General features: G+C 43.5%; 4 protein-coding genes across 5 annotated transcripts; 2 read left to right on the top strand and 2 right to left on the bottom strand.

The window, feature by feature from the left end:
- The first annotated feature begins 44,279 nt into the window (after positions 1-44,279).
- PMFBP1 (polyamine modulated factor 1 binding protein 1) lies at positions 44,280-95,456 on the top strand. The gene is made up of 20 exons (XM_045988523.1): positions 44,280-44,337; positions 49,224-49,379; positions 58,127-58,369; positions 61,347-61,568; positions 68,409-68,579; positions 69,427-69,537; positions 73,262-73,388; positions 73,490-73,647; positions 75,085-75,325; positions 77,214-77,403; positions 77,566-77,719; positions 78,759-78,926; positions 79,196-79,333; positions 83,733-83,897; positions 84,445-84,612; positions 84,940-85,107; positions 85,966-86,069; positions 86,595-86,669; positions 88,901-89,139; positions 94,415-95,456. The coding sequence occupies exons 1-20, from the start codon at positions 44,287-44,289 to the stop codon at positions 94,441-94,443; spliced, it is 3,078 nt and encodes a 1,025-aa protein (XP_045844479.1). The 5' UTR covers positions 44,280-44,286; the 3' UTR covers positions 94,444-95,456.
- DHX38 (DEAH-box helicase 38) lies at positions 93,592-112,462 on the bottom strand. Its single transcript, XM_045988522.1, has 27 exons — positions 112,134-112,462; positions 109,496-109,835; positions 108,962-109,149; positions 107,946-108,047; positions 107,263-107,410; positions 106,987-107,105; positions 106,749-106,825; positions 106,154-106,309; positions 105,490-105,651; positions 105,193-105,300; positions 104,705-104,817; positions 103,060-103,197; positions 102,466-102,652; positions 102,145-102,330; positions 101,627-101,767; positions 101,333-101,443; positions 101,127-101,243; positions 100,837-100,944; positions 100,312-100,424; positions 99,430-99,638; positions 99,186-99,340; positions 98,604-98,759; positions 98,370-98,504; positions 98,058-98,183; positions 97,446-97,541; positions 95,466-95,587; positions 93,592-94,060 (listed from the first exon to the last, which is right to left on the bottom strand). Exons 2-27 carry the CDS (start codon positions 109,816-109,818, stop codon positions 93,976-93,978), a joined length of 3,681 nt encoding a protein of 1,226 aa, XP_045844478.1. The 5' UTR covers positions 109,819-109,835; positions 112,134-112,462; the 3' UTR covers positions 93,592-93,975.
- A 179-nt stretch (positions 112,463-112,641) lies between these two features.
- Positions 112,642-143,545, top strand: TXNL4B (thioredoxin like 4B). Of its 2 annotated transcripts, none has more exons than XM_045989006.1 (4): positions 112,642-112,795; positions 115,437-115,604; positions 116,904-117,055; positions 143,299-143,545. In XM_045989006.1, the coding sequence occupies exons 2-4, from the start codon at positions 115,473-115,475 to the stop codon at positions 143,483-143,485; spliced, it is 471 nt and encodes a 156-aa protein (XP_045844962.1). In that variant the 5' UTR covers positions 112,642-112,795; positions 115,437-115,472; the 3' UTR covers positions 143,486-143,545. The 2 variants fall into 2 exon arrangements, with proteins under 2 accessions (XP_045844962.1, XP_045844963.1); XM_045989007.1 differs by lacking the exon at positions 143,299-143,545 and adding an exon at positions 119,261-120,849.
- Positions 122,634-126,986, bottom strand: LOC123931619 (haptoglobin). The gene is made up of 5 exons (XM_045989005.1): positions 126,913-126,986; positions 125,720-125,802; positions 125,310-125,411; positions 124,521-124,595; positions 122,634-123,546 (listed from the first exon to the last, which is right to left on the bottom strand). Exons 1-5 carry the CDS (start codon positions 126,915-126,917, stop codon positions 122,768-122,770), a joined length of 1,044 nt encoding a protein of 347 aa, XP_045844961.1. The 5' UTR covers positions 126,918-126,986; the 3' UTR covers positions 122,634-122,767.
- Positions 143,546-143,759: the final 214 nt, after the last annotated feature.

The following is a 143,759-nucleotide window of genomic DNA, read 5'->3' as shown; positions in this document are numbered from 1 at the left end:
TTGCTCTTGCTCTAGTTGGAAACTCTTCACCTTTTCAACACTCTGTTTTGTTCTGTGTCACCATTGGGAGACTCAGTAGCCATGGAGGTGAAATTGACCCTGGTTTCATGATCCTTAAATCAGAATCCAAAAATGGATTCTTTTTCATCTCTATTCAAACATGGCACTCTTTCATTTCAATTAGCAAAGCTTGAAAAAGAATATTAAGCCAGGAGTAATTAAAGCAGAAAGGTTTCCTTGCTTACCTCCAGTCCTCCTCCTAATTGAGGATCTGCAGTGTCCCCCAGCAGGGCTGTGTAGTTTGGGTTCTTGGGAATTCTGATGGCTGGGGCTTTGATGTAGCTCTCTTTTTAAACAAGTGACAGTTCAGGAAGCATAAGCTTCCAGGAAGGATTTATTTAACTTTTTAGAGTCTAAAAATTAGCTGCACAAATCAGACTTGTCTATGCCCAACACCCAGCTTGTTCACTTCAAACCCTTGCTTTTTTGTCTCTGTAAGTGGCTTTCAAAGCTCCACCTCTTCTCCTGCTGGGGAAGGCTACCCCCCTTCTCCTCTATGAAACAAGTATTTGTTCTGGTTGACGTGTTAGAATCTCTACCAAGAAGCAAAGCAGCCCCCTACCTGCAACTTCTTAAGTTTCATTGCATCAGTCAGGGTCCTGGCAAGAAACAGAATCCACTCCCAATGGTACAGATGAAAAGGATTTAAGGTAGGGACTACTGAGAGAGGAAGGGACAGGATTAAGAGAATAGGCAAGGAAAGGTGAGGTGCCCCGGGACTGGCAATAGCAGGAAATTATTACCACCTCTGGAACAGAAGGAACAAGAGACAGACATAGTGTTACCAGAGTCAAAGAGAAGTGGCAGAGTGGCCCAAAAGAAACTGTCATCATGGAACGAAGTGACCCTTCCAGAGAGTCTGAAGCAGGGAAGAAATGCCCCCCTGTCTCCCAGGCTCCTGCATGTGCTTCCATGGCCCACCCAGACAGGGCTGTTAATTGTCACTGCTTGTGTCTGGGTCTTGTTTCCCCACTTTGTGTGTAGTCAACCTGAAAGCCAGTAGTATGTCTTCTATTTGTTTTGTATCTTATGGGTCTTACCCTAATAACCTAATAGGTCTTAACCTAGTAAATACTCTTGTTAGATTTTTGAATATAATTAAATTGTTATAGTATAAAAATATAATTTAGAAAAGATTTCACTAGCTATTATTATCCTATCATATGTGTAATATATAGGGAAATCTCTTCTTTGGGGGGATTTTATATTTTTTTATTATTGAGATTTATTTGATATATGACATTGTGCAAGTTTAATATGTAATATATCAATTTGATTCATTTATGGATTGCAATATGATTACCGCTTTAGTATTAGTTAACACCTCCATTGTGTCCCATATTTTTGTATGTGGTAAGAACATTTAAGATCTAGTTTCTTAGTGACTTTGAAGTATGTAATAGAGTAATTAACTATAATTTTTTCTTCAATTATATTTTTATGCTATAAGAATTAATTATACTCAAATAATCTAACAAGAGCATTATATTGAGCACTTTTGTTGCACTTGTTTTATTGAGCTTCACAGATAGTGCATTTTTTACAAATTGAAGATTTGTGGCAAGCATTGAGCACATCTTTCAGTGTCATTTTTTTCAACAACATTTGCTCACTTCACGTCCCTCTGTCACATTGTGGTGATTCTCACAATATTTCAAATCTTTTCATTATTACTATATTACTTTTGTGTGGGGGGGTTTTCTGTTTTGCTTTGTTTTGTTTTTAGAGAGGGAAAGATGGAGGGACAGGAAGGGACAAAGGGAGAAGGAGCAAGAGAGAATCTTAAGCAGGCTCCACACCCAGCAAGGAGCCTGACTCCAGGCTCCATCTCACAACCTTGAGATCATGACTTGAGCTAAAATCAGAAGGTGGGTGCATAACCAACTAAGCCACCCAGGTAACCCCCTGCATATAAATATGGAGTGATAACCCTGAGAATATGTGTGGGGCATCATTGTAAGTCAGGGAGTTGATCTCAGCCAGAAATAGAGCAGACCCTTTGTTAAAGAAAAGTAAAGAAAAAGCACAGCCACTGAGAAATGACAGTTAATGGGCATGTTTGGCCAGGTACAATATGCACATGGCCTGTTTTAAAAGGTTAAGTGAGGAGGGGTGCCTAGGTGGTACAGTGAGTTAAGCTAAGCATCTGATTCTTGGTTTCGGCTAAGGTCATGATCTCAGGGTCATGAGATCAAGCCCCGTGTCTGGCTCTGCACGCAGTGCAGAGTCTGATTAAGACTCTCTCTCCCTCTCCCTGTGCCCCTCTCCACCTTCCCCCCTTTCTGTGTCTAAAATAAATAAATCTTAAAAAAAAAAAAAAAGTTTAAGTGAGGAGAGGAGAGAAATGTCATTTCCAGGAAGAAGGCTGACCAGAACTGAGTGCCCAGGCCCAGCTGACTATGCAGAATCTATTTAAGAACAAAGGTATGTGAGAGAAAGAGACAGCACTGGTGAAACATGGAACTAGGACTCTAGCAAATGGTCTGTGGCTCAAAAAGGATTTTGTTACTATTTACCTTTAAGGTTTTGCAGAGTCTGGATTCCTGGGTTGTAAGCATTGCTCTCTCACTCTGGGGCAGGGACATGTCACTGTGCCATGGCTGGCTTGCCACCTAGTCCAGCCAACCAAACTGTAGGACCTTTCAGTGCTTCTGACCCACCTGGCATGAAGGTTTGGAAGGTGTATTCTCTTGTATTTAAGTAAATGCTAAGGCATGTCAACACATGCTGGCAAAAAACACTAGATCCCTTCTGCATCAATGACAAAAAGCCACAAGTAACATAGAACAATTAACTTTCATTACCTTTATAAGCAGTATGCTCTTTTATCCACAACACATTTTGGATCATGGGCTTGATTTTTCCTTTGCCCCAGATCCTTTCGCAGCCATCTTTCTTTGCCAATAGTTGGCATGCTTACAAGAAATGCAAACTAACTTAAACTTACCTTTGGGCAAACACAGTTAGATTGGAAATTGTATATTCAATTCAATAACCTTTTGGGGAAAAAAGATTAAATGAATGTCTGTATGGATTAGCAAAGGAGAGTCAAGTCTAAAGGTCTCCTCTATCATTTAAAGAAATCTTGGTTGACCCCTGCTGCCCCTTCAGTTTCGCATGTGATTTTTCTCCTTCTTTTGGCTGCCAACATTCTCAAGTAGGTGGCTACATCTTCCTGCCTCCTCTTCCCCACAATGCATTCCTTATTTAGTCCCCCAAAAGCTGACTTTGTGGCACTTGCGATAGTTAATTTTGTGTGTCAAGTTGACTGGGTCATGGGCTGCTTGGACATTTGGTCAGACATTCTGGGCATGTCTAGAAGGGTGTTTCTGGATGAGGTTAAGATTTGAACTGGTAGACTGAGCCAAGCAGATCACCCTCCCCAGTGTAGGTGGGCCTCAACCAATCCACTGAAGATCTAAAGAGAACAAAAATACTAAGCAAGAGGGAACGTCTCTTGCCTGAGCTGGAACATTGGTCTTTTCCAGACTTCAGACTCAGACTGAAATGTCTGCCCTGCTTGGGTCTTAAGTGGGTTGGCTTTTGAATTGGAATGTATGCCATTAGCTCTCCTGAGTCTCAGGTCTTTGGACTTAAACTTACATTTTACTTAATTGGACTTAAACTTACATTACAAAGTTTAAACTTAAACTTTGGACTTAAACACAGCTCTTCTGTGTCTCCAGCTTGCCACCTGCAGGTATTGGGACTTCCTAGCCTCCATAATTGTGTGAGTCAATTCCTTATAATAGATCATATGTGTATAATATATACATTATATATAATAAACCATATCTATAAATATTATTTAATATTTAAATACATATGTGTGTGTATGTGTGTGTGTGTGTGTGTGTGTGTGTAAAATTGGTTGTTTCCCTGAAGAACCCTAATACAGCATTGTATTAGGTTCCTATTGCTGTACCTATTACAGCAAAACAACATTGGTTGTTTCCCTGAAGAACCCTAATACAGCACCACTGAAGCTGTACTCTCAAATGTCATCAGTGGCCTTCTAGTCAGGTTCTATGGGCTGATCTCTACCTTTCTCTTTGTTGATGTTGGCATGCACTGCTCTGCCCATCTCTCAGGGACTCCTTCTTCCTCTCCCCATTTCTTGGTTCTCAGTCCTGCTCTCACAACCTTTTCCAATTCTCACCACTTCAGCTCCCATTTCTCTACTAAATCCTAACTCTGAGTTTCCTCTACCTTCCAGCCCAGTATCTCTTGCCACCTATTAGCCACTGCTCTTTAATATTTCCATCTCACCTAAAATTCAGTGTGTCTATCTTCTTTCTCCCAAAATCATCTCTTTCTGTGCCTGAAAACTTGTGTCTGCTTCCCCTACCCCAGGATCCAATTAATCACCAAGTCCAGTTGGTTTTTCCTTTCATTTCCAGACACCCCCTTCTTTTCATTTCTTCTGTTTCAATGCTAGATGTGCTGTCATTCCCGCAGTAGGCTTTCATTGGCCCCATGCCTCTCTTCTCCTTCGCGACTGCCAGATTAACAGTGGCAGACATTATTTCATTATGTCTGTCCCCTCCTCAATCACCTCTAGTGACTCAAGGCAAATCCCATACTTCTTTGCTGAGCCCCTAAGCCTCTCTGCCATCTGACCTACCATTCCAGATTGACTATCAGGACAAAATCATACTCCGGGTAATTGGAGACATACTGCATAGGATTGCCTTCCTGATATGCCTTATATTCCTTCCAACCCTGAAAATTATAGAGGTGCAAAGAACTTGTATTTCCCCACTTAAAACCCCCTTCCTACATATATTTTTTAAAATTTTGATGTCACATGTGTTCTGGGTGAAAACTGATTGACATGAAGATTACTATAAAATTTTAAGGAGCCATTTAAAGGAGCTAAGCATTTCTTATCCAGCTTTGTGTTTGTTCCTATTATGTACAGTCAGCATTACAATATCGAGTTAGCAAAGAGCAGTACTTTGGGAGATAGTGCTTAATAGTGTGGGCTCTCAAACTCCCTAGGTTTGAATCCTAGTTCTACCACATATAGGCTGTGTGGACTTGGGCAAATCCCTTAACCTCTTGGGGCCTCAGTTTCATCATCTACAAGATGGAAATGACAATAGTCACATCCAAAGGACTATCATAAGGCTTTACAGAAAGTGGTTAGACCAGTGTAAGGGCTCATCATACACATTCTCTGAGTTTCAGTCATTATTGCATTGTTACTAATGGTGAGCTGCCAATGCAGTATTGGAATTACCCTGTGGAGCTGCCCTTCCAGAATATTAGTATCACAACTACAAGTGAGTGGGCATCCTGGTGCTCCCCTGGCCTTGGCTCACCTCCAACAAAAGTTGTAAATAGATGTCGGTCATGGAGACCCCTTACCTGGAGGCACTTCTGGTTCTGCCTATTTGCCAGCCACTCTATAAGAACTTTTATCATATATTAACTATTACCTATTATCTATTAACTATAATAAATCTACTATCTATTAACTATTATCATATAAGAACCTTATCTCATTTCAGCCTCTCAACCACCCATAAAATAAAACTGAGGCTCTGAGAGACTAAGGAATTTTCCTAAGGCTACATATACAGAATTTGAGCTCAGATCTAGCTGTGTTTTTTCTCTTGTGCCTCCAGATTTGTTCCATCTCTGCCATACCCTCCACTCAGTCTTCACTTACTTCCTCAGAACTCCGCTCCATCTTCCAATAGTGAGCAGTTATCTAGTGAGGACATTCATTCATTTTTAGTTGATTGGAACTGAGGCAATGTGAAGCAGTGAAATTTCTTTTCTGACTCACTGATTGTTGTCACTACAACTACCATCTTCACAAGCAGTCACCCTAGAACAGTGGAAAAGGAAGAGATTCAGGCCCTCAGAGTACCTGATACTTCTAAAGTTCACCTGCCATGGGACATCAAGGATGATAGACAGGGCTAAGCTGTGATGATTCCTTCCTATCTTGAGCGAAAGAGGCTCAGAGAAGATAGACCACAAAGACATCATGGGACTTAAGTGTTAAGTTATAAGTCTGAGGACAGTCTTCCTGGTTGTACAAATGTTCTCAGTGAAGTCACCACCATGACCAAATGGTGGATATGACTTCTGCACCTTCGATTTGTACTTGTGTTTCTTGCAGCTCAAATGTATGATTATCCCAACATTAACTAGTGGGAAAAGTTTATAATCACTCCACACAATGTCACCAGGATATGCAATGCAGTTTGTAAACCCGTTTCTTATGTGCCTTCAGTGATTCTATTGTCATTACTGAGTCAGTCAGGACAAGATCAACAAAGCTGAGGTAATAAACCCTGAAATCTACTACCTTAACACAACAAAAGCTTTCTTCTTGTTCATGCAAAGTCTGAACATTGGGGGTCCTCCATGCAAGTGCCTCAGGGACCCTGTCCCTCTTTGTGAAGACATTGCCATCTCAACAGGAAGTCCCTAGAGTGAACATGGCAGTGAATAAGAGAGCACAGAGGGGGCACATTGACTCTTAAATGCCTCAGCCTGGAAGTGACATACATGATTTCCACGCATACTTCAGAGGGTAGCCCTACCTAACTGCAGGGAGCAGAGGACTGTCATCTTCCTCAGTGAGGAAGAAGAGGAGAACCAGATGTACAAGCATACTAGTAATCTCTGCCATCATATTTACATAAGAAACCACCAGAAACATAAAATCAGAGCTCCTCAAACTTGTGAGGAGCACTCTTTTTTATTAACTATTTTTACCTATAAAAGTAATATATCTTCATCGTAAAAATAATTCAAAATCTACAGGAAGGTTTTAGGTGAAAAGGAGAATTCCCCTCCTGTCTTATTCTTACCTCCTCCCTCCCGGTCCTTCCCAAAAGTTTCCTGTATATTCTTCCTGCTCTTGTTTTTTACTCAATAATGACTTAGGTAGCTTTTCATATCAAAGCACATAGAGCTACCAGCTTTTTTTTTTTTTAAGATTTTATTACTTTATTGACAGAGATCACAAGTAGGCAGAGAGGGTGGGGGTGGAGGGGGGTGGCCGCCGCGAGTGGGGAAGTAAGCTCCCTGATGAGCAAAGAGCCTGATGGGATGTGGGGCTCAATCCCAGAACCCTGAGATCATGACATGAGCCAAAGGCAGAGGCTTAACCCACTGAGCCACCCAGGCCCCACTTGCAGCTTCTTTTAATTGCCTAGTATAATAAACCCTGGTTAATGAACATTTAGGTTGCTTTCCATTTTGAACTATCATAAATCATATCTCTGCATAGTTCAGTGGATGTAATATATGCTAAGGCAAATTTCTACATGGTGGAACATAGAGTCAAAGGGTGTAGGCTTTTATTTCTTGAAATCTACTGCCTAACTGCACTCTCAAAAGGCAATGAGTATCAATTTTTACTTAACAAAAAATGATGAGCCCGCATTTAAATATTGATGACTGAATTTTTCTAGGCATGACAATGATATTTTTTAAGTTTTTACCTGTTAGGGATAACTACTGAAATGTTTCTAGGAGAAATAATACAATGACTTAGATTTGCTTTAAAAAAAATTGAGCAAAGAAGTAGATATGGGATGGATGAAGCAAAAACGGTAAACTATTGATCATTGTTGAAGTGGATGATTCATTATACTCTTCTCTCAACCTTTGTATGTATTTGATATTTTCCATAATAAAAAGTTAATTCTTGGGTCACCCGAGTGGCTTGTTGGTAAGTGTCTATCTACCTTCAGCTCAGGTCATGATCCTGGGGTTCTACGTGGGGCTCCCTGCTCGGCAGAAAGCCTACTTCTCCCTCTTCCTCTGCCATTCCCCCTGTTTGTACTCTCTCTCTCTCAAATAAATTTTTAAAAGTTTTTAAGGTAATTTTTTTAAGATTATTTATTTATTTATTTGACAGACAGAGATCACAAGTAGACATAGAGGCAGGCAGAGAGAGAGAGGAGGAAGCAGGCTCCCCCCGGAGCAGAGAGCCCTATGTGGGGCTCTGTCCCAGGACTGCAGGACCCCGGGATCATGACCTGAGCTGAAGGCAGAGGCTTTAACCCACTGAGCCACCCAGGCGTGACTTTAAGTTAATTCTTTAAGTTAATTCTTATGTTTATTCTAAGAGGAGATGTCTGAGAGGCTTGTTACAGTCCAATATCAACTTCCTGATTAAAGTCAGAGGATCCCTGTGTGAGAGCAATTCTCTCCTGGTTAGCCAGGAGGAGCTGGAGAGAGATGGGGATTTAGAATGAGGAAAAAAACAAGAGTTCTAGAAGAAAGAGAAGGAGGACCTTGCAGAAGGAGAAGAAGGAGAGAGATTGCCATTCCTATCCATCACCCCCCCCCCAAGTGAACCACACAGAAACTCTTGCTTTGAAGGGTGGAATTGCCCCCCTGGACATGTAAGACTATGCACACTGGGGGCTGGTAGATGACAGGGAGTCAGGAGGGGGAAGCAGAGGGGGAAGGAGAAATAGAAAGGGAAGTTTTCCTATTGAGCACGCAGCAGCACCTCCCTCAGTGAAGCCATTTAGCATGCCAGGGAAGCACCTGAACTTTATATTCAGAATTCCAGGTTCAGATCCCTTCCCAGGCCAAGCAGGTGTGCTTATCTTCCCAACAGTCCACCCAAGACTGTTCAGAAATCAACCAAAATCAAGCTGATATTTCGATGATTCCCCAAATGTTATTAAATTCTACATTCACAAGTTGTGACCATGGATGTATGATTTTTGTCTACGTGTAAATCTATGTGCCTAGCAGGAAAAAAAAATAATTTCTATATGTGAGAGAATTCTCTGTTTTTAAGTAAGAACATGAGCACTTACCATAGTGAACCCAAGTATGGTTGGTGATTATATCCTCCTATGGCAGATTTATTACAGAAATGACTAAATCCAAGGACTATCTTCTCTTAGCATCTGAAATGCTGATCTCTAAGAATTCTATGAAAGAGATACTATAAATAAAAGAGTCCTGCACATACATTTTCAGAACGTCATGAAAAGAGGCCACTTTGCAGCCAGGTAACCACAGATGTGTGCTCATCATCTGTGCTATACTCTGCATTTCCAGCATTGATCCCAGCCCTGGGATGGCATTATACCTTTTTGTATGTGTAATAAGAGTCAACAAAGTGGCCAAGGCAAGAATGTGTTGGGTTTAACCTACCCACAGCCATCCAGGATGCCCACAGGGGTGTGTTTTCATCCTTGACATCCGGTACAATTGGACACACACTTGCAGTTACTGTAGGAGATGCTACAGAGCCAGGGTGGAGGAGGGGGGGATGTCTTGATGGGAAACTGATTATCTTTTCCAAAAGAAGTCATCCATTCAATGCTGATCCATGGTGGGGTATCCACTCAACAATTCTTCCAGTGACATTCTTCCAGTGACATTCTGCCTCTGAGCTACCACAGTGCTGTACTTCAGTGCTACAAGAAGTAGGAAATGTCATTCATTTCTAAAGAGTTAGATCACTTTTAAAAATGAGAGAAAAGAGTATTTGAAAGCTAATCTCCTGTTTGACATCTCCCCGTGAAGCTTTCCACTTCTCTTTCTCCTAAGCTTTAAGCCCTGGTCCTGGGCCAGAAAGTCAAATTCCCAGCCCATAAACACTGACAATGACATCTAGACAGTCCTGGTCCATGTGCCTGTCAAAGTAGTACGTACTCTAATGTGCTCTCCAGTATGGCAGCCACCAGCCACTATGGCTCCTTAAATTCAAATTAATTTAAAATTAAGCAAAATTTTAAAATTCATTTCTTCAGTTACACCAGCCACATTTCAAGTGTCTAATAGTCACCTGTGCCTCGGGCTACCCTGCTGTACAGAGTAGATCTAGAACATTTTCACTACCACAGAAAGTTCTACTGGGCAGTGCTGCTGCTCTGATATCATTTAAACTGATATGATGTCTTTGAAAGGCCCCAAAATCCATTTGAAGTGAAATGATGGAAAATGATAGATCAGGCTGTAGTCTGGGAGCATAGCTATGTATACACCCTCTCCTCTGTTCTTTTATTTCTGCCAAATTTTATCAGGCTTATACATACATCGTCTCATAAGAGAAGTGTCCTGAGCGTTCATAGAGTTCAGAGAAGCAAAAACTACTTCCACCTTGGGAAAAGGAGTGGATCTCAAAGGAAGAGGAATATAGCGGTGGAGGCAAGACTATCTCAAGCAGGAGGAAGGGCCTGGGCAGAGGCACAGAGATAAACAGTTTCTTCCTTGGAGGACAGTGCTCCTCCTCTCTCCCAGCCACCTGCCCTAGGCTCTCCCCACTGCCAGCTGGCTGATTACCTCAGTGCACTGTGCCAAGTAGTGGGGGATGAATGTCTACACCAATTGTCCTCGGTGGTTATTAAGGGTCAGTCACAGAGAAGAGAATTCACTTTAACAAGTTAAAGTGGGATATCAAATGACTTACAAAATTATGAGAAAACCTGAAGAGACAGATGCTAGGTGGAGCTGTCAGGAGTGACTCCAAGCAAAAGACCACCAAGGAGACTGCTGCTTGGTTTTTGACCAGAAAGCTGCCATGATCAGAAAGCGGTACAGTCAGTAAGCGACCACCATTGAAAATCCCAACACAGCCATAAAGGTGCGGTCAGAGAAACAACAGCCCCAGAACACATGGGCCCTGCCCCATGTCACCTTCCACAATTCATGCTGGTATATCTAACGAGCAGAACTTAAATCACATCCAGAACCCTAGGTGCTTTTGCACCTAGTGAATAAAAGGGAGTATGGAAAATGGCGATTGCTAGCATAACAGCAAAACAGGAAGGAATGTTAGAAGTGGGAATCTGTTCCTCCACCAACCTGCCATACCCTCATACCCCCATAATTATCACAGATTAAACTCCAGGATAGTTACAACAACTTTCAAAGGTCAAAACCTGAGACCTATGGGAAGACTGCTAAAAGTAGAAAGCAGGAAATAATACTCCTGTAACCACATTAACAAGAAAGAAAAATCTGGAAAATATGTTAAGGCTCCTGGGAATTCTTTAGAAATCAAGAGTTCCAGAACTATGCAGCCTCTTTATTGGGATGCAGGCCATTGAGATTCCCAGCTTTCTGCAAAGCACTGCAATAATCAGTGGGGTTGTACAGCATCCCACCCAGCCACACACTGATGAGGACTGAGGCAGGCTATTTTTAGGGTGAATTTCCAAGTCTGAAAAACACTAGTAGGAAGTTGGCACCCAGCTCCTGGTTTTGTTTGTCATATCAGTCCCCACTGAGGAAAGCAAACAGCAGGTAACTGTAGAACACACCTGTCTATAGCAGATTTTAGCAGGCTTTGATTGTCAACCAAGCAATTTGCATAGGATTTGGAAACAAAGGAAGGAGATTGTCAAGAGCCAGAGGAGCAGGTGACATGCAGCATGCCTATGTGCTCCCAGCAGTCAGGAGGAGAATGCAGGAGTGAGAGATTGGCACCAGAGGTAGTGCACTTTGGAGAAATGACAACCTCCTACGGGGAAGTAATGGGGGTCTCTGCAATGAAGTGCCAACTCCCTATCCCAACGAAGTCTTGATGTCACTAAAGTCCATGCTACTTGTAAACAATTCTAACGAGTGTCAGGGTGGGGCCTAGAGGAGAAAAAAAATGCATGGTTCTTTGCATGGCTAGTGAAAAACTTCAGTAAGGACTCCAGCTGGAAGCTAGCCAGATGCTTTCTAATCTATAATGACCAGTTTATTATTTATTTATTACTGCCCGTCCACCAAGATCCAGCTCAAATTCCATATCAACTCATTCATTTACTAATTTGTTCCTTCGTTGATTTGTTTGTTCAAGTGTATCTACTCAGCCTACTCTATCTCCTAAGTACAAGGGCCTAGTCAAGGCTTCCACAGTGAAAGAGTGAAAGAGATGAGTGAAAGAGATGATGAGTGAAAGAGATGATCTCTCCAAAAGGAAGATAAAACATGAATAAATTGTATTAGGTATTGGGTATCTAGTACTAGAAACAAAGTGGTGTGAAAATTCCAGGATAGGAGAATTAACTTTAGTTTGGTGGAGGAAAATGAAGAAAAGGATTTGGGAGACCTTCCTGGGGGAAGCCACCTCTGTGAAACCCTCCACTAGCTCCTCAATCTTGGGATTCCGTCTCTCTGAACTACCAGGGTGTTCTGCCACTCAGCTGTGACCTGCTTTGTAGAGTTAGTGGCCTTTCAATACATCTAGTCATCTAATTTATATCTGACCAAAAACAATGAGCTTTGGAAAGTATTTTTGGGCCTCTGTACTGGACATAGAACCTGTTTAGGATTCTTTCTCCTCCTCTCCCTCTGCCCCTCCTTGTTCATGCTCATGCTCTCTCTCCCATTCTAAAAATTTAAAAAGTATTTTTTAATGAATTGAGATAAAGTATATAAACATATAGTGGGTAATTGATAATATTAGCCCTTTCCTGGGATGGAAATAACCCCAGAGGTAAAAGTAAATAAAATTCAAGACAATCCGTGGACCGAATTCATTGTTAAAGGACTGGTTTTGGCAACTTTACTTGAATCCTTAATTATTATTTATTTTAGAGCCAGGCCCTTGTGTATTCCAGAAAAGTGTTTGCTATCATGTTGGAGATAATTTTTCTGACAATCACTATTTGTTCTTAACTATCACATTCAGAGGAAGCACACACTATTCTAACAGAATTAGAAACCAGATGTTAAGTGGGAAGTGCTGAAGATCTCTTGAACAACTGTTGGGAAGGAGGAGTTATCTATAATGAAAATGTGGACATAGTTCCTCTAACTTTCACACCTCTCAAACTCCAATTTAAATTTAAATCCAAAATGCATTGTTCTAAGGGTAACTGTTCAGCATAAAATTATGATCTCAAATTACTATCTCATCACCCTCTCAAGGTAAAGTCTGAGAACTGAGAAGACAGGGCCAAATGTCGGCTTTACACCAGACGTTTCCAGGCCGGTAGAGAAGCTGTGCTGGGTAAGAGCTGGAAAAGCAATGACGGACTCACAAATGAGGATTCTGTGGCAATCTGAGGAGCTCTGCAAGTCCATCCCGTGGGTGGGATGGGAACAAGGAGTTATTCAGACTCTGAAACAATAAAAAAGTTTTAAGTATATAGTTAGCAGACAGAGAACCATAATCCTGCTAAAGCTCCACAAAGGACAGTCTCTGTGTATATCACCAGCAGCATACAGAATTGGGACCCACAGGCTACTCCTCTTTTCCTCAGACAGTATGCTCTGCCCCAAGGCCTGACAGACAATGCCCAACTAAGACATGAGCTGATTCCTTCCAGCAGAGCCCATCACTAGTGGACAGTTGTCTTGCCTTCCCAACGCAAAAGATGGGGAATAGAATACCAGATATGGTAAATTCTAGATGTACGTTAACTCTTCATAGCTATTCCATGGAAGACAAACTGCTGTGCTGCCACATAACAAAGAATTATCTGGCCCAAAATTCCAGCTGTGCCAAGGTTGAGAAAACCTGGTTTAGGTGTACCATGCATGAACTTTACTCTGAAGTCTTGCCCCTTATGTAGACATATTGTCAGGTCTCAGGGAGCAAGTCCCTTCTTCAGTCAGAACTCACAGACGTTTCTCTACTTCTCCCCTTCCTCTTCTCTCTGCTCCCCTTTCACTCTTCGCAGCTATGAGGAAATCTCTCTTAGGTGCTGGGAATCCTTCCACCTTTATGTTTCTTCAAGACACTAGGCTTGTGCTCCCAAATCCCCTCTCCAAAACTAACAACAGGCCACCGCGGGCATTTGGTATAGGACAGCTCCCGTCCATTCATTATTGACACTTAGCATCTCTAGCCCCTAGAGAACAAAATGAGGACAGTACCTTCCATTCATTTAAGCTACCAATAAAACTCAAGACATGCATTTCCAAAGCCCTCTCTAAGTATGCTAATATCCCCATTGGAACATTTTCCCTAAGAACTTAAGCTTTAGTAATATGCAAGCCAGAAAGACTTTCACCTGCCTTGTAACATGTCTCCCCCAAGGCAATGACCAATCAAATTACTTGTTTGTAGGAAAAGAGGAAAAGAAAGACAAAATAGATTAATATATTTAAATAGTATCCAGTCACATTCTGGTTACTTTCTGCAATAGAGGTTCATAGGATCCATAGAAACTTAGAGCAGTACATGGTATTTTTTTTCCCACCAGCCATCTCAAAAACCAGTGTTAAAACTCTGGGGGCTTTTTTTTTTTTTTTTTTTAATCACAAAGTAATGTATCCATCAGACTCTGAACCCATTTTTGGCCCCATTCCGTACCACCAAGGACAAGGTAGGGAAGAGGTTCTGGATGTGGGAGTCACAGCAAAGGGTAAGGATATCTGGTACTTCCATTACCCCAGAAAGCTAAAGATGCAATGGTTTATATTTTGGAAGAGTCAACTTGACTACATCAAAACCTCAAATGGCACCTTCACTCTGAGGCCCACTGCTTCTTAGGAAGATTTGTATAGCAGGCTTCCCGTAAAGGAGAACTAGACCTACCTTCTCATTTGCCACCAGGATCCACAATTCCCAAGAGAGAAGATGAATTGGGTTGGGTTGCCTCTGTCTGATCTAAAAAATTCTAGTGAATAAAATCCACACTTGTGAATAGAATTAGAGGCACTTGAACCCTTCATGCTCAACCCAGAGATGGTTATCCTCTGCTCAAGCACCAACCCCCATCCATTCATCTACAGGCCGGTTCTTTCCTAAGATACAACCATAGCAAATTGTATCGAAAAGAGGCATTTGGGGCCATTTTCCTCAGAAAAGGCAGCACTCTTGCCCTGAGCCTGTCCATGGTGTGGAAATAGCACTGCACCAAATATCCTGAGATCTAGATCTTATCCTTACTCTGTATGATTTTGTCCTAATCCCAACTTTTCTACATCCTAATTTCTTATCCGTAAAATATGCCCCACCTGTATCATAAGGTTGCTGTGCAGTTCAAATGAGCTAATAGTTATGGAAGTACTTTGAAAAGCTGTAAGAACTATAATAATGTTATTCCTTGACTATAGATTAACGAACATAATAAAATTGCTATTGCAGGTATTAGCATAATAGCACAGATTGCCCTTCCCTTTAATGAAATTCATCAAGGATAAAATTCTTGGACATTTTCCTGATGTTCTCACACCATCTTTCTTCAGTAGGAGTCCATGAAGCTCACTGGTCCCAGGACACCTGTGTATGGGTAGAGGGTCCAGAAGGCCACTCTGCCTAAAGAGACATTGCTCGGATACAGATTAGACATCCTCCTGGAACGTTTCAAGGTTCTAACTGCTTAAACAGCTCTAGCAAGAGAGTCAGCAAATATTTTATACTGATAAGTGGGGAAATGATGCTCCAGAATAAATCAAACCCATTTTGATTAGAAAACATGTTCAGTTTTGTGAATACCAGCAAAGTTTGCTAGTTACAAGGACAGGGCTTCCCCTCCTAGCCAGGGAGAGTTCAGGCTAGTGTAATGTCCCTGATTAAAGCTAAAGGGTTGGCTCTCTCTGAGGACATCCCAGACAGGCAGGTGTGGGTGAAGGTGTTTGGCAAAGACCTTCCAGAGGCTCTGGCACAGCAAGACAGGCATAGAGCCATGTGTGCGACCAACAACTTGGCACGTGGTTTTCTCTCTCCAGATCTAAATGTCACCTTGCTGATATAAAATCCATTGCAATAGCTCTCTTCATTTTCTTTCTGGCTATTTTTCTCGTGCAGGCTCCATGAAGATTCCCCATAGCCACCAAGCCCTCTGCGTAGAGTCAACAATGACCACCAGCAGTCTGTCCTAATTCCATGCTGCCATTCCCTCTCTGTTCAACTTCTCAGCAAGTTTCCTGTGGCAGCACAGAATTAGAACAGTGTTACTAGCTAAGTAAGTGACTTCCAATTACATTTTCACCCCTTATTAGAGTAAACCACCCCCTTAAAGGAAGCCACTGCAGAAACTGTCTCCCCCTCCTTTTTTTTTTTTTTCATATGATCCCTATGTTTTTACGTTTCTTTTTGCTTGACCTTCAGCATTGGGCTTTCTAAGGGCTGGACTCTGCTTTGTCTTCATTTGGCTATTAAAGCAGGTTTTATGTCTATTTTAAAGTGACATTCGTAAAAGGGGGCGGTCATCGGAGAGTAGGACCATGCAAAGTCTCAGCCAGGGAGGACACTGCCTTATGTCTCAGAACACAGGTAGACCACTGACAACACCTGAACAGACAGGGAGAGGTGACCTTGGGTTGGAAACAAAGAACTGGGCTCGGGAAGCATGCTTCTTAGCTCCCCACAACAACACAGCAACTCACCCTGGGAAGAGCAAGAGCACAGAAAACAAAGGCTCATTTGGCATCTCTGATATCATCTTTGGAAGCGAATAAGACAAATAACTTAAAAGGGGCAGGGGAGATCGATGACGCTGCTAACTTGAGACTGTCCATATGAGAGACTCTGATTTATCAACCTTCATAAGAGCGGATAAGCTCTGAAATGAGTGTTCTGTGATCGGCCCTTGTACCTCCTGGTAATCTGTGTTGCTCTCCTGGTTGTGGGGGTGGGTAAGGTGTATGTGCGGAGGGAGAGGGGACTGTGACAGGGACAGAAAATACACATTTTGATTCTATTATTCACTGATCCACCAGTTTGCCCTCTTACGATAGGGCTGTTAATTGTGCCATTCCAAGGTGCAGCCCAGAGCCGGTGGGAATTCTATTTCAGAACAGGTTTGGGGTTGGGGGGGAAGCTATTCCTGAAAGTGGAGCCTGGTCATTTTTTTCCACCAGTATTATTATGAATCTGTGCTCCTTGTATTAGCAGAATGGAGTCAGAGAAACTGTGCAGCCATTCGGAAAGGAGGAGGGGAGTTCTCCCCAGGGCAGGGGGATGCTCGGGATCCAGCAGGGAGAGGGAAGCTATCATTAAAAATAAGAATAAGAAAATAGAGCTGTAAAGTGGGCGAGTAGCCGGGCTGAATATTGGTGCAGAACAGTGTCTGAGCACTGGCTGGGGCTGCCTGAGTAAGATTAAAATCTGCAGGGAAATTTTGTTCCTTAGCACTGGCAGAAATTAGGAATAAATTCAATTGCATTCTGCACAATAGCTGGAAGCGATTGAGGTTAAGTGGCCTCGCTCTCTGATGTGTTAGTATTACTGAGCACTCTCTGCCCATGTGACTCCGTGCAATCTGCTCTTGGAACACGTCGCCATGGCAACTGATGATTTCTATTACAGTACATTCAAGTTCACATTCTAGGCCTGTCATATGCTCGGAAATTTCCAGTTAAAATATTTATTTATGAAAAAGGCAAAAAAAAAAAAAAAGCCACCCCCAGACTCTTTTCAGGGATAGAAAACAAAAAGGTAGACCCCAATGCAGAATGATTTATCTGCAGACGAAAAGAGATTATTACATTTTCACTTAGCTGTTGCTACCAAACAAAAAACTCCCAATGGGGTGGCCAACTTAGTTGCGGAGGGGGCAAGTTGGAATCTTACCTACTGTGGTTTGTGTGCAGGTGTGACGTCTGAGTGCAAAGCGAAAGAGTCTAAGAATCAAAGTTTCCACTTCTCTGAGGCTCATGATTCAAGCTGCAGCTTCCCAGTAAGGTTTGCACTGCTTTATCTTAGTCAGCCCTCAGCTGGGAAAGAGCTGCACTCACCCCTCAGCCGTGAGGAAGGGGTAAAGAGTTCTCTCATTGGGCGGGTCATATTCTGGGGGGCCCAGATATTCTCAAGCAGACCGCAGGAGAGGAGAGGGCAGCCTGGGGCATACCATAGCAGACTGCTCTCTCATAGAAGCCATAACCGTGTTCCCTGATGGAGATCTGTGAAGATTTCTGTGTATACCTCCCAGGCACTGCCCACAGGGCGCAGGGACCCCCAGCCCTTTCATGAAGACTGTTTAGGCTTGTATATGCCCCCTGGCTTCACCCCAGAGAAAGACAGTCAAGGGTTAAACTAAACCCTTCCTGAAAAAGCAAGCATTGTTTCTCTGCCATGCCACTATGTGGGGAGAGGTTGCTAACAAGCCCTCCTGGCTTCCTCTACTTTTTCCCCTTAGTCAAGCACATTAAATATGTTAATAAAAGATTCCCTAGTGCTTTTACTATCAGAAGTTTCCAGGTGGCTGTGATGACCCTAGGTGCCCAATTACCTGGTGAGGGCATCCCATGACTCACAGATGGTTCTCTCTCGAGCTATTAAAATCTCCAGATTTTTTTTTTCTTACATTGTGGCTTCTGCTGTGTCTGATTGGAATTGAATCATGATTCATAGCTAGAACCCACTTTGTTCAGTAGGGCATGGTTTTCTGAATTTCCCTGATCATAAGAATCACTGGGTTGCCTGTTTAAAATACATATTCTCAAGGGTATTCCCCAGACCTACTCAGTCAGAATCTCCAGGAGATACGCCTGTGTTCTTACAATCAAGCAAACTTGAGTGGCACTGTACTTGGACTGTGAACCTATTAACAATATTAGGGCTATTTTTCAAAAATTATCCCACTGACATACTCCTAATGTCTCTATATAAGGCATGGAGCCAGAAGTCTTCTGGGAAATTCTTAACCATTACTGATGTCAAATGTGACCAAAAAAAAAAAAAGATTGGGCAATATTAGAGAAACATAAAGAATGGATTGATGGCTGTGGTTCTGGAGACTCCCCAGTGGAAACATGAATGAATTCAGTCCTCTAAGTATGAAAGTGTTTTCTATGCAACCGAGTAGTCATCCCATGTATAAGAAAATAACTTCTTAAAACTCAGCTTCACTAATGCGCCAACCCAGCAGCTCTAAGAAAGTAGGATTGTGCCTGAAAAACAGATGAAACTGTTCAGGGCTGGGGTGGAGGTAAATCAAAGGGTTAAATATTTGTCCCACTCAGCAGCTTGGTCTATGAGGATTTACGAGGCAGGTGTGATGTTTACAGATTGCTGACTGTGCACATAAACAGGTAGGGGAGGCAGCATAAAAGATGGCAGCACCGAAGCCAGAACGCTAGCCAGTAAGGCATGTGTGCTACATTCAGCAGAGAAGGCACCAAGCATAGATGTGGCCCCTGAGCCCTCTACTCCTAGCAGAAGTGAGCGGTGCCTGGACGTGCAACTCTGTTGAGGACCTCTAGGTAAAGACGCTGGTGTCAACACCACTCAGATTGAGGGTTCTCCCAGATCTGGAGGCAGGGATTGAAGAACTTTCAGTTGATCTGTTGATCCAGAGGGTGAGCAGTCAAATCTGAGGGTGGGCCCTTGGAGAAATTAGAGCAGCCGTGGTTAGTTGCTGAATCAAGCCAAGAGTCCCAGAGAACTCCTTCACACACACATACACCAGATTCTGTAAGCTCTGAGAGAAAGAGACAGAGGGAGATTTAACATGCTCTTCTGAAGCCTGGTTTCTTGGATCCAGAAATCACTGTTTCAGATTCCATAGTGAATTCCAGACCTGTTGTAGGCCCCTATCCAGCCAAGTAAACGGCAGGACCCAGAGCCCAGAATGGTTCTGGCCAAGCCTAGCTCAGGCTGTGGCCTTTGTGTAGGGCAGCAGCGCCACCTAGTGATCCTGTGGTTCAAGTACAAGCTCTTTCCCTGGGAATTGTCCAGCTTGGTCCAACTACAGAGAGATCGATTACCCGTATTAATCATAGTATATATAATCCCTGACTGGTGATGACCACCCCCCATTCCATATTTGTTTAGCCTGACATGCATTCTGTGGTTGTGTAGCTCTTGGGTTTTCCACCAAGTAACATAAAAAAGAGGATGACTAAGCTCATGCCAGGCCAGCTGGGTAGAGGAGGAGGAGGGGTTAGCAAGGTTAAAGGGGGCTGGGTCCTTGTGTTAGTTCAGGTCCTCCAAGAAGCAGATGCTGAAATAAAGTTAGAAACAAAACACTTAGTGTGGTTAACACCCATGAAAGATAAAGGGGAAAGGGAGTGGGAGTAGGCAGGGAGAGACTTCAGGCCACAATGCAGGTCAGACATCTGTGAAAAGAAGGGGAAGGAAGGGAGATGGGATAGGAAGAGCTTCAGAGTGCTATGCTGCTGGAGAAGGGCTTGGCCAGCCCAACAGGGCAATCTGGTACAAAGATTATCTGCAAAGGAGTCCTGTACTGGCCAGAAAAGTTGGGCCCTGGTACCAGCACTGTGCCTGGTCCCTGGCCAGGAGCTTCCCTGGAGATGCTCACAGATAGAGGATGTCAGCTCGCTGCATTCCTTATGGCAGGTTCTCTCTTGAAAGGAGACCTGAGCAGCATGACTCTATGGCTGCCACAAACTCAAAGGGAAGCTGTCTCAAAATCAGATATTTGCCAGCAGATCCCCATGTCTACACTATCAAAAACGGAATGAAGGAACGCTGTGGAGTGATCCATCTAAATTGATGAGTGTAAAAATCAACAATTGTTCTCATTGCATTAACAAATGTAAACTAGAAAGAGAAACTCTTAGCAGCATTTATTAATCTTGCTTTTCTAAACAGCAAGCTGCCTGCCATCCATGGTGTGTTCTCTGCCCAGGAAACCAAGATCAATGTCAACAACCTGGAATACAAACAGCACTTTAGCTTCTTTGTTGAGGATGGATTTGGGTCTGAAAATGTCTATATCCTGCCCAAGGCATGAACAATGACCTCACATCTGTGCTGACTCTCTCCCTCCTGTAAATGGTCTTTGATGCTGTTGACCGTGAGACACCACTGCCCTGGTGATATGACCTGATCTCTGTATTTAAAAACATTAAGGAACTTGTTCAAGTTCAAGGATTTTCAGAAATCCAATTTGGGTGAATTAGGAAATTCAGATAGCACTACAGGCAAGGGCACAATTAAGCCACAAAGGGCCAGGATGACTTGAATAAAAAATGCAAGGAGCCCCTTGACAAAGAACCTTGAAAAGATCTAAGGTCGGAAGAATGCCCACTGTGGAAATAGAGAAAGGATGAAGAAGAGCCAAAAAAAAAAAAAAAAAAAAAGTGAATGCACAAACTCTTTCTAAGGCTTGTCAAGAAAAGAAAGGTAAGAGCAGCAGAGAAGGCAGAATGAGTTAACACCACCAAAGAGGTTAAAGGCAAGGAAAACGGGCTAGGAAGGGAAAAGCACGGGCAATGAAGTGGCTGGACTAATGAATGAGAAGGCAAGTGAAATTAATGATAACTCTGAGTGGCAGAGATACCGAGCTGCTCTATTAAATTGGTCTTTAACAAGAAAAACAAAGGAAGGGAGCATAGATAATTAGGAAGTAATGAAGACTTTAAATATGGATGTTGAAATAAACCAGGTAAGGGAATACTTGGAATCATGGTACAATATGTAAATCAGCAGGTCCAGATAACACGCATCCCCCAGTCTTAAGGGAATTAGTTAATGAACTTGCTGAACTACTGGCCATTATTTTCGAAGATTCCAAGAGACCAGGGATTTTAAAATGAAAATATCTGACCAGTCTTATACCAAATTTAAAAAAATAATAAAATAGGCAGCTTTGATCATTTTTTTTTTCAAATTTTTATTTAAATTCTAGTTAGTTAGCATATAGTATAATATTGTTTTCAGGAGTAGAGGCCTGGATAATTATTATACCTGGTGCTGTATACTCTCCCCACCTCATGAGGATGTTGTAATGACAAATGAGATTAGAAATATTAAACTACCCGGAGGAAAACCTGGGGGAAGAGGGAGTAGCCGGTATTAGTTTTATGATCCAGGCTGATGGACTGGAGCCAGGGCATATGATCAAGTACAATACAGGTATTTGACCTTTTGTTCATGGAATGTATATGGGGGTTGTATGATTATATTTTTGATTTTTAAAGCTGATATAAAATCAGTTTACATCTCCAGAGAAAAAGAGAAAGAAAGCCTTCATACTAGTGGCCCATCTATGATGCAAAAATCTCTAAGGAGGGGCACCTGGGTGGCTCAGTCTGTTGAGCATCAGTCTGCTCAGGTCATGATCCGGGGGTTCTGGAATCAAGCCCGCCTCAGGCTCCCTGCTCAGTAGGGAACATGCTTCTCCCTCTCCCACTCCACCTGCTTGTGCTCATTCTCTCTCTCCCTCTCTCTTTCAAATCAGTAAATAAATTCTTTTTAAAATTTTCTATAGATAATGCACAGATGGATAATGGAGTACAGGCAGTATCAAAAGTCTCCACACTTTCTCTTTAATAAATAGACTGCAACACATTATTCTTTAATTTAATCAAAATAATTAATACATTATTCTTGTAGAAGAAAACAAACAATAGATAAGCAATAATAATAATCACCTAAAATCCTGCCACTGCTCTAAGTTTGATGTATTTGCATCCATAATTTTTCCCATAGAAGTAAATATAAAAGTTTTTTTTTTTAATTTTGTTTTTTAGAGAGAGAGAGTGAGAGCATGTGAGCAACAGAGGAGTGGGGAGAGTGCGGAGGGGATAAAGTGAGAATCCCAAGCAGGATCCATACTCAGTGCAGAGCCCAATGCAGGGCTCTGAGATCATGACCCTGAGATCATGGCATGAGCCAAAGTCAAGAGGCAAACACTCAACCAATTGAACCACCCTGGCATCCCAATATAGAAGTTATTTTTATAAAAACTGAATGGGTCATGTATGTAGGATGGCCTATATAAATATAATATAATTGGGTTTTTTCCCCACACGCTATAATACACACATGCTTCCATTATCTCAAATTGCTGCATAGTTGTTTAACCAACAACTTCTGGACATTTAGATTATTTCTCCTTTCTCTTTGCCATCAGTAACTCTGCAGTTAACATCCTTAAGCAAACATCTTCATATATGTATTCTTTGCTTCCGTTAGAATAAAATCCCATAAGGGGAATTGCCAAGTCAATTGTCCTTTTTTTAGGACTTTTGTTCCATATTGCTAAATTACCTTCAAGAAAGAAGGCAATTAACACTCCACAAACAATAAGTGAAAATGCCAGTTTCCTCAATGTGCACACCAACTGGATTTAACAAATATTTTAATCTTTCAATTCAATAACATTTTAAACATCTTATAATAGTTTAATTTGGATCATTAGATAGAAAAAAACAGCTGAGGAAATGTGTATATTTTCTATCCTGGCCTTAAAAGGGTTTAAGTTTGGAGGATTCTCTTTTCTCTCTCCGTCTCTTCTTTCCCTCCTGCCTGCCTGCCCACCTGTGACTCCCTTTCTTTTTGAATCATACCTGCATTGACACATGTTTCATAAAGTTGGGTAAGAAATTCAAACTATTGAGAATAACAGCACAGCACTATCTTATCAAGTTCAACTTTCACAAGCCTATGAACCAGGCATTTACATTGGAGAAACACTTGCAGACGCACCCGAGGATGCCCAAGAATGCACACAGCAGCCCAGCTCCACGGTAACTAAGGACCCAACAACAACTAACTGTACATCTCCAGCAACAAGGATAAATAAACTGTGCCACAGCCCCACAATAGACTGTCATAGGGCGGTGAAATGTATGAACCACAACTCAATACAACCACATGAATGAATTTGGCAAGCAACTTTGAGTGAAAAGAGCCGGTTGCAAAAGGTTCAACACAGTATGATAAAATTTTTATAAAGCTCAAAAGCCAATAAACTTAAATAACATATTGCTGGTGGCACCTACATATATGATAAAAGCATTTTTTACCAGATAAATAATAATCAGGAAGTTTAGGGGAGTGGTTATCTCTGAGGGGGAAGGCAGAGTCAGAAGAACAAAACAGAGGCAACTCTTGGATGCCACATCGGAAATGTTTCAGATCCCTAAGGGATCACACATAGCACTTGATTGTTTTGTTTCATAATTTGCATAAGTGTACTAAGCATCAAATGTGTCAGCCACAGAGAGGTGATTATGCATTGCACACTTACTCGTTAGCAAATTTCATTAGCTAATATGTCAAATAGTCCTCTGATGTCCCCAAAGAGCACAAGCAATTTCTCACTGCTAAAACTGGGCCCCATACTTTACTGGCTGGGTGCCTGCCACTGAAAATATAAAACAGAGCCTCTCCCGAGGATTCCATCATCCTCTAGAGAAGGGGATGTGTCCTCCCACCTCAAAAGGAGAATTCCCTCCACTCTGGAGAATCAGGAAGGGAGAAGAATGAACCAGAACGTACAATGGACACAACTTCTAGAGGAATTCCCTAAGGCTTAGGACTATGACCTTACCCATCTTTTCTAAAAATAGATCCCGAATTCTGGTAAATGGTGAGAGGAAAATAGCCTATTATTAAAGGAGATGTCCTAAATAGCAATATCATTTTGCTTAAGCAATGAGCCAAGTCGTTTCTAATGAGGTTGTGGCATTACTGGAAATAAGAGATATATTTAAATAAATAGTCCATACATTACCCCAGTAAATCACTTGAAAAATATTCTCAAATGTACTAAATGTATTTTTAGTGGCACATGCCTGACCTTTCGGGCAAAAGAAAGACAATGCTGGAACATTTTGAGAATAAACATTTATCCAAATTAGTAGTCAAGACACCAGTAAAATTGTTTTACATTTTCTTAACACCTTTAACTATACCCTATGCTTCAAGAACAATTTATTTTTCCTACCTTTATTAAAATACAGATTCTGTCTGTAAAGTAGCAGGAATATGAGATCAGAAACTTTTTTGATGACCCAATGAGAAATCCTATAATGGTCCTATCACTGCAAGGCCTCAGACAGGATGGATATATGTATTTGCAACATCTCCATAAAATGACTTGCAGTCCATAAAATGTTAGTTTTTATGACTGTGTTTCCGAGTGTTTTAAAATCAGTGCCATACTCTTTTTCTATAATATTCACAATAAAAATGTAAATAAAACCCATTTATTCATTCAACAAACGCATTCTGAGAACCAGCTCTCTGCCTGGCGCTCTGCTGGGGACACAAAAGTCTTCTCTCAAAGTCCTTGTAGCTTAGGATGTTTTATAAAGCCCCCTGGGTTAAATCGCATCTGACCCTCTTTATGTTATGTTCCACTGCCTGAAAAATCATAATAATTAATAATAATAAAGTAGCAATTATAACAATAATTAATTAAAATAATAATAGAATAAGTTGTTCTCCAGCGACAATTTCAGGTTTAGGTTTGGAGGGAGAAATTCCAAACCTCAAACTTACTCATCCCCCATGCTTCTCCCACCCCACCTCCCTCTCACCCCTCACTCTCCAATTTTCCCTTCTCTGATCCTTATCTAAACTCACTGGCTTCCCTTCTGTTCCCTTTCTTCTCTCTCTCTCCCCTCTTTCCTTTACTATAAAACTTGTAGAAAACATTCACACCACTCTCTCCTCCTAGAAACCTCTGGTCAGCTGTGGACAATTTCAGTCCTTAATTCTAGCCACAAGGTCACAAAGGTCAGCAATGGCCTCCTCATCTCCTAAATAATGGCCTGATTTTCTCATCTTACTTCAACTTCTGTAGCAGCCACACCAAGGATCCCACTATCATTTCTCTGCCTCCTCTTTAGAGAGATCTCTTTACTGGCTTTCTTTCTGCATGACCCTTCTCAGCCCTCCTAGCCAGTTCCCTTCTCTTCCCATCCCTCAAGCGTTGGCACTTATACCCCAAACAGCACTCCCACTTACCCTGCTGTCCTAACCCCTGGAAGTTCTTCTCATGGGCCACATGGAATCAGACAGAGAGGATCTGGGACAAGCTTTTCCCTTTGTCTGGAATGCTGACCCTAGAATACTCATGTCACACATTCCCCCCTCTCATCTTCCTAAATCCCACTCATCGTCCAGGGTCTAGGCTTAAAAGCAAGGCAACAGCAACATGTAGTGATGGAAGGCATGGAATCTGGAGCCCAACGATGGGGGTTCAAATTTGACTGCACTGATGAGCCATGCAACCTTGGGCAAGTGACTCTCCCTGTTCCTTAACTTCCTTAACTATAGCATAAGATAATAGTATCTGTATCCAAAAATTATTATGAGAATGAATGAATTAATTTTTTTAAAGATTTATTCATTTATTTGAGAGAGAGAGAGCACAGGTGGAGGGAGAGGGAATGAGAGAAACTAAACTGGCTCCCCCGCTGGGCGCAGAGCCCAATGCTGTGCTCCATCCTACCACCCTGAGATCATAACCTGAGCTCAAATCAAGAGTCAGACGCTTAATCAACTGAGCCACCCAGGTGCACCAATGAGTTAATATTTTTAAAGTCTTTAGAGCGGTGCATGAAACATTGTAACTACCATGTGTGTTTAGGGGGGAGAAAAGTCAACTCTAAAAATATTTTCCAACTGCTGAAGTTTTTAATCACCCCTTACCAGTCTGCTCATCACTATATATTGTTTTTAGATAACTGTCTCCTTATACTCTGAGCTCCCTTGGTCAGGGACCCTGTCCCAGTCACTTTTGGATTCCAGCCTAGCACAAGGCAGCTCTCAGCAAATATTTGTCGAATAAGCGGAAGATCAGAAAGCATGAGTTTTCCACAGCTACCGATCTTTATAACAACTCGGAGATCATGAACCTAGAATTTCCTTGGGAGGAATTTTGGCAGGGGTGAGGGTAGGGTATTATTAGGCACGAGCACTTTCCATTCCCCCAGTTTCTTCAGCCCTGTAAACTGATCAGGTGACAGGAGGCGTAGTGGTGCCAAGCCCGATTAATCCAAACCAGAATGGCACACACAGTACCTTTCTGTATCACATCAGTTGAGTTTTATTTTCCATCCTTCATACCTGTTTCCTTCTTTGTGTGTAGTTAATGAGCTTTACATTTAAAACAAGAAAAGCCAATAAAACACAAAAATCACAAATCAACAGTGCTTTGTTCAAGAATATCCTATTTAATCAAGAAAATTCCCCCAAGTAATACACTCAGTTCAGCCCCCAGGGGCCAGGTGGTGCTAGGTGCTGTAGGGGGAGGGTCAGGGAGAATGTAGGAGAGAAAAGCTGTGCTCCTTTCCCTTGAGGCTCACAATGCCATGTAAGATAGAATACACCATCCCCCTCTAGACAAGCATCTTTAGAAATCAAAGATGTTCCCATAACCTACTAATGCATCTGTGCCTTTAATTAGCCCAATCGAGCATATAACTCGGTAAAAATCTCTCACCTTTTCTGTTCCTTTCAACTAATTTCTGAACATTTCATTTTCTAGTAAGCTTTCACTGCATAACAAGCAGTAATGAAATGACCGATATTAACCCATTGTTAGATTAAACAAAGTACATCATTGGCTGATAGCATTCTATATTATTGGGGTTTGAAATGGGTCCCATCCTATGTTGCAAACATTTGGTATTTGCCTAATGAGACCATTCTTGTACCTACAAAGGAAAAAAAGACATTGTATTAAAACATTTCATATTAATGACGGCATGTTCAGCACTTTCTGCTCACAGCCACATCTGTGGGTGGAGGCAGGTTTCTTGATATTAAATGCTGCAGTCGGGCCCATATTCTTAGCAAGATGTCTGATTGGCTACTCCCCAAATATACCTTAAATTGGCTTAAAATAGAACAATCACATGCTAACCTGGTAGCATTAGCAACTCTATTAACAGCCAATTTCACATCCACACCAGAGGGAGTAAAAGGTAATTTGCTCATTATCAACACCCTCTGGCAGTGGAAGGAAATGACTGTTCATCAAAAAGTATTTTCCAACATAACAATAGCAGCGCCCATATGTAACCACCTCACTCTCCCTTCCCTCCACAACTGGATCACTGGAGGATGGCTACAGGAAAAAGACCAAAATACAAACGGGTTTGATATAAGAAGCCTACCTGCCCACTCCCTACCCCCCCCCCCCATCCAAAATCAGCCCTACCTTCACCTCACCTCAACCCTTTAGGGTTATAAGTGAAATGTTGGGCAAATAATCCTACAGGGCCCACTACAACAGAAGTTGTGTAGATCAAAAAGTTTTCCAACTTTCCATTACTTAACTAGTAACTCAAACTACTTTAACCTAACCCAGTAGAGTGTGGACCATTCTTGAAGCCCACTATTAGCAGATCTAATCTGTAGACTCACTCAGTGACTGAAAAAAATAAGCTACTCAAGAAATACAGTATTGTCCCAATGGTGCAATTTTAAATCTCACCCTTGGCCTTCATTTAGTAAATATTTCTTTAGAAATGAAGTTCTTTTATTTGTTTGCTTTTATTGGTATTTAATAAACTCCAATATGATGTGTTTATTTATTTCAGTATAATATTATACTATTGTAGCGACAAATTATAGAAACAGATTTCGTATCTATCACCTCTGTTCAGCTGGCTGTTTTTATTTGAGAATAGTCATCTCCTAATTCTTGTCTAGCTCTCTGGGCCATCTCTTCTTCATACCTTTGTCCACCCTGTCTCTTATACACAGAGGCCAGGCTAATCTGCCTGAAGCAATTCTTGAGATGTTACTCCCCTACTCAGAATTGCCTCTCTGTTGCTCCCTGTTGCCTCCCTATTGTTTCTAAATAAATTCCAGACTGCATTCTAGCATCTGAAGCTTTTCACAACACTGCTCTCCCACTTTTCTAGCTCTAGTTGGAAGTTCTTATTTCTCCCCGGTATCCCAGAATACAGCCCATCTGCCCTTATCAGAGTTAAAGGTAACACCAAACATACCATCTCCAGAAAGTCTTTTTTGATTGTTCCAAAGGGAAGTGATCAAGTACACCTCTGAATTACAGTAACCCTTTGGGATAGTCTGCCAGTTCATAGTGGATTACAAGGGAGCTTCCCCTGGAACTTGTAAATGAGAGAAAGATTGTTCTAAAAGAGCTGAACCATACCCAGAGTCGCCTTAGGGAGACAGATTAGCTCTCAGATCTGATGACCTGGCTGTACCAGAATATCCTACTTAAGGAAAGAGCTTATCAATCTCATGATGCAGAAGGGGGAGAAAAACATAGTCCCAGAGGGAATGATCTCTGGACCTCTCCAGATGTCTAGAAGGGATGTCTAGGACATAGGGAACCTAGGCCTACAGATTGACAGTACCAGTCCCATTGGTACTGGAGACAGTTACTATCTGTCTTTGCTATCTGAGCCATGTACATGATGTTGTCCTAGCCAATTGCCATTCAACACTATACTCTTTAAGTGTCCTTAATTCTGATTCTGTCACCCCAGAACTCTTTGGTTTCTGATGTTTCTGATGTTAGTCAGAGAGGGTATGTATGTATGTCCATACATGTATGGACTGCAAGTGTTCCAGCTCCCATGGATAGTGAGTTCTCATTATAAAGTAGTTAGTTGGCTCTTTATTCTTTCAGTAAATATTACTGAGCATCTACTCTGTGCCAGGTATTTGTCTACCCACTTGAGTTAAGATGATAAACAAGAAAAATACAGTCTCTTGACCCTTGGAGTTTATAGTATAGAAGGAAATACAGACAAGTATACTTACAATTCTAATATTGTGTAATTACTGCCTTGTTAGGGATGTTCAGGGGATAAGAGTGGGACCACATGCTTGGAGGAAACACCCAGGCTTTGGGAACCAGAGAAGGCTTTGTAGATAAAATTATATTTACCCTGAGTCTTGAGGCACCAGCTGAAGTTAGCCCAAAGATGATGGGAGGAGAGAAATGTAATGATACATATAACCCAAGCAGCATGGGCAAAAGATTCAGGGTATGTCTGAGAAACTAAGCATAGGTCAACAAAACTACAGTGGGGAATACAAAGAAGGGCAGGGAGGGTCAGGAAAGCAGGACACAGGTCAAGGAGGGCCTCATAAACCATTTTAAGAATCTTCCTATCATGAGAACAGTGGAGAATTATTGAAAGGATTTAGGGAAGTAAATGACATGATCATATCTCTAATTGCTGGGGAATAGGCAGGGTCATTGGGATGAAGAGAAGAGGGCCAGTTAAAAGATTTATTTAAAAGATACAACAGGTAGGACTTGGTGAGTAGTGGGATGAGAGGGCTGGGAGTTGATAAGAGAGAGGGGGGAAAAAGGGAGGGAAGGAGAGAGAGAAGATTCAAGGTGGTGCTTGCATTTCTGGGTTTGAACAGATGGAACAAGTTGTGGTACCTTTCACTGAGGCAACTTGTAACAGTGGTTCAGAGCACAGACTCCAGGTAGTGCAGAGTTGGACTACCTGGGTTTGAATCCCTGCATTACCCCTTACTGCTGTGTAGCCTTGGGTAAATTACTTAATCTCTCTGTGCCTCATTTTCTTACCTATAATGAAGATAACCAGAATACCTATCCATAGAGTCATTATGCAGATTACATGAGTTAATGGTGATGTGCTCAGAATAGTGCTGGCACATAATAAATGCCTCATGTGTTTGTTAAGTAAATAAAATAGGTGACACGGGAGGAGAAACAGGTTTGGAGTAGAGGATTATAAGTTTAGTTTGGGGGATGTTGAACTGCGGAAATCTGTGGAATAATCATGAATAGCTCTCTAGACAGCGGTTGCTTATATAGATCTGGAGCTCCAAATGGAGATCTGTGCTAGAGATTTTGTTCTGGGAGCAATCTCATATGAACAGTAACTGATATCAGGACAAGGGAGAGAACAGATCAGAGAGGATATGAGAACGAGAAGGACAAGACAAGGGAGAGTCTTGAGGACAATTTCAGGGCAGAAGAAGTACTTTACTTGTGAAAAAAATTGGGGAGCAATCAGAAAAGCAGTTCTCAGAAAACTAAGCAGTTCTCAGAAACCAAGGACAGAAAGTGTTTCTAGAAGCAGGAAGTAGCCACTGGTGTCAAGTTTGTCAAATACAATTAAGACCCAAAAAAAGCCCATTGGATCTGACAAAAGTTTGACCTCGGCCAGTCAGAGTTGCTGCCACTAGGTGGGGATGGAGGTAGGAGAAGGGGGTGGAGGAAAAATAAAGAGACAGCAAATGCAAACAATTTATTCATCGTGGTGAGTGGGGAGGAGTGGGGGGAGGAGAGAGCAGACAATAGGTGGAGGTCAGAAGAGGGTTGTTGGTTTTGTGTTTTGGTTTTTTTTTAAGTATAATAGAAGATACTTGAGCATATTTAAATGCTGTTATGGGTTGAATTGTGTCCCCCAAAATTCATATGTTGCAGTCCTAAGCCCCAGTATCTGATAATGTGACCTTATTTGGAAATAGGGTCATTGCAGATGTAATTAGTTAAGATGAGGTCGTCCTGGAGTAGGATGGGCCCCTAATCCAATATGACTGGTGTTCTTATAAAAGGGGAATTTGGAGACAGACATGCACACAGAGAGAGCACCATGTGAAAATGAAGTCTGAGATGGGAGGGGTGCTGGCAGACCTCCAGAAGCTAGGTGAGAGACACAGAACAGATTCTCCTTCCCAGTCTTTCTCAGAAGAACCAACTGTGCCCACACCTTGATCTAAGACTCCCAACCTTCAGAACTATGAGACAAATAATTTCTACTATTAACCACCTATTTTCTAGTACTTTGTTACACTAACCCTAGGAAACTAATACGATTAAGTCGCCAGCTCATGGGACATTCCACTGTTTACCTAATTAATCAGGGTCCCAGTAGGAAGCAGATGGCATGCTCAAGTTGAGTAATTAGTGGAATGTTTTATCAGGGAACCGGATATAAAGGCATGGACAGGATATAAGGAAGCTACATGTTATCATGCAATGCCCAGGCAGAGTAAGAGCGGGCCTTGACCATTCCCAGACCTCAAGGGCCAAGGATGGAGCAAACCTAAACTGAAATGGGCAACGGAGCAGCTGTTTAGAGGGACCCTGACAGAAGTGTGACCCCAGCCTCAGTCACTGCTGGGGAGCTGCCAGGGCCAGATCTGAGGGCATATGTGCAAATATGGCACGGCCCTCCCTCCCTCTGATCCCCTTGCTGGTGCTCCATATCCACCAAACCAACCAGAGGCCAGAGGGCAAGTGAGCAGCTTGATAGGCCCACAGGTGCACCTCACTGGGCCGAAGCAGGAGAGGTAGAGACTAGAAGGGGCAGGGGTGCCTGGGTGGCTCAGCAGGTTAAGCATCTGATTCTTGACTTCACTCCAGGCCGTGATCTCAGGGTTGTGAGATCAGGCTCTGCACTGAACATGGAAGCCTGCTTCAGATTCTCTGTCCCTCTCCCACTGTCCCTCCCACCTCCCTTCGAAGAAGAAGAAGGAGAAGGAAAATGAGAAGGAGAAGGAGAAGAGAGGAGGAGGAGAGGGAAGGAGGGGAAGAGGAGAAAGAGGAAGAAGTAGCAGTAGTAGTAGTAGTAGTAGTAGTAGTAGTAGTAGTAGTAGTAGTAGTAAGGGGCAGATGGAAACCCAGACCAATCCCTTTTCACACTTTGGAACCGCTTGACTACATTATATATTCAAATGCTTAAACTTTTAAAATGCTAATAAGAAGAATCATTAGAAAGGGAGAGGTTGCAGTCACTAGGCCCCTCACTGCGTGAAGCCCCTACGGGAGGGAAGGGGCTGTCTTATGGCTCCAGTACTCTTGTAGTTACATTTGTCATTGCTCATTTCTGCTTCACCTAATGCATACTGGGTTCTTTGCACTTTTTAATTACTGAATAAATTAATATTTATAGTCTCTATTTCTCTTAGAAATATCCATTGAGAGGGACTTTTTCTATTATCACCTGACCTCTTGACTATGTGAAGTGACTGAGGTGTATCTCTCTCCTAGGATACCTTTGAGATATGCCAGTGATGTACCTATAACCAGAACAGGTCTGATTTAAAATATGGGCTCATAAAAGACAGCAAGTGACTCCAGAGAAGCTTCTGTTTATAACATAATCGGTAAGAATCATTTCTTTTATGTATGATTATAGACATTTATTTAACTAAACCTACTACAAAAGGCTGTATTATCTAAACTGGTACAGGTTGACTTGCTATGGCTTTTATATGCCTCTATACTAGCTTTAACCAATGCTTTGTTTCAAGGGGAATCTTAATTCATTGCAGAAATTAATGCAATAATCATAAGAATATTAAGTCTCTTGTAATAAAGGCTGATGTACACATGTTCATAGCAGTTCATCTTTGGGTTTTACAACTTGAATAATTTTTAATTCCACAAAGTAGCACCAGATATGTGGTAGGCTTTGGAGTCTTTTGCTTGGCTTTTCCAGGTAAAATTAAGGAACTGCTTTGTGACAACCCAGTTCAGCAGTCTTCAGCTTCTCATACCATAATTACAGCAGCAATCCGCTGGTTACCGGCTTCTTGAAGCAGAAGGACCAGATTTGGAAGTCACTCTTACAACTAAACTATCCACGTGAATATCTTCACACTGTATTGTCTCTGGTGGGGGAAAAAGGGATGTAATAAAATACAGAAACTGTCATAGTGGGAGGAGAAGTTGCTCGTGGGTAAATCATTTGAGGAAAATCAGAACTGAGCTTTGACCCAGTTTCTCTCTCTCATGAATAATGGGATTAAGAGAATGAACTAGAATAGGCCTCAGAGATCAGTGAGGACAAAGGAGGCAACCAGGTGAGTGGAAGAAATGACCTCTGACAGAAATTCAGCCTTCAGGATCTTTCCAGGTGGAGATGTCTGAGAGCTGGACAGCTTTTGGAAGTGGGGGGGAAGAAACACCTCATGAAGTAACAAGAAAAAGCCATACATAGCTGAGCATTTTAATTTAAAAAATAAATAAACATTTAAAAAGCAAAAGATGGGGGGCCTGGATGGCTCAGCTGGTTAAGCATCGGACTCTCGATTTCCGCTCAGGTCATGATCTCAGGGTTGTGGGTTCGACCCCTGCCTCCAGGCTGGGTCTGGGCATGGAGACTGCTTAGGATTCTCTCTCTACCTCTCCCTCTGCCCCTTCCCCCTATAAAAAATAATTAAATAAGATATTAAAAAGTAAAACAAAAAGCAAAGGTAAAGTGGAGAAGTGGGGAGTACTCCATGGCCCAAGATGTCTTCCCACAAAATGCACTTCCATCAATGGTCCCAACTGGGTATTTCCAGTATTTTAAAAAGTCATGCACACATGCTACAACACACCCATCAAAGTTTCATTCCTTCCCTTTGTTTTGGAGACAGAAATTCCCTTTACATCCTCCTTGTTACCAGAACCATGGGAGCGCTGGCGGCTTTCCTCCCTCCTTGCCCCTTGTGAGGTTGATGCTCTCTCAGTTACAAAGCGCTGGAGTGCTGCTGCCTTCAGTCAATCCGTTTAGCCAAAGGCCTCTGATTTGTTCACATTTACTACAACACAGACAGAGGGCTGGAGGATTTTTTTTTCTTTTTTTTTTCTTCTTCCTTTTTTTTTTCCCACTATTGATCTGGTGCTTTAAGAGGGGAAAAAAATCTCCTTGGCTGTCTAAACACTATTGATCCCTGCTTGGGAGTCGCAGCAGAAGTGTAGAAAGGGCGTGGATGAATTGAAATTTCATTTCCGACAACTTGTTCCTGTTATTTTTACCCTTTCGGACGGGGAGAAACACGTTGCTGCCGCTTCAGTCAATGTGGTCGATAGCTCCACAGAGAAACTCAACACGGCTTCTGCCAGAGGTTTGGCAATGAGACATGATGTTGGATTTGGAGTGTATGAAACTGAAGGATGCTGGCGAAAAGCACGAGGTCTTAGCCAATGGTTTGAGACTTGCTTGGACCTCAAGGGAGCTGTGGCTTCGGAGAAAAGGTTTACAGAGACAACAACGTTCCTGTTTGGGAAAGGCCCTGAGTGGCCTCGCAAGAAGCTTCACGATTAACCGGTGCCTGCTTCAGACCCTTGGCTGGATTTCTGTAACAAGAAAAGGAGAGATCCTCTCCAGCCAAAGCTAAATTTCAGGCCTCAAAGAGGAGCATTGTGTCGCGCTCTTACAGGAGGTTGCTCATTACCGTCTGGAAAAGGATTGATGTAGAAACCGGAGCTGCAGGCCTGCGGGGATTGGGTGGACGACGCTGGGTGTTCAAGGGCACACATCTGCAGCCAGGAGCCTCAGGAAGCACTCCCACCCCGTCAGCACGCTGAGTAGATGTGGTTTGGTGCCAACAGCACCAGCTTTATTCTTACTTTTATGAGATGTTCAAAGAACACAGGAGAGAACCAGGCTCCTTGGTCCTAATGGCAACATCTGGCATTTATGTAGCCACGCACCTTTGATCCTTAAGGATCCCAAAGCACTTTATAAACTGCTGCAGTGCTAATGGTCATAGCAAGCACCTTACTTACAGTAAATGTGGTCAAATATTCCCCATATTGGTTCCCTCTTCTCAATTTTGCTGTGTACAGAATAGTCCTCTATTCTAGAAGGAACAATTCCAGTTTAGATCTCAAGTACCAACTTTTGTGTGTTTTTGGGGTTTTTTTTTTTTTTTTGCATTTTGTTCCATACTATTTGCCCCACACACACACCCTGCTTCTTTTTAACTGAAAGTACTTCATAATCGTTCTTAATAAACAGTACTTCGTTCACAGTTCCAATTATTTTATGGGCCTGTCTCTGCTTCTATCCCCATCCCTCCCATTCCAGAGAAAGATGAAAATGCTCTTTTCTCCTGGGAGCCAAGGATCTGCATTGCGGATGAGGTTGCAAATTCAGACACAATAAACAGAATTAAGAAAAACTGAGCTGGCATTTGACAGAAATTGTAAAATGACACTCAGAAATGTTGCTCTTGTGGAAATTACTGATATGAAAATATCAATCAGTGTCTTGTGTTTCCCGTAGCACCAGGGGCTCTATTGGGTTATGCAGTTTGATTGCTGAGCTGAACCTAAGAGACTTGGCAGTTCAGTGCTGAAGTTACCCCGAACTATTTAACCCCTCTCCTGCCGGAAAGAAGGCATCCAGGCAGATGCCAGCTCAAAACACTGCTTCCAAAAGGCCTTGGTTTTTTCATTGAACACTTTGAAATCTGGGAGAAGGTAGAGGGGCCTAACATTGGGGGAGAGAAGGTAAGGAATTTAGAAAATCCTTTCTCAAGGCAAGAATCTGGTTGCATAGTACCAGGAATAAGACAGACTAGGACAACTCAAAAAGCAGATTCAGTGCCAGAGAAAGGGCAAAGGAGAACAGAGCATCACTTTTTTTTTTTTTAATTACCCCTGTTATATATGTATAATTTTTTAAATCCCCACAACAACCCTATAGGGTAAGTACTGTTACTCCAGTTTTTTCCAAGTGAGAAAACTGAGACTCAGAAAAGGTAACTTGCCCAAGCTCACATAACTGGAGTCAAAATGTGAACCGTGACTCCATAAATAGGCTGGGGCAAGGAAGCAAAAAGATGAGTCTGGGGCATCTTGAAGGGCCAAAAAGTAAGGAAGCACTGGAGAAAGGTTGGGGGCTTATTGAAATGACCCAGGGGGCACCTGGGTGGCTCAGTCGGTTAAGCAGCCAATTGTTAATTTTGGCTCAGGTCATGATCTCAGGGTCCCAGAATGGAAACTTAAGTCTGGTTCCATCTCAGTAGGGAGTCTGCCTACGATCCCCTCTCTCCCTCTCCCTCTGCCCCTCCTTCCCCCCCCCCCCGGCCCCATGTGTGCTCTCTCTCTCTCTCTCTCAAATAAATAAGTCCTGAAAAAAAGAAAAATATATATATAGGAACCAAACTGAAAGAGCTCCCTGTGGCCAAAGTTGGAACATTTGAGCAACAAAATCAACGATGATACTAGATTATAACCCATGGAATAAAATAGATAGCCATGAGTTCATACTGTTGTAAATAAATAAATAATTAAATGGGAGAAAAGGGGCAGCTCTTCCTAATGAAGAATTCCAGTGAATAAATGTGGAAGGAGTAAAGGAAATTAAAAATCTCCATTAGGACACTGCAGCAATAATTGTTGCAAGCAGGATGCACCTTGCTAAAAATAGTAGGTGAGAGTTTCAGGGAAAAAATGGGATATTTATATTCCCTCAAAGTATCTCCACCCCATCTTAAGAAGTTATTAATTATAATGGAGAAAATAGTATAACTGTGTAGTGGATAAACTCAATAAACAGTAGCATAACCAAATGACCAGTGTTAACATCAACAATAACAGGACATACTAACATTATGTCATATTGATGCTAACATTGGAAAGTTGGAGAAAGGGTATATAGGAACTCTAGACTATTTTTGCAGCTTTTCTGGAAATCTAAAATTATTTCAGGTAGGTCTGTATGTTCCCAGTTTTTCACAAGAGTAGACCACTGTTAGCTATGTGGGGAGACAAAGCAAATCACAAATAACCATAATAAAGGAAGATGGTGTTGTGTTAAAAGAATTATAGATAGGGACGCCTGGGTGGCTCAGTTGGTTAAGCGGCTGCCTTCGGCTCAGGTCATGATCCCAGTGTCCTGGGATCGAGTCCCAAGTCGGGCTCTGTGCTCGGCGGGGAGCCTGCTTCTCTCTCTGTCTCTGCCTGCCACTCTGTCTGCCTGTGCTCGCTCTCGCTCTCTCTCTGACAAATAAATAAATAAAATCTTTGGAAAAAAAAAAGAATTATAGATAAAGTGCTGTAAGCATATGAGGAGTTAACCTACCTGGCAAGGCTGGTGTGAGGATTAATTCTGTTATTTTATGTCTATAACTGTGCCTGACATATAGCAGTTGCCATACAAATGTTCATAGTACATGTGGCTGGAGGGAAGATGACAGAAATGGCAGTTGGGCTGAGTCTTGAAGGTGTGTGATTTTTGGACAGGCAGAAAGATTTCTCATTTAAAAGGAAAGATACTGAACAATCAGGTGGGAGAGTGCTTGCCATGTAGTGGCAACCAAGATTAGAGGAGTGTGTGCTTCAACAGAGAAAATTTTACTAAATGGCATGGGAATATTGCTGGTGTCAGTAGGCAGATCTCCACTCTGGATCTCCCTACTCCATATAGCAAGTGGAGAAAGAGAAAGAGTGAAAGCAAAGAGTTGATGTATCAAGAGAAACCCAAGTCAAGTGTCAAGGAAAGGAAGAGGCATTTGAGAAAAATATCTGTTCACAATGGAACAGGGGTTCTACATGTACAGTAGACACAGCTTGTTGAGGTGCTAAAAATGGGGAGTTGTCGAAAGGTCTCTCCAAGAAGAACATAAGGATACTTTGTCCATTTATTTGCATTAGATTCAGCTGCATGAAACAAAAAAATAACAGGGACTTAAGATAGAAATTGCTCTCTGAATGGTGGTTCCACAGTATTCAGGGGCTTAGGCTCTTTCTGTTTTGTCTCTATGAGCATCTTCTCCGGTTCCAAATGGTTGTTGGGTTAAATCAGCGTTCTAAACCATCAGGAAGGAGGAAAGAATGAAGAGCTGTACACTACTACTAAGAAAGAAGATTTTCTGGAAGGTTCCCACAGTATTTCCTTGTACATCTCACTGACCAAAGTTAGATGTGCAGCCATAATGAGCTAGCTACAGGAGAGGCTGAGGTAGGTTGTCTTCTATTTATTCATTTTTATTTTATTTTAATTCCAGTGTAGTAAAAGTACAGCATTATATTAGTTTTAGGTATACAATATCGTGATTCAACAACTCCATATATTACTCAGTGCTCATCAAGGTAAGTGTACTTTTTTTTTAAGATTTATTTATTTATCTGAGAGGGAGAGCATGTGCATGAGAGTGAGGGGAGGGGTAGAGAGAGACAATCTTTCAAGCCAACACCCTGCTGAGCAGGGAGCCCCATGGGGCCTGACGTGGGGTGGAGGCAGCAGCCCCAAACAGGGCCCTATCCCAGGACCCATGAGATCACGACCTGAGCCAATTGCTCAACCAACTAAGTCAGTTGCTCAACCAACTAAGCCACCCAGGTGCCCCTTCACCAATTTCACCCATCCCTCCGCCCACCTCTCCTCTAGTAACCATCTGTCTGTTCTCTATAGATACGAGTCTGTGTTTTGGTTTGTCTCTTTTTTTCCCCTTTGTTCATTTCATAGCCTTTTAGATGATCACATGGACACCCCAATAAAATTAAGTCTCTGTTACGAAGGAGGATAAGGAGTATGGATGCTGGAATAGGTGATTGATAGCCTCTGTGAAAAGTATCAAAGAAGATAGTCATGGGGAGAGAATTTCACCTGTGACAGTGAGACTGATAAATCCTGGAAACACTGCTCTTGTTCCTCCTGGATCTCAGTTCTTCTGCCGTTACAAAGTCTCCTTCTGGGAAGACCCACCTAGCCATGCTTCCTCTCCAGAAAAGCCTCGGTCCTGAGGTTGGACTATGACCCGATCAGAGACCTTGGTGTCAAGTTCCTATTCATTAAGTTATGGTCCAGAACCCCAAACCCTGGCAAAATCATCTCCAGTATCATCTCCTCCTACCACCTTCCTCTATCAGATATGCCCTGCATGATTAAGGAATTTCTCTTTTAGAACTGAGTTTGGATCCAAAGAATAGACCCTGTTCATGCCAAGCTTCTGCACAATATGGTTCCATCCATGCATTCTGGGTAGGAATAATTTATTATACAAAGAGCATCCCTATAAATTCATGGTGCTCACATATTTTTTTAAATATTATTTATTTATTTATTTGACAGAGATCACAAGTGGGCAGAGGGGCAGGTGGCAGGGGAGGGGAGCAGGCTCTCCACTGAGCAGAAAGCCCAATGCGGGGCTTGATCCCAGGACCCTGGGATCATGACCTGAGCCGAAGGCAGAGGCTTAACCCACTGAGCCACCCAGGTGCCCCTCACGTATTTTTAAAATAGAGGAAGCATTGAACATCCTCTCATTATTTCAAGAATTAGGAGCCCTGGAATTGATCACACTTTTTTCATTGGTAGGGGGTAGAACATTGGAGAAAAATCTAAAACCCAACAAGAATAAAGGAACAACTTATGGCTGAGTGTAGGTAAATCTACTGGTTTTGGTTAACCCCCAGGGGTAATTTTAACTTTATCTCCTAAATTTTTTTCCAGTGTTACTGAGATATAATTGACAAACAGCACTGTATAAGCTTAATGTGTACAGCATAATGACTTGATTTACATATATTGTGAAATGATTATCATAATAAGCATAGTTAATATTTCATATAGATACCCCCCAAAAATGCTTTTTTCCTTGTGATGAAAACTCTTAGGATTTACTCTCAACTTTCAAATAGACTATAACAGTGATAACTAAAGTCATCATGTTGTACATTCCATCCCCAGTTCTTATTTCTCTTATAACCATTAGCTCATTTTTCTAAGGCTAGTAGTCCATCCCTACACCCAGGCAGTTAGTTACCAGTCCTTGGGAAGAGAGCCAGCATCAGCAGTCTGTGGTTATGGCATTAGTGTAACCTCATGTAGGTAAGTGGGGTGTGAAACCCTAACACGTGTTTCCCATCCTGCCCACTCAACCTGCACTTCATCAAATTCATTCACTTGTACTCTTTTTCTTTCCTCTCCCAAAAACTAAACAAAGCCTTTCTGAGTTAGGAAAAGGGAATGCGAGGGGAATTTGAGCATCAGCAAGAGAATTAGACCCTGGTGAGATTGATGAGGAGGGCAAGAGTGAGGGAAACAATAGAATCCCAGATAGGCTTAGCAAACGAGGGGCAAAAGATGCTTTTGATCAATACCAGGAACGGGGGGCAGAAAAGTGGGCAAGATCTTAATTAGGATCCTATACGCTTTCTCTCAACGCCTTTCTAGGCAAAATGCAGAAATGTTAAGGCGGGCCTAAGAAGAGAGGGCCTGAGACCAATCTGCCGCGCGCGCGCGCGCGTGTGTGTATGTGTGTGTGCGTGTGTGTGTGTGTGTCTCTCTCTCTGCATTGGGAGCATCCTCGGAGAATGAAAGAGGGTCAGCAGCCCCAAAGCCCACAGTACGAGAAAGATACATTACATGCAGCCTGTTGACCAAGACACAGATATATCAGCATACTCCAGCTGGGACAGCTGGAGTATAACCATGGACTAGAGCCACCTCCAATACCGGAATCCAATCTAGGACCCCAGAATTTAGGTGTACTCTGAAGAGACCTTAAAAAGGTGGAAGGAATCATGAACTGATTATTTTTAACCTGAAAGCGATGGCACTTTCTCAGAAATAACTAAGATTCTGCTTTCTGACATTTGATGAAAATGGAGCTCAGTAACTAGGTTGAAGAATAGAAAAATGGTTGCTTTTTCTTTGCACACTCGAGTTCATACCTGCTAAACTAGTCACTCTTGTAAGGTACAGTGCTAGGTGTTTCTTGGGAATCTATAAGGTGGAATCTATAGTGTGGGCTGAAGCCTACCCGGAGGCACAAACGTCTCTGAGATGCTCTGACCAAGTTTCTGTTTTCACTACAACCAGTTTTGTTGTTGTTGTTGTTTTTCTTTCTTTTTTTTTTTTTAGAAAGTTGACTACTGAATTCTTCTTTCTTTTTTTTTTTTTTAATATTTATTTATGTACTTGTCAGAGAGAGAGAGCACAAGCAGGCAGAGTGGCAGGCAGAGGCAGAGAGATAAGCAGGCTCCCGGATGAGCAAGGAGCCCGATGTGGGACTTGATCCCAGGATGCTGGGATCATGACCTGAGCTGAAGGCAGTTTCTTAACCAACTGAGCCACCCAGGCATCCCTTGTTGTTATTTTTCTGGTCACAGCTGTCACCAAAGGAAGGCCTGCTGGATTGATAAAAGGAGCAGAACTTTTGAATACAAGAAAGCAGTTCCCTGGGCAGATGCAACAGAATTGTATATGCCAGTAGAAGAGAAGAGGCATGAGGAAGTGAAGGTCTCAAAAGAGATGCAGGAGATAGCACCACAGAAGACACAGAATAAGCGTTTGAGAAGAGAGAAGACATTCAAGTCCTAGACCCAGAGATCAGAATCCACAGATCAGGTAGGGAGCCCCTCCCTTTGTAACGAGTTCTCTCCTCCACAAAATATCGGTCCCGCCACCCCCCTCAGAGAATGTTGTGAAGGCTCACATGACCATTTTATAAAACATTTGAAGCTCCCTCAGAGCACTCTTCCTTGTCCATCTGGAAAACCATACTGTCAATGCATTGAAAATTTATCATATAACCCTTCCATTTTATTCATCATAAGCACTTCCAAATTGCCCGCTGCTGCTGTTAATGACTCACAGGAGTCCCACATCTCCTTCAAGGAACACAACTTAGTTCTCTCTTTTTTTTCTTCTCACTTACTTTACTTAGTAAAGCCCAATGCTTTATCATGCAAATATGAGAGCCTCTGCTTCCATTTTTCCTTCCAGATACTTTAGGCCGTTGCAACCATAGCTGTGTAACTCCATAGTTGATGTTATCATCACAATCTAGACAGTCATTTTTCTGTCTTGGGATAAGATTTCACTTGGTTTAAGAGTCATCTCTTGACCATCCTGTAGGTCTACCTGTAGAGGAATATTATTCTCACGGATATATTTGTTCCATTCCAACTTTTGTATGATGCTCGGGCTGAATTCATGGTTCCAACTAAAGAAAGATGTTCATCAAGGTAGAACATTGAATCAGTGAACCTTAGGGCTAGAAAAGTCAATGGTCATTTAATACAACCCTTGCCCCTACCACCCAGTTTATAGAGTCAGAAACAAAGCCTTGGAGAGATGAGTGCTTTTCTTTCCAAAGGCTCCTCCTTGACTTAGGTGCTGAACAAGGTTTAGAAGCTTGGTGGGCTAGAGCCCTGTTTAGTGTTATTATACCACACCATGTTTAATCTTCTCATTTGTGTAGTGCTGTAGATTAAATGTTTGTGCCCCCCCAATTCATGTGTTGAAATTCTAATCCCCAAAATGATGGTTTAAGAAATGGGGACTTGGAGTAGTGATTCGGTCAAGAGATGGGAACTCTCATGAATGGCATTAGTTCCCTTATAAAGAGACTACAGATCACTCCCTTGCCCTTTCAGCCATATAAAGTCACAGCAAAAACAAAACAAAACAAATAAAAACAAACAAACAAAAAACAGCTGTCTCTAAAGTGGGTCTTCACCAAATACTTAATCTTCTAGCAAACTGGTCAAGGATTTCTCAATTTCCAGAACTGTGAGAAATTTCTGTTGTTTAGAAGCTACCCAGTTTGTGATATTTTTTTATAGCAGTACGACCGGCTAAGACACCCAATGTTGACATCATCTGTGACGTTCACCATTATTTCCTTTGAGGCATAAAGGAAGAAGTCAGGCATAGCCATGTGACTTGTTTTGGCCAATGAACTATGAGCAGAAGTGAAGTGTGTCAGCTTCCGCTTTAAGAACCTGTGTGTTCTCTCTCTGCTGCTGTAGCAACAGGCAACATACTAGAGGAGGTTCTACCAGCTGAGGAGAATGAAGAGCAGCCCAGCTGAGTCATAAAGGACATGTAGCACAGTGAGAAAGAAACTTGCATGGTTTTAAGTCACTGAGATTTGGGGAATGTTTGTTCCTGCAACATCACCCAGGCTCTCCCAACTGAGTAGGCCTGAGCTAAATCCCCACTCCCATGATGCATCTCTGTGCACAAAGACTAAAGAGAGTAAACAATGCAACACAGCAGAACACAACCCCACAAAACATTCCAAATTCCATGTCTCACCAGCATTCTTTCTTCCTCTTGGCTTATATTAGGGGTGGAGGATGTGGTTCATTACAAAGAATGAGTATTTTGATAGCTTCTCATTCTTGGAACTATTCTGCAGGTAAGTGCCTGGTGGAAATTTCCTCTAGTTGTAGAATGAAAAACATAATAAATTAGATTACTTTAATAAGTAAGAGCAGTATGACCTGAAAAGCATCATCGTGTACCTAAGTACACACATACATGTGCAAAAAACTTTGGTTTTCCTTGAGACTTTTTATATGGATAATTCTCAGCACTCTACAAGTTTCATAACTTTACAAGCACCACATTACAGTAAACTGATGCTTTGAAAAGCACCACATTATCAGGTATCTCCAAAGTAACAGTTACAAATTAATGACAGCTTCTCGAGAAGTAGTAAGACAGCTCGTGTGACCTTGGGTAAGTCACTTAGCCTCTCTGCACTAGTTTCCTCCTTAAACAAATATCGTAATAATCACTACTTCCCAGGGTTATCTTGAGAAAGAAGGTGCATTGTGCACGTTCTGTCTGATTCATAATTAGTGCATAATGTTAACTATATTTGAGCCATTGAATACTTATAACAGAAAGTAAGATCATCTCAGAACTTTTGCTTTCCAAGAAACTGTGAATTCAGAAATGATTTAGTACACCAAGTGTTGGTTTTTGGGAAAAGATGTAAACCCTTAGTTCTGTCTGTCTGGTGAAGGTGTTAACACACTTTTGAAAACACAGATGGACAGACAAGTAGGTATTGCTAACAGTTCGGGAAATTTTTCCAAGCTCCCTGCTGAAAGCATGGATCCAGATGGGAAAATCTTTAAAAGTCCAGACTCATTTCTACTTTTACCATCTTAAATTCTTGGACTTTTGCAGGTTTATAACAAAGCTCAGAAAATGCTAAAGCTTAAAGGAGAATTGAGAGGTGCCAAGGAAATGAAAGATGAGGTAAGGCTCCTAACTCTCCTACACACATGGAGTTGAACCTGTGTTACAGCGAACTTCTTTTTCAAGTTTCATGATTCAAAATTCTAGGAATAACAATCCCAGAATATCACAAACAGAGGTGGGCAGCAGATAATAGTGTTAATTGGGATAATAGCCCAGACGTGAGCTAGGATGGGTTGGGGTCCATATCTAATAGTAGTATAATATCAGGCATGTTACTTATCCTTTGGGAGCTTCCTTTCCCTTATGTAGAAAATATGAATAATTAACACCCATCTCAAAGGTTTGCTGTGAGGAGTAAGTAAGATACCACATGTAAAACACTAGTTCTTGGGACGTAGGAAGCATTTAAAAGATAGTGACTATTGTTGCAAGCATTGTCTCTCTAACTGGAATGATATGGAAATGGAGTGTTCTAATTAGTCTAATATTTTGGTCAAACTATGTTTACCTATTCCCTGACTTGTTCCAGAAAGCATTTAAGGGGGATGTTTAGGGTAGTGTAGGATTGTCCCACATGACATATGCTTTCAACAGGCCCCCCTCTCAAGAGATGAATACTTTCTAAAAGAGATGTTTCAGCTCCTTTCCTGGTGGATTACTGGAGGGAGCTGTATGTTCTGCAGGGAACAAGGATTTGGTATGGATTTTCTAGAAGGGCATTTCTTCATTCAGTTGATATCTTTGGACCATCTTCAATGTGCCAGGCATTGTTCTAGAGGCTGAGGATAAAACAGTGAACAAAAGAGAGAAAAATCCATGTTCTCATGGAGCTTACTTTCTAGTAAAATAATTTCTCCCAAGGATATGACAGAGAAAAAGTATGTAGCAACTGCCCAAATGCCAATAAAATCAGCCCGTATTCCAGAGGTGGCGGACCACTGCCGTATGCCATGTGTATCCTAACCCATATATTTACGTAGTGTGCCAATTTTTAAAGAATTAGAACACAATAAAATATACTCGTTCTTCACTAGATGAACAAAATTGGTTCCAAAATTTTTGCTCACAGGCAAAACCTTGTATAAGTGCCCATTAACTCCCATTATAAGTAATCAAAAACTGCTATGTTTCTATTGATGGTAAACTCAGAAATCAAGTTAGTAATATTGATAACAGTGCTTGAAATTACTATAGATAACTGTAAACTCTTATTACATAAGTAAAATGTAAAGATTCCTGAAGCAATGATGATTTTTAAGGTTTTATTCTTTTTAAAACATACCTCTCACAAGAAATTGATACATTCTGAATGGATGGTAGTAGTGGTTAAAAGTAGTTTTCCCTTGTTTGTTAAAGATTTGCCTTTATCCTCAGATTAAAAAAAAAAGATAATTTCCTACAGATGATGACTTTTATGGTGTCATTAGCTGACTCCTGGAAACCGCCACCCAAGCAAGCTTTCTGGTTCAGGTACCAAATCCTGAGGGACTGCTGCCATCTTAAAAATTTGTAACGCTCTTAACTTCTGAGAGTGCTTGTGAGTCACAAGACTCAACTTAACACCAGCTTCCTCCAAGAGGAAGCACGAGACTATGTGTCAATACTTTGAAGTCTAGAGCAAAATTTCTTCCTATCCTTGGAAATGTATGTTCAAGAAGGCATGCTCTTAGAAAAAGACCCGTTGAATCAATACAGAAAATTTGCTTCAGTAAACAATCTATTTTCCAATAACTATCATGATTGCAACCGCAGTACCAGCACTCACCACTTTGCCTGCACTTGGTAGCTGTTGCTGATGCCACACGCCTTTAAGCAGTCACCAGGTCCCAATATCATCTAAGCAAAACTGGGGTATCTAAGAGCATCGCTTGCATAAGTGAAAACTCACCTAGAAGCAGAGGCCTGTGATTTCAGCTATCATTAATGACTTCAGATCTAGGACAGGATCAGATAGTGCCTGAGGGTCAGTATTATGACTCTCAGCTCCTCTCATGCCCCAATACTGGTTACAGAGCTTTGACTGATGAAATGTCAGATTAAATCAATTCCTGCCGCATATTGATACTCAAAAGGCCTCTGCCTGGAATTTAGCCTTCATAAAATAGATAGGATTAGGAATAGTGTACAGTGACCTCTGTGCAAGATATTAGCAAGAAATTATGTTTACTGGAATCTCAGAAACACTTGCCTCCAGAACATTCTGGAGTTCTGAGGTGAGCACATCCTCTTACAACTACCAGCAGCAAAAAAATACTTTGTTTTGCATGGGAGTCACCTCATTGTTCTCCTAGCATTTTCACACCTGTTCTGATAAATAAAAAGAACCCCTTATGATTTGGACTTTCAGAATGAATGCTTAGGCTTTGATTTCAAAAGCAAATTTCATTTGACATCCAACAAAACACATTTGTTATTCAATTGGTTTACAGAATCCTCAAAGAAAGAATTATTTATTCCAAGCCTCTTGTTTTCTGAATGAAGAAATTACCTCAGAGACACTGAGTCAATGCTAATGTCCAAATTAGATGAGATCATCTACATTACAGATCCAATTCTGAAGTCCTATTGGTGCATTAGAATGGGGCCAAGCAGGCTTCTGCTCAGAAGACATCTAAAACTGAAGGGAGACAGGTTTTTTATTGGCCTGACAGAGAGAGGGCATTTAGCTTTTAAGTTGGAGAGGCTCAAGTTGTATATCATTGCTACTTTGTTAATGAGTCCACAGTGTGTCAGGTTCCATATGGAAAAATCTGGTGACATGGTCCTTACTTTAAAATGCATATCTTCAGCAGTAAGGCAAGAGTATAGAACATTTGACACTTCCATAGAACAGGCATTGTATTGTCACCTAATCTGCTCATAGATGCCCAAGAGTCCTGGGGCAAGAAGGGAAGAGATCCCTAGGGTCCCAACCCCCAAAGAGCCTCTATTCCCTATTCCCGGTGTGGCAACAGTGAGAAAAGGAATTTAAAGCACTAGAATCAAGCTGCTGCTCCTTGTCAGGTCAAGGATTTTGTTTTCTAGTTAGAAAACAGTGTCCATACACCATTTTTTAAAGCTACTCTACACATTCTCTTAAGAGAGTCCCTGGTAAATTGTAGTAATGGTAATTACATGCTTGGGGCAGTTGACATCCACTGTTATTTTTCTGAAAGTGAGGAACAAGGGACGGGAGCAAGAGAGGAAGAGAGAGAGTTTTGAGATAATGAAATCCTTTTAATGACAGAGCCATGTCGTTAACCTAATTAAACTGTAAAGTGGTAAAAAAAAAATCCAGGTACTAAATGGAAATGAAGAAATAAATCAGCTGAGACAGCAGCACTTCTGGGAAACCTTCTGAATTCCGAATACTCTGACATTGTGGTATCCGATTCTCGTGGTTATCCTCTGGCCCCCTCGGCCTTGTGCAGAGGTCTCTTAAACTGACCTGTCCGGTAACGCTTGATTTACGACGTCCATATCGGGTCTCCAGCTCCCCTGGGAATGAGAGTTATGTAGCTCATATATTTAAGAAGCCAAAGCAATCAGTGGGATATGGTGGCAGACCACTGGCTATAGGGTCAGAAGAACAGAACTCTCCTCATTCTGCTGCTAACCAGCTAAGGGACCTTGGGCACTATCATTTGGATCACTTTACCATTTCTGTGCACCCATGGTTTCTGTGTACTTTTGCACCTGAAACTCTCTTAGAAGAATTGCCTTTGGGCTAGTGGGGTCACTTTCTTCATAAGAGCAGAGAGCTGGAAATCCTTGAGAGCTTACATCCCACGAGGCAGCCCTTAGCCACTGACTGACTGATAATGAGTCTGACAGCCCAGCTTTTGCAACTAATCAAGACAAACTCTGAGGTGTAACTTTCACTCCAGAGTCCCCCCTGGGATCAGGCAGATCCCTACTGCCTGCAGGACTTTGTCTGAAATTATGCCCTTCACTGGTTTCTCCCTCTTTCCTGTCCTGCTTTCCTCCACTTCTTTGTTGATTTCTCTTGGGAGTATTTCTTTAATAGATGCCAGGAATGTTCGCCAAAGAGCCTGCTTTGGCTAATCTAATGCAAGGCAAGCATCTACCATCAAAGCAGCTGCCTCAGTTACAGTATCTAAAACTCAGAGGTGGTAGGACCTGCCCTCTTGAGTGTTATGAAGCATCTGCACAGTGATAGGACTAAAGCACTGGACAGGTTCACAAAGTGGTTTCTTCATAATTTCTTTTCATACCATTACCACCCAGAACACTGGGAGTGGAAGGTGGCATTCTTCTGTGATGGGGAATCCACTTTCTTACCACAGCTCACCCAAATTGCTGTGCTCTACACTCTCTATTTTGATCTTGATCATTAATTTCCATTCTGACCTACCTGTAATTAGCTGATCTTTTCACTTGTAATCAAAGGCAAATTATTTTATGCAATCAGTGATTTTGCTTTTATTTTCCTTTGTGTACATCTCCACAGGAAAGCAAGCACTAGGTTTACAGGGAAGGGAGGTCTTTTGGTTTAGTGGGTAAGAAGAGAAAGTTAAGACACTTCAGAATCCACATCAACTCCATCACTGATTCACTGTAGTCCTGACAAGTTCATTTGACATCTCACTATGTTCATTTCATCGGTGGTAGAACCATTAATATTTATAGACAGTCTGCTAGGTGCCTGGAATTATTCTAGGCACTGACTTCCTCTTGAAAAACAGGGGAAGTGTCTGTGATGTCCCCACAGCAGTGGGTGAAGATTAATTAATGTAAATAAGTAATTGTCTGAATAATGCAGAGCACTCAGACACCTCGCAAATGGATACTGTGTAAATGTTATACTGGGTGAGTAATAACAGCTAAGAGTTGACGGACAAATTTCCAGCAAATTTAAAGTCTCTGTCAACCAGTTAAGTGAACGAAAGTAAGCATTTTCTTGATAGTTTATAATTGATGCTTTTGTTTTTCTGACTGCCCAGGCTGGGGAGAGAGACAGAGAAGTGAGCAGCCTGAACAACAAGCTCTTGAGCCTGCAAGTTGACATCAAAAATCTGCATGATGTTTGCAAGAGACAGGGGAAGACCTTGCAGGAGAATCAGCTCTGCGTGGAGGAGGTGATGATGAGCGGCAACCACGTAAGGGATTCAGCAGCTGCTACCCACTTCTGCTCCCTCAACTTTCACTTTTGTTCCCTTAGGCAGGAACAATAATAGAACATTCTTCCACTAGTCATTCAAGAGCATTGATTGACCAGGCAATGAGAGAGAATTAAACACACTTACACTACAACACACACAAAAACCCCATCCCTGCCCTCAAGATTTTTCCATTTAGCTATCTCTAAGGTCGTCTACATCTGAGGCCCTGTCTTTTCCTTATCTGGCCTTTCACACCTGGATTTGCAGCTCCTGAGGCCCATTGCCCTGAAAAGACCAAATCACAGTTATGTAAGGAGAGTAGTTCTCCTAATGGATTTTAGACAAACTTCTAAGTCAACCATGAAAATTACAACTATCCCACTTGTTCAGAGGTGTCACTGCTCATCAGTGCAGCAGGTGATCTTGGTTGCCCCATCGGCAGCTCTCAGCCTACAAGCTTTCCTTTTGGATGCAGGAGCCCTGTCATCAGTCAAGCTCAAATGCAGAATGACTAATGCCCGCAAAAGCAGTCCTCTACCAATGACTGACGGGGAGGTGGTTAAATAACCTATCACTCTTGCCCCTCAGTCACGGAACAACCCAGACATGCTCTTTCCTGGTGTTCCTCAACAGGATCCTACGTCAGCTGCCCACAGTGGGAACTAGCTTGATAACGCGCCCTTCTGAGGCTCCCTTCCTTTCCTTGTCTCATTTCTCCACGGGCCTTCCTGAGTTTCCCAAGATCACTTCCCATGCAAACTCCTACTTGACACTCTGTCCCCTTGTCACAGGGCTTCCTTCCAGAGGTGTGGGAGCCCAGATACTCAGTAACACTTGTCCTGCGCATGTGTAAACAATGGCACAATCATCTTTTTTGATTAATACTTAACTGTAGGCTAGGGAGTTCATCAGCTGGGGCAACTTCATTTCAGCTGGAGGTTTTCTCTCTTTGGAAATTCTAGGGCTAGGGTCTTTAAACCAGTCACTAAATTTACCTGCATAAGCTGGGGAGACAACCGGGAAATATTTTCCTGTAGTTCTCTAAATCTTTGAGTTTGAAAGAATGCCTTACTTACAGCCTTCATTTCCTTTTAGGGACTTGAGTCCTTGGCAAACATGAAGCAGGAACCAGTTGCACAGACCTGTCACCAGACCCTCAAGTTAGCCTTAGCTGCTGTGTAAGATTCCACCGTCTTCCACATTTGTGGTCAAGGATCTGGTCTCTCTTAATTGTGTCTGTTAGAGTTCTTCCAGGACTTACCACCTTTCTATAGAAACCACAGATTGGTCTTCTGCAATGTCCTAAAAATGCTGCCAACAAAGCAATTCCACCTTATCCTACTGAGTGTTACTGTCCTTTCCCCAGGAGGCCACAAACATAGAAAAATCCATCGGTTTTCCTAAATGGATCTCAGGAAGAAGAATATCATAATTTACTTCTTTCTAAATATTAACATTTTAAGATATTTTCACCATTGCTGTCCAAGTTTATTTATTCCCCCAGTCAGGGAAAGCCAAGTGGCTTATAAATGCACCTAGCAACTTGGAAGGAGAAAGGCATTAAATCGCATTTTATTATTCTAATTGCCCAGAAGAAGGTCTAACAGCTTGAAATAAGCTTTAAAACAGGCTCTTTTTTTCCTAGCACTTAGTGCAGAATTTAAATTGCAGACTATGCATACAAATACACAATTAGATGTAGACTTACACTCATCCACTCAGAAAATCCCTGCAAGATCTGCCCTCTACAAGGAAATGTAATATGGGAACAGAGGGGAAACCCAAGGCTTTCTGAAATTTTTGACAAATATCTAACAAGGATCTGGAGAAATGAGGCAAAGGTCATACTTCAGAACTGCAGTTAGGAGAGAAAATTAAAATGCTACATCAGATGTTATGTGTAAGTATAGGGATGGCAGGCGGGGGGTGGGTAACCTTGTAAACCAAGAATATGTTTTGCTCCAAAACCCAGAAACAGAGATAGGATGAGGGTGAAACAAATGAAGTACTAGGGTTCAGCATTTACAGGGTACACCCCCCTCACGTGCCAGCCCTGAGCTTGCCCCACCCTGAGACGGAATGCATCCTCAAAAATTGCACATCACATGCCGCAGGGTACTCCCGGCCCTGCCCAGGAACCAAAGAGTGCCTCAATTAAAGTGAAAGGAGAAAAGAACAACAGAGATATCATAATATAAGAATGAGCAAATTAGAAAAAGAAGGGCTTCTCTGAGCAATTGACCAGACAACTTTGGCCCTTGTGGTGGGCTGGGGAGAATACCCTGATATTTAGTACAGCCCAGATTTTCAATTTGACCCAGAGAAAGTACAAGCAGGGGGAGCAGCAGGCAGAGGGAGAAACTGACTTCCCACCAAGCAAGGAGCCCCACGTGGGACTCGATACCAGGACGCTAGGATCATGACCCCAGCTGAAGGCTGACGCTTAACGAAGGAGCCACTCGCGTGCCCCTCCAGCCCAGATTTTCAAACTCATCTTTGAAGTGGATGAAGGGCACTAGTCTTAGCATAAAACTATGTCAAGAAGTTTGATTTCTTTTTTTTTTTTTTTTAATTTATTTGACAGAGAGAAATCACAACTAGGCAGAGAGGCAGGCAGAGAGAGAGGAGGAAGCAGGCTCCCTGCTGAGCAGAGAGCCCGATGCGGGGCTCGATCCCAGGACCCTGGGATCATGACCTGAGCCGAAGGCAGAGGCTTTAACCCACTGAGCCACCCAGGCGCCCCAAGAAGTTTGATTTCTGAAGATAAAAGTCACTGGTCAAATATGGGTTAATATATCCTTGATGGAAATTATGACACAGGAATATCACTTTGAGTTATTAGGAATGAAAAAAAATTTTTTTAATGGAACTGCTAAATGCAAGGTAAGATCTGGGATTGCATCCTAGAACAGAAAGAAACTAACATTAGTGGAGAAACTGATAAAATCCAAATGAAGGTGTACTTTAGGTAATAGTAACTTGCCAATGTTAATTTCCTAGTAGGACAAATGTACCACGATTATGTAAAATATTAACTTTAGGGAAAGATAGGTGAAGAGTATATGGAAACTCTATATACTACTTTTGCAATTTTTCTGTAAATCTAAAATTTTTCCAAAATGAAGAGTTTTTCCCCCCCTTAAAGGGACTCTCTGGTAAGCAGAGATCATAGATGAGAAAAATGTCTAAACAATGAAGATGTATCCAAAAGAAATGCACGTCACTTAAACACCCAGTTCTACACTCTACCAATATAAGAAAGTACTTGGTAGAGAATGTGAAAAGTAACTGATAAACCTATCTAGTGATAAAAGGCTAAACCAGGGTTACAGGGAAAATATCTCACCTAACACCTCAAAGATAGGGAAAGAAGTACATGACAATGACTGGGGAAAGATGAGACTTTCAGTTCTTAAATGAAGGGGGAAAATCAGCAGGGATCCAGTTACCAGAGCAATGCCAATCTGAGACAGAAGAGAGTTAGCACAAACTAGAATAGGGAATAAAATGGTTAAAAAGTATTTTGAAAAGCCGGCTTTAGGCAAATCAGCAGGACCTGATGACATACTTTGAAGAGTACTTAAGGAATTGGCAGGTGTTATTACATAGCTGCTAGCGATTATTTTTGAGAACTCAAGAGGATAAAGAAAGTCCCTGTAGACTGAAAAAGGGTAAATGAAGTGCTCATCTTTTTAAAAAGGGAAAAAGGACAATCCTGGTAATTATAGACCTGTCAGCTTAACTTCAATATCAGGGAAAATATGGAACTTAACATCAATCAATTAGCATCAACTTGAAAAGCACAAAGTATTGGGTAGAAACCAAAGTGACTTCTCAAAAGGCAAATCATGCCAGGCCAATTAATTTCCTTCTGTGATCAAGTAGCCACATAGGCAAGGAAAGAGCAATAGCTATAATCTCTTTGACCATAAGTATGGCCAAAAAATTGACTAAATATGAGAACAAGTTCCTACTCGTGGCCAGTGCTCTCCATCCTTTAAGACAGTTCAGGCCTGGATAGAAATTTATATGAGAAACAAGATGGGCCAGCCTCCAGAATCAAGTCCAAATCTGGATGGTAACTTCAAGAACTAACCTCACTTCTGGAAGATTACTTCCAACTTGCTCATTTTCTCCAAATCTCAGCTTAAAGGTTAAAGTAGAATCTAATAAAATGTCTGTCTTCCCTGAAAAGAAAACTTTTAAAAAGGGAGACAAAGAAATAATAGGAAATGTACTGATGCCTTTATCACAGTGCTCTCTGGCACATATATATGAGTGAAATGGAGGTTTAATCCACAGCATGTCATTTTCTATTCATTTACAATTACGAAAAATAATCTTTTGAGTACTTAGCAATAAATAAGTAGAAATTTAATAGGTCTCAAATAAGTCTTGGCATTTCTCCAAGACTTTGAAACTTGGTTTCTCTAAACTCACAGGTATCTATAGTGTACAAATCTTTAAAATTCTTATCCAAGGAAACTCTAGTTTCTCTGCATATGTGAACACTTCTTGGATCTTTATAACCGGACAGATTTGGTCAGGTGCTGTATTTACCCTGTACTGGAAGATTTGGATGAACTCTCATCATCTGGCTGGTCTATCATGTTACCTCAAACCAAAATTAAACCCAAAAGATTCATCATGACCTCTGGGGAAGAGAAGTTACAAGCAGTTCACCAGTATCACTGACAGGTCACTAAGCTTTATACACATAGTCAAAGACATGTGTCTTTGAAGCAAAGAACAATTATGAACACACCTAACAACAGATGATGTTGTTATCAACATCATTATCTTCTTCCACATACTAGAAGGAGAAGCCCTAAAGAAAGGGGTTTTCCTACCAAAAAAAAAAAAAGAAAAGAAAAAAGCTCTTCTTTCATTTTCATTTTTCATTTCATTCTCTTGTATAATGAAGAGAAAACAGGGACATGAAAATAAGGTGAAGCTAAGAAAGAATGAACAATGAAGAGACCACATTTAGTTTTCAACTGAGCCATGAATACCCATCAGTGGAGAGGCAGGTCCAAATCATCAGTCACACACAAGTCCTTGAGGGACCAAGAATCCAGTTCTTAATTGTCAGAGATCAAGTCAACTTCCACAAACCCAAGAAAAACAGAATTTAAGCATAATTTGGTAAGGATTTTATTGGATATCTGCTTCACTAAAATAAGTCCTCTGAATTAGCCCTACCCCACAATGTTCACTCCTTTGCTTTAGTTCTAGCCACATTAGGTATTTATTCTTGACCATGTTTTTTTCCTAATAGTTTTTTCCCATCTCCCAGCTTACTGGTGTAGTCAGAAGACTTGGGCTGTTAAGAACATCCCCAATACACAACTGTGTGTATGAACACCCACACAAACGCCACTCCCAAGTCCCTTCACGGATGAGTTGTGAGAATAACAATATTCTTACCTTGAAAAGAAGGAGAACATTTAACTAAAAACATGTAATATAAACGTTGGCAATTACAGCTACACAGAGTAAATACAAAAATCAGCATTGTTTGGTTTAAGAAAGAAATATCATTAGCTTCCATCAACCAGAGAAAGATAATTATCATATGATCTTACTGATATGAGGAATTTGAGAAACAAGACAGAGGATCACAGGGAAAGGGAGGGAGAAATGAAACAAGATGAAACCAGAGAGGGAGACAAACTGTAAGAGACTCTTAATCTCAGGAAACAAACTGAGGGTTGCTGGAGTGGAGGGGGCGGATGGGAGGGATAGGGTGGTGGGGTGATGGATATTGGGGAGGGTATGTGCTATGGTGAGTGCCATGAATTGTGTAAGACTGATGAATCACAGACCTGTACCCCTGGGGCAAATAATACATTATATGTTTAAAAAAAAAACTTCCTCCAGCCACACACACCAGATATTCAAGCCAAGAGTTCAGCTTCTCTTTGCCTAGGATTTCTTGTTGGTGACCATAGTGGTCCATTTTCAGTCTTCTCGTTCAGAATGAACTGACACAATCAACTGTTGTCTTTCTGGTTCTGAGCTCAGCTGAGCATCCCTTATCTTAATGTGAGCCACTCCCGCTCTCTCTCACCAGAGATTTTCCCTCTTTTCAGTCCAAGCCCTAACAGAATTACTCTCATTAAGACTCTATCTTCGTTTACGTAGACCAAAATTTTGGAGTCATCCTGCCTTAGATGACCATCATTCCCTACCATCCCACATCTAACACAGCAGCCAATCCCATGAGATCTGCTTTCAAAATATATCCATGATCCGGCCATTACTCCCAACTTCCAACTTGGTCCATGCCACCATCACTTCTTGCCTGGATTCTTGCAGCAGCCTCCTTGCTGGTCTCTCTGCTTTCTTCTTTGCCCCTCTACAGTTGACTTTCAGTTAGAATAGCCAGTGTGTACTTTGTAACACCTAAAGGACATCATTTCACTTGTCTGTTCACTACCCTCCGATGTCCTTTTACCTCACTGAAAGGAAAAGTTAAGTTCTTTAGAATGGCCTACATGGCCCTAAAGGAGCTTACCTCCCCTTCTGTTCTCACCTCTTCTGGTACCACTCTCCCCTTTACTCCCTCCGCTCCAGTCAGAATAAAGTGGTTCCTCAGACAAGACCAGGCACTTGCTGTTATCTCTCCCGGGAGTGTTCCTGCTATGGATCCCCACCAGGCTCCTTCCCTGCCTCCTTCAAGTCTTTGCTCGAACATCATCTTCTCAATGCGGTCCCATGAAAATACTTAATTCAGTATTACAGCTGCCTCCATGCAAGCATTCTTCATCTCTCTCCCCTGCTTCACTCTCCTCCATAGCACTTTTTCCTTTTAATACACTACATAATTCATTTATTTAACTTGCTGCCTCGTCCCTCCCCATAGATGCAAACTTATGAAGGCAGGGATTCTGTCTGTTTTATATACTTCTATATCCCCATTACCTACTACAGTGCTTGATACATACTAGGGGCACCATAATATTTACTAAACAAATTAATTAAAGGGAAATATCCCATCCATACATGGCTACTATGTCAATACTCATAGCAGCAATATTCATGATAACCAAAAACTAAAACAATCCAAGTGTTCATCAGCTGGTGAACAGATAAACTAAATATGGTATATTCATACTATAAAAAAGAAGAAAATACTGATTCTTGCTATAGCTTGGATGAACCTTAAAACATTACGCTAAGTGAAAGAAGCCAGACACAAAAGATGACATATTATACAATTCCATTTATATGATATGTCTGGAAAGGGCAAATCCATAGAGGCAGAAAGCCTCTGAGAGATTAGTGGTTGCCTGGAGCTGGGGTAGAAACAAGAGTGACAAATGGGCAAGATGGAATTTTTTGAGGTTATGGAAAAGTTCTAAAACCAGATTCTAACAATGGTTGCACAACTCCATAAATTTTCTAGAAATCATTGAAATATATACTTAGAGTGGTTAAATTGTGTGATATACAAAGTTACTTCACTAAAACTGTTAAAAAAAAGTTAATTTTTAGAAAGTTTGAAAGTACTCTGTGAATGAGGCCAAGGCCACAAGCTCAAATTTTGGGGAACCAGTGAGATTGCCTAGTCTCTATTTAATTTCCTAATTTCCTTCAATACCTAACTGTGTATAAACCTTTAGTCTAGGTCCTATCGAATCAGACATGGCCCCTGCCCTCCAGGGGCTTATAATCTAATAGAAGATAAGATACACAGAGGTCACTGCAATGCAAAGCAGAATGTGAAATGCCATAGTAAAGACATGCCAATAAAGTCTATGGTATTGGTGCAAAGATGGCTTTGCAGGGAAAAGAGGAAGGAGAGCAAAAGTTGGACAGGATTTTACAGAATAAGTAGGAGGATAATAAGCAGAGAAGGGAGTTAAGGCGTGCCCATAAGCCATGCTCTTCATCCACCTGTCTTTCACATGTCATCAGGGATACTGGGCAAGAAAATATAGGAACTTCAGTGCAGAGACCTCACCTGTACTGAAATAAACAACTCAGGGATGTATCCTACCAGCAGCATACCTGATACAAAGTAGGTGCTCAACATATATTTATTGAATGAATGAATGAAAATGTAGGATGGGTCTAGCAGCATTTCAATTTGATTGTGGATTGACAGGAAGAGATCTCCCTGTTTCTCTCTCTCTCTCTTTCTCTCTCTCTCTCTCTCACACACACACACACACACACACACACACACTCACCATCTACAAGGTCACATCTTCCTTCAGGAGGAGACAACAGAGTCAATGTGCCTAAATAATCTCTGCCTCCCATTGGCCAGCACTCCAGAAAGCTGTTTCCTCAAGAGCCCACCCAAGAGTTTGCCCTTTTATCTAAGTGTAAATCAAGTTTAGTCCAAAAACTGACCAGAATTCCATTGTGTTCTAGATCAATTGGGTTATCTTTAAATGTGAAGACAAAAAAAAAATAACATTATTGTGTGTATCTTTATATTACTTTCTAGGTCCTTTAGATGTATGTTTTTTCTTCTGGCCTGAGTAATATGAGTGGTAGATCTAACTAGTAGGAAAGAAGTAGGATTTTTTTCTTCTTTCAAATCCTCCTTACAGGATGGAAATACAAAATGATGTTTCAATGTAGATAGAGTGAAAGGTTTACTAAGTGCCTGTGGACGAAATGATGGAGAGATGGACGTCAATGGTTGAACAAATGAAAAAAATCAAAGAATGAATGCATTCTTAATGACAGCCTAAAGGTATTTTCCCCCATATATTCTATCTCAATTGCAGAATAAGAAACAAGCATTAGCATTCCAGGAGTCACGGATGGAGTTTGAGCCCAGTAAACAGTGCCATCTGAGACAACTCCAACAACTCAAGAAAAAATTGCTAGCCCTTCAGCAAGAACTGGAGTGTCGCACAGAGGAGTTGCAGACTTCTTACTGTTCCCTCCTGCAGTATCAGTCTGTCCTAGAGAAGCAGACTTCTGACCTGGTTCTTCTCCACCATCACTGCAAACTGAAAGAAGATGAGGTATAGATAGAATAACTATGGGAATGTCTCCTAAGCCCAGGTACCCACTGAACTCAGACCACACCTACTAGAAAGCAGACCCTGGCCTTACAGAAGAGAGTTTCTCAACATCCTGAGCAGGTTTTATCAACTTCCCCTCTTTAACTCTTAATCTTTTTGAAGCTGAACAGAGAAAACTAAAGAGAACGGCGTAATTGGGTGAGAGCTCCAGTATCAGTGTACATGGGACATGTGATGTGATGTGTGTGTTGCGGGGGGGGGGGCAGTAATGCCTATAGGTCCGTCATTTCCATCCTATTATCCTTGCAATTTAAATGCAAAAGACTCTAGGTCTCTGAAGGTTATAAAAAAGGTATAAAGTCCATTAAATGAACCATTTTTAGAAAAACCAGATTTTGAGAATATAAAAATTCCTAGCACTTGGATAGCTGATAAGATAACCAGATATTAAGTCTGAGTCAATCATTGAAAGTACCAGATTGGTCATTTTTTTCAGGCTGCAGTTTTAGATCATATAGACTCAAGTATATTCTGAACATTCATTTCCATTCATGTCCCAAGATAGTATTTTTTTTTTAAATCAGAAAGAGCATCCTCGTGGAATCGTGAGTAAATTCCAAAGACCAAAACTATAGAATTTAAACCAGTTGAGCAATGGTAGCACTAGCAGCAGTGAAACTATGGGTTCTAAGAAGTGAGACAGACAGCCTCCCTGAGCATTTTCTTCTTTGCCATTAGAGATAAAATTCCAAGGACTGTCTAAGATGGTGCTGTTGCTTAAGGAGTAATTCCAGGGGCTTTATGAGGACTTACAGAATGTAGAATTTTTTAAAAGGGAACGTTATGAGAATTTGCTGAAAAGGATTGGAAGGGAAGGAAACAGAGAAAAGCTATCCTACAAAGTAAAATTGAGGGCAAAGCCTATGAACATAAACCATCGTTTAATAAAACTAAAGCAGGGTTGGGCTAAAACTGACCAGTTCTTAAACAAGAGTCCAGCTTGGATAGAGCAACACTGAATTAGCTGGGATTCTATTTGGCTGCATGTAACAGAAAACCCCAAGGTAATAGTGACTTTAGATAGTTTATTTCTCTGACATATAGAAGAAGGCTGGAGATAGGTGGTCTAGGGATGTTACAGGAACTGCATGTGTCATCAAGTACCTAGGGTCCTCCCTTTTGGGTCTACCATCCTCAGCTCAAAACTTCCATTTTCTAGATCTCCTAAGGTGGCTGCTAGACCTCCAGTCATCACTTCCTTGTTCCAAGCAGGATAGGGCAGGGAAGGAGGTGGGGGGAAAAAAGACATGCTCTTCTCTTTTAAGGACACTTTTCAGAAGTGTCCTTACATTTATACATTTATACATTTATGTATCGTTGGCCAGAATTAGTCACGTGGCTTACAGCTAGTTCTTAGGAAGCCAAGGAAATGTATTTCAGTGACATGCACTGCTGTTCCAAATGAAGTCACGTCTCAACTACTAAGGAGGAGGGGGATAATTAATGTGGGATCTGGTAAATAGCAGTCACTGAAAATGATCTCAAGCTGGGAAAACATTGGAAAAAATTACTCTAGGCATTCTGCCAATTTTCCCCAATACTTTGTTGCACGGTAGCATCAGGCTTCTGTGTAGGGCTGGATTTCCCAACAGCAGAGCCTAAGACAAGGAGATGAATGTAAAGTAGTCAATTCAAGAGGTGATCCAGAGGGAGAGTGGAGAAGTGAGTCAAAGAAAGACAGGAACCCTATAAAGAAAATCAGTATTAAGATCACTACCATGGGCACCTCGGATTCAGCCCCTCTGGAGAACTGGGAGTGGTAGTGTAGAACATGCCTCACAGTGATCCCAACTCACCACCCAGTCATTGCTTGAAGGCTGCTCCTGGGGGTATTAATTCCCCCATACTTGTAAACCTGCCTTGTCTTGCTCCTCTGCTGGAGTGGGCTCCTGAGGCCAGAGCATCCCTCAGGCAAAGAGTTGAAGATGCTTGTGGTTGGAATGGGTTTAGCTTTCAAAGGAACGGTGAATGCCTCTGGAATGTGAGAAAGTCACTGGTAGCTTCTGTTATAAACATTTGAATATAAAATATTCTTTCTGTCTTCCCCTTTTCTGATCAATACCTCAAACTAAATGACCTCTTCCTAGGAGGAACTTCAAATGGCAGGCAGCAAGCATAATTAGCTTAGACCGACAGAACGAAGTTCTATCAAAATTCTACACTGAACTATTTGAACCAAAATGAAACCTTTCCTGATGACCCTCCTGCTCTTAACTCCTTCAGTACATGTAAATCTGGCCATTCGGTTGACCATAGCAGCTATATATAGTTATTTGCCAGTTATAAATCATACCTTCCCCAAATTAAAGAGACTATGTCTAATAGGTATATATCCCCCAGCACCCAAGACATTGTTTAAGAGCACTCAATAAATATCTGTCTGTTGGTCAACTAATCAATCGATTAGCTGAAGATTAGGAAGAGAACACAAGCTAAATGAGAACTGTCCAAGCCCCAGAGGAACTTGGGGTTGTTCCCCCTCAATCTCTCAGGAAATTTTCTGTGTGCATGAGAGGCTCCACATTTTCTAAATTAGATCTCTAGAGAATACCTAGGAAGGAAAGTACATGGGCACTTTAAGCCTTTTTAAAAATGGAGCTATATAAACTCATTCCCGCTAAGCAACTAACAAGTCCTTATTGACTTTTTACTACATGCCAGACAGATGGGAAATAGATAATGGTCCCCGCCTTCAAGAAGCTTACCATCCAAATAGGACAACCTTTTTGTTTTGATTTCTAATCATTAACATTCTGATATTATATACTGTAGCTTTTAAATCTGTGCTGGGCCTATTCTGTACTTCTAGGTTTCTAGTGAAAACATAAGACTCCTCTGCTTGGGGTCCTTATAGCCATACCCTTTCCTCATTAGATGTTTCCATGAGTTCAATGTGGTTTCATTCCTTTACCAACAGGTGATTCTTTATGAGGAGGAAATGGGAAATCATAATGAGAACACAGGTGAGAAGCTCCATTTGGCCCAGGAGCAACTTGCTTTGGCCGGGGACAAGATCATCTCCCTAGAAAGGAGTTTAAGCCTCTACAGGGATAAATACCAGACTTCCCTGAGCAACATCGAGTTACTGGAATGCCAAGTGAAGATGTTGGAGGGGGAGCTCAGCGGGATCGTCAGTCAGGTAGGCCTCACACCAGGCCACTCAGCCTAGGAGCTCAGCAAGTGGACATGCTCCCAGGTGGTCACCAGGTAACAGTCCCTGCTTTCTCTGAGGGAAACCCAAACCTCCAACCAGATGTCGTTCCTTCCCTTGAATTTTGTAGCCCTCAGCTTTCAACTTACAGCCTTCACATCTCCTTTAAAATTCCTCCCTAAGGAGAAGAATAAATGAAACAAGATGGGATTGGGAGGGAGACAAACCATAAATGACTCTTAAACTCACAAAACAAACTGGGGGTTGCTGGGGGGAGGTGGGATTGGGAGAGGGGGAGGGGGCTATGGACATTGGGGAGGGTAAGTGCTATCGTGAGTGCTGTGAAGTGTGTAAACCTGGCGATTCACAGACCTGTACCCCTGGGGATAAAAATACATTATATGTTTATTAAAAAAAAAAAAAAATTGGAAGGGGAGGCGAACCATAAGAGACTATGGACTCTGAAAAACAACCTGAGGGTTTTGAAGGGTCAGGGGTGGGAGGTTGGGGGAACAGGTGGTGGGTAATGGGGAGGGCACGTTTTGCATGGAGCACTGGGTGTTGTGCAAAAAGAATGAATACTGTTACGCTGAAAAAATAAATAAAATGGAAAAAAAAAAAGAAAAAAAAATTCCTCCCTAAGAATTTTGAGGCTCCTTAATTAATATAAAGTGCTACCACTTCAAATAAGGCAAAAATCAAATTACCAAACAGGCTCCCAAATCTTCCATGTTCTCATGCTCTTCTCGGTCACAGGACTCATGCAAAGCATGACTTCAGGATCAAACAGGAGGTGAAGTCCATGAAAGATAACAAAGCAGAGCAAAAATGCCTGAATCTTTTTCTTTTAATTGCTTTTTTTAATTACAGAAGTAATATAACAATGTAGGTTCCCTAGATAGAATCACAGAAATTAAATGTAAAAGTCTGCTTTCAGCCTCCTCTACCCTACTCTCTTCCCTTTAGGTAATCATTTGAATAATCTGTTGGGAATCTTCCTCAGTCTTTTGTTATACAGTTACATATATAAATGGTTAGGGTTTTCTTATTACATAAATGGGTCATTTTATAAACGTGGTTCTATACCTTGCTTTTTAAATGTATATCTTGACAATTTTAGTAACTACCTTGTATTCTATGGTATGACTATACCATCTACTGACCTATTTTGTCTATTACAAACAAGATGTAATGGACATCCTTATTCCTATGGGATAATTTCCTGAAGTGGGATTGCTGGGTCAGGAAATACCCTTATTTTTAACATCAAAAAATACTTCTAAATTGAATGCCGGAAATATTCTATCAGTTTACACTTTTACCAATAATAATTAAGGGAACTTGCTTCCCCACACTCACATGGTATGTTTTTAGTCATTTTAAGTTGTGCTAAACTCATGCATGGGGAAAAAAAAAACAAACACACAAAAAAACAAGTTTCCTCGTTACAGTTTTCATTTCCTTTCATTCTAAAAGTTGTGGGTTGGGTTCCCCCAGGAAGCAGACTCTGACACAGATTGACATGCAGTACATTTTTTTTAGAAAGAGCCCTTGATATCAACACCTGTGAAAAGAAGGAGAAGGAAGCAGGGAGCAGAGGGAGAAATTGAGCTGTAATGCAGTCCCAACAAAGGCCTCAGCCAATCTTATGGAAGCTCTGGGGCTGGATGGACATACAAAGGGGTCCCAAATTAGGGAGAAGGGAGCTGGCCTTCTTCCTCCATGTTGATCAGTTATGGATGTGATCTGTCCCTAGGGAGAGGCATGACTTGGAGCAGAGCAGTTTTCTTCAGCCCAGGTAATCCCCAGAAAGGGCTGAGAGCCGAGGGTTGTCTTGGGAAGCACTTCCAGCAGCTGGGGGAATAAGTCCTTCATTGCTGAAGGGGACACATCACAGTGCCCACCACACTAACAAAGTATTGAGCATTGTTCATGAGTGTATCAGTCAGGTGGATTTCTGCTTGATGAACTACTTGTTTAAATCCTTAACCAGTTTTATATTGGGCATTTAGTGTTTTCTGTATTGACTTATAAGAGCGTCTTAATATATTATAGGTAATAATGCTTTACTACATATGTTACAGATATCTTCTCCCAGTTTGTAACTTTTCATTTTACTTTATTAATGGTATTTGTCACCATACAGAAATTTTTTTAATTTTTATGGAGTTGAGTCTTTCAGTCCTCCTTTACAGATTCTGGGTTTTCTTTGCTTTTTTTTTTTTTTTTTAAGATTGATTTATGTATTTGAGAGAGAAAGAGAGAGAGCAGGAGAGGGGCAAAGGGAGAGGGAGAGAATTCCAGTCAGACTCCCCACCGAGCATGGAGCCTGACAGCTGGATCTCATGACCCCAAGATAATGACCCAAGCCAATATCAAGAGTCAGACAGCCAACCGACTGAAGCACCCAGGTGCTCTTGGGTTTTATTTCTTGCTTAGGAAGGCTTTCTCTACTCCCCAAGATTACAAAAGTTTACCTCATTTTTTTAGCACTTTTTATATTTTTGCATTTCTATGTTTTTATCTTTAGTCCATTTGGAATTGATATGGATGGATGAATAGATAGATTAGATAGTCAGATGATAGATGATAGATAGATAGATAACCTATATATATATATATATATATATATGTAGATATATAGCTATAGATACACATAATTTTATGTTTACCAAAAGGTGTCTCCAGCTGTCCCACTTCTATTTGTTGAACACTTTCCCCACTGATTTGAATTGCCAACTCAGTATATATGCTGATCCCCATGTACACGTGGTTCTTTCTGAACTCTTTTCTTTTGATCTATTTGCCAGTTTTTGCACCAAGATCACAGTTTTTTAGTGACTTTAACTGATATATTTTGATAGCTCCTTCAAAGTAGATCCTCCTTCCCTGTTCTTGACTTCCAAATATTTCTTCTTTTTTTTTTAAAGATTTTATTTATTTATTTGACAGAGAGAAAACACAAGAGAGGCAGGCAGAGAGAGAGGAAGGGAAGCAAGGCTCTCTGCTGAGCAGAGAGCCCGATGAGGGACTCGATCCCAGGACCCTGAGATCATGACCTGAGCCGAAGGCAGCGGCTTAACCCACTGAGCCACCCAGGCGCCCCTCCAAATATTTCTTGACCACTTTTGTACATCTTTTCCTGGTGAAATTTAGATTTATGTTCATTTACTTTCAAATTAGATATTAATTTGGGGGAATTAGCATATTCTATGGGACATGACATGCTTCTACTTTTATTTAAGTTTTCTTAGGCACCCTTCAATAGGATTTTATACTTTTCTTTATAGATTTCACATATTTCTTGCTAAGTTTACTCCTAGATATGTTATAGTTGTTTTTAATTTTATTAACTATTTCTGATGTATAGGAAAACTCTTGTTCTATCACCTTTTTAAACTCTCTGACCAGATTTTCAGTGGACTGCTTGGTATTTCTAAATTGCCCTTCTCAATATTCATACAACTTATTTTCCATCTTACTGCATTGACCAGGACCCCCCAGAACAATGTTGAATTATAAAATCCTTGCCTTGTTTCTCATTTTAAAGGAAATGGTTCTATTATTTCACTAATAAGTATGTTTGTTCTTGGCTGCTTGTTAATATTCTCTTTCAAGTGGAAGCGTGACTGTCTCTATGTAGTTTATTGATAATTTTTGTCAGGAATGAATGTTCAACTTCATCAGATGTTTTTGTTAGCAGTTATCAAGGTTATCATAGAGGTTTTTCCCTATAATGAAGTGAATTACATTAATAGATTTTCATTTATAGGACAATCTCTATGTTCCTGAAATTAACTTTACTTGATTGTGATATATTATTTTATTTTATTTATTATTTTGCCTTATTTTAATAATAACAATATATTATTGTATTACAATAAACTGTTATATTAAATTGCTTAATATTTTATTTTTTGTATCTATTTTCAGAAATGAGATTAGTTTTCTTACTCAAATCCTTGTGCTCTCATCTCATATTGGTTTCTGGATTATGCTACCCTAAAATAAATGAGTTAGAATGTTTTTATTTCTCGTTTAATCTCTGGAACTGTTTATGTAACATATAAAGTATGCATTTCTTTAAGATTACAAATAAAACCAAATTTTAATCATTACTTAAGCAATATACTCCAACTCTTCTAAATTCTTGGACTTTTGCTTGTTAATTCTTCCAGAGGCAATTATGAGTGGCTAGGTTTCTCAGTATTTACATGTCTGAAAAAGATCACTTTGTCTTCATTCCTAATTGCTAGTTTGGCTGGGTATATAAACTTTCAGGAACACCTTCCTTTAACTCTTTGAAGTTATTGCTACATTGTCTTGTACCATCCAGTATTAAAGAGAAATTGTTAGATTTTGACGTTTCTGATTTTTGTAAGTTGCCAGTTTGATTTCTTGGAATTCTGGAGGGTTTTAGACTTAAGGTTTCTTAGTTTATTTTTCATTAAGCCTCTCAACATTTAACTGACCCTTTTAATCTGAAGATCAATAATTTCTTCAACCCAGGGAATTTTTCTTCTATTACTTTAAAATTAATTTCTATTTTTCATCCTGTGGTATTAAAACATTGGACCTGTAAGGGCACCTGGGTGGTTCAGTTGGTTAAGCATCTGCCTTCAGCTCAGGTCATGATCCCTGGGTTGGTGGGATTGAGCCCAGCTTCATCGGGCTTCTGCTCAGCAGAGAGCCCTCTTCTCCCTCTTCCTCTGCTTACTTGTGCTTTCTCTGCCCTATCTCTATATCAAATAAATAAAAAAAACTTTTAAAAAAAGACATTGGACCTCTAGATATCATCTTCTTTTTCCTTAACTTTTCTGTCATTTTCCATTCTTTTGCCCACTTACACACTAACTTACTTATAAGAATATTATTTATGGTCAGTTTTAGATTTCTCTCTGACCCTTCTACAGCTTGCTCATGGGTAGCTTTCATGCTTAGTGAATATAAACTATTTCTAACTTTGCCTGAAAAAGCCCAATTAAGGAAACAAGTTTAACGGGAGAGATCTACTCTCCAAACTGTAACTCTTTCCTCTTTTCTGGCTATCTAAATCAGTTCACTTCATTGTTGGTGCAGACCCATGTGCATGTAGTAACCCTCATACATGATTTCAGATGACCTAAAGAAAGACATTTTTTTAATTTTTTATTAACCGATCATGTATTATTAGCCCCAGGGGTACAGGTCTGTGAATCGCCAGCTTTACACACTTCACAGCACTCACCATAGCACATACCTTCCCCAATGTCCATAACCCAACTACCCTCTCCCTCCCCCTCTTCCCCCAGCAACTCTCAGTTTCTTTTGTGAGATTAAGAGTCTCTTACAATTTTTCTCCCGAGAAAGACTTTTTTTTTTTTTTTTGAGAAAGAAATTTTTTTAAACGGTTCTAGGAAAATGGGCACACTCATGCTAATGGGCGTGTCAATTGGTATAATTTCTTGAAGGATAATGGTGTGATGTCTACCAAAATTTTAAATATGTCTTAGCAGTCCTACTTCATGAATTTTTTAAAAAGATTTTATTTATTTATTTGACAGAGAGAGGTCACAAGTAGGCAGAGAGGCAGACAGAGAGAGAGGGGGAAGCAGGCTCCCTGCTGAGCAGAGAGCCCAATGCGGGGCTCAATCCCAGGACCCTGGGACCACGACCTGAGCTGAAGGCAGAGGCTTTAACCCACTGAGACACCCAGGCACCCCCCTACTTCATGAATTTAATCCAAACATATACCAGAATAAGTACTCAAAGACTTATGTGCAAAAATATTCATTTCAACTTCATTTTAGAAAAAAACTTGGAAACAACCAATATTCCCATCAATAGGAAATTAGATAAACCCACTGAAAAGCAATTTAAAAGAGCTAGAAGTACATATACTTACCTGGATATATTTCTAAGACATCTTTTTGAGTGAAAAAAATCTATTTTTATATTTTAAAAGGCCAACATATCATCATCTGTATTCTACAGATTCCTTATTATGTATGTAAGTGTATAGATAAAGTTCTAGAAGTATATGCACAAATTGTCATCTCTGGAGAATACAGCAAGTATGGGATTAAAGGTAGTATAGTCAAAGAGAAATTTACACTTGCCCACAATGTTTTAGATAGATCATATATATATTACTTGTGCAATTTGAAATTAAATTTTTTAAAGATTTATTTATTTATTTGACAGACAGAGATCACAAGTAGGCAGAGAGGTAGGCAGAGAAAGAAGGGGAAACAGGCTCCCCGCTGAGCAGAGAGCCCGATGTCGGGCTTGATCCCAGGACTCTGGGATCATGACCTGAGCCGAAGGCAGAGGCTTTAACCTACTGAACCACCCAGGCGTCCCTTGAAATTAATTTTAAAAGAAAAATCAGATAAATATACAGGTAACAATATGGAAAATATCCTAAATAAATTGTCAAGTGCAAGCATAATGTTAGAATAGCGTTTTAGAAGAGTTTAATTTGTGTAGGGGGAAAAACAGAGGGTTATATACATATGCATATATGCATACACAAAGATGCATAAAATATCTTTGGAAGGATACCCTCCAAAATGGCATAGACTGTCACAGAGGAGGGGATTTGAGTCATGGAGGGTCAAGAGGGAGGAAGACTAACTGTACAGTATATTCTCTTGTGAACTGTTTGAACTTTTAACCATGTGTATGCACTTGTTAATTTTTTCTTTTATTAAGAAAGCTGTGATTCACATATGTGAACATGAACTTTTAGGATGTGTGTAGATCTAAGAGATTTTCCATGCATATGGCATTCTGAAGTTAACTCAGATAGTATGAACAAAACCAAATCATTATTTCCAAATATCCCAGGAGACTGAGAATAAGGGTGATCATTCAAAAGTGCGTATATACACATCTTCTTGCATGATTCAAGAACATCAGGAGACCCTGAAACGACTGTCTGAAGTCTGGCAAAAGGTCTCTGAACAGGATGATCTAATCCAGGAACTTCGAAATAAATTAGCCTGCAGCAATGCTTTGGTAAGTGACTTCTAGAATATTTTTCTGAGAGACCAAAAATAAACCCATGAAGAAAGAAAGGAGGGAAAAAGAGTCACCTAAAGTTATTTCTGTCAGCAAGATTGCTCAAGTGGTTGAATAGATTTTTTTTTTAAAAAATGGTTAAAGAAACAACCATATTGTAGAATGATATGCAGCCAAGAAAAAGGATTAAGCAGACTGTAAGAATTAAATGGGGTTGTGAGCTATTGTTGAGAAAAGTTTGCAAAATCCTATGTATAGTTCAATTCCACTTTCATTTTTTAAAGTCTTTGATTATAATATAGAAGTACATACCGTAAATTGCCTATAGTGCTCACCACCCCCAACTAGAAATGAGAGTGGAGAGTAAGTGGAGAGATTTCACTTATTTTTTTGATGCTTGGGTTTTGTTTGAATTATTTTAAACCAAGAACAAAAATTTCATGATTTTTAATTTTTTAAGTACATACACATGCATGCATTCCATAAAAACTTCCTTCTTTAATTCTTGAATTTTGAATCCCATCCTCTGATAGATTAGATGTCTTTCCATCACAGCTTTTAAAGAACCTTCTGCCTCATAAGCTGGAACACACAGAGGTTCAGGAAGGAGTCCAAAACGTGGCCACTGGCAGACTCAGACAAACCACTGTCTATGCCTTACTGAGGCTTGATGTAAGATTGAGAACTTAATTCTTTCTCTGTTGCAACCCCACAGGAAGTATGTGATGAATTACATAATATTATAACAAACTTAGGCTGAAAAAAGGAACACCCTGCCAAAATAGTACTTGTAATAATCACATTACTTTGATCATTCAGTATAACTGACCTACACTCATTGCAGGTTCTAGAGCGTGAAGAGGCTTTGATAAAATTACAAGCAGACTTTGCTTCCTATACAGCCACACACAGACATCCTCCTAGTTCCTCAGAAGATTGTGAGGACATTAAAAAGGTGGGAGAGCTTTTGCTTATTTGTGCCTGGGGCGTGTCAGATTAAATTGGGTTTGATTCTGGGTTTTCTTGCTTATTTTTTATTTTTATATCATATGTTTATATTTGTGTGAACTTGACTGGCCCTGCTACAAGCATCCTGTATGTAATATATGCCAAGTCCCAGTGAATGTGTCTGGCAGTATTCAGTTTTACAGCCAAATTTTGGAATTGCACCTGCTTCTTAACCCCCTCTCAATAGTATGTCCAAACAAGACACAGACTCTGATTGGTTTGCTAGGTTCAAAAGGACCATCCAGCTTTCTAGTTTCTAATTGGAGTTGAAAAGCACCAAATTTAGGGAAGGCTATTTATTCCAATTCAGTCCTTAGAAAACTCGATATTTTCAAAATTCAAAGCTATCTCAAAAGCTGATTCTAATAGTGAATAAGCATCTAAACCATGTAAACAAATAGCAAGATTTGACCAACCAATAGTCAAAACTAGGCTCAGTGCTCTCCTAGATGAGATCTTTTTAAAAAAAATTTTGTTTTTATTTCAGTTAACATGCAGTGTTATATTAGTTTCAAGTGTACAATATGATTCAAAAATTCCATAAATCACGTAATACTCATCATGATAAGTGCATTCCTTTATCTCCATCACCTATTACACTTGATCTTTTTTTTTTCCCATTTTATTTTTTCAGCGTAACAGTATTCATTCTTTTTGCACAACACCCAGTGCTCCATGCAAAACGTGCCCTCCCCATTACCCACCACCTGTTCCCCAACCTCCCACCCCTGACCCTTCAAAACCCTCAGGTTGTTTTTCAGAGTCCATAGTCTCTTATGGTTCGCCTCCCCTTCCAAATTTTTTTTTTTAATAAACATATAATGTATTTTTATCCCCAGGGGTACAGGTCTGTGAATCGCCAGGTTTACACACTTCACAGCACTCACGATAGCACTTACCCTCCCCAATGTCCATAGCCCCCTCCCCCTCTCCCAATCCCACCTCCCCCCAGCAACCCCCAGTTTGTTTTGTGAGAAACAAGATGGGTTTGGGAGGGAGACAAACCATAAAGGACTATTACACTTGATCTTAGCCAAAAGGCCGAGAAGCGATCTCTCCATCACCTATTTTTTTTAAAGATTTTATTTATTTATTTGACAGAGAGAGATCACAAGTAGATAGAGAGGCAGGCAGAGAGAGAGAGAGAGAGAGAAGCAGGCTCCCTGCTGAGCAGAGAACCCGATGCGGGACTCGATCCTAGGACCCCAAGATCATGACCTGAGCCGAAGGCAGCGGCTTAACCCACTGAGCCACCCAGGTGCCCCTCTCCATCACCTATTTAACCCATCTCGCCACCCACTGCCCCTCTGGTAACCTTCAATTTGTTCTCTATAATTAAGAATCTGTTTCTTGATTTGTCTCTCTTTTTTACCCCCTTTGCTCATTTGTTTCTTAAATTCCACATATGAGTAAAATCGTATGGTACTTGTCTTTCTCTGACTGATTTATTTCACTTGGGATAATGCTCTTTAACTCTATCCACATCATTGCAAATGGCAAGATTTCATTCTTTTTTTGAGGCTGAATAATATTCCGTTTTATACACACACACACACACACACACACACACACACACACACATATTTATCACATCTTCTTTACCCATTTGTCAGTTGATAGACCTGTAGGCTGCTTTCATATCTTAGCTATTGTAAATAATGTTGCAATAAACATTGAGGTGCTTGTTTCCCTTTGAATTTGTGTTCTTGTATTCTTTGGGTAAATATCCAGTAGTGAGATTGCTGGCTCATAAGGTAGTTCTATGTTTAAGTTTTTGAGGAAACTCCATAGAGTTTTCCACAGTGGCTGCACCAGTTTGCATTTCCTAGGTGAGATCTTATATTAAGTCAGTCATACGTGAACCTGAAGTCCAAGGCAAAGCCAGCCACCTGAGGCCATACTGTGCGCAGGCTTGCTAATCCTGAAATAGCAGCAAAGGGTGATGTGGCCAAGAGAGTAAACAACACATACAATCTCTTCAAGGGTCCTTTAGTGCAGGGACAGAAACTCCTCTTTACAGGACTTTCTGATGCAAAAATTTGAATGAATGAGGAATCAATATTGAATTTTGGAGTTCCTCCTTGGACATCTGTCAATATTTACTTTAAAGGTCAGTACGATGTTATTCACATCCTCACCTACAGGAAGATCTCCTAACACTCCTATTTTTTTGTCTGAAAAATGTCTTTATTTCTCCCATACTCTTTTATTTTTTGTATAGTGGCTAAAAACACGTAGCGTTAAATTTGCCATCTTAATCACATTTAAGTGTACATTTCAGTCATGTTGAGTCATATTTTCACTGTTGTGCAACAGATCTCTAGAACTTTTTCATCTTGCACAACTGAAACTCTATGTTGACCAAACACTAATGCCTCTTTACCATTCCTTTTTTTTAAAATGATGCAGACTTCCCCAAGAAACAGCATACACTTTTCCCTGCCATTTTATGTGTCCTATCCAATGCTTTCGTGGAACCTGGATATTCTATTAAGAATGGAACTACCCAGGTCACAGTTAATGCCAGAACTCAGCTGGCCTGGCATAGAGTGAGATTTTGAGCCCCTGTAGTGCCCACACCTGGGTCATATGGAGACTGCCCTGTGTTTCTCCATCTTCCCACCCCCCGCCCCGTCTTCATGCTGCAATCCTCCCTTATTGACAACTCTGAATTCACATAACTATCCCTTGATGCCCAGATGACTGACTGCTCCTCAGCCACGTGTTCTACCTTCTCTTAGTTATAGCCAATTCCCCTCACCTTCAGAGTAGAAGCCAAAGTCCTTTCCCAAGGCCTACAAGTCCCCCAAGATGTGATCACCGACTAACCTCTCACTTCATGTCCCGACTCTTTCCATCACTCACCCCTCTAACCACATGCCCCTCCACCATGTTCTCTCTCTAGAGTTTGACCACTGGCTAGCTCCCCTGCCTGCAGATACCTACAGATACTACAATGCTATGACATGGCTCAGTCCTTCACCTCCAGCAAGGCCCTGCTCAGAGGCACCTTCTCAGTGAGGCCAAACTCTCCATTCTGTTTCTAAACGCAATCCTCTCCCCCCCATACACCTCTTTTCTCCTTTTGCTGTTCTGTTTCTTCTATAGCACATATCAACTGTTAGCATTTTCTACAGGTGACTACTTATGCTCTTTATCTGTCTCACCCCACTGTGAAATCAGTTCCATGGGGTCAAACATTTGTTTCTGTGTTTCTTATTCTATGGCCCCCAACACCTAGGACAGTGCCTGGCACATAATAGATGTTCCATCAATGTCAATTGTTGTAGGGCAGAAGGAATGGTGGCTTTTGTACGCATTCTGCATGAGGGTGATAAGTCTGATGTATCCTTTTTTAAATTAATTTAATTTGTTTAATTGAGATACAATTGGCATACCCTAAAATTCACTATGTAAAATATACAATTCATTGGTTTTAAAACAGTCATAAGGTTGGGCAACCATCCCCACTAATTCCAGAATATTTTCACTACTCCAAAAAGAAACCCCGTATGCATGAGCAGTCATTCCCTCCCTCCCTCCCTCAGCCCCTGGCACCTGCTTCTCCCCTCTCTGTCTCTCTGGATTTGCCAAATCTGGACAGGTGGCATTTTAGAAAGCATTCTTGCCCCATGTGCTCATCCTGCCCTGGTCCTATCTTACCTGGCCAGATACTGAAGCACTTGCAGGAGCAGAAAGACAGCCAGTGCCTACACGTGGAGGAGTATCAGAACCTAGTGAAGGACTTGCGGATGGAGCTAGAGGCTGTGTCAGAGCAGAAGAAAAACATCATGAAGGGTAAACCCGGAGTGGGTGGGGTGTGGGGGGCAGCAGGGAGAGGCAGAAGGAAGCTGGAGCCCTCCTCCGAGTAAGGAGCACTCTGTCCCTTCCCGCCATAGACATGATGAAGCTGGAGCTGGACTTGCACGGGCTGCGGGAGGAGACATCTGCCCATATGGAGAGGAAGGATAAGGAGGTTTCCATCCTGCAAAGGCGGCTGCAGGAGCTACAGATGCAGTTCACAGAGACCCAGAAGCTGGGCTTGAAGAAAGACAAGGTATGGCAAGAGGAGCTCTCTGGTTAGAACTGCCAACAGGACAGGTGTGAAACCAGACCTGGTCCAGGGCAAGTCCTGGAGCTCGGCCCCCAGTGGGATTGCCTGGGAGAACATCAACACGTGAGCAATGAGACTGCAGGTGCTTTAGGCCCAGAGGCAGTTCTGAGCACTTCTTTGGGACTTCCCATAGCACATAATAAATAAATAAAATACCATTATCCAGGGACCTTCATAGAGATGTTGACTCTACAAGAGGTTCTTTTCCAGCCTGCAAGGTAGAGAGTTTGGGCCACACTTGCATTGTTCTTTTATGCTTTTGTTTATGCTTGATCATGGAAAGAAATGCTTTAAGTATTGTGTAGTTCTTATTAAGAACTTCAAGTGAATTTCAGTGTATAAAATTACAAATACCTTATGAATATGCATACAGACAGTTTGAAAATATTAATGGAACTATACCCTAGAAGATCTGTAGTTCTCAGTAGAAGTCAATGTCCTGGAAAAGCCTAGGAATAGAAGTAAGGACAGAAATGTTGTAATACCAATGCAAGCTTTTACAGTCAGCACAGTTCCAACTCTACACTTTTATCAGAGATAGCAGAAATCATCCAACTGCTTGACTGGCTGGTCATTCAGGCCCCCTATTTGAAAGTTCAGGGGGGAATCCATTAGTCAAAATGGAAGTATCTGGAGAGATGACCACATGCAGCCAGGAGTCTGGGTAAACAATTCTGAGTCATTCATATATTCATTCAACCCATATTTTTGACCTCCCGTGATGTGCCAAGCACCACTCGAGGCATTAAGAATATAATAACACATGCAACATCCTTATTCCTCTGGAGCTTACATTCTAGTACAGAAAGACAGACGATAAACAAATCACAAAACTAATATATAATGTAATGCCAGGTACTGGTAAGTTCCTGTTTCACACAGGGTGGTCAGGGAAGGCCTCTGTGATAAGGTGACATTTTGGCAGAGATTTGAATGAAGTGAGGGAGCCACCCAGGCAGAGTGAAAAATATTCCAAGCAGAGGGCATAGCAAGCGCGAGAGTCCTCAGGTGGGAGTCTGCTTAGAATATTCTAGGAGACAAGCTCAAACCAAGAGAGTTAGGGGTGGCTAGAGGTGAGGTCAAACCAGACCATGAGCATCCAAGAGGTTGCTGGAAGGATAGTGGCCTTTTTCCAAATAAATGGAGCCCGCAGAGGGCTTTGAGGAGAAGCAGAACAAGACCTGACTTAGGCTTTCAGAGGGCCCCCTCTGACTGCTGCGTTGGGAATGGACTGACTTAAGGCAGGAAGCAGAGGTTGGAGACTGTGTGATATCCGGGCCAGAGAAGATGGTGGCTGGAGGGGGCTCAAGATAATCAGTACCTGGCTTCCCTGGGTAGCTGTTCAGGCCTCTGTCAGCGGTCACCCTTTGCTTTCCTCAGCTCCTCCAAGAGAAGGATGAAATGCTACATGAGCTCGAGAAAGAACTGGCACAGGTTCAGAACAGCCTCATGAAAAAGGAGATGGAGTTGGAGAAGCAGCAACGAATGACATCAGAACTTGAAAGCACCATCCAGGAAGTGAAGCAGGACAAGTCCAGGGCAGAGTGTGGGGCCCTGCGAACTGAGATCCAGAAGCTGAAGGACAGTCTCGAAGAGGCCCAACAGCAACGGAAGCTGGCAGGTGAGGCCCCCAGCAGACGGTGTCCCCACCACCCTCAACCCTCGCTCGGGGCTAGGGCATTCCCCCCTCTTTCTCTGCACGGCCATGTCCTGCTCCTTTCCCCACTCCTCACTGCAGACCTTATCATGATCTCATGGCACATCTCACAGGGATCACAGTGCCCTCCCAAGCTCCTTCACTCACCCTTAACTGGGAAGGTGACCTGCTGAACACTCAGGCCTGCTGTTTTCCCAGCAGCGTCCGCTAAAGTTGGCCTTTCGCCGTCACAGGGAGGACAGGGGTTGGAACTTTGCTTCTGGGCTCTGCATTCCCCCCCAACTTCTCCAGGACCTCTGTCACACAATTTGTTCTTCCCTCCTTTACACACCTTCTCTCCCCTTTATTGCCTCCCAACACATTCTCTCCTGCATAGCCTGCGCTAAGGATCATGTCCTTGCTGCTCTGCTGAAACTGCTTTCTCAGAGGTCATTAATGACTTCTTTCCCTGGGCATGGACTTGCCCTTGAGGGGATGAAAACAATCAGAAATTAGGTACTGGTGATGATTGCACATATTTGTGAGTATTGCAGAAACCACTGACCTGTATGCTTTAAAGTGTTAAATGTTATGTTATGTGAGTGACATATCAATTTTTGGGGGGGAAAGGTCCCTAGTGTGGCCTCCTTCCCCAGCCTCCTTTAACTGTGTGTGTCTCTGTGTATGCTCTTGGCCTCCCTCACTCAACAGTTGTTTCCCATCTTTGGAGATCACACAGGTCCCTTCTTCTTTCACAAATCTCATTGTTCCCTCCTTCTCTGACAGTAGTCATCCATCCCTTAAACTCTGCCTTCCCGCTTCCAGTCTCATTCTTGGGACAACTCCAAAACGTAGAGCCCCAACCCTTACTTGGCACCGGTGGTCACTCTTGTCTCTGGAGAGTAGCTCCACCTGGGCAATCCACCTTCCCCTCTAACGCAGCATTCCCCAAACTGAACTTTCTCTTCTCTGCTTAAAAAAGAAATTCCTCCTCCTTCTTCCAAGGTATATCATTATTTCTGTATTGACACCATCTTTCATCCAGCATCCCAGGCTGAAAAATGGAGACAAAGGTGATGTTTAAACAGAAACAATAAGAGAAACTTTAGGAAGTCCTTCTCCTTTTAATACATTTCAGTTTTCCTAAAATACTCTTTTTGCCAGGTCTCTGCTCAAGAGCCCACTAAATTAACTCTAAACATTTCTCTCTGGCTTTCAAAATCCTCCAAAGCGCCCTCCTGCCCATGCACTCACTCAGCAGTCTTCCAGCACTCCTTCCCACTTTCCTTCCCAGTCAAACCAATCTCTTCCCATCCTCTTCCCACTTGCCTCCCCCATTCCATTCCTGTGCATTTGCTCTAATGTTTCCCCCATCTGGAATTCCCTTCCTCCTCCTTATTCTCAGGCCTAGCAGCATCTCTGATCTTCCGTAAGTCCATCCCCAACTGTTCTCACCCGCACTGATCTTGTTTCACAGGAGTTCACGGTGAGTGCACACTTGACATGACTGGGTTTTCTAGGTCATGTGGACTGGTTATGTCTCCCTCACGAGACTCTAAACTCCATTAGGGTCAGGATTTGTCCCTAACGACAGAACAAGTCACATAAGAGACACTGAGCGATTTATATTGATTTGTTTAACTTTAGTCCAGAAGCAGTCTACAGCTGGGGGATAGCTGAAGACAGATGACTTAACAGAACTCCTTAGGAGTGATAATGAGATGGAGAGAAACAAGGACAGGTTGTAAATTGAAGTAGGTCACAAACTGAAGGAACAGTCTTTTTAGCTGGTCTTATCTGAGAGTCAGATCTTCACACATGCATATCCCTTCTCCCACACACATGTGCCTGTCTTGTCTGCTGGGTTCTATAGCTCAGCAAGCTTCCCAGTACAAAGAGGAGACCCTTCTGGCAAAGAATAACCTGGAGGATACGCAGAGGAAACTGCAAAGCTACCTTTTCCTGGAGAAGCAGAAGACAGAGACCATCCAGGAGCTGCAGAGAGAACTTCAGAAGCTGCAGAAGGATTCCTTGACGGCTGGAGAGGAGCTCGCCCCCAAGAGGTACCACTGTCTCACCTCCAGGGAGAGGCTCTGTCTCTGGCGAGCCGGTCTGGACACGGCAGCAGCTGCCTGGGACTGAGATAGCAAGCGCCGGTAGCCGGCTCACAATGTGCTTAAGCAGACCCTGGAGTCTGTCTTCCTCTTGTCGCCATTTTGCTTTAGGAAGCGGATAGAGGAGCTGACATTGGAACTCTCTGAGACCCGGAAGAAGCTTGAAAATTCAGAAAAGGAAAAGAGGCAGTTTCAGAAGACAACGACTGAGCAGGAAATGAAGCTGAATGAACTGCTAGACCATCTAAAACTCCTTCAACACCAGGTATAACGGGCAAGTAGGCTGCCAGCCCAAGCATCTGCTCTGCTTGAGATTAAATATATTGGTCTTTATTGGGGAAGATGCTACCACCAATCCATTCAAACTGATTTTCCAGCATTTGTGTTAGAAGGCTAAGCCAGCCTATTAGCTCTAATTCCCACGACCCATAATAAGCATTCTCAAGGGCTAAGCTTAAAAACAGTCAGAGGACAATGTTCGGTTTTTTTAAATAGGATTCATAACTATCCTTGTCAGTCATTCTAAAGTCCTCAATCTCTGAATTATTCTTTTTGTGCTTTTCTAAGATTTTTTTAACTTTATTCAGAGAGGTTTTTTTAAATGTGTGTTATGTTAGTCACCAAATGGTACTTCATTAGTTTTTGATGCACTGTTCCAAGATTCATTGTTTGCATACAACCCCCAGTGCTCCATGCAACACATGTCCTCCTTACTACCCATCACCGGGCTCACCCATCCCCCCACCCTCATCCCCTCTAAAACTCTCAGTTTGATTCTTGGCATCCACAGTCTCTCATGGTTCATCTCCCCTTCCAATTTCCCCTCATTCACTTTTCCTTTCCTTCTCCTAATGTCCTCCATGTTATTCCTTTTTATGTGGAAAGATTTGGTAAGTGGGAGAGAAGGGTGATGCTGTAGGAACTGGATCTATAAATAAAATAAGTTGGTATGTCTAATTGAACAAAAAAAATTTGCTGGATATCTGAGGAAACTTTTTTATTATCTATGCTAAATAACCAAGGGGTTGCCCTCATATTTATCTCAGCCATTCTCTTTGTCTGGGGAGGGGTGTGTTGTTTTGTTTATTTCAAAAATATACAGCCTAAGACTGTCTTTCAGGCCAGTCTTTTTAAACAGAACAAAAAAAAAAGGCAGGATTTTTTTATTTATTTGCGAGAGCAAACAGGGAGCCTGATGCAAGACTTAGTCCCAGGACTCCAGGATCATGACCTGAGCCAAAGGCAGATGCTTAACCAACTGAGCCACCCAGGCACCCTCTTTCAGACCAGTCTTTATTTCTCAGCACAGGGAGCAAGCCTCTGCCAAAACCAGTCTAACCGAGGAGCTTCAGGAGGTGACAAGATTACTGGAGGAGAAACGGGAGCAGTTGAAAAAGAGCAAAGAACAGGAGAAGTTGCTGGAGCAAGAGCTTGAGACATTCCGACAGGAGGAAAAAAGGAAAGAAAAAATGGTGAGAAGGAGAGTCCAGGAAGAGCTGGGTTCATGAATCCAGGGCAAGACTTGAGCCCCACTGAGCCTGGCAGGATACAGAGGCCATGGGTGCTCAAACCTCAGAAGAGAAGGGAGGGAAGGTAAGAAAGGCAAGGTAGAGGGAGAGAGAAGGCCCAAGACACCACACGCTGCAGAATGGAGCTGTGGGCGTGGGAAGGAGGAGCAGGCTGCTCCGGGAGTCTGAGGTAACACCTCTTTTCTGGGTTTTGTTCTCTAATGGGGGAGCAGACAAAGGAAAATTTGCGGATGTTGGAAGAGGAAAATGAGAATGTCAAAGCACAGTTAATGCAATGTTCCGCACAACTGGAATCCTCTCTCAGCAAACAAAACGCCTCCCAGCAAGTCATCCAAGAGCTAAACAATGAGGTGAGTTGACAGAAACCCTGAGGGAGTGCAAACGTGAGCCCTGTGACCCTTGACCTTAAATCAGCACTTACCTCTCCTCCAGTATGGAAATGCACCTAAATGCTCAGCCTAAATGCTCACGTGTATTCTGTGGTGCCTTTAGCTCCACTTTTCTCCTTGAAGTGGCGGGTAACCCTCCCGCAACCATTTGCTCAGCCAAAGAAATATATGTGGAAGGTCTTATTTGCTATCTGCTGGATCTCCCAAACTATCTGGGCTTTGGCAGCAATATTCCACAACAACATTTCAGACCAGAGTTGAGTGAGTCCATTGTTGGGGGCAATTTGCTAGGGAACACTGCCAAAAATAGTGCCAAAGCACAGAAAGGGCATAGAAGGGGAGACAGCTATTTGTCATTACACAAATAAAAATGACAGAAAAGCGTAAATGGCATCTGACATATACAAGGCACCATGCTTGAAGTCAGTCATCATTTATTGACTGTCTGCTTACGTCCTTCACATGCCTTCCACCTGCTTGACTCCCAAAAAGGTAGATATTACCCTGATTCTCATTTTACAGAGGAAAGAAAGGCTGGAGCTCAAGGTAACTGATGAATAAGCAATGAGAGGGCGTTTGAACCTGGATCATCTAGCTCGAACACCTAACCTCTTTCCCCTTCATCATGAATGGCAACACTTTCCCTAACTGCATAGATTTCATCTATTGCAGGAAATAAATATAGCATCTTGATAGGTGGTCTCTGTGTTACAAATGAAAGCAGCTCTGATTCCTTTATAATTTAAGAAGAAAATACGTTAATCTTAAAATAGTATGGACTATGCAAAGTATAAAAATAGCACTGCCAATGGGACTTTCTGTGATGACAGAGAAGTTCTATATGAGAGCTTTCTAATATACGGTTATCTACTAGCCATATGCGGCTGTTGACTGCTTGGAATATGGCATTGTATGATGAAGGAACTGAGTTTTTAATTTTAATATTAACTAAATTTCATTTTATTTTTTTTATTTATTTTCGTTTATTTAAAATTAACTAATTTTCGTTTCTATTTAAAGGTCAATAGCCTCATGTGACTAGTATCTACCATATTAGATAGCACAGAAACTGACATTTCTGGAGTTTTGTCCTCTAGAGATATAAATCTCTCCTTTGCTGTGGTCCAGAGCTGAGGTCTGAGTCACTGAGACCCCCCTCCAAGGAACCTCCCTGAATATAAGGGATATTACCTCAGTATTTAATATGGGCATATTATCATGTTTGCCAAAAGAAAGATAGCCCTGTAAAGGTGGAAGGAAAAGCACTCATTTCAGAATTCCTTTGATGGAAATCAGGAGACTGCAGGGGGTTTTTGGTGTGTATAAGCATGTTCAACTTTTTAAAAGCATACCTCAAATATAGTAGATATATTATCAGTTGAAACAGGTTATTGGAAAGAGGCTTAGTTTTGCATTCTAAAATGCATTTTCTTTCATCAATATTCCATATCTCAATTTTTAAAGTTACCAACTGAAGGCAATAGATCTGATGGGTTTTTTTTTTTTTTCATCTCTTTAATTCTAGGACATTTTCCTCTACATTTTATAATTAATTACTGTTAACAAGAAAGCTAATTTATTTTACATATTTATTCTGTATTTGGACTTCTTATTGAATTCACTTCTAAGCAGTACTAGTTTTTCAGTTACTTCTCATGGGTTTTCTAAGTAGATGATTATATCTCATTTGCAAGCAACAACAGTTCTCTAAGTCTTTGTAATTTTTTTTTTCCTGTTGCATCGCACAATACCTAGAGTTTGGTGTTCAACAGTAGCATCCTTTTCTTGCTTTAACGTTAATGGAATCCATCTGTTTTGGTATGATGTTCTTTGTAATATGGTGAATAAAATTAATTAATTGATCCTAATTTGGACCCATCCTTACATTCCTACTATGAGTCCTGACAGTGCGTCATGTATTACTCTTTTAAAATAATACTTGGAACGTTCTAGGAAGTAAAATAAGGTCCGTATGACTGAACTGCAGTAATCAAGGAGGATATGGGTATAGGATAAGAGTAGAAAGATATGTAGGGGTAGACATTGTGGCCTCTGTTAAGCAGTTTGGGGTTTTATGCTAAGAGCAATGAAAAGACATTGATGATATTTCCTTAAAGGCGCTGGAGAGATGATTTGAGCTAAGTTTTCAAAACATAATTCTGACTAATGTGTGGAAATATATTGCAGAGAGGGGTAGGTATGGAAGTGAGGGATCGGGTTAGAATGTTATTGCCATTCAAGCTAGCATGGCAACAGTGAAGACAGAAGTTAGCAAATTCATGGTGTGTTTTGGCAACGGAACTGACCAGACTAATGATGGACTGAATGCAAGAGGAAGCAAGGAATCAAAGATGACTTAGTGAAACTCACCTATAAAACCATCTAGGCCTAACGCTTTGGGCAAGGGAGAGAGTACATCTTTATGAGAACTTTTATTAAAACTCCTTGATTGTATAATTTACAAATATCTATAAATTATAGATTTTTAATATCTTTCTCCAAGCTAAACCACTGATGTTAGAGAAGTTTAAAATAAAGCCTCCAAACTCCAATGGACTTGTTGTTCATAACAGTCTTCCCAACTTACCTCTTTTCTCCTTAAAAAAAAAATACTGCTCCTTTCTTCCCCAGATTTCCCTATGATTTTGCCACCACTTCTTTGTCCCAGATCATAGTCCACTTTCACTCCCAAATAAACCCATGTTTTGCTGGAAATTTTTAAAAATAAAAACAATAAATAAATGATATATATTTATTACATATAAATAAATAACACAAAATCAAATGATTAATTAAGCTTCTGTTTTAGCTTTTAACAACCCTGTGATTTATGTCACCACCTCTCTTCATGTTATCCCACCTCTGTGATGACATTTCCTGATTTGGCTATACCAATTTTCAAGAGCTTACAGTGAATTACAATTTCTTCAGTGATTCCTCTGGTTTATTGGGCAGACCCAGGTGACTCCATGTTTTCAGAATTTCCCAAAAAAGATGCACTTCTTTTTCCGGAAGACTAAATTATTTTATCTTTAGGAATGGTTTCCTTCCCGGCGCATGTAAATATAGAGTCAAAAGTATAATCTAACACTTCTCATCTCACCATTCCCTAGAGTTGAAGATATTCAAAATTCCATGTAAAAAAAATAAATTTCAAGCCTGGAGCAGTTATTGAAGAAAACCCAAATTAGTGTGTTTCTGTGTAGATGGCCACAGATGTGGGTGTATTAAAATACCAAAGAACAGAAGTTGGAAGTAGATCTCTGCCTTGTACTTAAAAGCATTGAATAACATGTCCTGTTACTTAGCATGTTCATGACCATACTCACAGCTATATAGTAATTTTTACCTTGCTAAGCCCTTTTTACCTATAAAACCTCATTTGATTATCACTAAAATTCTATGAAACAGTTGAAAGTAACTGGTTTGCAGAAGAGGAAACTGAGGCTCAGAGAGATTAAGTAAATGACAGAATCACAGCCTCTAACTCCAGATCTCAGTTCCTTTTAACTACGGCATGAATACTCATTACTAACTTTAAGACACAGACTTCAGGGGTTTTTTTGTTGTTGTTGTTTTGTTTTTTCAATTTATTTGACAAAGAGAAATCACAAGTAGGCAGAGAGAGAGGAGGAAGCAGGCTCCCTGCGGAGCATAGAGCCCGATGTGGGGCTCCATCCCAGGACCCTGGGATCATGACCTGAGCCGAAGGCAGAGGCTTTAACCCACTGAGCCACCCAGGCGCCCCTCTGACTTCAGTTTTTAAACATGCTTTATCAGAACTACATGTTCAGTGCATCCCTAATTCCAAACATTGCTATACAAAATATTTCATTCAGTCAAAAACAATTATTTAGTGTTTACTGAGCACATATTATATAACATGCCCTGAGCTATAGGCAGTGGAGCTACAGCAGTGAAGGAAGCACATACAGTCCTGTTTCCATGGTGCATCAAGTATAGTGGACTAGGTCAGGAACTAAGGAAGGTATAAAATGTACAAATGAAATATTGTATCCTGGTTCCTGACCTAGAACTGAATTCCAGATCCTTATTAAAGGCTACAGATTCTGTGAAAGGGATTATTCGTGTACTTAATACATCAAGGCCCAGTACTCCCAGTACTCCTTGTATGGGGGGGACCTGCTAACTCAGAAGGGGAAGTGTGGGGAGAGGGGCACTGAAGAGCCTGGAAAGGCAGCTGTTCTTTTCATAACAGTGAGGGAAGGGTGGGGGCCTTATCGCAGACTGCTCTGCGTGTTAGTGCGGAGAGGAGATCCTCGCTCTTGTCCATTTCCTGTAGACACAGAAAATTCCTCTATAGGCATGATCCTTGATAGTGATGTTCTCCCTCCTAAAGCTAGTCCTTCAGAAGGATGCCTTAGAGAGTCTGCAGGTCCAGCTGGAGAAGGCTGTGCACAAGGAGAAGCAGTATCTGCAGACCATGGTCACTAAAGAAGCCTATGAGGAACTGTCCCGAAAGTCAATCGCGTGCCAAGATGACCTGACACAAACTCTCGAGAAGGTGAGCCACACCCTCTCTTCTCCAGGGCTGTTTGGGGCAAAGAAATGTCCAAGCAGCATGGAAAGTGCAAGAGTCAATTCCCCGCACACCTGGCTGTCACCAGGACCTCTGCAAACTCTTGCCTGAGCTAGGATGTCCTTCCCGGGAAGGCCTGCCTCCTTGTAGTGAGGCTTCTTTTGGGGGGAGAAAGGGAACACAAAGAACAAGGCCAAATCTAACAACTCTTTCTGCCCACAGATGACCCAGGGGCAAAGTTTTCCCAAAACCTAGGTTTTCTGGGCAATTTGTGCCCCACGCAGGACTGATTGTGCCTAGCTGATCAGTTCAGAGAAATGGAAAAAGAGGGCATGGGGTAGGGGAATGAGGGTGTAGCAAATCAACCACTGTCACTTCCCACCCCTCTCTGGGACACTAGGCAAGTGACCAGGTGTCTGTGCTACCCTGAACAAAGGATGGGGATGGACTGGAACCCTTCTCCATTCAGCACTCAATAAAATGGGCCAAAGAACTGTGACAGCCATTCTTATCCCCTTTGTCTTTATGGAAGCTCAATCATACGACCTCGGAGACCAAGAGCCTGCACCGAAGCTTGGCACAGGCCCAAGAGAGGAAAGCTCAGCTGGAAGATGAAATCCTTGCTTACGAGGAGAGGATGAAAAAGCTCAACATGGAATTAAAAAAACTGCAGGGCTTCCAACAGCAGAGTGAGCTAGAGGTGAGGAGCAGCCAGGACCTTAAGGTGTCTTCCCGTTCCAGGTCCCCAGGGTTTCTCTCCTCTTGCCCCAAAAGTCCTTAGTGCAGAGCCATTCCCTTGGACTGAAGGGTTCTCTCCATTTGCTGGCTCAGGGAGCGTCAGGCAAAGGTGGTAACAGTCAGAGCACGGGCGCCCTCTGCTGGTACTGGAAGTAAAGTGCCCCCCCAGAAGTCTCCCCAAGTCAAGAAAGCCGCTCTCCTGCCTTGTCACAGAGGCTCTGGGCTCAAGGCAGCCATCCGGCCAGTGGGCCAGCCGGGGTCTCCCTCCTCACTTTGTGCCCCTGAGCAGGTTCAAGCCTTCGACAAGAAGCTGGAGGAGATGAGCAACCAAGTGTTGCAGTGGCAGAAGCAGCACCAGAGTGACCTCAAGATGCTGGCAGCTAAAGAAGAGCAGCTCCGGGCCTTCCAGGAGGAAATGGCCACCCTGAAAGAGAACCTCCTGGCAGATGAGAAGGAGGTGGGCACTCCTCAGCTTCTGGCCACTTCCTCCCAGACCCTCCCAGCCCATCCACGACCACCTGGATGCTAGACCAACCTTGGTGGGGGTGGGAGTGCCTAAGAGCAAGGAAATGATACCTCCAGCCCACTCTATTTGGTACAAGGTGGGGTCTGGGTGCTCTAAGGCCCACAGCAGTTGTCTCCACCCAACTGTCTTCCTGGGCCTTCACTGAGAGAGATAGCGAGCAGAACAAAGGCCCATTCCAGAGAAGAGTGCCATCTCCCGGTCAGGTGTACCTGCTGTCCCTGACTTAGGGACAGGGCAGTCCTCCTCCAGAACCCATCCTGACATTTTCACTTACTCTGCAGTAGAATCTGCTAAGAGATCTTTGAGCACGCCTTATGCCCCTCTCCCTGAGCAGTGAAGTTCGTGGCGGGTGGCCACAGGATATCTTGGTTTAGCCACGAGGCCTTTGCTTGCATTAGAAAAAAAGGCCTTTTTCCTCAAGATATTTTTTCTTCCATCTGTTAAAAATTGGCTTAACATATTGCTTTTTTAAAAGCAAGATGTTTTAATGCCTTTGCCCAGAAATCATTACTGTAAGTATACACATCTACTTTGTCTCTGCTATAGTCAGTGCCCGGCTCAGTAGTGTCATCTTTGCGTGCATGCATTGTTGCAGGTGAGATCCTGCTGTGGCAGGTCCAACTCTGGCCGAGGGGTGAGACAGCAGAACCAATGTTTCTTCTTCCAGGAAGAGAGAAGAAACCTGATTTGGGAGTAGGGAGGTCACAGGCCTGTCACAGGCTCACAGGTCACAGGTCACAGGCTTCCTACCCCAGCCCCTAACCATCTCATTTTCTTCTTGTACCAAAGCCCTCTAGTGTGCCCCAGCGGTCTGTGACTAAAGACACCGGTAGGCTACGCCGAGACAATGATCAGATTATGTCCAACATGGAGCAATGGGCAAAAGAGCAGAAGTAAGTAAGGAATTAAAAAGAAAGGCAGGGTTCCAAGACTTGGGCTGAGCTGAGAAACTACACATATGCCAAAGAATAGTGTCACATTCACACACACACACACACACACAGGCTGCCTTCTAGGGAAATGAATTCAGTGATAGCCCACATTCAGGAGCGGGGAATAAGATGGAGGGGCCTCAACTTTTCAGGCAGAATCGGGAAGACCGGCTGACTTAGAAACAGAGCAGCTCCATGATAAAGAGGATGCTTTGCTGCAGGTCAGATTTCTTCTTCCCAACCGGGAATCTGGCTTCCCTGCCTAGATCCCTTGAACTCACCTGAAATCGCAGTGATTTTGCCTAGTAATTGAGACTGGAATGTTCCCTCAACTGCCAGGTGCTAGGGAGGCTCTAGCTGAGTGGGTGATGAGCTGGGGTCTGGGGCTCAGCAGACGCCTTCCTGAGAACGCCAGCCTCCCAGCCAGCCAGCTTGTGCTCTTCCTCATGGGTTTCTGGGAAATTTCTTTTGTGGATTTTATTACAGAATCGCCAATGAGAAACTAGGAAACAAGCTCCGTGAGCAAGTCAAATATATTGCCAAGCTGACTGGTGAAAAGGAGTAAGTCATCCCATACCACCCAGGCTGCTGCTTGGGCCCTAAGGAGAAGGGTCAGCCACAAGCCAGGGCTGGCTTTATCATTAGATACATACCTCTGCCCTCAGGAAAGGACTGGTACTATGGAAAGATTCTGGGTCATGAATCTGCATTTATGTGACCAGGGGCACATCACTTCACCTCTTTGGGTCTTCCCTCGTCAACAATATGGAAAGGGGTTACTAATCTCTATGCCCCTTCCCTCTGTCACCTGCTGTGATTCTCAGAGGACAAAAATGCTAAGAAAGAAAGAGGAACTGAAAGGCAGGGTAGAGGCTAAGGTGCTATAACAAAGAGACCTCCAAATGAAGGAACACAGAACATGGAAGAACCATCCCTAGGAGGTGAACAGTCCGGGTTGGTGGGGTTCCTCTGTCCCACATGGTCATTTGGGGGAGTTTCTTCTACTTGTGGTAAAGTTAAGTTTCTTCTACTTGTTGCTCCACCTTCTCCTGTGGCCATGCTTCATCCTTATGGTCAAAGATGGCTAATCAGACTGTAGTGTGGGAGGAGTGTTGGAAGTTTGGGGACAGAGAGGAAAGCATGGATGTCTAAAATCAAGATTTCAGAGATGGTATAGTCACAGATAATGACAAGCTTTAGGGCATGGCTCCCAACCCTCTGTCAGGGAACACTTAGAAAATAACCACATTTGTTTGGCACAGTGGAAGAATTTGGGATGAGTTATTTGAGACAAGTTGACCAACCAGTAGCTGCCCCAAGAGCTGAGGGTGTCCGCATCTCAGCACACCTGGAACCCACTCATCAGCCTCAGGTGGAAAGCTCTGTTCTGAGCTGTGACCATAGGATGGTGGCAGAATTTAAGGAGAGGACAGATCATTGGAATACAGAAGTCAAGGAACTGAGAGGCTTGGATACAATGTACAGGATGTTGAAGGCATGGGGAATGCTGACAGGAGTGGACCAGAGAGAGTGGCAGAGAGCCAGGGAATGAGGGCATGGTGAGGACCCCACCTCCAGGCCCAGTGGCATATGGAGTGTGGCAGTGACATGAGGGGCTTCAGGGGTGTCTCCAACACTGGACAGGTTTACAGAGAGCAAGAGGGCAAAGCCCAGGCCCGGAGAAGTTCAGAATGAATTCTTTGATTTCCCTCTAGAACAGACCACGAATTTTTTCACTTGGACAAAAGCATTTTCTGGAAGGGATTAGCTAAAAAAGAAATTGTAAAAAATCTGAAGGTAACAGAGCATTTTAGAAAAACAGAACTTTTTCTTATAGTATGCCAAGTTCAAGGAAGTTCTGTTTCACAAAGAACTCATTCCTGACTTTGAACCTATTTGAAGAAAAGCCATTTTTTAATAATAATAATGACACAAGTAATATTTATCTGTTGCATGTGCAAGGCACTGTTCTAAGTGCTTTGTATGTATTAATTTATTTAATCTTTATAAAAACTCATGAGTTCAGTACCATTAAAATCCCCATTAATGGGTGAAGAAAGAGAGGAACCCAGAGGCTAAATAACTTGCCCTTGGCCTCATGAATAGTAAATGGCAGAGCCAGAATTCCAACTTGGGGTGTCTGGTTCCAGAGCCCATGGTCACCCACTGCCCTGGACATTGGTTTGGAGAAATATGATCAGTTATGGAGCCACAGGAGATACGCTAAGTTCTTTCACCTCGCCTACATCACTGCCACCATTTCTTCATCCATGATGGGGACAAGTTACTTACCCAAGCTCTCAACAGAGCTGGGATTCCCTGGGCTCTTAACCTTCCAGCAAAGGGAGGAGAAAGAACTTGGCTTTGGCATCAGAACTTGATGAGAGTGTTCCCCAGGCACAGCCCAGGCACATAAGATTTTTCATGACAGCCTTCCAGCTCTTCAAATCAAATTTCTATCCTTTGTCAAACTGGAGCTTTATATGAAACATAGAAGGCAGATCAGACTCAACTGTCCCCATCTGAAAACAGATATGAAAACCAGCCCTGTGCTGACTTGACACAGTGGCTCAGAAGTACTAGTTTTGGGTCCACCCTCACCCTGGGCCTGGGCTTCTTCCAGGGGATACACATAGGCCTCCATTTCTATGGAACATGAGAGCACCAGCTCTGAAAGGACTTGGATGTCACTGGCCCTCTTTCCTGTGGCGCCTTTATCTGCCCTTGATAAAGTGGGGAACAAAGATGCTGAAGCAGACCAAACAACTCCTGTCCTTCCCCTCCTTCTCCAGCCACCTCCACAATGTAATGGTCCATTTGCAGCAGGAAAACAAGAAACTGAAGACTGAGATAGAGGAGAAGAAGCTGAAAACCGGGCACCCAAGGCTATACACCAAAGCCCTGGGCCCGAGCAAGATGGAGCCCATACAGAAGGGAAAAGTATGTGCCACCTTGGGCTGGAGGGGTATGACCCAGGACATGAGCCAAAGAATGGACATCACCAAGTTTGTCGGGATACCCCACTGCTCAGGTATGTCTGCCATTTGTCTTTTGCTACTTACATGATATTGTCTTTCTTAGTCCCGTGGTTCAAAAAAATAGCAACAGCCTGATATTATTTCTTAAGAAGAGATCATTAGATTGGGAATTCAAAGTAGGAACTGGGGGACTGAACTTCTAGCTACTCTGGACCAGAGATCACTGTTTCCTCATTTGTTGAGGGAAGTGGTGAGTGAATTAAGGCTCGTTCTGATCTAAGACTCTTTGATGATAGCCAAGTGCCTCATATCTCAGACCTATCCCTTCCCCTGTCCCAGTCCATTTTGGGAAGTGTGGGGACAAGAGGGAAACAGCCAGAATAAACATCTTCCTCCTGTAATGTGTTCTGAAAACCCAACAAGAGCACCCCGATCCCCCATATAGCCTGGATCCATAACTACCTTTTCTGTCACATATAGACCCCAGGTTACCCCAAAGGGAAGAAGTCACCCCATAACTGAGCTGCCCAGCCATGAGGCCAATCCTTGAGGAATCATCTCATTAATTTCTCCTCAAATCAAGATTGTCATTTCCTCCCTGTTCCCTCAGGTTCCTCATATTGCTAGAGTCAGCACCTTGCCGTGGGCATCATTTCCACGTATGTGTTTCAGAGGACAGTGATTTTCCACCCCTCTCTCTGGACCTGGATCAGCTCTTACAGGAATGCATCAAGGTCCCTGCCTATTTTGCTGCAAGATGCTAACATTTTATTGAGTTTTGTCCACTTTCTGCAGTGGAGTGAGCATTGGAACCATACTACCATCTCCAGACCCAAATTCTAAAATAAAGACATGAGCATAGCAGTCTCCGTGAGCTCTTGGCGCCTTGCAGACATCTCTGCCCCCGTCCAGCCCACAGCAACATGTTCATCCCTGTTTTCTCTGGATTCTAAAAGACATAGTGTCTTTCATATATACAGGAAAGCTATAATTCTCAAAGCAAGTTTCTGGATTATTTGGATTAGTTTTTAAACCAACAATAGATAATTAGCTCCCCCTTTATTTTTTCTGTGTGCCTGGGATGCAAGAAAAAAAAAACCTTTAAAACCTCAAAAAGGAAAGTAATCCCGAGACCCAAAAGAAAGGAAGAGACATGAGTGATGCATTTTCTGAATGGAGGAGGGGCATAGCCATCTGCTTTCTTTCCGCCATATTGCATTTCTCCTTTAACAATTTTATTTTTCTCCCCAGCCAGCTCAATACAATTCCATTACAACAAACTCCAAGGACAGCTAAAGTATTTTATTGTGGTAGGATTTTGTTAAACTGAATACATGTCTGGAATTTACATTCTTGGTCTATAGGAAATTAGCTACTAAGTAAGAGAAAGAAACAAAAGAGTTTGTGTCCCGGGGTGGGGGGCGCAGGAGAAGTGAAGAAACCCACTAGTTGGTAAAGATTCTTTATTCTTGCCTCCCTCCCCGGCCAGACAAAAGCCAAGACATGTTACATAGCATGTCCCTGCCAGTACTTGGCCAGGGCAAATAAGGAAAGTGCAGCGTTGGGGCAGGAATGACGGGCATCTCTGGTAGTCTGGGCTGCGACAATCGCTGTCCGCTTGCCTGTGCTTATTTTTGACTGTGTATTCCCATCAGGGTTAGAGTAAGGATATATTTTCCAGAGGAAACAAAAAGTGAAGAACCTGGTACTAATGAAATGATTCCCTGCTTCTAGCCTGTGGCCCATTTATTCAAACAAAATTTCAACATTATTAAAATCCCCAATACAGTCTACTGAAAAAAAAAAGCATTTTGTCCCTATATTTATGAAAATGTATCATATTTACTGGCTAGACAGGAGTAGCTGGATACTTTGAATGTGGTACTTTTTTTTCAAAGTTATTTTTCACTTCTTGTGGGGTCATTACACCAGAGCAGGGCAGGAAGTGAGCTATGGGGAGCAAAGGAGCAGCAGAGCTAGAAAAACATGGACATGTCACTTAGCCAACTGGCCTTGCAAGCCCAGCCAGGGAGATCTGATAGGGTAGAGGGGTTGAACTTAGGGAAATGCAGTTTCTCTAAAGATAAGGCAAAGGCCAGAAAAGCTAATCATAATTCTTAAGAAAAAAAAAATAACCAAAGGGGTTTCCAAAAAGTAGTTTGGATAGCTAATAGTAGAAATGGTCTCTGTATGATACAGTAGTGCTGGTTTCATGTCATTATACACTTCCCAAACCCATGGAGTATGTAACATCAGGAGTGAACCCTCACGTAAAGTCTGGGGTCTGTGGGATCATGTGTCAATGTAGCTTCATCGAGTGTGACAAATGAACCGGTCAGGTAGAGGATGTTGTTGGTGGGGAGGCTTTGCTTGTGGCGGGTTGGGGGTAGGGGATAAATGGGACGTCTCAGTACTTCCTGCTCAATTCTGCTGTGCACCTACAACTGCTCTAAGAAGTCATCAAAGGAAGGAAAGAAAAAGAGTTACAAAGCTAGACTAACTTTAGCCAAGGGGATTGTCAGTAAAGTGCGTGCTTTGGCCACCCAGTGGGAAGATGTCACTCAGATTCTGATACGTGGGGCCCACAGAATCATTTGCAGCAGATCCTCTTCTGCCCACCGGAGTATAACTTCCTCCCCCAAGCTGAAGAAACCCAGAGCCGACATCAGACACTGCAACCTGCCTCTCTTATAAAGGGAAGGCGGAGCTCTTTGCAACCACCACGGGTCCCCATAAGCACTTGGCTTCTGAGGCTTCTCTACACAGCCCAGCGGAGGAGGAAGCTTCCTGCCATAGATAGGACCTGGCAAGCAAGCTCTGGGGTCCCTAGAATGAGCCCCCATCTCAGCCTGAAACCCTCAAATGCTGACCTTTAATGTCTCTTTAGAGACCTTTAATGTCTCTAAAGTGCCATTACCGTCAACTAGGCATCTAAGGAGAGATGCACGTGACTGAGAGCAAGAGGAGGCCCCCCTAAAGAGGTCCAGTTCAGCGGCCTCACTGTTCCTTCATGCCAGGAAGCCTGAAGGCCAGTCTCCAGAACCCACTTCAGGGCTGTTGTCACAGACATGCTTTTTTATCTCTGGGGGCAAGAATTGGTTATTATCTGAGGAAGAGTGGTAAGAATCAGAGTATAAAGCTGGAAGGAATTTTAAGGTGGATCTGAATGGAAAAGGTCCGTAAATTAAACATTAGAGACAGAGGTCCAGAGAGACTCTTGTGCAGAAGTCCCAATGCCAAAGAAGATTCAGAAAGTGCTGCTGGGGGGCGGGGTCCCTCCCCAAACAGCCTGTGGCACCTGTATGTATTCCTTGTTTTTAAATGACAAGGCTGGGTTGACCCATGGTTTTCATAACCTCTGGCTTCATTTTTGTGACCTAGGGAACTTGAAGGTAAGCTCGTGGCCAAGGTCACAGCCTGTTACTAACAAAGCCATATTCACTGGAACCTCAGTTTTTGCCCTGTTCTATTGCATCCCTAGCTCAAGTCTGTAATGAGATCACATACCCACCCAGCTGGCTTCTTTCCACAGAGCAGGTAGACACGTTCTGTTAGCCCTCCCGATGCCAAGAATAGAAGCCTTCCCAGATGAACAGCCAGAAGCCCTCTCTTCAGTCCAGAGCCATGAAAAGTCAGTTTCTACCTGAATTCCCAATAACGGCAGTTAGAGGTAAAAAGAATGGAATTAGAGGTGGTGGCTGGTGCTGGCTGGTGAAGCCAGGCTTCCAAACTCATCCATAAAACTGACTCAAATTTTAAATCTACATCTCAGGAACAATGTAAGAAAAGGAAGAGAATAGTGAGCAGCATGACCCAAGAAGCTGGAGCTGAGTGCGGCTGGCCTGCGTTCAAGGTGCTTCTGAGCCCCAGGCCAGGCCCATCAGTTAGCAGCTGTTCAGTCCCAACACAGAACCTTGTAACCAGCATGCCTGGCAGAAGCCCCATCCCAGGTGATCACAAAATAAGGACTGTGGGTGATACAAAAGGCCAAACACCCAAAAAGCCACCTCAGCAGATCTAGACTGCTTCATAAGAGAAAGGACTGGATGATCCAGCAAGGATCGTCTTTTATGTGAAAATCAATAAGCAATGTCTTACACTATTTCTGCCAATACATCACCCTTCCACATGCAGAGCAGGAACTTCCGCCATTCTGAGCAGTAGAGCCTCGAACCTGCCCCTGGGGAAGGGCAGAGGGCACACGGCTGCTCATCAACTTCCCACCTGGCCCCTGGCCAGCCTTGCCTTGCCCGCCAGCCTCAGGAAGAGCAAGACACCCTCAGAGTTCAACCTGCCCGGGGCCCCAGGCCATTATGCTTCCCTGGAGCCACATCCCATCTGCCAACCACCTCAAAGAGGCACTACCCAGAGACTAGAAATAAGGCGAGCCGATGTTTTAGACGGATCCACCCAAGGAAAGTCAAGTCAGAGTCCTGCCCATCTTCTTACCTATTACGGGATTTAGGGCAGTGAGGGAAAAAGGAACAGTCTGAAATGCAATAACATTTTACAAACAATAAATTTATTTCCAAATCCTGAATTATAACCAAATTACAATTCCCTCTAGCTCTATTTTGCTGCTTTACACAGAATTTAAAAAACCATAGTCATGGCCACGTCATTTATACACCAAGCATCCCGGGAATGGTTTATTTGGATACGATGGGTCCGGCCCCCTCTCACAGCCCTGGCCACTCTCTGCTGCTCTGCACCCCGGGCTGCACTGAGGAACTCTTCCTCCCCGCTGCAGAGCTGGCCCCTGCCGCAGCCTCCCCCAGGGGCCATGACGTACACAGATGAAAGCACGCAGATGAAGGGGTTTGGTGGCAGGCCCCAGGTGCTCTAGCCATGGGGCTCAGGACTCCATACACGGCTGCATCCTCTGCAGCTCAGAGCCCAAAGCGGGCTGGTGTGCGGCGAGGGGTCATGGGTTCGCCTTGCTCCTTCCGGCCTGGAGTGTAGATCTTTGTAGACCTGGAGACACAGAAAGAGGGATGAGGAATCACGCGGCTGCTCACTCCAACCAGGATGCCCAGGAGGCCGAGGAGCCCAAGGCCTTGCTGTTTCTAAGCCCTGTGTAAGCAGGCTTTGGGACTGCAAGGTCTTCTCCTCCAACACATTTCCACCCCCGCTGCCTTTCTCATTTGTAATGGGGAACAGAATAAAATATCACCTCATTCTAATATCCACCAAGGACTGTTGGGAGGTAGCTCTTTTAATAAATCCTTTCATACCTCCTAGGTGAGCTGTGGAAGCAGCCTTCTAGTCACCTCACCAGGCTGCCACTCCATCTGTCTAATAAAGAATCTAAATGGCCTTTGCGCCCAGGTGCTGGCAAGCGAGAATTCTACCAATGAACCACCCATGCATCTGTCCCCATGTCCTGGGAGGTAATCCCTAAACCCATGGGATTGAATGTCTCTGTTACTCCCGGTGGGCCCTCAGACCACATCTAATAATTTCTCCTAACGAGATGATTCAGGATGATTCAGGGCTGTAATGTGACCTTGTGGTATCAGCCCAGCCTCTGTGGAAAGGAGGAGGCTGGGGAGTGAGTCAACCACATGGATGTTTACTCAACCATTCACGCCCATGAATGAAACCCCAATAAAACGCTGGACACTGAAGCTCTGGACACGGCAGCTTCCCTGGCCAGCAATGCTCTGTGCATACTATCACACCCCACACGCCAGGAGGGTCGTGGGGCCCTGAGAACAATGGAAGCTTCACATGCGGGACCGTCAGAGACCTCATTCTCTGCGTCCCTCCCTTGGGCTGGTTCTGATTTGGATCCTTTGGCTATAATAAAACTGTAATCATAAACACAGTACTTTCCTGAGTTCTATGAGTTATTTTAGAAAATTACCGAAAGTGGGGGAGTCCTTGGGGACCCCCAAATTTGTTGCAAATTGGTCAGAAGTAAGAGTGACCTTTGGCAACCCCCCAACTTGCAGCTGGGGTCTGAAGTGAAGGCAGGCTTGCAGAAAACTGTGCCCTTCACCTGTGAAGTCTGAGCCAACTCCGGGCCAGCAGAGACACAGAAACCAAGGCTCCAAGGCTCCCGGGCTCCCCTCCAGTCCCCACCGTGATTTCCAAGTCCTCGCTTGTCAGTGAAGCTGGAACTTCTCCAGCCAAACGCAGGCCATAGAACAACATGACGGACCAGGAGTTGCAGACACATCACCACCGGAGACAGTGTGTCTGGAACTCCTCCCATGCCTCCATGTGGGACCGGTCAACTTCTGTCACCATTCAGCCCTACCGCAACCTGTCTTAGATTGCAACCCTGCGTCGGGACCTGCTCCGTCTCTCAGGCTGGTCCCCAGAGCCTCCCACAGACAGGCTCCATCCCAGCCAGGGTTCCGAGGCCGAAGCTCACCGGACACTGCCCAGGGGGCTGCGCTTCTCCTGCTCTTGCCGCCGGGCTCGCAGCTGCTCCTCAGCCAGCGCCATCTCCTCCTCCATGGCAGACGCCTCCTCTTTGGCCCGTCGGCGGTTCTCCTAGAAAAGTGAGAGATGGACCGGGGACCGGCGGGTGAAGAGGCCTCATCCACACCCTGCCACAAGCCAGGTGCTGTGTTCTCTCGGTCAGCTTCCAGGGCTGGGGCCATATGGCTCTCTGCCCCAACACTAAGGCTGCCTTGTCTTTTGAGGCTGAAGCCTATTCTCCTCATTGAGTCAAGCCAGACACTGCACAACTCAGTCCGAACCCTGTCATGCCTTCCACTCCATTCAGTAAGTACTTTCACTCTCTTACAAGTGCGCAGTGATGCCAGGAGGTACAGGAAACTAGGGAGACATGACCCCCTGCCTGGGAAAAACACGCACAAGGAAGATCGGTGCCAGCCCAACGCAGACAGTACTGACAAGAGGAGAAGCAGGAGCCCTGCCACCTTCCGTGGCCCTGAATCCTAGCTCTAGGCAGTCGCTGTCCATGGACAGTAAGACCACGGGGAGACGGAGCAGCAGCTAAAGAACTTCTGCTGGCGGGATCGGGCAGAACCACTGATCAAGCTTAGCATCCTCAAAAGTGGGACCAGCAGACCTGATGTGCTTCCTGACAAGATCTAGAAGGACGTTCACAACACCACATGCATTTATGCATCTTTGCCCAAAACAGCTAAACCTGAATCCTATCAGGCCTTGAGATTAATTTCTGGTATATAAAATTAACATGGAATAGACGCACAAGTTAAACACCATCATGAAAAAGCAACTAACCAAATACAGAACGTGGAACATTCTAGAAGTGACCTGGTTTCTCCAATAAATCAATGCCATTATAAAGAATGGGGGCAGAGCATGCTCTAGAATAAAAGACTTAACACACATAACAACTAATTGTCATGTTCAGATCCTAATCCAAGCAGATCAATTATCTTTTTTTTTTTTTTTTAAAGATTTTATTTATTTATTTGACAGAGAGAGAGATCACAAGTAGGCAGAGAGGCAGGCAGAGAGAGAGGAGGAAGCAGGCTCCCTGCGGAGCAGAGAACCCGATGCGGGGCTCGACCCCAGGACCCTGAGATCATGACCTGAGCCGAAGGCAGCGGCTTAATCCACTGAGCCACCCAGGCGCCCCCAGATCAATTATCTTTGGGATAAAAGGAGAAATATGAATAAAATCTGGAAACTTAGATAATATTAAGGGTTAATTCTGCTAAACGATAATGGCACAAAAGTTACATTTTAAAAACAAAGTGACATTTTAAAAACAAGGAAGTTTTAAACAAGATGCTTACTCAAGTTTATGTTGGTGAAATAATGTGTCTGAAATGCACTTTACAATTTTTCCAGGAAAAAAAAAATGAGTGTGCAGAGGAGGGTAGGAATAAGCCAAACAAGACTGACCAACATTGATCATTATGGCAAGCAGGTGATGAATTCATGATGACTCCCTATACTGTTTTTTATGCTTTTATGAATATTTGGACTTTCTAATAATAAGTTTTTTGTTTTTTTTTAAAGGCCTGGGTGGCCCAGTTGGTTAAGCATCGAACTCTCGATTTCAGCTCAGGTCATGGTCTCAGTGTCATGGAATCAAGTCCAGCATTGGGCTACAAGCTCAAGGCGGAGTCTGCCTGAAATTCTTTCCCTGTCCCTACTCCCTCAGAATAAATAAATAAAATCATAAAAAGGAAAAAAAAGAAAGAAAAAAAAGCTCAGCCAAGCAAGCAACTGGAGCAGATGGGGCAAATCTAACAGACCAATCTGGCTTGATCCCAGCTTACATTGTTTGAGAGAGACGTAAGGAAGGTAGGAGTCAGATGATGACATGTCTTCAATACCAGGCTAAGCAAAAAATGGGTCCCACCCATGGAGGCAAACAAAACCTCCATGGAACCTGCAGGACCCTTACCTGCCGAGACTTTCCCGCCTGTTTCACACTGTAGAACATGGGGCCCAGCTCCGCCAGCCACTCTCCATCCACGGCAGTCACACACTGCATGTACTCCTGCAGGCGGAAGGATCACAAAGTGGTCATCACAGAAGGCCCAATGCTTGCGCTGTGCTTTCCACGGCAGCTCCACAATTACGACATATGTAGGAAGGGACTGACCCCCAGCCCTCTGAGGCTGAAAAAGGCAGACAGCCCTAGACACTGGAATTTTAATCCTTTCTCCCATGCAAATTTCTCCCATGCTTGAAAACATGCCCCCTAGTATCCAAGAGAAAAGGCGCAGACCCTCAGAAAGCCCTTCTCATGACGCCACGAGGGGTTGCTTAACCCAGGCAGGAAGCAGGAAACAATCCACTGGCGCAGCTGAGGCCACTGTCATCTAAAGATTAATTCTACATAAGCCTCCCCCAAACCCAACTGAAAACCAGTCTCTCAACTCCCCTCAAAGCAACACATGTGGCCTCGAGTCTCCCAAGCTCAAAGCTCCTACTGGAAGGCAAGGAAGGGTTACAGAGGCCTGGCCCAGCCCGGTAAGCCTACGTCATGCAAGCTGTGTCAGAAAAGACTCACCTTGGTGGTCATGACCAGTTCATGATACACTATATAGTCTGGGGTATAGCCCATTCCAAAGAGAGAGCTGGTGGGGTGCAGGTGGCAGGGCATCCCTGTCCGGATATTCACATACTCCCCAATTCCCTAGGGAAGAGATGTAACCACATCAAGAAATCACGCCTCTTGTGGGCAGCCACTGCATCCCTCGTCTTGACACAGGGCCTTGGTGGGGAAAGCCCAGATCTGTAGGACTGGACAATGAGAAAGAACTTTGCTCTGGAACAATTACCAGGCCAGGAAGGGGCCACAACCAGGCTTCTCCTGGCTCACCTTGAGCTTGGCCGCCTGGTGGAAATAGGCTGCACAGATACACTTCCTGACGATGTCCCAGTCAGTGCCACACGAGGCCAGGCTCATCCGCTGCTGCACCATGATGTCCTTGAGCTGAGCCCGTACCTCCCGGACCTAGAGCAGGACACGGAGCAGAGAAGGAGCGAGCCCTCCCCTCTTGCTCCCGACCACCCCTCACCCCAACATCCTGCTCGTCTGGGCTACTGCCCCTACCTTCCGCATGGCCTTGGCATGGATAAAATGATCATTACACCAGATGGTCGAGTAATTATTATTCTTCCACTGCAGGTAGACATTCAGGTAGGTCAAATGATCACTCTCGGGGACAGCAAACTTCTCCCGGATCTGGTCGCTCTCCTCCTCTCGGCCCTAGAAAGGAAAAAGGACCTTTACTCTGAGCACAGGCAGTCCAGGCCCTCTGAGAAGACCCTGAACCTGCCTGCACACACAACTTCAAACACATCGATATGTGACCCCGACAACACGGAAAATAACGTAGCTTTTAACAAAATACTTACTCTAAAACCTGAGGGCTGAGATACTACACTGGAAGATAAAAAACACTCTTGCCGATTCCCAAATCACTCTCTGAGAACCCCTCATGTAGCCCAGGCTTGCCCTCACCCCAAACTGCTTACCAGAAAACAGCAAGATTGTTCTTTGAAAGTTCTGACTCCTGTCCCTCCAGCCCATGTTAATAACCCAAGAAGAAACCAGTTCCCTCTAGTCCTTCCTCAAGCCCCATGACTTGCGCTGTGGCTGCTGGGGTAGAAGCACGGGACACCACGTCCCCACCTTGGGCCTGTAGAAGATGGCCGGCACGGAGAGCATGGACACGATGAGCAGGATCTCCGAGCTGCAGCCCATGTCACAGGACACAATCAGCATCTTGGACAGCGCCGGGTCCAGTGGGAACTCCACCATCAGCCGACCCGTGGAGGTCAGACCACCTGGGAGAGGGGCAAATCCGGACATTGAGGGGACGCAGTGAGGTCGAGAGAGAACCCCATCTCTCTCCCAGCCGCCGGGGCCCGCGCACCAGTGTTGTCCAGGGCCCCGAGGATCCAGAGCTGATACATGGAGTTGAGCATGTTGTCCTCAGGCGGCGGGTCCATGAAGTGGAACTGCAGCAGGTCCTGCACGCCGAGGGACTTGAGCAGCAGCACCACGTTGGCCAGGTTGGTCCTCTGGATCTCAGGCACCGTGGTGGTCAGGAGCTCGTTCTTGTAGGCGCTCTGGGTGTAGAGCCTGCCAGGGAGAATACCAGGCCCTGCTGAGTCTCCAACAGGCCCAACGCCTGCGCGGGCATCCCCCCCGGGGGACGAGCTGTGCTGCTCAACTCTCCCCAGTGCCCGCACCCCGGAAAGGCTGGAAGAGCTGAAAGCCATGGGGACGGAGGCCAACTTCCCCTTCATCCCGCACTTCCACCCATTCAAAATTCAGTCCCGCCAGTTCACGCTTCTGCCGGAGTCTCCTACACGTGTGATTTATTTCTGGAACCAATGAGCCTGGGACTAGAATCATGTCTTACTTTTGTTTTCTTTACCGTTTCCTGTACTTTCTGGATTTCTGTATTGAGTATTTCTAAAAATTAGAAGTAATGATAAAGAAAACTCCTGCAGAACCCCATAATCTGTTCATCTCTACCCTCGAAGGAAGTGCCCTGGGCTTCACTGCCACTCAGGGCTGCCTGAAACCCAAAGCCACTCACACCTCACAGGTGCCTGAAAAGGCTGCTGCTTCCGCTCGGCAGGGGATGATGAGAAGACCAACCGGTGGCAGTCCTGCCACCAGCGCCCAGCCTCAGGGATCCTGGGGCCGGCATCCCTGTGCGGAATCACAGTCCAGCACCCACTGCCCCAGCTCCACACTCCGCAATCCTGGTACTGCCCCAGAAAGCAGGCTAGCACAGGGCTCCTACCTGAAACACTGACCTGGGCCCGTCCGGCCAGCACGCCCCGACCTCTGGTTGGCATTGGCCTGGCTGATGGGGTAGATCTGTAGAGCATCCATGCCAATCCTGGGGTTGAAGACCTTGGGAGGGGAGACAGTAAAGGGCTGATAAAGGAGAGAGCAAGGGCAAAGGAGAGGCAGCTCTGAGACAAAGACAGCCCAGGCTGCTATACATCACAGAGCGTGGTGTTTTAGCAATGCCAGCGGCCATCCTTTTGAAGCCAGGAAACTTATTTTGAAGCCAGGAAATCTCCCCTACAAATATCAGCTCTGTAATCTCTACTGAGTTACTAAATCATCTACTTCGTGGTGCTATCACTAGGATTAAATCGGTCAAGTGCACGGCAAAATCAGCACTCAGATGTTAGCCTCTGAAATAGTACCAGCACTTCTGAGTCCATCCCGCCTCTATGGGCTGAGGACCCAGGGCCTGCCCTCCCCCGACTGAGTTACTGTGACGTCCCAGGGCCCCACTGCCCGTGTCTTTCCTTACCTTTAATTTGCAATAACCAGAGTCAATAACAAACATGATGCCATCGACAGTCAGAGACGTCTCAGCAATGTTGGTGGCAACGATACACTTCCGAACTCCATCTGGAGCCTAGAGCCGGGCAGGATGTACAGGAGAGCAGGCTGTAGGCCCGCAGGTAGGAAAGACTTTACAGGGAAAGAACACCCCCACCCCTGCCAGAAAAGTAACACCCTCTCTCTTTCGGCCTCCTTGGGGAGAATCCAGGGAGACCAAAAGGTGGGGACCCAGGACAGACTTTCTTGCTATTGCACCTTCTGGAAGATTTTAGCCTGGAGGTCGGATGGTAGCTGGGAGTAGATGGGCAGGACAGCCAAGGCAGGTGCATTTTCCAGTTCCTCCAGATGTTCCACAATCTGGTCTGAGGTCACCTGATGGCAGAGAGTGGAGCCATGAGACACCAGAGCCCCTCACAGGCAGGGCACTATCCGTTCATCACAGTCATGACCAAGGCACACACCTCAATGTCCTCTTGGCCAGGCATGAAGATAAGGATGTCCCCAGGGGCCCCTGACAGGTGCACCTGTAAGGACTGCTTCACTGCGGCCTCCACGTAGTCCTCCTGCGGGGTCTGCAACACCAGCCAGGGACACAGTCAGAGGGCAGTTATCAAGGGAAATGCAGGCTGGCACCCCTCTGGGAACTGGTGGCCAGTCACTGGTGTGGGGCTGGAGAGTGGGATATGTTCAGGGCTACGGACAGGGCTGGGTTCTCATCAGAGGTCAGGACTGGTTCAAAAAGGAAGCCTCAGTACCTTGCTGAAGAGAATGTCAACAGGGAAAGTACGACCAGGGATGTGGAAGATGGGAACATTCCCAAAAAAGGCAGCGAATTTCTCTGCATCCATAGTGGCTGACGTGACGATGAGCTTCAGGTCTGAGCGCCGAGCCACCACCTAAGAAAAAAGGTCAGTGTGAGGCTTCCTGAGATTCGAAACCCTCAGTGCCCAACATTACCCCCAAATGAAACAGAGGCCAAAGCTAATGGACTGGCACATTAGACTCTTAAGAATCCTGAAGACTGAAGCCAGGAAGCCACAGCCAAGAGAACTATTGGAATGCATTCAATCTCAGCTGAGCAAGAACAGAGTGAACTACAACACCAGGTCTGAGCCTGGCAACCTGGAGGCCTCGGGGGACACTCTGGCCTGTCAGAGAACCCCTCAGCCTCCCAGGCGAGAGCCCAAGCCCACCTGCAGCACCTGGGTCACTACCAACAGCGCGCTGCTCAAAGCCCCAAGGGCGCAGACGGAGTGTACCCCAAAGCCCTCACCTCCCGGAGCAGCCCAAAGAGCACGTCAGTGTTGAGGGAGCGCTCGTGGGCCTCGTCCATGATGATGGCACTGTAGTGATCCAGGTCCGCTTCCCGGAGCGACTCCCGGAGCAGGATCCCGTCCGTCATGTACTTGATCAAGGTGTTTTCTGACGTGCAGTCTTCGAAGCGGATCGCGTAACCCACCTGAAGGTCAGAGAGAAAGGGCTCAGAAGCCCTGGGCCCCAGGTCACGGCTGGCACACCCTGTGCTGGGTCCTGGCCTTAGCAGATCAGCTCAGCCAGATGGAAGCCACACGGCTCAGCTCTCACGCCCACTCACCTCCTCACCAAGGTTGCCCCCCATTTCTTCACTGACTCTCTTGGCCACAGACATGGCAGCCACACGGCGAGGCTGGGTGCACCCGATCATCCCGTAGTCCGTGTAACCGTCTTCATGCAAGTACTGCGTCAGCTGAGTGGTCTTGCCGCTCCCTGTCTCTCCGACCACGATCACGATGCTGTTATCTCTACAAGGCAGAGAAGGTGAACGGCAAGTCATGCTGAGTGGAAGGCCACCGGGGAGCCTCTGAGAAGATAGGGCCATGTCCTGTGCCCACATCACTATCCAAGGAGCAGCCTGCTTGGAAAGGTGGATTTCCCTGGGATAACAGCCCAGAACCGAAACGCCACCTAAAAAGTCTAGAAGACTGGGGGCGGGGGGGGGGGGGGCAGTTAAACAAGTGAACTGCAACAAAGCAATGCTGTCTTGTCTGCTTTGGCCAAAGAAGCCAAGAGCACCGTGTCAGATAAGAAAAAATTCTTCGTGTTCTCCATCAGATGCAACGCCCCAAAGCAGAAGAGCTACTGAGTAAATTCAAGAGACAAAGGGGACCCCGACTCAACAGTGGCTGTCCCAGGCCCAGGAAGGAATCACCTGATGATAGTCAGAAGTTCCTGCTGCACAGCGAAGATGGGCAGATACTGTCGCTGCTCCAGAATGGACTTCTTCTTGGCAAACTCGCTGCTGGCTTCGCTCTTTTTCTTCATGTGATCTGCGAACTTCTGCTCTGTCCTGAGAACACAAAGGAGCCCAATCACCCTGCACAATCTCCTACACCGTTCTTCCTCAGTGGGCTCCCGCCCGTCTTCCGACACCCCAGAACGAGAACTACCTCAACAAGACACAAGAAAGCTCTGAGACCCCCGCGCAGCCAGGCAACCTGACATGCTGCTCCCGTCCTCTGCCTCAGGGACTGCCACTGCTGCCTGAGAAGCCACAACATCCGCAACACCCTCAAGTACAGGGCTCAGTATGACGCGCAGGAACTCAGATTAGCAAACGGGCCAAATCTCAGCCCTAAAGAGCTTGCCCACCAGCTCGGGATCTCGGACAGAACACCAGGGGCGGTTTGGGCACGATGCGCAAAGGGCTGAAAGGAGGAGGCGAGGCTACAGTGTCCAGACCCGGCTCAGACCCCTTCTCTCTCCTCTGGGCAGGACCGCATAGTCTGAGCAGCTTCATTTTCAAAGAATTGCGAGAACAAACACACCCACTGAGTCCTGACCAACAGCTTTCAGTGAAAGGACGCAAGTATCCAACACACACACACAGCCCTAGACTCAAAAGTACTACGTGAGTCTCCCCAGACTGCACGGCAGAGAGAGAGCGGTTCGGTGTTGCCGAAGTCCACAGCTCTGCCACTCGCCCTCCCCCGAGAGACTGGACCCCCGGCAGGCCCACCCCACGGGTATTTCTGACTCCACCGTCGCTCCTGGTCAGCTAACAGTCAACGCCTATGGGACTGCATGAACTACAGGCTAACAAGGGCTGACCGGTCGTACCGACTTCTCACTTGGGTCATTTCTCACAGGGGTACAGAGGACTATTCACTCGGATGCCGCTTCGGCAAGCCCTTAGAATGTTCAGAGGACAGAGACTCACCAGGGACATTTGAATCCAGTCACCTACCCACAGTGGGAACCCCAATAAGCAGCTCTTTACCACCTGTTTAAAAACCTCTATGAACGGGGATGCCTCTCTCTGACAAGACAATCCTTTCAATGTTCAAACCACTGTTAAAAGTAATTCCTCCTTCCATTAAACGGAAATCTGAGGGGACAAACCCCACCCTCCCGTACTGAACATCGGAAACACACTGACGCAGAGTAGCTAAGATACTGGGCTCCAAGTCCCGCTGTCCAGGGATCATCATCAAACCGCCATGTATCAGCCAGGTGACCTCAAACCAGTCAACCTCCCTGGACCTCATCTGCTGCACACAGGACACGGGAAGGACAGCACCTACCCCGTGGGACTGGCATGAGACCTCTGGGCGTGCGTACGTGTGAGGTGTTCAAGGCCGGCAGGCAGGGTGGCCTACCGCAGTAGCAGTGGAGGCAAGAGGAAGAACATCTTGGAAAACCCGCAGATGGTAGAAGAGAAAGAGCAGGAGGAAGGGACCAGAAGGGACCGGAAGACCCGAAGTGACATGATTTTCCTATTCACAAAACACAAATTCTATCCATTCCCCAGCAAGTGTCCTCGTTGGAGACAGCTCGTTGCCGACCAGGACTCCTACCTATAGTCCACTTTACCGTCTTCTGTCAGAGCTTTATCTGGCTCTTCCTCTTTTTTGACACCCATGATGTCTCCCAGCTTGGTTCCAGCCAGCTCCCAGTGTTTGTGTTGAGCCTGAAAAAAATACCAAACGTCATGTAACACAATTTCGGTCATTGGAAAATTAATCCCACTTGACAAGACGCTGCACCCAGCAGGTGGTGAATCCCCACAAGGAGCAGCGGTGCTGAGCCTGCTTCCACATTTCAACCTCCAGCTCCCCGAGCATCAGGCCCTGCGGTTGTCTTCACTAAGGCCATGGTGGAAGAACACAGCGCCCTCCTCCAAAGGCTTGCTCTTGCTCCGGGAGTATCATCGAACTTCCAACAAGAACCCTACCTGGGAGATCTACTACAATTTTTCTAAAAAGAAAAAAGACCAAAAGAAAACAAAAAACAAAAAACCCACACCCACAAGAGACAGCCCAACCCCCAATGACAAGAAACCAACCTTTTTCCGTTCCTTCTGTTCCCTGTGCTTTCGCACTGTCTGACTGCCTTTTCGAGCAATAATGGCCAAGTCAGAAGTGGCATCCTTGACTGGAATCACAGGCTCTGGCTGCAAAAGGTTGAGGAAAAAGAGAAATTCCCCACTAATGGTTAACTCAACGGAAAGGTCCACTTCATAGCAGCCCCAGGAAATGGAACAGACTGCTACCCCATCAGGCAAGGGGCCTTTTTTCTCCTCTCTTCTTTTTTCACTTCAGTTCTACCTGAGCTGGCTCCTCTCGGGCCCCGGGAGCCTCACCTGCTTGGTGAAGACGATGCGCCCATCCAGAAAAGGAGGCACCAGGTTGTGCACCATCAAATGCACTTTGGCCGCACTGTCCTCCTCGAAGTCCTCGTCCACCTCCAGCCGATGGACCACCCCGCTGGTGAGCATGCGGTTGGTCTCCCAGCGCTCGTTATCCTGTGACAACACAACAGGAGGCCACGCTCAGACTGCAACCAAAAGGCATCCTGAAAGGTCACTGGCAAGTCCACTCATCAAGTCCTAAGAGAAGGGCCAGGGGATGCCACAGAGATGTCCCGGGCCTCTGTACCCTGCAGCTCCTTAGAGAGCAGAGTTGCTGATCCCAAATCACCAGCAGTATTTTTTCTAAGCAGCAGCCCTTGATACCTAAGTCAGAACCTCTATACAAACAGACGCATGGCGAGTGTCCCCAGCCCCAGTCAGAGACACCAAGAACACAGAGCCAGAACCCACCCTATCAGTTCCCATCCATGGCAGCCCTCGAGGAAGGACTGCAGAAGAGGGAAGTTAGGAGCTGGAAGTTATCTGAAGCCCACCCCTCCTCTGCCTCCAGAGGTACAGCGACACCGGGTACATCAGTGACCAGGAGGCGAGCCGTGCCACCACGGCGTGGCCCCGACGCCAGCTGAGTCGGCTCCGACTACTGTGGGCCGCCCACCTCGTTGATCTGCCTCCGCTGAGCTGAAATGCGCTTCTGCTTCTGCTTATGCAGGTGCTGCTCCCGCCTTCTCACGTAATCCTCGGAGGAGTAGGCCAGGGGGTTGTGGAACTCGTCGTATCCCTCATCCATCATGTACCAATCCCGGTCCGCTTGCTGCAACACAGGGGACAAGGCAATGAGAACAAGGGACAGTTGGAGTGTACGTAAATGACAAGGCCAGAGAAGAGATGTCTGGGAAGAAGTCGCTGGTGGAATGATGGAGCCAGGTAAGGGCCGCCCTACTAGGAGATGAGCCATCTGGAGAACTCGGGGTGCGGATTCGGGACGGCACTTCCTACATTTACCACACGGTGGCACCAGCGCTCAACTAAAACCTTGGGTCGGCCCCGTGTCTGGTGAAGGAGCTGGTGCAGGAGCCTGTGCCTCCGTGAACAGATTCCAGGACTTCAGGACTGCATAGGGCTCAGCTCCTGAACCTGACCGGTTAAGCTCCCTCACCAAAGTCCAGTTCCACTGGAGCTTCACTCATGGCCCACTCCCTACGGAGGGCCACTAGCCCTCGTTCAGTCCCTCGAAGATGTCAAGTTTTTACCCTCTGGTCATCCTCCCACTGCTGCCGTTCCTCTTCGGTGTCGAACGAAATTCCCTCTTCACCATCCTCACGTCGTCCTGAAGGAGAACACGTAGCAGGTCAGTCCCAGTGACCCCAGTTTTTTCCCGGCGGATGCCAAGAGCCCTGCAGAGCTGCACTGCTCCCAAGTCCAGCTGTGCTCGACCTCACTGGGACGAGTCATCCTGCCTTCCTGCCTCCTCCCGCCTCCCTGCCTTACCTCGGCCCCTGGACAGACGGGGCGTGGAGCCCAGGTGTCTTCTGTCATCGGCCCACTCGTTGTATTTGTAGGATGGGGTTGGCAGAGGTGTGTCATCCGAATACCTGCTCCGCACAGACCTGGGCAGCAGCAGAAGCAGCAGCACTGAGCAGTCACTAGGCTGAGACGTGCTCCCCAGCGGCCATCTGCTTTCCCAGCCCAGACCCCTTTGCCCTCCTCACGTCCACCCTTTGCCACCCACCCAGAGAAACAGGGCTGCTCTGCCCAGAACGTCACCTATCCCGATCACGACTGGACTGTCGATGGCTCCGCTCAGAATCCCGGTAAGAAGGTGTTGGAGATGGGGATTCCCACTGCGAGCGCCTTGAGAAGCCATAGCCACTGTCCTCTTCCTCCCAGGCAGACCTTGAAGGAGTAGCTGCATCTGGGGCCACAAAGAACACAACCACAGGAAACATCTAACTTAGGCTCTAGAGCTGTCCGCCAAAGTCAATTCCCCAAATTTCTTTCTTCTGCTATGCATAAACTTTACATCTATTTGTAACAGGTAAGTTTTTAAACATACCTGGATTTTAATGGTCTCGTTTTCATGGGTTTATTACATTTTTCCTTTTTTTTAAGTATGTTTATTTGAAAGAACAGCCAATTTCTCTCAGCAAACATACTCCTCGTAGATATAAATAATTATTTTTAATAAATCCTCTTTTCCAGCTCCCTATTCTTTCCTCTATTTGGCAAACTGGCCATTCAGCCAACTGGCCTATCAGCTTAAAGGACCAGATCCTTCTCGCCAGGTCCAAGGCGTCCCCACCTGACTCAGAACCAAATATTCCTAGAGGTTCACCGTGAAATCAGCAATTCTGACTCTGCCCACAGCAAGTCAACTGAGGACAGGAGTCACTCACCCCGCCTTTTATACACTCGACCCCTCACAAGTCACAAGCGATGGCTCAGTCTACCTTTAGGTCGGTGTCTCGGGCTCTCCGGTTCATTTCTTCTGCTGCGCTCTGACCCTCCATCTCGCTCGGATCTGCTGCTGTGTCTGCTTCTATCCCGCTCATCTGCCAAGAGCCACACACAGAGCTTAGGATATATGTGTCCCATCCTAATTTCCACCCGTCTTCACCCTAGAGAAAGGACAGGCCTTCCCACTCACTCACAGGTGCAACCTGCACTGTTCTAATGCGATCCATGGGCTCCTGAAACTCACATATCCCCATTCTCTCAAGGGGAAAAAATAGTTACTGGCTAGAAAGTTTCAAACTCACAGTAACAGTTATTTTCCTGCAAGAATTCAAAAAACAATAGTTACAAGTCTACAGTGGATAGCTGTTTAATAGTTACAAGTGTATATGCTATAAAACTTAAAACAACACTAAGCAAAGCCAGCGTTGGATTTTATGTCTAGCTTTGCTCCACAGCACTGTCCTTTCTCTGTCACCAGCACTGCTGTAAATTCTGGCTTCTTGTACACATTACCTGTTATCACCTGTATCACCAACTGTAACAAAACGAGGAGCACACACTCAAGCAAAGCAGCTTTGTTGCAAGTAACAATTCTTTTTTTTTTTTTTAAGATGTTATTTATTTTTTTGACAGAGAGAGATCACAAGTAGGCAGAGAGGCAGGCAGAGAGAGGAGGAAGCAGGCTCCCCGCCAAGCAGAGAGCCCAATGCGGGACTCGATCCCAGGACTCTGGGATCATGACCTGAGCCGAAGGCAGAGGCTTAAACCACTGAGCGACCCAGGCGCCCCGCAAGTAACAATTCTTAAGCTGCCTGCTATTCCTAACCCTGACACAATCAAAACCAACAGGGCTCCCTAATTATTGGGCATTAGAAAAACTCCTGCAACAGGAAAAAGGCTAACATGTTAATTCAAATGTTTAACCGGGCTGCTCTGCCCAGAATGCCCAATCATGACTGGCCTATCGATGGCTCCGCTCAGAACTATATGAACGATGCCGACCAGTTACCTCTGTCTCTCTTGCGGTCACAGTCTCGGTCCCGTGATCTCTCTTTCTTCCGATCCTTTTCTTCTTTGGACGAGGCATAGACACCATGCTCCCGCCGCTCCCGCTCTCTCTGCCGACTGCGTTCCCAAAACTCTTCACTCACACCACCAGGATGGGATGGAGTCTCTACCCGAGCAGACCGATAATGTCTGAAACAGGGAGGGCAACCGGTAAAAGGTCCCTCCATGGGAGAAAAACCTTGCCCCCAGACCTCTGGCTGGCTGACCTGTCCTTTTCCACTTTATCACCCTGCAGGCTTACTCATGGCAATCACCCAAAGCACTTCTAACCTCCATCCTCTCTTCTTTAGTCGCCTTTGAATGTTCCCCACAAATCTGAAGAAAACACCAATTCCTATCTACCTTCAATATTACAGAATCATAATAAAATCATGAAGATCTACACATCCAATTAGAAAACAGACATAAACGTGAGATGCTATTTCCTGGCCTCCGTTCTCGTTCCCTTTGGGTCAACCCAACCTAAAGCTTTTACCTGTCTTTTCGGCTATGTCGGCCAGCTTGGTCACTGTCCTCCTCCTCAGCATCCCTCTGGTCATCCTTGCTCTCCTCCCAGTCCTTGTAGGAAGAGATTCTGGACTTCTTCTTGTCCTCCCCATCATCCTTCTCCTCTCGCTCCCTTCGTTTCAGGGAAGCTAACAAGTCCAGTCCCAGCAATGAAGGACGGGGGGCGGGGGCCTTGAAAACATGCTGCTCACTGGCTGCACTTTTGGTCTTGCAAATAAGACCGCCAACCTGAGAGTCCATATCAGTGCCTTCCAATCGATGAATCGAGGCATCCTCGCTGGTATCCTCCATGACAGGCTCTGGGATGTCTGTGGAAGGAAGACAACCCATTTTGTACTGGATGTAAGAGAAGGTTCAACTCTGCTATAATCCAGGATAACTGAAGTTAGAAGTATATTCAGGGGATTAACCTCCCCATCAAGACCAGGCTTTGTTTAGCTACCTCTTGCCAAGACCTTTCCACTAAGTCACTGACAATCTCAAAAGATCCTCTGACTCCCACCCCAACACACGTCAGAAACACACATACACACAAACACCCACCAAACACCAGGATCCAAGGGGATATCATCCAGGCAAGAACAGACCTTACTAAGGGTCACTTGCTAGACCATAACAGCATCTAGAAAGGGACTATAGGGGAAACACCACTAGATTTTAAGTCAGAATCCTCAGTTAGAATGCAAGATTTTGACATTTTCTTTTTTCTTTTTTTAAAGATTTTATTTATTTATTTATTTGACAGACAGAGATCACAAGTAGGCAGAGAGGCAGGCAGAGAGAGAGGAGGAAGGAGGCTCCCCACTGAGCAGTGAGCCAGGCAGAGAGAGAGGAGGAAGGAGGCTCCCCACTGAGCAGTGAGCCTGATGCAGGGCTCGATTCCAGGACCCTGGGATCATGACCTGAGCCAAAGGCAGAGGCTCTAACCCACTGAGCCACCCAGGCACCCTAAGATTTTGACATTTTCTACTTGTATGATTGTGAGCAGATAACTTAATATTTGGTTAGGCATAATTTCTATATCTGTAAAACAGAAATACTTTTTGCTTTATCTAATCCATGGAGTTATTGTAAGAATTAATTACTAGAGTGTATGTGAAAGGTCTCTGTAAACATATAGCATTACATAAATGTGTTATATTATTTTACTTGCTGTGCTCCTGTATACAAGCTGGGGCTCAAAATTTTCTACCTGAGTTGTTCTACCTCTCCCTCCCTTTAAACTACAGATACAGTAGAGTCGGCACATTGGTGTATAAGGCTGCCATCCATGTGATCCATACACTAATGGCTTTTTTGGCACCAGTTGTGTTGTGTAGAAAATAATTACCTCACAGCAGTTGAAATCTGCTTAATAACAATTAAGCAACCACATTACCCAAAAATATTGATGAGAAACACTAGGTTATGAAATGGTGTTCACGAAAAGTATTAAGGTGATTGTAAGATGTTCTGGCACTCAACTTGTAACAAATTCCTCTTTACCTCCCCATCCATTTATAAACATACATTGATTTCTGCGTGCTTGGGTGACTCCCCTTTCAACAAGTCAGTGAAGCAAAGTAACTGTCAAGGTGTAGGGTGCCACCGGAATCCAGAATGTTTTGCCCAGCAATAATTAACACGCACAGCTCTATAGAGAAATAAAGCCAAACAGACTGAACACATAACATGAACATACACACAAGAGTTGCATTTTGAAAAATGCCATCAGGCACAAGAGAAAAGGGACAGCTGCATATTGGTGACATCTGTGTGCATGAGAGGTTATCTAAATAGGAAGGTAAACACATACATGTTTTGCTCAGCAAGAGTCTGAACTAGAAAATATACTCTATAATGGAAAAAAAGAGAACCTCGTCTGTCTTGCTGTTGCTGTCCCAGTGCCTAGCAAAATAAACGTTTGCTGAATAAATGGGTGAATGAATTTAAACAGAGTAATGGAGAATGGGAAACCAAACATTTCTGGAGACAGCAAAGGTACATACCAACAGCCCAGGACAAGGCGTCTGAGAAGACTTAATTAGATGCTGAGAAGAAATAAGGAGTTAAGGGGCTGGATTCTGGAGAATGATTAATGACAGAGAAGCCACATAGAATACAAAAAAAAAAATAATTTCGAAAAACTAGATTTACTCATTCAACAATTTTTCGTTGACTTCCTTCTGTGAGCCAGTTGCTGTTCTGGGCAATAGGAATAGAAGAGAGAACAAACAGACAAAAATCCTCGCCCTCCAGGCCAGGAGATCACCTAATAAAGATACCACTATGACAGAGAAAAGGAAGACACAGGCTCCCTACTCGTGCTCGGACTGGGCCTGGGAGGGGGCTAATGCAGAAGCCTGAGGAAGGGTGCAGGGTGACCCCTGGACAGCGTCCCTGCACCTCCATGAGGCCGCGCCAGGCAGCAGGATCTGACCAGATCAAGGAGAAAGGATGGGGCAGGCCTGGCCGGCGTAGCGTCCCTAAGGCGAGAAAGGCAAGTTGGGTGACAGGGATGAGACTTTGCAAAACCGGGCAGGAACCTGAGCGAAGGACCGATATCCGCCGCCAGGAGCTGCCATGATTAGGGAAGGGCAGGTCAGGAAGGAAGTAGGGACACTCACCTCACCAAGCTCGACTCTCGGGACCTTGTGTCCCAGATTCTGGGGCGCCGGCACCACCACCCCTCACTCAGAAGGCCTTATAGAGCCAGACACAAATCTTGAACGCGGCCATTATTGTCCCATAATACCTCGCGCGATCCCTTCTATCCGTCCAAAGATACCATCGAGTGCAGCCCGGAAAACGCCGGTTCTTTCCTCCAAGTGTGGGACAGAAAGCGACCGAGCACTCAAGGCTAGAGTGTCCTCCTCTGGGACTTTGATCAGAGACACCGCGGAGTCTCGTTGCGACCAATCACAATTAGTCTGAAAGGCGAGAGCAGAAGGAGGGTGAGGGAAAGAGGTCGGTCATATTTAGTAAGGGCGGAAGTGACGCTACAGCTTCCGGCCAAAGCCAGGCAAAGTGGACGAGACTAGAATAACCACTTCCGCTTGTTGGACTATTGAGATCGACGGCAAGTTTACCTACTGCGCCTGTGCGTTTTCTTTTTCCGTTTCCGTTTTCCTGAGTGGTACGCGGAGAGTTGCTAAGCAGTAGCGGCTGGGTTGCTGTGGCTTAACGCTGGCATAGAAGGTGTCGCCGGCGTCCCAGTTTGTTTGGAGAAGGGGCCAGGGTTGTGGACAGTCCTGAAGTGGAAGAGAGGGAGGTGACTTGTACAAATAAAGTAAGTATCGTTTTCCGTAGCAGTTATGGGCCAGGAGTAGCCTGGTCACAGGTGTCGTTAAATATATGTATAATTATGTGGAATATTTTGGAAAAGAAAGACGCTCTCTCCAATGTAAATAAAATCCACCTGTCTGTTCACTCGCAGGCATAACCACTGATGGTGTTTGGGGAAATTTATTTCCAGTTGTTTTCTGTGCAAATGTATACATTCGTATTACAATTGGGTTTTGTACAGCAGTGGAATCACACTTCGTATACTGTTCTATAACTTCTTTACCATGAGAACTTTTCGGTATCTGACATTTTCATTTGTATCACAATATTCAGTGGTCGTGTGATAGTATGTTGCAGGACTGTACTATCGTTTATTTTTCCAGTCCCTTTCTTTTAGGCCATCTAGGGTGTTTCCAGTTTTTCATCACCAAGATTATGATAATATCTTTTTCTGCATAAATTTTTGTGAACGTGTCGAATTAAGTCTCAGAGATGGAAGTGTTCCTCAGATTGTTTTCTTCCTAGAAAAGTTTTGCTTCTCTGTATTACAGTGGGCACCATGAAATGTGTGTCTGTTCACGATCTTGCATTATTGTTTCACTTTACCAACTAATGGCTTTGTCAAATAATCTTCTAATTTGCTTTTGTTTACTATTAAAGCTTGACTTTTCAAATATTTTTGTCCATTTGTGCTTCTTCTTTTAGTGAAGCTTCTGTTGGTGTTCTTTGCTATGAACATATTCTTAGGTGTGGCATCAGTTTTCCTCTCTTCCTTCCAACATTTATAGGGTCCCCTCACCCCGCGGAACAGCTTTGCCTTCCCCTCACTTCCGTCTCTTTGTCAGTATCATAGTGGGGGTACTATTTGAATTCTTGTGGAATAGGTCCATCCTTTCTTTGACTTTCCCCTTTGTAAGTAATTTGTTCGGCTACTGACATTTGATGAGGTCCCCTCTGGGAATCAACTTGCCTGTTTAAAGAATGACTTATTATGGGAATAATTTCATTTCCTATATGAATTTTATTAATTAATATTTTAAAATGTGACTTGTCTCACACACACACACACACACACACACACGCACACACACACGAAGAAATCCTCCCTCTTCATAGCATTAACCTACTTTGGGACCAGACTGAAAATGTCAGATTCTCAATGGAGTTTCTTATGGATGGACTAAAAAATAAAGTTTCTTTCTTAACCATAAAAATAGGTACTGATTATAGCAGAGGGAACACTGCACTAGAAATTTGGTGACTTGGATTCTAGTCCTTGTTTTAGCTAGAATCAAAATTGTAAGCAAACAAGTCTATAAAATGAGGGAATTGGATTGGATCCCTTCTATCTCGGTGTTTTATGACTTGTTACTTTTTTGTGTGGGGTTGTCCCAAACACCCTTCTTAATTGATTTGTTTGCCATGTGGTGAGGTACATCTAGTAAGGCATGCACCAAGAATCTTGAAGCCAGGACTTAAGATAAGACTGCCATCAATAAAAGACTTAAAAAGTATGGTACATGCGTAGTGGGGCGCCTGGGTGGCTCATTCAGTTAAGCGTCTGCCTTCAGCTCAGGTCATCTTCCCAGGATCCTGGGATTGAGCCTCTTGTCAGGCTCCCTGATCAGAAGGGGTGTCTACTTCTACCTCTCCCTCTCCCCCTCCCCTGTGCTCATGCTCTTGTTCTCTCTCAATAAATAAATAAAATGTTTAACAATTTTTTCTAAATGTACGGTCCATGCACGAAATAGTATGTTGTTGTAACAACATTTGTAGAGATATGGAAAGGTCTTCCCATGTTAGGTGAAACACTGCAAAGTGCAGAGGAGTAAAGTATGTGTGCTGGACAGCTGTCATTTGCCACTCCAGCTCCACTCTTCCTCTTTCTCTAAACTGGGAGCAGGAGACTGGGCTGCCTTCTGCATCTCCACTGCCATCTGGTTGCAGTTCGAGTCAGCCAGTGGGCGCATGAGCAGGAGATCAGAGGGAGGGAGAAGAGAGGCTGCATCCCTTCACTGCAGGCCGACCTCCTATACAAGGACCTTCTGTACCCCGTGGTCCCCACCACACACTTCTCCCTCCTGTGGCCCCTTCAGGCCTAGGGGTAGGAACAGCACCCTGCTCCTACTAGCTGAAGTACAGCACTGTCCTCTGTTGTTTTCCTATACCCCGCCTTCATGAAAATCTCTTTAAGTGACCAAATTTGAGAATGCCGGTTTTTCCTGCTGGCACACTGGCAGGTAGAATAGGCTGTTCTTGGGGTAACAGAGGGAAAAAACAGAGGAATGCGTATTTGTATTTTCCTGTAAGTGCATAACAAAACTGAAAGATACATGAGAACCTAAAGAAAGTAGCTATGGGGTGTGTGGGGAGAAACAGGCTAGTACAGATGGGGCCAGTCGAGATGGGGAGGGAGATTTTTCACAGCATACATTTCTATATTGTTTCTTTTTAAGCTGACGGACTTGCCACCAATTTGTGCATGTAGTGTTTTCCTTTTCCTTTTTTGATCCTGTGTTGTATGAAACCATTTTTTCCTCTGGGAATAAAATATATGTATATAATCTACTCCAAAAATAATGTTTTCTTAAAAAATTAGGACGTGTGCACTTAATCTGTCTTTAAATATTGCAACTGTATTTCAGGACTGACAGTGAGGATTACTATTGGGATTTCTCAAGATGAGCTTCCTATTGCCCAAGCTAATTAGCAAAAAAGAAGTAGACCAAGCAATACAAAGTACCGCAGAGAAGGTGTTGGTCCTCAGGTTTGGGAGAGACGAGGATCCTGTCTGTCTGCAGCTAGATGATATAGTAAGTGAATTTTTAAAATAAATCGTTTTTATTAAAAATCTATGTATTCTCACTTCAGTATCTATAAAGTACATGGAAGGGAGCAGCCAGGCCTAGGGACACAACTTTTCATTTGTTGGCACACTTCACTGGCCTGAGCTGAGCCCCCAAAGCTCTAACTATGCTGAGTCTGTCCTAGATGTCCTTCTGCTACACCAGCCATCCAAGTTCAGTTTCACCAACAAGGCAGTAGAGAACCAGAAACACTATTAACAAGCATCCGTGAACATTATTTTATTCAGTGCCCACAACAGTGGGAAAATTACTGCTCCCGTGGTGAGGGGTAAGTGCCCCACCTGAAGAGCTAGGGTTTGAACTTCGTTTTCTCTGCCTGCAGATAAGCTTTCCTAGTGTGTTGCCTCCAGTGTGTGCCTGATGATAATCTCTTGTTTCATAACACATCTGCAGACTCTGATGAGCAGGGAGGGGAGTATGAGACGGACTAGGTTTATTCCTGTCTGTGTTTATTGCGGAGAGAGACTTAGCCCAGAACTGAGATCTCTTCCCAGCATCTCTTTTGCTGCCACCCACAGTGCGAATCCCGCATAAGACTATTTAGCACTGTGATTAAAAATGAGTGTGTTAACAAAAAATGATGTGTTAACATGAGGGGGAAAGGGGCCAGAGGCTTATACCCTCAGCTGTAGAGGGGACGGAATATCACCGAGCCAGACCGCCCGAGTTCAAGTCCCAGCTGTATTGCTTACTAGCTGTGTGACTAGAGGCAGGTTACCTCAGTTTCTGCATCTAAGAAATGGAGACTCTAAAAACGTCCTAGGAATGTTGCTGGATTAAATGAGTTAACCAAGTGTAAAGCACTTCGGACACTGAGTGCATAATAACAGCCATGCAAGTCTTCACTATTTTTATTACAATTTTCATTTATGGGGGGATTGGAAGGGAAGAGATTTGAGGGAATTTCTATGTACAGTACACACTTCTGAGTTGTTTTTGTTTAAGTGAACATGGATTTTATAAATTCACCAAAAGTTTATAAAAACTTTTTACAACCAAAAACAGATTTTTTTCTTTAAAAAAGTGGGGGTGGGAATGAGTTCATTTTACCCAGGGCCCTCTCACAAGTCTACCAAAGGAGACTCAGACTGAATGATAAGGTTATACTGTGTCTCATGTGGAACTCAGGAGAGATTCTCACCCCAGGAATTTCTTTCAAACAGAATATTCAAGTAAAAAAGTTTTCACAGAAGAAACCTTAACTGCCTCTCGTATTATGATGTACATGTCTCTCTCTCTTTGCAGCTTTCTAAGACCTCTGCTGACCTGAGTAAAATGGCTGCTATTTATCTGGTAGATGTGGACCGAACTCCCGTTTACACGCACTATTTTGACATCAGTTATATTCCATCTACTGTGTTTTTCTTCAATGGGCAACATATGAAAGTGGATTATGGGTAAGTCTGATTGACTTGCAGTTACTATAGCGGTGAGAGTTGCTTTTACCCAAGTAGTTGCCGTAACTCACCTGCCTGCCTGTGCTGCTGCTGTTTCCTCAGCTGGGCCACTCATTTGTTATGTGAAACGTGGGTGCAAAAAAGAGTGTTTCCAGTGTGACAGCAAATTTTAACCTCTTGCTGAAGCATGAAAGAAGTGTACGATTTGGGAAGCGCTAACCATCCTTCAGTGTAGAAAATGCAGAACAGCTTTTTTAAAAGTTTCCCAGGAATTTCATTTAAAACAAAATAGGTTGTTGTGTGTTTTTTTAATTTTTTTAAAATACTTTATTTACTTATTTGACAGAGAGAGATCACAAGTAGGCAGAGAGGCAGACAGAGAGAGAGAGAGGAGGAAGCAGGCTCCCCGCTGAATAGAGAGCCCCATGTGGGGCTTGATCCCAGGACCCTGGGAACATGACCTGGGCTGAAGGCAGAGGCTTTAACCCACTGAGCCACCCAGGTGCCCCAGGTCGTTGTATTTAAACGTCTGGGACTGGTTGGCTACATTTGGAAAGAAGTGTTTCAGCAAACTTCTCTCTGGCCAACTGTCATGCTTCTCTCTGGCCAACTGTCCCGTCTTCTGCCACTCAAAAGGTTTCGAAAACATTCTTCAACCACTTCTGTCAAGAATAAGCACTATGAAATCTTTAACACCTTCCACTGCATCCAGTCAGCATCCTAATACTTAGCTTGTGTCTTCAGCCTGTCTGTAGTTGTTATCATTTCCTGCTGTGGGTGAGGTGTTTGCTTGTCTAGATCTGTGTTCCTGTTTGGCCATACTCTCTCTGAGCATACATTAAATATTACTTGTTTTAAGTATTTTAAAGCTATTTACTCTCCTAGGATACGGTTAAGTATTATTTTGGTGCAGTCTTTTTCAAGGGTGATTTATGACACTATTTCCCATCTTAAAAGTCTATAAAATTTGGGGGCACCAGGGTGGCTAAGTCAGGTGAGCATCTGACTCTTGATTTCAGCCCAGTTGATGGTCTCGGCATCATGGGATCGAGCCCTGTGTCAGGTGGGGAGCCCAGAGTCTGCCTAAGACCCTTTCCCTCCCTGCCCCCAACTCATGTACTTTCTCCAAAAAAAATAAAAATAAAAAAACCAGCAATTGTATTTCCAGGAATTTCTCTAAAAGAAAAATAATTATGAAAGTGGGCAAAATTGGCTGTGTGGATATAATAGTGGATTCATCCCACTATTATTTAGAAAGCAGAATACATAGAAAGAACATAGATGTCAGGGCGCCTGGGTGGCTCAGTGGGTTAAAGCCTCTGCCTTCGACTCAGGTCATGATCGCAGGGTCCTGGGATCAAGCCCTGCATCGGGCTCTCTGCTCGCCAGGGAGCCTGCTTCCCCATCTCTCTCTCTGCCTGCCTCTCTGCCTACTTGTGATCTCTGTCAAATAAATTAAAATCTTTATAAAAATAAAAAAAGAACGTAGATGTCCACAGAGGGATAGTGGATATCAGTTTCATATAATGTTGTGGATGTAAGTTTAATGACTTTGAAAGAAATAGGTTATATGTTAGTTGGGAAAGCACATTACAAGATAGTTTGCATGATATAATTGCCATGATTTTGAAAAAGAAATGCATCTGTGCGCACGCGCACACACACACACACACACACATTGGAAGGATGTACTGAAATGCAGCCTCTGGCCTCACTAGTAATTTTTTTTTCTAAAAAATTTCTACAATTAATATACTTGAAGTTTGAAGTAGTAAAAAAAATAAAAAATAAAGATTTATGCTCACCATTCAGAAGTATCCATGAGGGGAACTCCGAGACGATGACCAGTTAATGGGCTTTCCATGGTGAAGCCGACAGCAGCAGCCACAAACTATGCCCAGGCCAGCGTCCAGGGAGTTCTACTGGAGAAGGAGCTAAGAAGTGACTAAAAGAGATTTTGAAGTGGAGGCTCTGCACGTGATAGGGCTCACATGCCACCCCAGTGGCTGATGGCACTGGTTTTAGTCCTGTATCAGATGGGCCTGGTCATCGCAAACAGAGAAATCAATGTCAGGTTTCATGTCTTAAGTGGCCCCGATGAGAAGAAAGTAAGAGAGCAACGATTCATTTTGTTTATCCTAAAGGTCTGCCACGAGTAATTGCCAGAAGTTCTGAGCGAGCTTGTTTTTCTTCCGTGCTCTCTAGGTCTCCAGATCACACTAAGTTTGTGGGAAGTTTCAAAACCAAGCAGGACTTCATAGATTTGATTGAAGTAATTTATCGAGGAGCAATGAGGGGAAAACTTATTGTCCAAAGTCCTATTGATCCCAAGAATATTCCCAAGTACGACCTTCTCTATCAAGACATTTAGCACATTCGCGACTCAGAGTTGAAAACAAAGGACAAAGGCACATGTTGAAGCAGTCCCTGAATCCGGCTATGCTGTCTTCCTGGAGCCCTTCAGGAAGGTGCTCAGCCTCCCTGCGGAGAAGAGGTTTGACTTGGACAGAAAATCCCCCGCCCCCGAGTAGAAGGCCATGCTGGTCCCGTGATGAGCAGCGATGCTGAAATGTCTACTCCCTGCAAACCTCCGAGCAGTCAAGACAACCGTGGTTTGTTTTTCCAGCGTGATTTTTTAAGGTTATATTGTACTTCTCTTTATCCCTTAAGATAATACAGAATCCTTTTCAACATTACCTACTACTGTTTACTTACGTTTATGTGATACACAAGGAAAATAGAAAATCTGTTTGCACAGGAAGAGAAATACTTCTTTTGTACCCTAAGTGTACACACGCAGCCTCCCCCTCGCCATTACTCCACTCAGGTCTTGACTGCGTGACTGCGCGCTCTCCCATCTCCAGTTCCTGTTATCCCTCTTTCTCTTGGTTGAGTGATTCTCTGCTGATAGTGGGCAAATTTGTTTTATTTTGGAAACCTTCTGGCTTAGACTTTTTAGATAGTATCCTGGTTTGCTCATTTTACTAGTTTTTATGTTACGAAATTACCTAGGAAATGAGACCTTGAACCTTTACCATCCAGCACCCAGTTTGAGCTAAGCAAAAAAATGAACTACCTGTAGTAAGTAGGAGCAGGTTTCTCCCAGAAGCCAGAGTTCTGCCTCTCTCCGGGGCAGAGAATTTCACTCCAAGGACTCAAGACTGGAAAGAGATGCCAGAGTTGTTAGAAGAAAGAACTTCTTTATGGTATTTGCCCCTTTTAATAACTTGATGAAGAGTTCTTGCTCTTCTGGCGTCCCCAGCATGACCTGCCCTAAGCACTTGGGCAAGTCACTGCTTCTCTCAAAACCTCATAGAGCCTCTGGATCCTGACTTTCTGCAACAAGAGAAGACGTGCAGAGCCGGAGGGCCATGGGCCAGGCAGCATCAGCCATTTGCAGGCCTCCTGGCCAGCAGAAACCCAGTTCTGTGCAGGCCAGCACTGCCGCTGCAAGTACGTTCCCCCTTCACCAGCTGCTTCCTTTCTGAGCCTCGTCTGCAGGAAGAGCTGGCCACTGACAGGGCACAGAAGGAGGGCTGCTGGGGGCTTTGGTGTCCTTCGCTGGTGAAAGGAGAGAGCCGCCGCTACCTCTGTTCTCTCCCACTCTCCCTGCACTGGTTATCCTCATCCGTGGGACTGCAGCAGCCATCCTAGGACCATGAGGACCAGCGTGAAAAGTGAATGTGCGGGGAATAATAAAACCCTGGGTCCCTGCTGATGTTTTGAGCCCGTGAGTAAATACTAGACCTACCTCCCTCCAGACCCCTGTGAAAGAATAAAACGTCTTCATTGCCTCTTACTGTTCATTGGACTTTCTTTCGGAGCCTAAGTCACGCAGTATTTGATGTGGGGTAAGTGCACAGATACCAGCAAAAACTCACAACTTGCAATGTAAAATTACTCTGTCTCCTCTCCTCCCGAGGTGTTCAGGGAATGTTTCTCTCAAGTCCCGATTTGTGTCCTTGTTCCTACCTTAGTTGCTTTCCATTCTGCAAGGACCGATTGAGTTCATACTGAGTGCCCTGCCCTGTGCCCAATGCTCCTTAAATACAAATGACTCCTGCTTCGCAGAGGAGACGAGCCTTGTCCCTCCTGAGGGAAGGAGGTGCTTGTGTGGAAGAGGGGGAGCATTTCAGGAGAGGGGGAGAGGGCACCAGGAGCAAGAAGGCCCGATGCTGGAGACAGCAGAGCATGTTCAGAGAGCTACACGGAATTCAGGGTCCCTGAAACTCAAGGGCTAGCCCAGGAGAGCAGGAGATGCTGCTGGGGAGGAAGCCGGAGAAAACAAGTGAATGGAGAAAAATGCCAAAGGCTTCCTCCTGAACAGTGGCCAGAAGTCACTTAATGCAACCAAATAATTCTTTAAAAAAGAGATTTTTTTTTTTTTCCAAGAAAACTTAGTGCTAAAGATAGTACCAGAAGAAAAAGGCATAACTGTATTGAGAGGCCTTCTGTTCATGTGTGTGTAGTATGTTTCCATTTCTGGCTCTTCTCTCTTTCACAGGTTTTAGAATAGAGGTGTAAGATCTCCGCTGGCCCACTAGCTCTGAGGGGTTGAAAAGTACTGACGGATGTGTGGATGTGCGTGTGAGGACAGCTTCGCAGGGCAGAGCGGGCCCTGGTGTGAGAACAAGGACCTAGGGGCATTTTACACCAGTGAGATAGAGAGGCCCTGTTTTCATGTGACAGGAGGTATCTTGATGAAAGGTCAGTGTCCTAAGGGCTTAAAGAGCCAGGAAGAGTGGAAGAAGTTAGAAGAGCTTCCTGCTTACAAGGGTTCTGAAACCATTCTTCCGGGAGACCCTTAATAGCAAGAGCCTGTCTTCGTGAAAGGGAAGGGTTCTGGTAAAGGCTGGGTTTCTTCCACCCTGAGAAAGCCTTCCCTACTGAGGAAGAGACCTGTAACTCTTTACCAAGTTCCAGAATGTTGGTAGGGACATTAGAGATGATCTGGTTCGAGCCGATCAGAAAGGAAGGCGGGGACTGAAGGCCCTTGGCAGACGTACGGCCGCACTGCGATCTGGACCCAGCAAGTCCAGAACCGCTCCTGCCTTTACCCTGTCTTACTTTGTTTGCTGAAATGCCGCTGTGTGGGGAGCACACATAGTAAGATTCCACCTGGGTCAGAACCCTCATCTTTGCCCCACGTTGAGCCAGTGTCTTCCTCATCAGCCCGCACGCTCCCCTCGCTCACTGCCCAGAAGCAAGAGAGCACGGGGCAGAGAGCTAAGGTTCGGATTCAGACCAGCCTGGGTTCGAGGTGGGTGACCTCAGCCGCCCTGCTTACTGGCCCCCTGCTTACCGGCCCCCTGCTTACCGGCTGTGTAGCCGTAAGCAGATCACTTGCCTTCTCCAAGTCTGTTTCCTTGTCTCTGAAACGGGTAACCGCGACCTTTCTGAGGCCTGCTGACTGGTCGGCATGTGGTCACTGAGGGTGACCCCAACACAGGACAGTTCTGTGCCGCCTTAGGGGTTTCTGGTTGGCTTGGGGTGGTTTCTGCCACGCCCAGTATATAGCACCGCTTACTGTTGCTGCACAGTAAATGAGGGAACGGTCTGGGCTAAAAACCCACAGAAATGACTCAAAAGGAAGCTCTTTATTGATTGACTCCGCACCGCTTCACACCGTGTTTTCTCCCCTCCACTCCCATCCACTTAACCCTCTTCCAGAGTGAGTTCTTGCCCTTGGGCAAGGGCTGCCAACAGTCCGTGTTAGTTGCTAGCAATGGTTTCCTGAACCCAGGCCAGAATGGAGGGCACCTTCACGTACACGCCGTACTCGGCCACAGTACAGCTCTTATCAAAGCTCAGGATTCCCGCCGCATACCAGGTGTCCTCATCCTGGTCGTGCACAGCAAAGGCGCTGCCCGCGTCCCCGTAGCAAGTGTCTTCCTGAAACTTGGACATGCCAGCGCAGAAGGTGTGCTCGTTCAGTATGGGCTGCACCCCCACGGGGCTCTTGGATGACTTCTTCTCGGGCACTGTGCTGCCTTCGTAGTGCTGGACACAGTTGTCTTGATCGGCCACAGGCAGCATGACGTACTTGAGTAGCTCAGTGTACTTAAAGTTGGAATTTCGCCCCCAGCCAGACACATAGCCCACACGCCCGACTTGTGCATAATCTTTGGAAGGCAGACAGATGGGCATTACCCTGTCATCAATGGGCACCTTCTGCTTGAGTTTGATGAGCCCGATATCTACCTTGGAGTAGTCAGGGTGGAGAACCACCTTTTCAACCTCCACGGGCTGGTTTTTCCCCACATAGAGTGTTAAAGTAGGAGCGATGTCTTTTTCTTTCGCATCATCTGTATGGCCCAGGAAGAGATTTTTAGCTGTGGTCAGCAGCCATCGCTCGTTGATCAGTGTGGCCCCGGAGGTGAGATTATGGTGCGAGACCATCTTGGCCTGCCAGGGAAAGCTGCCTTTGGCATCCACGGATCCGCCCATAATGCGCTGCACCTGGTCCACCGGGTTCTTGGGCTTCCCGCATACTGTCAGGGAGAGCGAGAAAGTCAGGAGCGCGAGTGTGAGTCTCCCAGTGTGGGAGAGAGGGGGACAGCGGGGCCAGGGGCTGCTGTCGAAACCGTCATGTTGATTTCTACACAGAAATATCGACATGCCTTGCCTTTACCACCTGCTGCTCTCATTTCCACAGGTAACAGTTTAAAGCGGTTCTTGTGTACATCACTGAGAAACTAAGTGCTTTTCTAACTCCCAAAAAAAAAAAGGAATGCTGAGATTTTCAAATGCTGGCTGATGAACTGTATGTATATTTAAATCATTCATCACAAAAAGACACGTCCGCAACTCCCTGAAATTCATAGTAAGGATGAGAAGCTATAATGATTCATCCTCTGCATAAAGAGCAATGTGTTGCCGCACTGGCTGGAGCTCAGATTTTAGATATTGCCGTTAATACAAGACAGGTTAGTAGTTCTGCACTAGAACTTAGTGTAGTTAGTAGTAGCAGAAGAGGGCAGGCAGACTCCTCTGGTCCCAGGAGGGACACGGAAAGAGCAACATCTCTTCCTAATAACAGGAAACACAAGTCCTAACCCCTCGCCAGCCTGCGTCACCCTACTGTGGATTTGGCTTGTTTCGGTCCTCCCACAGCTCGTTCTTCCTGCTTCACACTTGACTCTGGGCTCCCTGAACAGCTTATGTGAACATACAGGGCCTCCTGACCCTAGAGGGCAGGGTAGACAGTGGATTCAGCCAATATCCTGAAGGTCCAGATGAGCAAGATCCTTAGTGAACTTTGCAGGGGAGTGTCCTCACCTAAAAGTTCGCTTATCAGCCTGACCGCTTGTGGTTCTCCCCGGTCCCCCATCTTGGCTCTCATGTGCTTGAAGGAAACCAGTCGGGAAGGATGCACCTTTGGGACCTTTCGATCGAGGTGCCCGCCCATGCAGGAGACTCTCAACACCCACCCTCGGTCAGCTTCCCAGGGCTCCTGGCTTCCTACCTGCTTCGCATTCAGGCAGCTTCTCTCCAGTGACCTTGTTTGTCCAATGCTTCTCACTGTTCAGGGCATACACTCCTGAAACAAAAGGAAAGAAATGAATCAAAAGAGAAATTGAGTCTACACTGAGCATGAGGAGGGAAAATTTTAAAGAGAACCAGAAAAAGAGGAGAAGGAAGGGGAAGGAAGAGGAGGAAGGTAAGAGCGCTGTGCTAGAAGCCAGGGGCTAGGGGTCCGCTGACGCTCCGTGAGACAGGTGTATGGCGGCAGCGATGCAGTACAGACTAGCAGTGGGTTCAGACCCTGACCTCTCCCCCTTCCAGGCCACTTGAACTTGAGCAAGTTACTCAACCTCACTGTGCCTCATCAGCACAATGAGAATAGTAACAGGAGCTCTTCCGGGGTGGGGGGGGGGGGCGGGTGTCATGAAAACTCCATGAGCAAATACATGTGAAGCACTTTGCGCGCGGAGCACAGTGCTAGGTCAGGGCCGCCTGCCGTCTTCACTAGCGCCACCCTTGTTTCTTTGACCACATCTCCTTTGGGAGATGTAGGTGTCCCTCTGGGGTGGGCAGGCTACACGGCATCGCCTCCCCTTCACAAAGGGGCAAACTCGAGGCTGAGTTCATTTTCCCAAGAGGCCACAGTTACTGGTGACAAAACCCTTATTAGAATCTACCTCTTCTGGTTCCAAGGAGAACACGTCAGCGTTCTGGCCCGTCACCCCCGGCCCCGCTCATCACAGAAAGGCGGGGGCAGAGGAGGGTGCGGGGACACTTGTCCAAGTCTTACCATCTCCTTCAGTGCGCAGTCTGTACAGGGGCTTACACTGGTAGCGAACCAAGTGCTCCACGTAGCCATTTTCAATCTCCGGGGGCTTTGGGACGCTGACCTCTGCAAAGAGAAAGTCATTGGAGGAGGAGGGCGAGACTCGGAAACCGATCCCAGAGACCGAGAAGTCCGTTGACAAGAGGCTGCTGTGCACGTCAGCCAACCTCCAGCTCAAATGGAAGCCAAAGGGAAGGCCATCCCCCCTCTGTCCCCGCCAGTTCCCCAGAGTTCTCCACTGGACTGAAACACCAGACAGCAGGACGAGACAGGGGAACTGGCTCTTCCCGAAGAGAGGGTGCAGCTCCGACAGGGTCACAAGGAGGCACGACAGTGCTGAGACGTGAGGCTCCCACGCGAACCCAAACACCTACCTGCGTGGTCTGTGGCCTCACTGCCAGTGTCCTCTGCACAAAGCTGCCCGCAGAGCAGGAGGGCAATGACCGCTCCCAGGGCTCTGCCGAGAGAAGACAAGAAGGAGTGAGCACCTGGTCTCCGGCCTCACGCCCGCACTCCCGGACACCCACACCCCTCCCGCTGGGCCGCCGGAGAAGAAGCTGTATGGAAGCGCCAAGAAGCAGCCGCCACCCCCATCCACACACACACTCTGGCAGCTCCTTGGTATGGCCAGGTTCCAGCGTGCTCTGCGCCCCGGGAATCCTGCATGGGCCTCCGAGAGGGACCACCAAGGTAGGAAGACATGTAGATCTGTGGGCCTCAGTTTCCGGAGGCATTTAGGAAACGTTGAATTGCCAGTAACACGTGAACTCCCCCGCAAAAAGAAGCCTCCCTCACGCACCCCTGAGGTCCTGGGCCGCAGGGTGCTGCTAATAAAATGTGGATAACCAGAAGATGGAAAACAGTTTCTTATGCTATTCTCTTTACTTTTAAAACTTTTCCATTTCCAAGATGTTTTAAATATACAAAATTTAGAACACTTGCATGGTTTTCCTCCTAATGATAATTTGCCTTCAGGAAACCTCAAAATGCCAAAAAGGGTTCCAGGCAGATAACTGGCTTCCTGAGAGCCGGACTGTGGGCATCAGTGCCCAGGCGACACTCACCAGGTCCCCATCTTGCTGACCGAAGCCAGCTCTATGGAGAACGCTTGGCTATGTGAAGTTTTGTAGTTGCGCGACTTCAACATTTCAAAAAAAAATTTCTTCTGTTATTTTGATAAAATCTCAGTGCCTTCATTGGGTCATTCAAATGTGTTACCTTTGGTCCTATACATTTTTTAAAAATGAGAAAATCTGCTAATAAATATATTTAAATTGCCAGAAAGCCTACCATGGGAGCTGCTGGCAGGCATCCCCTGCAAAGATGAAAACTTTGTAGCCTCGAGGAAAGAGCTATCATTCTCACGGATGCAGAAAAGCAGAAGATTTAACGCACAAAACCTCTTAAGTTGCTCTAATTTAATGCATCTGCCCTATTTCTTTGGATTTGTTTTGCATCTCTCCTTTGGTTTCTCCTATACCTGGACTGTCCTGGAGGTAAAGGCTGTACACAGAGAAGGAAGCAGTCATCTAGAGAAAGGGGGGAAGCGGGAGAGCTGCGGACTCACCTCATCCTCGGTTTGTCCTGCCTCTGGTAGAGCAGTGCTGTGGGGGCCCCTGCCCACGCTTTTATGCCCCCAGTATCTCACTCCACCCCCTTCTCGATGTTGTAATTCCTGTGTCTACACAACTTTGACCTTGTTAATAAGGTCATTGCATTTTCCAGTAACAGAGCCACAAACAACATCCCTGTTCAGAGTGGAGCTCTTGCTTCACACTTGAGTTTCCCTGGTTTCTTTACAAACCCCAAAGAAGCCTGGCCACACTCTGACCCCATGTGGCTGCCAAAGGGTTTCCCAAAATCGGCCACTGTGTGCAGGACTAGGGGGAGGAAGCGTCAATCTGTGTCTCTTTGTTTTGGAGCATTTTCAGCGCTGAGAAACAAAGCCCTTCTGTGGGTTATTTTAAACCCATTATAGACACTCCTGCAACCTGGCTGAGACGGGCTCTAAAGAAAACATTTCCTTTTCACAATCATTTCCCCCACCGGTGTTGACATGTCCCTATTACATAAAATTTCTCCAACGCTGAAATCAGTAAAATGTATTTATTGTGCCTTCTCTGATAGCTCTCTGCAAGAAATCACATAAAATGGTTAAAGCTCTAGTGTAGGCTGACGCAAACCATGGCCGTGGTTCTCCTGGTATTATAATCCTGTAATTATTTTTGTAAGATTTATTTACTTATCTGAGGGGGAAGGGCAAAATGGATGAAGAGGAGAAGGAGATAAAATTTCTGGTATAGAGACAATAAGTCATGGGAATAAAAGGCACGGCATAAGGAACGTAGTCAGTGATATTGTACGAGTGTCGTATGGGGACAGATGGTAGCTACACTCGCTGTGAGCACAGCATGGCATGTAGAGATGTTGAATCGCTGTGTTGTGCACCTGAAACTAATGTAACATTGTGTGTCAACTACACTCAAAAAAAAATTCTTAATAGGGGAATGGCTAAATAACATGGTGTATTTGTATAATAGAATACAGATCTTCCTCAGCTTATAATGCGGCTACGTCCTGATAAACCAGCTTAAGATGAAAGTATTGTAAGTCAAAAATTTGTTTAATATGCCTCCCCTACCAAATGTCATAGCTTACCCTGGCCTACCTTAAATGTGCCCAGAACAATTACATTAGCCTACGGTTGGGCAAAATCATCTCATGCAAAGTCTATTTTATAATGAAGTGCTGAGTGTCTCGTATAATTTATTGAATACTGTACTCAAAATTAAAAGTAAAATGGTGGGGCGCCTGGGTGGCTCAGTGGATTGAGCCGCTGCCTTCGGCTCAGGTCATGATCTCAGGGTCCTGGGATCGAGCCCCGCATCGGGCTCTCTGCTCTGCGGGGAGCCTGCTTCCTCCTCTCTCTCTGCCTGCCTCTCTGCCTACTTGTGATCTCTCTCTCTATCAAATAAATAAATAAAATCTTTAAAAAAAAAAAAAGTAAAATGGTTATGTGGGTAAAGAATGGTGGTTAAGTGCATTGATTGTTTGCCGTCATGATCATGTCACTGACTGGGAGCTGTGGCCGCCTGTAGCTGCCATCATCACAAGAGAATGTCATCCCACATGTCACTAGCCTGGAAAAAGATCAAAATTCAAAGCACAGTTTCCACTGAATGTATATTGCTTTCACACCATCATAACGTCAAAAAATCTGAAGTCAGGGGTGAGGAGATGGGTGAAATAGGTGATGGGCTTAAGAGGTACAAACTTCCAGTTATAAAATTAATAAGTCGTAAGGATGTATGTACAGCGGAGGGAATATACGCAATAATCCTGGAATAGCTTTGTTTTGGACAGACGGTACCTACGCTTATCGTGATGAGCATTTTGTAATGTATATAAATGTTGAATCATTATGTTATATACCTGAAACTAATATAATGTTGTATATCAACTATACTTTAATTTAAAAATTAAATATAAAGTAAAAAAAAAATTTAAAGGAGGAAAAAAACTCACAAGTTAAACTCTCCTCAGTCAGGGACCATCTGTATTATACATCTAAGAGAATGAATGAACTGTGAAAAAACGTGGATAATCATAAATGGCAAGTTTCAGGAGGTTGTAGTAAGAATGATATCACTTTGGGGCGCCTGGGTGGCTCAGTCAGTTAAGGGTCTGCCTTCGGACCAAGTCATGATCCTGGGGTCCTGGGATCAAGCTCCCTGCTCAGCAGGGAACCTCCTTCTCCCTCTCCCTCTGGTCCTCCCCATGGCTTGTGCTCTCTGGCATGCTCTGTTTCTCCGATGAATAAATAAAAAAAATTTTTTAAATACCAGGGTGCTTGGATGGGTCAGTTGGTTAAGCGTCTGCCTTCAGCTCAGGTCATAATTCCAGGGCCCTGGGATCGAGCCCAGCATCAGGCTCCCTGCTCAGCAGAGAGCCTGCTTCTCTCTCTTCCTCTGCCTGCTGCTCTGCTTACTTGTGCTCTCTCTCTATCTCTCTGTCAAATAAATAAATAAAATCTTTTTAAAAAATGATACCACTTTTATAGAGCTCAAACCCAAACATACTTGGAAATGGATTCTTCTGTGTAACACCAAAATCACAAGTAACAACAAAAACAACAAAATAGATAAACTGGGCTCCATCAAAATTTAAAACTGTGCATCAAAAGACAATATCAAGAAAGTGAAAAGACAATCTGTGAATGGGAGAAAATATGTATAAATCGTAACTCTGATAACAACTTAATATCCAGAATATATAAAGAATTCCTTCAACAACAAGAAACAATCTAATTAAAACACAGGCAAATGATTTGAATAGACATTTTCTCAAAGAAGATATACAAATGGCCAGTAAGCACATGAAAAGGTGTTCAACGTCACTGGAAAAGTCAGGAGGGAAACGCAAGCCAAAAACCACCAGATGCCACCTCACACCTACTAGGATGCTACAACTAAATATATACACACACATACACACACACGCACATGCACACACACACATATAACGGGCTGGCTCATTCTGTGGAGCGTGGGTCTCCACACACTGTTGTGGGTTGAGCCCCATCTTGGGTGTAGAGATTGCTTAAAAACTTTAAAATTAAAATTACATAAAATATGTATCTAAAACAGGTGTTGGCAAGAGTGTGGAGAATTTGGAACTCCCATACATTGCTGGAGGGAATGTAGAATGGTGTAGTCTCTGTAGAAGACAGTATCATGGTCCCTCAGAAAGCTAAACATTGACCCGGCAATTCCACTCCCAGGTATATACCCAAACTAATTGAAAATAGGGACTCTAACAGCTACTTGTACACCAATGCTCATTGCAGCATTACTCACAATAGCCCAAAGGTAGAAGCAATCCAAGTGCCCTTCAATAGGTGAATAGATAAAGTGTCATTTTTGACACATGCTACAACATGAACAAACTTGGAAAATATGCTAACTGAAAGAAACCAGACACAAGAAGACAAAAATTGTATTATTCTACTTATGTGAAATATCTAGGAGAGGCAAATTTACAGACACAAAGTAGATGAGAGGTTACCAAGGATTGGGGGAGGGGAGAATAGGGTATTATTGCTTAATGGGTACAGAGTTTCTGTTTGGGGTGATGAAAAAGTTTTGGAAATAGTGGTGTTGGTTACACAACATTATAAATGTAATCAATGCCATTGAATTGTATACTTTAGATTTGGTAAAAAGAGAAAAATTGCATGTACTTTACTGCAATAAAAAAAATTCATGAAAAAAAAAAGTTCTTTCTCTTGAGGCCAAAAATCTAAAAAAAAAAAAAAAAAGGAAAAGAAAAGAAAGAAAGAAGAAAAAAAATATATATATAATATTTCTAGCACCCTAGATTACTATTTTGGGTTCCTTACAAGTCAACACCCTACCCTCAAAAAGTAAACACTATTCTGACTTCTGTCATGATAGAATAGTTTTGCCTGTTCTTGAACTTCATATAAATAGAATCAAATAGTAGTCACTTGGTTTTGGTTCCTTTGCCTATCACTGTGTCTGTGAGAATCAACCATATTGTCACATTAGTTTGCTGCTTTTTTTATTCCTGAGAAGTATTTCATTGTATGAGTATACCACAATTGATTTATTCATTCTCCTGTTTATGGATGTTTGAATAGTTTGGGGCTATTCTAAATAAAGCTGCCATGAACTTTCTTGCACATGTCTTTTGATGGATATGTGCATTCCTTTCTCTTGAATAAATATCTTGCTGTGCTGGGGTACCTGGGTAGCTCAGTCAGTTAGGCATCTGACTCTTGATTTCAGCTCAGGTCATGATCTCAGGGTTGTGAGATCAAGCTCTTCATTGGACTCCCGCTCAGTGGGGAGTTGGCTTGAGAGTCTTTCCCTCTGCTCCCTCTTCCCCCAAGCTCTGTCTTGCACACACACTCTCGCTCAAATAAATGAATCTTAAAATATCTTGCTGTGCCATGGGGTAGGCAATGTTTAACTTTAATAGAAGCTGCTAGACAATTCGCCAGTATATGTTCCAATACATTCCCACCAGCAATATATCAAAGTTCCAGTTGCTCCACATCCTTGCCAGTATATTTCAATTTTAGCTATTCTAGTGTATACACAGAAAAGTATAATGATGACTTTAATTTGCATTTTCCAGATATTGAATGACATATAGAGTACTTTTTATATTCTTATTGGTCCATTTATATAACCTCTTTATGAAATGTCTTTTACTTATTGATTTGCAAGAGTTGGTGTTCTGTTTTTTTTTGTTTTTTTTTTTTCTGAACTCTAGTCTCTTATATAGAAGGATAGTAAGCATCTTCTCCTATTCTATGGCTTATCTTTTCTCTGTACACTTGATTGAAGAAAAGTACACTTGATTTTTGTACATTGAAATTTTATCTAGCAACTTAGTAGGTTCACTAATTAAATCTAATAATTTCATTAATCTAAAAATTTTTAGGTACACAGTCATGTCATCTGCAAATAATGGCTCTTTTACCTCATCTTTTCTACTGTTTATTGTTTTATTTTTTTTCTTACCTTATTGCACTAACTAGGATTTTTGTTACAATGTTAAATAGAAATGGGAGCAGGCATTCTTGTTGATTTCCAAAACTCGGGGAGTGAAAAGACATTCAAAATTTCACTCTTAAATGCCTTTTTGTTTTCTTTGTGTTTCTTTTGTTTGTTTTTGTAAATATTCTTTATGAGATTAAGGAAGTTCCCTTTTGAAAAAAAATATTTTATTTATTGAGAGAGAGAGAGAGCACAAGCAGGGAGAGGAGGGACAGAGGGAGAGGGAGAAGCAGGCTCCCTGCTGAGCAGGGAGCTCGATGTGGGGCTCAATCCCAGGACCACCCTGAGATCATTACCAGACCCCAAAGGCAGACCCTAACCAACTGAGCCACCCAGGTGCCTATAAGGAAGTTCCTTTCTATTCCTAGTTCACTGAGTTTTTTTTAAAACATAAAGAGGTGTCAAATGTTTTTCTTTATTCATTAAGATTATCTATTTCAGGGATGCCTGGGTGGCTCAGTTGTTTAAGCCTCTGCCTTCAGCTCAGGTCATGATCTCAGGATCCTGGATGGAGCCCCGCACCGGGCTCTCTGCTTGGCGGGGAGCCTGCTTCCCCCTCTCTCTGCCTGCTTGTGGTCGGTCTCCCTCTCTCTCTCTCTCTCTGTCAAATAAATAAATAAAATCTTTAAAAAAAAACTATCTAGGAAAACAGTGTTTAGAAAATGGACCTAAGAATGAATACATTTGTGCCCAGTTCAAACTGAGTGGTAGAAAGTCACTACTCTAGGTTTTCACTGCAGTACTTGGGAGGTTTACACACATGATGATATCATTTTTTCCCTCATTTCCATGCATTTGGAGAGTAGAATCAGTCATCAAAGTTTAATAAACTCCTTAAAAAAGAAATAGTTCTGTCTAGGGGCGCCTGGGTGGCTCAGTGGATTGGGCTGCTGCCTTCGGCTCGGGTCATGATCTCAGGGTCCTGGGATCGAGCCCCGCATCGGGCTCTCTGCTCTGTGGGGAGCCTGCTTCCTCCTCTCTCTCTGCCTGCCTCTCTGCCTACTTGTGATCTCTCTCTGTCAAATAAATAAATAAAATCTTAAAAAAAAAAAAACTATCTATTTCATTAATGTAATGAATTGCATTGCTCCATTTTTGAATGCTAAACCAACCTTGCATTTCTGGAATAAACTTCAATTTCTCATGATATAGTATAATTTTCAAATATTGCTGGGTTTGATTTGTTAATTATTTTTTAGGATTTTTCCATCAGACTTCATAAGAAATATTGGTCTATAATTTTTCTTTCTTGTAATATCCTTATCAGGATTTAATATTAAGTTGATGTTGATCCCTTAATGCAAGAGGGGGAGTGTCCCCTATTTTTCTATTACATGAAAGTGTTTGTGTAAGATTGATATTATTTTTCTTAATTGTTTGGAGGAATTTTCCAATGATGCCATATAGGCTTGTTGTTTTCTTATTGAAAGACTTTAAGTTGGAGGGGGCAGAAAGGGGAGGATCCAAGGTGGTGGCACAGGAAGATCCTGAACTCACATCCTCCCACAGACATACCAAATCTACAGCTACATATGGATCATTTCCCTCCGAAAACTAAGTGAACTGCTCTCCAAAACAAAAGATTAAAGGACCACATCAAGAGGGGTAAGAGAGGGAGAGACACAGTCTCACCAAAAAAGCCCACCCCCAGCCCACGAACACAATAGGGAGGGACTGCACCAGGCAGATAATTCTCTCAAAGGAGCAAGGGGTTGATGCTCCATATCATACACTCCAGCCTCTGATATCTGCTCCAGAAATACAAGACCTAGAATGTAGGACTGGGAAAACCCATGGGGCTGACATATGGAGGTCCCAAAGTGCTTTAAATTGAGATTCCCCTCTTGGAGGTCTCTCTCACAACAGCAAAGAACAGCAAAGACCCAGCAAAAAACAGCAGTTTGAAAAGCACCTACACCACAAGTGAGGGGAATTTATTTGCTGATCTGGGGACATTGCCTGCAGGGGCAGGGGATAGCTGAAATGCTCTCTGGAGATGGAGGTGTTAGAGGACACCATTGTTTGCACTCTCTGCTTGGCCTGCTAGCACAGGAAGATGAGCTCAGAGGCAGCACTCTCCCACTCCATAGCTAAAGTCTTCAAACATAGGTGGCTGTGACACTCTGCTGCCCCCAGCTCAGGCTGGCAAGTACAAGAGGTCATGGCATTCTCCTGCTTTCAGTCTAAAGCCAAGATCTGTGCAAAGACAAGGCACTCTCCTACTGCATTGCTAAAACCCATGGGTGAACAGAATCAAGATATTTTAGTGCTCCTTTTCTGAAGCTACTGGTGTGCCCCAGCCCCAACCCTCTCCAGCAGCCTTGCCAAAGCCAACAGGCACATTCAGCCCACACAGGGACACCCCTGATTGCCTGGCTCTGGTGGCCAAGAGGACTTGTGTTCCAGAGCTCAATGGGATTGTAACAATAAGAAAAACAGTTCTTGGCAGGCCACAACCCCTAGAGCACTGCTCAGACAGAAGACTGGAATATAATCCCAGTCTTCCTGTGAAGAAGCCTATTTCCTCAACCTAGAACTTCAGCCTGACGGACCTGCCTCAGGTTTCCCATGAATCTAGATGCTAAAGAAGCACTCCCAGGGAATGTAAGCAGGGATACACCATCCTTCTGTACCCTCTTGACCTTGCTACAGTTCAACAAGACTTCCAGAAAGCTAATACACTCATCTGGAGCCCTGATTTTTGCAATTGTTACCCAGGGGACACCTCCAGATCTCCTGGTCTGGAAGGCAGCAGAGATTACAATTGCAACCCCACTGGACTATGTATATATGAATGATTTTTAAAACTGCTTCCTCAGGATCTGGCTGCCAATCAACCTGAAACTAGGTACTAAGTGAAATTCCTCCTCTTGGGTCACTGACAAGTCTTGGCACACCCTCTACAATGGGGTCATATGAAGAATAAATCAGGCAGTTTGGACAAAGATTCATGAGAAAACCAAGATCTAGGGCAAGGTTGAATGAGAAGGATAATCACCTAGACAAGGCCACTCCTTCAAGACAGAGAGGTAGATGTTTTGCCTAATACATAGACACAAACACATAGAATCAAGCAAAATGGGGAAGAAGAGAAATGTGTTCCAAACAAAAGAATAAGATGAAACCTCAGAAAAAGACCTTAATGATAGACAGATAAGTAATCTACCTGATGAGGAATTCAAAGTAATGATCATAAAGAAACTCACCAAGGTCAGATGGAAAATGAAAACTTGGGAGTACCAAAGAAGAAGAGAAAGAAGAGGAGGAGGAGGAGGAAGGAGAGGAAGAAAGGAAAAGAAATAAAGAAAAGACAAAGAAAACATAGGAGTACCATATAGAAGTCACAGAACTGAAGAATACAAAACTGAATGAAAAATACATTAGAGGGGTTCAACAGCAGGGGGAGGAATGAGAGGAAGTGTGAGAAAACTTCTTTGAAGAAATAATAGCTGAAAACTTCTTAACTTAGAGAGGGAAACCGTCTAGGTCCAGGAATCCATAGAGTTCCAAAAATGATGACCCCAAAGAGAACTACACAAAGACACATTATAATTTAAAAGTTAAAATTAAAGAAAAATTCTTAAAAGCAGCAGGAGAAAAACAAATTGTTATATACAAGGGAAACCCCATAAAGCGACCAGCAGATTTCTTAGCAGAAATTTTTCAAACCAAATGGGAGTGGCATGACATATTCAAAGTGCTGAAAGGAAAAACCTTCCAATGAATACTCTATCCAGCAAGATTATCATTCATATTTGAAAAGAGAGGTTTCCCAGACAAGCAAGAGCTGAAGGAGTTTGTTACCACTAAGCCAGCCTTTCACAAAATATTAAAGGGACGTATTTAAGCTGAAAAGAAATGGCACTAACTAATAAGAAAAAAACATATGAAAGTAAAAATCTCACTGGAAAAAGTAACTATATAGTAAGGGTTGGATTAATCACTTGTAAAGCAATTAAGAAGGTTGAAAGACAAAAATAGTAAAATTAACTAAAACAGTAATTAGTTAAGGGATACATAAAATTAAAAGATAAAAAGTAACATCAAAAACATAAAATAGGGGCGCCTGGGTGGCTCAGTGGGTTAAGACGCTGCCTTCGGCTCAGGTCATGATCTCAGGGTCCTGGGATCGAGTCCCACATCGGGCTCTCTACTCTCTGCTCGGCAGGGAGCCTGCTTCCCTCTCTCTTTCTCTCTGCCTGCCTCTCTGCTTACTTGTGATCTCGCTCTCTCACTGTCAAATAAATAAATAAATAAAATCTTTAAAAAAAAACAAAAAAACAAACAAAAAAAAAACATAAAATAGGGGCGCCTGGGTGGCTCAGTGGGTTAAAGCCTCTGCCTTCAGCTCAGGTCATGATTCCGGGATCCTGGGATAGAGCCCTACGTCGGGCTCTCTGCTCAGGGGGAGCCTGCTTCCTCCTCTCTCTCTGCCTGCTTCTCTGCCTACTTGTGATCTCTGTCTGTCAAATAAATAAATAAAAATCTTAAAAAAAAAATATCAGGGGGAGTAAAAATGTAGAGCTTTGGCATGTGTTCAAATTTAAGTTGCTATTAACTTAAAATAGACTGTTATAAACATAGGATAAGATATGTGAACCTTACAGTATCCAAAGTAAATACACAAAAGAAAATGAGAAAGGAATCTAAACACAACACTAAAAGAAGATCATCAAACTACAAGAGAAGAGAGGAACTAGAAAAATAGCTGGAAAACAATGAACAAAATGGCAATAAATACATATCTATCTGTAATTACTTTAAATGTAAATGAACTAAATACTCCAATCAAAAGATGTGGAGTGTATGAAAGGATTAAAAAAAAAGACATATCTATATACTACCTAGAAGAGACTCACTTCAGAAGTAAAGACATGCAAAACTGAAAGTGAAGGGATGGAAAAAATATTCCATGCGATAACAACAAAAGGAAAGCTGATGCAGCTATGCTCGTACCAGACAAAATAGAATTTAAAACAAAGATTAATGAAAAACAAAGAGGGGCACTACATAATGAGGAAGGGGACAATCCTATAAGAAAATATAACACATATAAACTCATATGCACCCAATATAGGAGCACCAAAATATGTAAAGCCAACATTAACAGACCTAAACGGCAAAACTGACAGCAGTGCAATAACAGAAAGGATTTTTTTTAAAGATTTTATTTATTTATTTGACAGAGAGAGATCACAAGTAGATAGAGAGGCAGGCAGAGAGAGAGAGGGAAGCAGGCTCCCTGCTGAGCAGAGAGCCTGATGCGGGACTCGATCCCAAGACCCTGAGATCATGACCTGAGCCGAAGGCAGCCCAGGCGCCCCAGAAGGGATTTTAACACCCCACTTATGTCAATGGATTGATCACCCAGACAGAAAATAAATAAGGAAACATCAGCCTTAAATGATATAAATATATATACAGAATATTCCATCCAAAAGCAGTAGAATAGAGGTTCCTGGGTCCCTCAGTCAGTAGATCATGTGACTCTTGATTTTGGGGCCATGAATTTTAGCCCCACACTGGACATAGAGATCACTTTAAAGGAAAAAGGAGCACCAGAATACACATTCTTCTCAAGTGCACACAGAACATTTTCTTTGATGGATCATCTTTTTGGCCATGAGACAAGTTTCAATATTCAAGGTGACTGAAATCATATCAAGTATCTTTTCTGACTACAATGGTATAAAACTAGGCATCACTTACAAGAAAAAACCTGGCAAAAATACAAGTACATTATTAAACAACATGTTACTGAACAACTACAGGGTCAAGGAAGATAGAGGACATTTACTTTTTTATAAAGATTTTATTTATTTGTCAGAGAGAGAGAGAGAGCACACAAGCAGGGAGAGGTACAGACAAAGGGAGAGGGAGAAGCAGGCTCCCTTATGAGCAGAGAGCCCAATGTGGGACTTGATCCCAGGGCCCAGGGATCATGACCTGAGCCAAAGGCAGATGCTTGACTGACTGAGCCACCTAAGCATCCCTCAAAGAAGAAATTTTAAAATACCTAGAGACAAATAAAACCAGAAATGTGGCATACCAAAATCTATGGGGAGCAGCAAAGCAGTTCTAAGAGGGAAGTTCACACCAATACAGGTCTACCTCGAGAAATAAAAGAAATCTCAAATAAACAATTTGACTTTACACCCAAAGTGACTAAAAAAAATTAATGTAGCCCAAAGTTAGTAGAAGGAAGGAAATAATAAACCAGCACAGAAATAAATGAAATAGAGACCAAAAAGACTAAAAAAAAAGATCAATGAAACTAAGAGCTGGTTCTTCAAAAAGAAAATCAACAAACCTTTAACTAGAAGACCAAGACCAAGAAAAAAAAAAAGATGGCTGAAATAAATAAAAAATGAAAGACATGTTATACCTGTCAGAATGGCTAAAATCAAAATTATAAGAAATAACAAGTATTGATGAAGATGTGGGGAAAAAGGAGCACTTATACATTATTGATGGGAATGTAAACTGATACAGCCTCTATGGAAAAGAGTATGGAGGTATTAAAAATAGAAATAACATTTGATCTAATAATTCTACTATTGGGTACTTACCTGTAAAACACAAAAACATGAATTTGAAAAGATATATGCACCCCTATACAGCATTGTTTGCAATAGCCAAGATATGAAAGCAACCTAACTGTCCATTGATAGACAAATGGATAAGGAAGATGTTGTGTATTTATATGCAAGGGAATATTATGCAACCATAAAAAGGATGAGATCATGCTATTTGAGACAACATGGAAAGATCTAGAGGGCATTATGCTAAGTGAAATAAGAGTGAGAAAGACAAATATCATATGATTTCACTCATGTGGCTCTAAGAAAAAAGGAATAAACAAACAAAAAGCAGAATCATACCTATAAACACAGAGAAAAAAACCATTAGTTTTTTTTAGTTTCCAGAGGGGAGGTATGGGGGAATGGGAAAATGGGTGAAGGGGAGTGGGAGATAAAAGCTTCCAGTTATAGAATGAATACGTCACAGATATAAAAAGCACAGCATAAAGGAGTATAGTCAATGATATTACAATTGTGATGTATGATGACAGATGGTAGCTACAATTGTGATGAACATAGCATAATGTATAAACCTGTCAAATCACTATATTGTACACCTGAAACTAATGTAACATTGGGCATCACCTTTAGTCAAAAAAGAAAGGGAAGTAGGGAAGGAAGGGAAACCTTTTTTAAAAAAAGACATTGATGGGGGTGCCTGGGTGACTCAGTTGGTTAGGCATCTGTCTTCTCCTCAGGTTATGATTGCAGCATCCTGGGATCAAGTCCCACATCAGTCTCCCTGCTCAGCAGGGGTCTGCTTCTCTCTCTCCCTTTGTGCTTGTGCTCTCTCTCTCTCTCTCTTTCAAGTAAATAAAATCTTTTTTTTTAAAGACATTGTTGAAAGAAATTGAAGAAGACACAAATAAATGGAAAGATATTCCATATTCATGGATTGGAAGAATTAATATTGTTAAAATGTCCATAGTACCCAAATGATCTACAGATTGAATGTAATACATATCAAAATTCCAATGGCATTTTTCACAGAACTACAACAAATAATTCTAAAATTTGTATGGGACCTCAAAAGACCCCTAAAAGACAAAATAATCTTAAGATGAACAAAGCTGGAAGTATCATGGTCCCTAATTTCAAACTGTACTACAAAGCTGTAGTAATCAAAACAGTATGGTACTGTCATAAAAACAGATACGTAGATCAATGAAACGAATTAGATAGCCCAGAAATAAACCCATGCATATACAGTTAGAAAATATACACCAAAGGAGGCAAGAATATACTGTCTTGTCTGAAGACAGTCTCTTCAATAAATGGCATTGGGGAAACTGCAAGCTAAATGCAAAAGAATGAAACTGGACCACTTTGTTACACCATATACACCAATTAATGGATTAAATGGATTAAACACTTGAATGTGTAAGACCTGAAACAGTAAAACTCCTAGAAGAAAACATAGACAGCAGGCTCCTTGACATCCGTCTTAGGAATGTTCCTTTCCATACTGATTTTTTTTTTTATCAATTCTGATGATCTTTGCCTTTTAATTGGAATGTTTATTAGTTTATTTATATTTAACGTAATTCCTAATAGAGCTGGTTTCAAGTCTACCATTTTACTATTTGTTTTATATTTAATCCATAATCTTTTGTTTCTTGTTTCCTGACTTTTTTGTATTACTCAGTTTTTACATTTTTTTCTCCCTATTATTTTGTTATATATTCTTGTATTATTTTTCTCATGATTATCCCAAAGATTTCAAGATATGCATCCTTTAATTATAATCTACTTTATTTTTTTAAAGATTTTATTTATTTATTTGACAGACAGAGATCACAAGTAGGCAAAGAGGCAAGCAGAGAGGGGGGGGAGGCAGGCTCCCTGCTGAGCAGGGAGCCCGATGCAGGGCTCAATCCCAGAACCCTGGGACCATCACCGGAGCCAGAGGCAGAGGCTTTAACCCCCTGAGCCACCCAGGCACCCCTATAATCTAAGTTAGTGCCTTTGCCACTTCCCAAATAATATAAGAACTTTACAATAATTTAATTCTCTTTATCTTCTCCCATCCTTTATGTTATTTTTGTCATATATTTTACATCTGTATATTATAACCCTCATAAGCATTTAATAAAAGCAGTTGCTGGCAGGTAGATGTGAGGTCATTGAAATGTGAATAAATAGCCAAGAAGACAAATTTAGCGTTGTGGAAATTTAAACAAAGGGACAAATTCAAGAGAATTTTCAGAGAAGCAAATTGCAAAACTCAGTGATTAATTAAATATGGGGAAGACAAGGGTTGAAAATGACTCAGGGGGTGCCTGGGTGGCTCAGTGGGTTAAGCCCCTGCCTTCGGCTCAGGTCATGATCTCAGGGTCCTGGGATCAAGCCCCGCATCAGGCTCTCTGCTCAGCGGGAAGCCTGCTTCCCCCCACCTCCCCCCAGCTGCCTCTCTGCCTACTTGTGATCTCTGCCTGTCAAAGAAATAAATAATTTTTTTTTTTAAAGAAGAAGAAGAAAAGAAAATTACTCAAGATGTTAAACTTGAGACTCAGGGAAGAAACTGAGGGATACATATGGACTGGTTGGGACTGGGATGCTAGGGTTTGGGTGGGAAGAAAAAACACTGAGCTCAAGTTTTAAAATGAATTTTATGTGAAATTGAGGCCTAAAAGATGACCACTGGAAACATGACCAGATTGGGAAGTCATCTAAATATAATACCACATTTATTGGAAATTGTGTGAGAAATGAGTTTATCAGGGCACGGAACATAAAAGAAGAACTACTCATTCATTCATTAAATCTTTATCAAACATCTACAATGTGTCTAGGTGTTTTAGGTGCTGAGGATGTAAGAGAGAACAAATCAAACTAAATTCCTGCCCTCCTGGAGCTGACATTCTAGTAAGAAAATAATGATTAGTGGTTGGAGTTGGAAGGACATCATGAATTGAGACAGAGGAGGGCACCATATACTATAAGTAGAATCTGTGAGGATGCTGTCCGTGAAACCCAGGAGTTGGGAAAAGGCTTGAATAAGGCAGATATACTGTACTTTAACAGTTCTCAAACGTTCCTGTACTTTAAAATCTCTTGGGAGTTTCTGAAGAGTCCTGATGCCCAGGTCAAACCCCATCCCTATTATGTAAAAATGCATGCTGGTGTGCACCAGTCATTAGGATTTTTTTTTTTTTTAAAGATAGCCAAAGTGGAGAAACTGGTGAGGAGAACAAAGACAAGAGAAGTGTAGGTAAAATTAAATCTCCTTATAACTTGCAACCCACTGATAAATACGTGAGACGTGTGGAGCCTAACATTGTTCAAGAAACTCATGCTGCCTTCATCACTACAGACTAAAAGCAACGTTATCTTGACAAAAGCCAGACTTCCAAAGCTCTGTGGAACCCCACCCCCTTGCAGAAATTCCTTAGAAACTTACATTATCTCTACCCACCCTTCCTCCACAAACTTGAAATACATCGTCAGTCGCTCCTCACAGTCGCCAAGTGCAGCTCTTTCTGCCCACTGGTCCTGTCCCTGTTCTATCATAAAAGCAGCTTTTGTGCCATAAAACATCTCAAGAATTCTTGACCACTGCCCTCGACCACCCCACACCGAGAACCACGGCCACATTTCATCAAATTTAATATGCTATGAATTATAAGCCAGAGGAAACCCTGCCAATTAAACTTGGACAAAATGCTTAAGATGCCATCAGTTTAAGATGCATGTCAATTTCAGAGATGTTAAAAATGGCAAAACAATCAACATTTCAGAATTGATGGAATCCTGTGGACACAAGTGCCGTGAGCAGCCACAGAATGAGAACCACCAAATTCTCCCAGGAGTGTACATGACCTTACTGAGTGCTGAATTTGGAACAGCACATGTCGTTCAAAATTTCAGTTTGTCTCGATAAGAAAATTAAACAAGCATGTTCCCACTATCCCTCCTCTTTCTTGTTTATCTCGGTTATCTCACTTCCCCTCAGCCACCAGGGCCCAGGAACGATGAGATATCACTGTGCCTGGAACACGGACATTGCTTCCTTGGTGACACCAATTCTCTTCTGAAAATTGTGTCACTAACAGATGTACATACTGATGTTCTGAGCTTTTTAAAAGGGTTCTCAAAAATAGCATCAACCCCCTCTGCACCCCCCCAAAAAAGCATCAATCCTGACACTTTATAAATAAGGAATTGATAAGTTCCAAGATTTTAAATCAAATATTACCCTCAAACCAGCTTCCTATCAGTAAGACAGCCAGCCAGAGCTGGTAAACCCACAGAGTCTGTCAAAACTTCAAATATAATCTGCCAATATGAAATTGGTCAGAGGTCAAAGGTGTGAGGATAGTGTCCAAGAACACAGTTCATCCAAGTAAATTTGAGGATCAAATTAGCTTTATTAGGTGATTCATGAATCAGGCAGCATCCCATCTAGCAAGTAGAAAACCGTGCTCTGAGGAGTTGTACAAAACAAGGATTTTTGTAGGAGAAGGGGGAGCAAGGAAGTTATTAGCACAAAGAAACAAGGAAAGACTAAGAAAGAAAGGAGGAAGGGAGGGATTGTTTCTGGCCAGGACATCTTCTTTAATGGGGGGGAAGGGAGCAGGCAGGGTTTTCATCACACAGATGATCTCACCAGTGCTGATGAGGAAATTTCAGACTGACTTTTAAAAGGTCACATTCCTGGAAAAGGTTGAAACTGTAGTTAAGTCTTGGTTTGCTGTTGCGGGGGATGGGGGGGGTGGCTCATTTGGGGGCTTGTTGTTTCTTTTTCTAACATTATTATAATCATAATAATCCCCTTGTATGCACCTCCAGAAATTCCCAGCACAGACTAAGTCAGCACACCCATTTATGGCGACAGCAGACTGGAACTGGGGCAAGGACTCTACCAGCAAGCCCCCGTAAGTGCAGACTGTGGATGGGATTTCAACACAGAACCGCAAGCCTGAACCGAGAGCTGAGGACCGGCACTGCATTCGTGCCTCCAGTAAGTTTAGGCTGACTGCATCTTGGAAAGCCAAGGAGATCAGAAGCCTGAGGCAAAGAGAGTGGGGCCCGCACAGAGAGGAACTCATGGGCCCGTGCAAATAGGGCGTCAACTCCAAAGGGGGTTCGCAAGCTCCACATCTGTTTTTTGTTGTTGTTGTTTCGAGGTTTTTTTGGTTTTGGGGTTTTTTGGGTTTTTTGTTTTTTGTTTTTTGTTTTTGTTTTTTTTTAAAGACTTCATCCATCTATTTGACAGACAGAGATCACAAGTAGGCAGAGAGGCAGGGGGG

Source organism: Meles meles, chromosome 19 (genome assembly GCF_922984935.1).
Source record: "Meles meles chromosome 19, mMelMel3.1 paternal haplotype, whole genome shotgun sequence".
Lineage (NCBI taxonomy): Eukaryota > Metazoa > Chordata > Mammalia > Carnivora > Mustelidae > Meles > Meles meles.
The sequence above is the reverse complement of the archived record's forward strand: the minus strand, read 5'-3'. Positions and strand labels throughout refer to the sequence as shown.

Excerpts from the sequence above, each read along its gene's own strand:
- PMFBP1 (XM_045988523.1), top strand. The coding sequence starts at position 44,287 with ATGCTAAAGCTTAAAGGAGAATTGAGAGGTGCCAAGGAAATGAAAGAT. Across the intron at positions 69,538-73,261 it reads ATTGTGAGGACATTAAAAAG|ATACTGAAGCACTTGCAGGA; the intron begins GTGGGAGAGCTT and ends TTACCTGGCCAG. Across the intron at positions 86,070-86,594 it reads CAATGGGCAAAAGAGCAGAA|AATCGCCAATGAGAAACTAG; the intron begins GTAAGTAAGGAA and ends ATTTTATTACAG.
- DHX38 (XM_045988522.1), bottom strand. The coding sequence starts at position 109,818 with ATGGAGGATACCAGCGAGGATGCCTCGATTCATCGATTGGAAGGCACT. Across the intron at positions 107,106-107,262 it reads TCCAGTCGTGATCGGGATAG|GTCTGTGCGGAGCAGGTATT; the intron begins GTGACGTTCTGG and ends GCTGCTGCCCAG. Across the intron at positions 98,184-98,369 it reads ACCAGGCGGCCAAGCTCAAG|GGAATTGGGGAGTATGTGAA; the intron begins GTGAGCCAGGAG and ends TCTCTTCCCTAG.
- TXNL4B (XM_045989006.1), top strand. The coding sequence starts at position 115,473 with ATGAGCTTCCTATTGCCCAAGCTAATTAGCAAAAAAGAAGTAGACCAA. Across the intron at positions 115,605-116,903 it reads GTCTGCAGCTAGATGATATA|CTTTCTAAGACCTCTGCTGA; the intron begins GTAAGTGAATTT and ends CTCTCTTTGCAG. Across the intron at positions 117,056-143,298 it reads CATATGAAAGTGGATTATGG|AAATTCCCAGCACAGACTAA; the intron begins GTAAGTCTGATT and ends ATGCACCTCCAG.
- LOC123931619 (XM_045989005.1), bottom strand. Across the intron at positions 124,596-125,309 it reads ACTGCGCACTGAAGGAGATG|GAGTGTATGCCCTGAACAGT; the intron begins GTAAGACTTGGA and ends CTTTTGTTTCAG. Across the intron at positions 123,547-124,520 it reads GCTGCCTGAATGCGAAGCAG|TATGCGGGAAGCCCAAGAAC; the intron begins GTAGGAAGCCAG and ends TCTCCCTGACAG.